This window comes from Phoenix dactylifera, chromosome 6 (genome assembly GCF_009389715.1).
Source record: "Phoenix dactylifera cultivar Barhee BC4 chromosome 6, palm_55x_up_171113_PBpolish2nd_filt_p, whole genome shotgun sequence".
NCBI classification, from domain to species: domain Eukaryota; kingdom Viridiplantae; phylum Streptophyta; class Magnoliopsida; order Arecales; family Arecaceae; genus Phoenix; species Phoenix dactylifera.
In genome coordinates, this window is record NC_052397.1 from 11364221 (window position 1) to 11484937 (window position 120717).

At 37.9% G+C, this 120717-nt stretch overlaps 5 protein-coding genes, 1 non-coding gene and 1 pseudogene across 16 annotated transcripts; 3 read left to right on the forward strand and 4 right to left on the reverse strand.

Annotated features, from left to right (window-relative positions):
• Positions 1–6479: 6479 nt before the first annotated feature.
• LOC103714917 (pentatricopeptide repeat-containing protein At4g26680, mitochondrial) lies at positions 6480–17227 on the forward strand. 10 transcript variants are annotated; one of them, XM_039127420.1, is made up of 3 exons: positions 6480–8635; positions 8870–13942; positions 16792–17227. In XM_039127420.1, the coding sequence occupies exon 1, from the start codon at positions 6558–6560 to the stop codon at positions 8133–8135; it is 1578 nt and encodes a 525-aa protein (XP_038983348.1). In that variant the 5' UTR covers positions 6480–6557; the 3' UTR covers positions 8136–8635; positions 8870–13942; positions 16792–17227. The 10 variants fall into 10 exon arrangements, with proteins under 10 accessions (XP_038983348.1, XP_038983349.1, XP_038983346.1 ...); XM_039127421.1 differs by lacking the exon at positions 16792–17227 and adding an exon at positions 14534–14677; XM_039127418.1 differs by lacking the exon at positions 16792–17227 and adding an exon at positions 14034–14470.
• A 2956-nt stretch (positions 17228–20183) lies between these two features.
• LOC103714920 (probable methionine--tRNA ligase) lies at positions 20184–45133 on the reverse strand. Of its 2 annotated transcripts, none has more exons than XM_017844685.3 (17): positions 44903–45133; positions 44632–44776; positions 37846–37999; positions 37573–37728; positions 37193–37423; positions 36884–37027; positions 35712–35802; positions 32747–32853; positions 32537–32651; positions 25899–26017; positions 25695–25760; positions 25472–25600; positions 25223–25366; positions 24996–25116; positions 22872–23098; positions 22658–22759; positions 20184–20622 (listed from the first exon to the last, which is right to left on the reverse strand). In XM_017844685.3, exons 1-17 carry the CDS (start codon positions 45021–45023, stop codon positions 20392–20394), a joined length of 2403 nt encoding a protein of 800 aa, XP_017700174.2. In that variant the 5' UTR covers positions 45024–45133; the 3' UTR covers positions 20184–20391. The 2 variants fall into 2 exon arrangements, with proteins under 2 accessions (XP_017700174.2, XP_038983352.1); XM_039127424.1 differs by having other exon boundaries at positions 22872–23110.
• Positions 45134–71475: 26342 nt separating this feature from the next.
• Positions 71476–72507, forward strand: LOC108511003 (F-box protein SNE-like). Its single transcript, XM_017841212.3, has one exon. The coding sequence runs from the start codon at positions 71770–71772 to the stop codon at positions 72262–72264; it is 495 nt and encodes a 164-aa protein (XP_017696701.2). The 5' UTR covers positions 71476–71769; the 3' UTR covers positions 72265–72507.
• Positions 72508–77488: 4981 nt separating this feature from the next.
• Positions 77489–83937, reverse strand: LOC103714921 (stress-associated endoplasmic reticulum protein 2-like). Its single transcript, XM_008802390.4, is given in 4 exon segments — positions 77489–77935; positions 79883–79994; positions 79996–80040; positions 83790–83937. Coding segments are annotated over 4 exon segments (207 nt in total). The 5' UTR covers positions 83793–83937; the 3' UTR covers positions 77489–77888.
• Positions 83938–88410: 4473 nt separating this feature from the next.
• LOC120111063 lies at positions 88411–94081 on the reverse strand (annotated as a pseudogene).
• On the forward strand, positions 93721–93828 carry LOC120111238. The gene has a single exon (XR_005512316.1). It is a non-coding gene; the product is annotated as a small nucleolar RNA R71 (small nucleolar RNA).
• A 22504-nt stretch (positions 94082–116585) lies between the features above and the next one.
• LOC120111190 lies at positions 116586–118050 on the reverse strand. Its single transcript, XM_039127749.1, has 2 exons — positions 116688–118050; positions 116586–116599 (listed from the first exon to the last, which is right to left on the reverse strand). The coding sequence occupies exons 1-2, from the start codon at positions 118048–118050 to the stop codon at positions 116586–116588; spliced, it is 1377 nt and encodes a 458-aa protein (XP_038983677.1).
• Positions 118051–120717: the final 2667 nt, after the last annotated feature.

A 120717-nucleotide genomic window follows, 5' to 3' on the forward strand; every position in this document is an offset into this window, starting at 1 on the left:
TGCCATGCTCCGGCTTCACAAGGATCATTAGAAAGCCTAGAACAAGCTTCGCCGATACAACCCATTGCGCTTGTGAATACTGAGCAGTTCAATCTGCTCGTACAACAAGTTCATGCCTTGATTATGTCAGTTCTGGGTTTGTAGCAAATGGCGACACGGCTGAACCTGTTCTACTCAGCCACCACCCTCAGCAACCAACACGCCACATGCTCCAGATTAACCACCACTTTCAATGCCAATGCCCAGAGCGATCTCACCAGAGTCGGCATACTCGATAAGAAATCCTAGTCGAGATGGAAAATGGTATACTCGAAGCCCCCATTCCGACAAGGATTCTGCTCTTGGTCTTTCGTCACCTCGCCATATGGAGCTCCTGCCTCAACGGGACGCCGACTTTCATAGAAAAATCGAGGAGATGGGATGTCAGATCTAGGCCTTTAGAGAATAAGCTTTGAGGGCAAATAATGACCTCAACTTCTCCATGGAACCTCCATTTTCTCGGCATATTATGAAGGAATCAATCCTACTTCTGTTCAAGATGCCTCAAGTGAAGCCGTATGACGGCACCTTGGATCCTTTGGATCATTTGGAGAACTTCAAAGCTCTCATGATACTGCATGAAACCACCGACGCTGTGCTTTTAAGGCTTTTTCTGCAACGCTTTGCAAAGTGGCTAGATTTTGGTTCTCACAGCTTCTGTCTGGATCTACCCATTCTTTTGAGTAGCTCGGACGTCTTTCCACAGTATACTTCATCTCTAGCTGAAGACAACCCCATGGTTCTGACGTGCTGCTCAATATCAAGCACAAGGAGAGAGAGTCCCTCAGAGGCTATGTCACCCACTTCAATGCAGCAACTTTAGAAGTCTGTGACCTAAATCAGTCGGTTGCAATGTCAACAATGAGGGCGCCTTATAACCGTCTCATTTCCACTTCTTCTTAGAGAAGCGCTTTTCCGTTGACTTTTCCAAAATATTGGCACAAGAAGAAAAATATGCCAATACGGAAGAAGTCATGGCCTCCTATCATGACTCCGCTGAGGGAAGACCTCTCAGAGGAGGCAAAATAGGATGCGAAGAGCGAGGCGCATCAAGGAGTACTTCACCTCGAGATGAAAAGAGCTCAGGACGACCCAAGAGCCTTCCTCGAAAGTTTGAAAGGTACACTCCATCACTACACCGAGGACTCAGATTCTCATGAAAATCAATGGTCGAGGTTACCTATGCCCTCTGCATCGAATGAAGGCCCCAACAAGTAGGAGAGATAAGAAGAAGTATTACCATTTTCACTAAGACCACGGCCATGATACCGAGAAGTGTATCCAACTCAAGAATGAGATCGAGTTACTTATCCGAAATGGATGGCTGGACCGGTATGTGCATGCCCGACATGATCGAGAAGGGCCTGCCTTAGCCTCTAACTATTCCTAGAGCCGATTGATAATCGTTTGACAACAGTGGTTATCAATATAATTGTTGGCAGTCCCGCCGAGGTTTGAAGCACTTTGGACAACCGAGCTTCCCAAAAGACTGAAGCTGCTTCAAAGAGACAGTGCATGGGGGATGTTATCTCTTTATCTGACGCCAACCTGAGAGGAGTTCAGACTCCTCATGATAATAATATGGTTATTTCTCTTACAATTGCTAACTATGATGTAAAGAGAATTCTTATTGATAATGAAAGTTTGGCCGACGTATTATGTTATAATGCTTTCCAATGAGTGAAGCTACCTACTAAGCAACTACGAAAAGTCAACACACCTCTAGTCAGCTTATTGGGAGATTCTATCATCGTAGAAGGCATGAGTTATCTGCTAGTCACCATAGAACAAGAGCCTCGAAGCAACACATTGAGGCTAGACTTTCTGGTGGTTCGAGTCCCCTCAGCCTACAATGCAATTTTGGGCCAACTTAATCTCAATGCCTTTCAAGTTGTGGTATCTAGCTACCATTTGCTCGTACGATTCTCTACAAGAGGCTGAGTCGGAGAAATCCAAGGTGACCAAATGTTAGCTCGCCAATGCTATATGGCCACCCTCAAAGGGAAGAAATCGATAGAAATCTTATTGATTGAAGGGCTGGACACAAAAGATGAACTCAAGAAGTAGCGAGAAGAATTGACCGAAGAATTAGTGTAGGTCCCCTTAAGGAAAGATGAGCCTAGCCAAACTATGCAGATCGGCTTGAAACTAGATAAATAAAATCGGGCCAAAGTGGTCAACTTTCTCCACATCAACACTGATGTTTTTGCCTAGTCGCCACTGACCTGCCAGGTATAAGCTCTGAGGTAATGGTTCACAAACTCAATGTGGACCCAGCTCACTGACATATGTGATAGAAGAAGAGGAACTTCACCATAAAAAGGCAACAAGTCATAGACCAAAAAGTTAACAAACTGTTGGAGGTCGGCTTTGTTCGTGAGGTGAGCTATCCTAACTGGCTAGCCAATATTGTACTTGTCAAGAAAGTTAATGAAAAATGAAGAGTTTGCATTGATTATACCGGCCTGAATAAGGCTTGCCCTAAAGACAGCTTTTCATTCTCGAGGATTGATTAGCTCGTAGATACGACTTCAGCACATCAGCTACTGACCTTCATAGATGCATTCTTCGGCTATAACCAAATTCAAATGGCTCTCAAAGATGAGAGAAAGATAGCCTTCCTTACTGATGAGGGCCTTTACTGCTCCAAGGTAATGCCTTTTGGCTTGAAAAATATAGGGGCAACTTATCAATGGCTCATCAACAAAATCTTCAAAAAACAGATTAGCCAAAATATGGAGGTATATGTAGATGACATGCTTGTAAAAAGACGAGCAATAAAGCTACATAACCGACAGGGAGGAAGCTTTCGCAACCCTTAGAAAGTTCCAAATGAAACTCAATCTAACGAATTACGCTTTTGGAGTCGCCTTAGAAAAAGTTCTAGAATTTATGATGACGCAACGAGGCATCGAGGCAAATCTAGAGAAAATTCGATAGTGTTGGAAATGCAGCCACCAAAGACTATCAAAAAAGTTCAACATCTGGCTAGTCAAATCGCCACCCTTGAAAGATTTGTCTCCAGATGGGTGGAGCACTGCCTCCTATTTTTCAAGGCTCTGATGTATCCAAAGGATTTTCAGTGGACTGAGAAGCGTCAAGTGGCTTTTGACCAACTGAAGGAGTATCTTAGTTCATCGCCTCTCCTTACAAAACCACATATTGGAGAAATATTTTATTTATATTTAGCTATTTCTCCTTTCACTGTGATCTCAGTTTTGGTACGAAAAAAAGAAAGATGTTAGAAACCGATCTAACACAAGTCAGATTCTACGAGATGCCAAGACAAGGTATTCCAAGTTGGAAAAGACCATCCATACCCTTATCATCTCAGCTCGAAAGCTCGAGTCTTGTTTTCAAGTCCATTCAATCACAATCCTAATCGACTATCCAATAAAGCAGATTCTATAGAAGCCTGAAAATGCAGGTTGGTTGGCGAAGTGAGTGGTTGAGCTCGGAGAGTTTGACCTTGAGTATCAGCCTCGGCCATCAATCAAAGCACATGTGTTGGTGGACTTTCTGCTAGAATGTACCATTCTTGATGAAGATCCTACAGAGCTCCTCAAGAGAAAGAAGACTTCTGAGCGGCTATGGATCGTACACGTGGATGGGGTCATCAGGCCAGGGACAGTGGGGCTAGACTCATACTTACTAGCCCAGATGGAGTGATCATAGCGTACACACTATAATTCAAATTTCCAGCCTCAAATAATGAAGCTAAATATGAAGTGCTCATCATTGGACTTAAGCTTTCTAAGGAGCTCGGTGTTCAGCAATTGGAGATCTTCAGCGACTCACAGTTGATTGCAACTAAGTACGAGGAGAGTTTGAATCTCGGAGGCCTTCGATAATCAAATATCTATAAAAGGTAAAGGACATCATCTTGGCCTTTCATAACTTTGACATACAACAGATTTCTCGAATGGAAAATGAAAGGGTTGACCTGCTAACAAAATTGGTCACCTTGGAGACAGCCAACCTAACTAAAGCCACATACCTCAAAGTTCTGGAGACGCCAAGCATCGGTGAGCCTGAGGTCATGATGAACATCACTATTGACTCGAGCTGGATGGATCCCCTCATCGACTTTTTGAAAGATAGAAATTTATCTACAGATTGGGTAGGAGCCCACCAAATAAAGCATCAAGCCTCCCATTATATTTTTTTTTTATGACAAGCTATATTGGAGATCATTTTCACTGTCGCTCCTCAAATGCCTCCATCCGATTGAGGAAAATTATGCACTTCGAGAAGTAAACGAAGGAATATATAGTAATTACCTTGGGGCATATCTTTGACCTACAAGATCCTACGACAAGGATATTACCGGCTGATTTTATAGAAGGATGTGGCCGACTTCGTCAAGAAATAAGGTCGATGTCAATGCCATGCAAGCATCCAACAATGACCCATGGTGCCATTAACACCGATCAACGCCCTTTGGCCATTTGCACAATGGGGAATCGATATTTTCAGACCTTTTCTAGTGGCAACTGAGTAACGCAAGTTTTCCATTGTGGCTATAGATTACTTCATGTAATAGATGGAAGCCAAACTAGTAGCTCAAATTACCGAGGTAAAGACTCAAGATTTTGTCTGAAAGGCCATAATTTGCAAGTTCGGATTTTCTTGGGTAATCATCATAGATAATGGTCATCAATTCAACAATGCCTGATTCAAAGAATTCCGCGCTGAGCTTGGAATCAATGATCAGTTCACTTTAGTAGTGCACCCCCAGGCTAATAGAGAAGCCGAGGTGACCGACCAGACAATTCTACAGAGACTGAAGGCAAGATTGGACCGAGCAAAAGGACTATAGGCCGAAGAGCTATATAATATTGTGGGCATATCAGACAACATACCAAATTTCTATCAGAGAGATGCTCTAACCTTGCTTTCCGAATAGAGTTGGCGATTCCACTGGAGATTGGGCTTTCATCACTTTGGGTAGAAAACTTCGACGACCACACAAACTTAGATTAGCTCTATGCTAACCAACCTTGATCTACTAGAAGAAATCATAGAACAAGCTCAAATCTATATGGTGACATACCAACAGAGAGCAGCTCGGTATTACAATTCAAGGGTCAAGGATAAACTTTGCCAACCTGGCGACCTCGTCTTATGAAAGACTGAAGCATCACAACTAGAAGAACTCGGAAAGTTAAGCTCAAATTGGGAAGGTCTCTACTAGGTGGCTAAAGTAATATGACTTGGAACTCCGAGAAGGAGTCACAAATAACCATGCAGAGTATGAAGCTCTCATCGTTAGACTCAAGATGCTTAAAGAGTTGGGGTACGAGGGCAATTGATGTTCATAAGGACTCCTAATTTGTAATTAAACTATTTATGGAGGTTTAAATGCCAAAGTCAACCTTAGCTCTATATTTTCTTAGGAAACTTAACTCGTTGATGATTTAGATGATATGATGAAATTTTAAGAAAAAAAATAATTTTTGGATATTAAGCTTTGAGAAAAATTTTCGGAACTTATTGGAGTAGACCGTAACCATTATATATTGGAGCAGACCGTAGCGATGATACAGCAGTTGTTGTTAACCGTTTGTGATCCACAAGTGGAGGTCATCCTCGTAGAAGCTAATGCAAATGACTCCTCTCCAATCACCCAATTTCTGGAAGTCCCTTTGTCCAATCGAAGCCTAAACAATGTGACCAAGGTGCAAGGGGCTGTTTGGAGGCATGGCGACCTAAGAGACCTCCTAGTCACGGAGATGAATTTGATAGTAAAACTATGGCCCTTCAAGACCTAGATCATGGACTTGATTAGCAATATTCAGAGAGTGTCTACATTTATAGCAATGGTGATGCATTACTTTGCCAAATGGGTGGGGTTGAAGGTAATTAAAAAATCAAAACAAAATAAAATAATCATGTTCTTAGAAGAGAATATAATATTATTATCTCTAGGGTAGGCTGGGTTAAACCAGTCCTATCCCATTTCCAAACTTGCTTAAGATTCAAATAGAGATGGAAATGGGCTCGGGTTGGCTCAAAACCCATCAGGCTGGGTCAACTTCGGACCGGGCTTCGGGCTAGGTCTGAAAGAGTTCAGATCGGATTTGGACTTAAATGTAAAGCTCATTTATTTTTCGAAACAAGCTCGGGCTGGACCACTGACATATTCGAGACCAGCCCGAGCCTGAATAAGGTCCGAAATGGAGTCCAAATTCATGTTCAAATTAATTTGTTTTTTGCATGTTATTTATTTAAAGAGAAATGGGTTCGGGCCGAATCTATGTTGGCCCGAAACGGTAATTCAGACCGCTCTATTGGGTTCGGGCCGGGCCCGAATTTAGGCTCGGATGGGGCATGGGCCTAGATTATTCAAAAATGTTGGAACCTAATTTCGGCTCAAATCCAAAAAAAAAAGAAAAAAGGATCGGGTTTGGGTAGCGGCATAACTTGGCCCGGACCGGCCCACTTCCCGCCCTAGGTGCAAATCGTACGCAGATCTTTCTCCTTCCTCCGTCTCAACCAAAGGCCCTCCAGATTCCAGCATGAAATATCTCACCTTTCGCCGCTTCTCCACCTCCTTCGATCATGCCAATAGAAACCGTAGCTCCAATCCAGCGATGAACCCTAGCTTCCTCTCAATCCCCCACCGGACCATCCCTGAGCCGCGGGGCCAGGACCACGACTTCGTCGCCGTCGCCCACAGCCACCTCGTCCACGGCGAGTGGCCCAAGATCGCTGCCCTCGCCACCGGTCTCACCCCCTTCCGGAACAACCACATCCTCCTCCGAATCCAGCGCGATCCCGTCCTCTCCCTCGAATTCTACGACTGGGCCGCCCTCCACCACCCCAGCTCCCAAAATCTAGACACTCACTCCATAATCCTCCACATCCTCACCAAGGCCAAGAGATTCAAGTCCGCCGAGTCGATTCTCCGAAAATTTCTCATCCCCAGAACCCAAAATTCCAGTGAGGAGCTCTTCGATGCCATCCTCTACTCGTACCGCCTCTGTGATTCGACGCCGGGCGTCTTCGATTCGATCTTCAAAGCCTACGCCCACCTGAAGAAGTTCAGAAACGCCACCGACACGTTTTGCCGGATGAGGGACTACGGATTCCTTCCAAAGATCCGATCTTGCAATGCTTTCATGAGCTCGCTGCTCGATTTGGGCCGGTGCGACATCGTTTTGGCCTTCTATCGGGATATGCGGCGGTGCCGGATGTCGCCGAATGTCTATACTCTGAACATGGTCATGTGTGCTCTCGGTAACTCGGGGAAGTTGGAGAAGGCTTTGGAGTTGTTTGGGAAAATGGAGACTTTGGGTTTTACTCCCACTGTTTCTTCTTTCAATACGTTGATCGCCGCACACTGTAAGAATGGGCTTATGGGTGCTTCTGTGAAGCTCAAGAATGGCATGGGCAAGAAGGGTTTAGAACCGAATGTGGTCACCTACAATACACTCATTCATGGGTTCTGTAAGGAAGGGAATTTGCAGGAGGCCAACAAAGTTTTCAACGAGATGAAAGCCGCCAATGTGAGTCCAAACACTGTGACTTACAATTCTTTGATCAATGGTTATAGTCAGATTAACAACAGCGAGATGGGTATGAGGCTTTATGAGGAGATGTTAAAAAGTAGGGTGGAGGTTGATATAATAACATACAATGCTCTAATTCTGGGTCTCTGTAATGAAGGGAAGACAAAGAAGGCTGCATACTTGGTGAAGGAGCTTGACAAAGAGAACCTTGTTCCAAATGCATCAACTTTTTTTGCTCTTATATCTGGGCAGTGCAAGAGGCAGAATTCGGAGAGGGCATTTCAGATTTATAAGGCCATGAAAAAGAGTGGTTGTCATCCGAATTATGATACATTCAAGCTGTTGATATCTACCTTTTGCAAGAACAAAGACTTTGAAGGGGCAATTGAAGTGCTGATGGAAATGTTGGAGAGATGGATGGCTCCTGAAAAGGATTTATTGGCTGAACTTTTGGAGGGGCTTCGTGTATCGGGAAAGAGCCACTTGGCCACTAGGTTGCTATTGGGGACTGCTGAGGGAAGGCTTATTCCGAAGGCATATTTTGATGGTTTACTTAGTTCCAGTCAATTTGAGGCTGGAAGCTAATGAACATAGATGAGTAATGTGGAAGAAGAAAGAGAACAGAGGATGGGTAGACTGTTGCTCAGGGCTGACAAAACATCAAGTTTAGCATTGTATGCTTGGAGAAATTAGAAGAGCTAAACATGGATATGTTTTTGTGGATGGGGTTTTGACAATTGCCTCCACATCTTTATACCTTTGTTGGAGGAATTTAATGTGTCTCATACAGTGACTAGGCAGCATTATTTGCCTCAATTTTGCATAGACAGCATGTGAGAAAGTAATTCTTATTAAAAGTTGTTGGACTTTGTGGAATTTGCTTGAGGGATTATGTTCTCGGCATCATTTGGTATGGAGAGCAGCCAATATCCTAGTCCTGTGTTCCTACTATCTATATTTTTGCTGAGAGCACCTCTGCTGATCCTGTTGGATGACATGTCTATTCCTGTGAACTCTGTAGGGTATTTGAGTTTGATCTGCTGCTAGACATAGAGCAGCAGTTTAACTGCATGATTTCACTGAAGGTAGCATCTTCTTTCCTTCTTGTTTTTATTTATACTATTAAAGATATCTATATATTTCTATGTTTTCTCAATATTAGACACTTTGCAGAAGAAGTTAAAAAGGAGTATATAAATGGTTAACTTTTCATGAAGCATTGGCAAGAACCTTTATTGTCATTTACAATAATAAGTATACTATCTTCATGATAATTAGCATTGTGGAAGCAGTAAGTCTTCATAAATCTAATTTGGCAGGCTTAAATTGTAGATGCGATTGATAATCTGCCACTTATATTTCTAGTCAAGCATTACTCTTGAAGCCAGATGTTCAGATCTGAGAAAGAGGTAACTAGAAAGGAGACAAGATGAATGAAAGTGAAGGAGTTGTGGCATGTAGAAGAGGAAAGTAGCGTGTGAGAAATATGAATTCAACTTCAATCCTCTATGACTATATGAATGGTACAATGTGTCTAATTTAAGTTAATCTGTACTTCTTTCTGTCATTTTTCTTTTTGGCTGTTAAGGCTATTGATTCAGACCCCTGGTGTTTCTTTTACTCCTTTTGATTATTTGTAATTCTTTTCAACAGAATCATATAGATATTTAGAAGAAATGTCTTTTGCAAGCATTTTCTTGATATGATTGTCATAACTTATAGAGTTTATCTGCAAGTACTTCCTCTATATGCTCAATCTATATCAGCTTCTCTCTGATCTCTATAATTGGCTGTAGATTTAAACGATGTATAATTTTGTTCATAAGCAAGATTTTAGAGTAAAGGGCAGCCCAACGCACGAGACTCCTATCATTGCAGGGTCTACGGAGAGTTAGATGTACTATACTTCTCCCTATATGCGGAGAGGTTGTTTCCATGTTTCCAACCCATGACCTTTAGGTCACAATAGAGCAACCTTATTGTTGTTCCAAAGCTCACGCTCTAAGCAGATTTTAGAGTAATTATTGAAAATCTTAAGAACTAGTTGTACTCAAAACAAACTTATCTTGATCCAAGAAACTTGATATTGATAATTTTTTCATGCACATGTTCGAGGTACACCAATGTAGTTTTGGAAGTTTGCTATTGCAATATGGTTTGGACTTTCCGTAGTGTAATGGTTGATCTTGCAATTGAAAGTGCATATGCTTCCTAAGAAATTTCCTGTGTAAAATATACCTATTTCTTGCCACCTATAAGGATGCGATTGTGTTATTAGACATAACAAACATTAGACATAACAACCATTGATGAAGTTATGTTTGAACAAGTTACAATGGTCTAGGAACAAAAATCATGTGGGGCAGGCACCATAATACATCATATGGGGCAGGACTCTTTTTTTGCCATGTTTTCTCTTACTCCCATTTTAAAGAGAACCTAGAAGTCAAATAAAAATAGAACTTCTCCTTCTAACGGAATCCGTTAATTCCATAAGAAAATAGAAAAATTTTCACGTGCCAATAAAGATCGTGCGCGAAGAAAGTTCGTCGCATTCTCTTTCTTCCTCATCAAGTGATATATACTCATTGATTTTCTGATACATACCGTAAGCTTCATTGATACATTCATAGTAGCAACGCAATACATACCTTCAGGTAAATTGATACATAGTTTACAGAATATGATGTTCACTAGTACATAGTATATGGCTAGTTGATACACACCTAGCAATATAGTCATCCAATATTCCAATACATATGTCTAGGTAAATCGATACACAGTCCAGAATATGATTCTCACAGTATACACTACATGACTAAGTGATACACACTTGTCGGCATCCTGATACATACCTTAAGCTTTTCTGATGCACACCCAGCAGGAACCCAATATATACCTTCAAGTAAATTGATACATAGTTTTCGAAATACTGTATTCATGAGTACACACTGCACAATTAGACGATGCACACTTAGCAAAATAGTTATCAAATATTTCAATATGTACCTTGAGGTAAATCGACACAATTTCTAAAAGAAAGAGAGAGAGACTCGGGAGGAGAAAGAAGCCCTCACGGATGGGAGAGGGCTTGATGAAGAAGAGGATAGAAGAAGAGGCTTGACGAGGAAGAAAGATGTTGCGGATGGTTTTTCTTCGCAGATGGTCTCTCTTGGCATGTGCAATTTTTTTTTCTTTTTTATTTTTTTTCTTTAAGTTAGGTGACTGACGGACTTCGTTGGTGGGATTCCTTTTATCCCTATTTGACTTTTGGGTTTCCTCTTTAAGATAGATGCAAGAGGAAACATATAAAAAAGGGAGCCCTATCCTATATTTCTTTCTATGATGCCTGCCCTATATGATTTTCGTTCATAGTCTAGAGAACCATTTTACTTTTATACGAGGAAGATCAACCACTATCACCACTTTCATGCCTTGATATATAATTGAAAGTCTCAAAGGAATTTATTTAGAGGAGGCATACGTAAGGTTCCATGCCAATTGGTTCTATGAGATTTAAGGATGAAAAGTTATGATAAGGTCTATGTTGAGACTGTCAGACACTACAATGTGCATTCACATGTTTGTGAAGTAATTATATAGTGGTAATTCTTGTGGCCCTGCACTGGATGTGGGGGATGACCCTTAACAACTTCCAAGAGTCATAGCTGTTGATAAGCCTAATATCTTATAGGAAGCATGATACATGCTAATTTTAGAGGATCTCTTGTTAAGTGGTGAGAACTCAATGTACGAAAATCTTAAGAGTTATGATTGCAAATCTTGGAGAACACAGGCTTGGCCCCACCAAACCCCAGAAGCCAAAAACTTGTAAAGAGCCATTCTGAAAAAAGTGATCCACAGTTGTATGGATCTGAAATTTATTTGAACCGAGAAATAGCAAGAAAATATTTCTTGTTTTTCTTTGATTCTTATAGTCCAGGACCAGGTGCACATTCTGCAGACCAAAATTGATCCACCAACATATAAAGAGGAGAAAAAATAAAAAAAAAAGTATCTGGACTTATTTTTTGCAGATAAAAATCTAAATTTCAACATCAAGACAATCTTTAAACCCTAAAATACCCCACCTACTCTTTTTAAACTTAGACTTGCAGCTATAGGCCTTTCCTTATTTTCTAATATAGAAATTATACTTGAGACCTATATTCAAGAGGAGCGGAAACAAGAGGGATAGGCCAACTAGGTAGTTTCATCTGTCTCTTCATTGGCCTATGAGATAGCCACCGAAATCATCTCACACCCATGTAAAAGAAGGGGACCACTGGTTATAGCTGGCATAGCAATGGATAGTAGTAGCGGTTGGCCCATTTGTAAAAGCCCATGTAATGTTGGTTAGGGTTGTAATTGATCTGAGCTTGATTGAATATTGGTTTGATCAATATCGGCTGGAAATTAATTTCAAACTTGAAGCTTGAGATGTTGAGATCAAGCTTGGCTCATTTATTTTTTGTCTAGTTATAATTTATGTGCAAATTCACATGGTTACTTTAAATTTTTTAGATATAGGATAGATTATAAAATTTTTAGCATGGATTGGTCATAAATATGCCTCCCTCATGAAATTCTTCAAGATATTTGATATATCATGTTCTTAATCTAGATAAGCCTTTTTTTCTTTAGCTATGACCAACAAATGACTATGAATTTGGATTTTGGAGGATGTTGGACTCTAGTTATGCATAGAATCACGGGAATCCCAACTAAAGGAGTCCCGCTTAGACTCCCTTCTTAGAGTCTAGCAATGTTAGAATCTTTCTATATATGATTTTGTGGTTTGCGCCTCCAAAGGAGAATTTTAATTAGAGTTGTAATGGAAATACAAAAGTTGGGAAAGGTAACTGCTTTTATATAATGTTAGGGTCAGGATTAAGACTGAGCCTAATTGATCCTTATTTTCAACCAAGCTGAGCATGAGCCTCTTTTGACTTGATAAACTTAAATCAAGTTGGAACTAATTTGAGCTTGCCTCGAGCTTGACTGAAGTTAGTCCTAAGCCAGTTTCAAGCTAGCTTTTCAAGCTTGACCCAAGCCCAGTTCCAGCTTGAATTAAAGCTAGGGCCTAGAAGACCCTCAAGCATACCTCAATGTCAGTAGTAGGTGGGGATCTTGGGGCCAGCTAAATTCAGGGATGACTTAGGGATAATGGGTTTTTCCTGCTATTGCAAGCTGCAAAAGCTCACACATATCCCCGTAATCCATGGGGGAAGAGTTGACATTTTGAAAACAACCATTCCTTCCTTTTTGTGTGGATAACAACTTGTGGAATTGATGTATCCCAAAATTCGGCCAAAAGTTATCTTTGTGGTGGATCTTCTCAATTTACTTATCTTCTACCATGATAGTAGTTATGCTACTTCTCTAGGCCTTTTTTGGAGTCTGGTTTCTTCTTTCTCTTTCTATTAATTCCCTGTTTTTTTATTAAAAAAACATGTTGTTATGACCCTCTTGTCTAATATAAATCCTTCTCCCATCTTGTCATTGGATAGGGGAAGAATAAAGATGAGAATATATTAGGAAAAATCTTCATTATTCTTCTTTTGTCCAACTATCTCCATCCTTCATGAACCACCAGCATACCTGCTGCATACGGTCTAACGCAAGCCATGCCTTCTTGTGCTTGTTGTTGTCGCCTTCATTGCTCCAAAGTCTTTTAGGCCTAGTTTGGAAATGGGTCAGGGTGGTTTTATCCCCACCTAGTCCTAGGATAACACCCAAGTAGGCTTTTTTTTTTCGGTTTTTTAATCCAGCCTAGGTTTCCATCCCCAACAGTTCAATCAACTTAAGGACGAGGGGGATGGCTTTTGTTCCCCCCAAGAGAGGGAGAGGGGGGGGGGGGGGGGGTTCAAGGACTTTGAAAAAACCTTGTTTCGAGAGAGATGGAGAGGGGTGATGGACAGTAATTTCTCTAATGACTGATACTGCCCTTGTTCATCTCTCACCCTCTCTCCCTCCCGTCCTTTTCTCCTCTTTACTCTAGCCGCAACCACCCTGATCTATGATCCATCCAGCCTATTCGCTTTGATCTGTAGTTGATTGTGCCTTCACTCCACTACTGCTCCTCTCAGCGCTATGAGGTCTATTTAATCCGGCCCTTGGAGGCTTCTTCCTCGCCTTCTCCTCATCTGCCATTGTTGAAGGTAAATGGCCATGGATCCCCACCCTATCTGAGTGCTCTTGAGCCATAGACTGCATATTGAAGGCCAGGAAGTCAATGGACAAGGGAATCTAAGCTTCTAGGTTTACAATTTTTGATCCATTTTTCCTTGTTTTTGCAGGTGAGAGGTCAGGGGTAGCGACTACTTGTCTGGTTGCATCAAAGGACATCAGCTTGTGGTTTCCTTCTCTACTTGTGCTTCAAACTTGTTCAGGTGAGCAGAGAACAGCAGAGTCAAGCCCTTGTTCTTGCATGGTTTTTTTTTTTTTTTTGAGGTTTATAATTCTTTTAGATGTGTTGAACAGCAATCTTGTACTTGCACGTTGGGAGATTGATTTGCATTAGTGAAATCATTTGTTACTGATGGTCTCCAACTCCTCTTTCTGATTTCACATTTTGCTTGTATTTCTCCTTATGCCTATTATTGTTCCTGGAGTAGAGGACCATTACTGTTGCTCCTCTTTCTCCTAGGCTATGAGATGGTTCTATATGCACTCCTCTTGGCCATGGCTGTGTTTCTTGTCTCCTTATTTTTCTGTTGGTTCATCTAGGTAAGGTGGTGGTCTTATGGCTTGTAATTTATCATCATTGTACTTTTTCTCAGATTCTGTGCTTTTCAGACAGGATTTGTGGACATGTATTTAGCTATTTGACTAGCTATGTATGTATTGGCCATGTATTTTACTACTTGACTTCCTATTTGGATGCATGGACTATATATGATGGTTGTGATGTTTAGTAACCATTTGCATGTTGGCTCAGCGTAATTCTTCTTATGTTGGTTGACTGTTTATCTGAATAGTAGGTATCATCGACTCACCACTCTGGAGGTTTTGTTTGGAGGGAGCATGACATAGTGCCGAGTTCTCTATCTGTTTTGTTGTTTTCGGATTTTGTTGGCTGCATCCACACCCGTAGGGTGTGAGCCGCCGTTGCACCAAAAAAAAAAGGTATCATGAAATAAATAGGCTTTGTTTTGGTATGCCGGTAAGTGACTTTGATCAGCAATGATGATTGTGTTAGGTCTCACCGGACAAGTTTGGAGGTACACATGCATGATCAGCTGCTGATCTTTATCTATGATCCATATGTGCATGCATGAATTGGTATATATGATGTTATATATAAATATGCAGCCCAAGAATGGTACCCCAACTAGTTTGTGATTAAGGCTTAGTTAAGAATGGTATCGCATTGCATCTGGGGACAATGTCCTCCAATGAAAAGCCAAGGAGATTAGATCCTTGGAAAATGGCCACCCTAACCCTTTGGCATTTCTACGTGGGGTATGGCCTCCCAGTTCACAAAGAATTCCATCGTCTGCTGCCCCATTATGGATATGCATGGGCTTTGGCTTGGAATTACATATCTATTAATCCGTTTTGCGAGCGGTTCACCTTAAGTAGGTTTGGATTTGACATAAATGGATTTGTGACATAAGTCAACTTGTCTACATCTGTTTGTTAAATGGGTTGGGTTCAGGTTTAGACCTTTGACCCGTTTAACTCATTTTGATCTATTTAATAATTGAGTCGGGTTATAACCCGACTCATTTAACTTGTTAAAAATATGTTTAAAACTTGTTTAACTTGTTTTTGATATGTTTAATCCAACTCGCTTAATCTATTTATTTTGTTTAAATTTATTTAATTCATTAAAAATTCATCTAACTTAACTTGACTTATTTAATAAATGGGTTATATGGGTCAGGTCGGGTTATCTGTTTGATAAACAGGTTAGATTCAGATCTGAAATTTTGACATGTTTAATAAACAAGTTGGGTTCGGGTTGCTGAATTTTTGACCCGATTCACAACAAGTTCGATCTGTATCCGATCTGACCTGATCCGACCTGATTGCCACCCCTATCTACATGTCATCTAACGATTTCCACATGAGGACCTATATATCTAAATCGATTTGGCATCATTGGTTGCCCTATTGTTTCAGGTTGAAAACATATTGAATACTGATATATCCATATTTTTCTATCAATATGAATATGGATAAGAAAATTAAACGGCTACCAAAATTAGTATCTATATTTGTTTAGACAGATATGAATATAAATCGGATATTAAGTAGATCCATGTTTGTCATAATACGGGTACAAGCCGGATATTAGTCACATCCATATTTTTCTATCCAAATATAGACATACATGGAATATTATTTGAATATAAAATAGATTTTAGTGGAATTCAATGATGAAAACTCATATTAATTATACAATCATAAAGGATAGGAGCATAATTTACTATGCAAGTTACATGAAACACAGGGATAATTAGTATACTTGCATGGAGGCCATTTTGGTCAAGGGTCCAAGTTAGTAGTTCAACTTGGTTTAAATTAAAATACTAAAAAATTAAAATTATTTTAAATATTTTTTTGCATCAAATACCATCATTACTCTTTAATTAAAGCATAAATAAGAAATAATCATGACATATTTTTAGAGAGTCTGTAAAAAGAAAATATATACAAATGTACTAATATGTCAGTTATTAGTATTTCTAAATATTTTTTGCAATAGAGTTTTGAAATATCATAAAGATATTTTTTAATTTTTATTAAAAAAAGATTTATTTTTAATAAAAATAATGATTAAAATATGAAATATCATAATATGCATGAAATGATTATTTAATGATCTGAATACTTTGAGTAAATAAAATAAACTAGCTATATGAGGTAGAAGCTATGATGTAGCTTGGAGGTTATGTGCTTGTCTAGGTCACTGGATATCCGGATCCGAAAGGTCTTAAAAATGCAAATACCGATTTGGACTTGGCCTAATTTATAAATAAATATCCAAATTTAGATCTGGATCTAATCGGATAATATAAACTAAATCCAAATCCAATCTAAATTGGATATTGAAATGGATGTAATCGACAATCCATTGTCACCCCTACTACTGATGGTAGACTTGTATCTTTTTACGTCATTAACACCATGCTTTAATTATATTCTTTGTTTTATGAACCCTTGTTTCGATTACAATTTATATGATCTACATGCATGACTTTCATTCTTTTAATTTTCTTTTATTCATATTCAGTAATGCTGCTGTTGTTCGCTATGTCGGCAATGTTGGTTGTGATAGTGATCAACCAGATGACGCCCATCATATGATGGATAATGGAAGGGGATGAATATTTGGGTATCAGAACGGAAGTGTATGTGTGCATGGGCATCTACCGATTTCCATGTGATGACCATGTATCTTAGCCTAGTGGGCAATATTGTGGTATCATGGTGTGATGCGCCATTTGTATTCATATCTTGCCTTCTACCCATAATCATTTTTGGCTTTTCCATTATACAAAAGCCTCTTGGCTATCTGTGTCATTATATACAAAGGTTGGTGTGTCGATGGTCTACGAAATCATATTATTAGCTGCTACCTGAAGTGCAAGAATGAAGGGAGCTAAATCGAACATCAAATGTTCAAGGAGAGGTAAATATCAATACAATTTACAATGCTTCTATCGCAATTCAGAACTTTATCTAAAAAATCTAATTTGAACGTGTTATTTGGATTTCTTGATTCTCTATACATATTCAAGATCTATCCAACATATAGTCAGAATGGGACTAAACAGATGCTTGTACAAATCCTCGCATCTTTGGTCCAAAATAGTAGTTAGCACATATTTTATGTAAGCCATATTGAAGATTAGGAATTGTATGCTAACATTACAATTGCATTTGATTGTAAAACTTAGGAGGACATATTGTTACAAAATGTCCATGAAAGCATTTCTCTGTCGTACTATATATATTTTGATCACTTTCAACAGCAGCATACATCTTGCTGGGAATGGTGACAGGTGAAATCAATATGGCACCAGAAGGCTTCGGATTGCTCTCACAATTTTAATAGGTTGTCTGGGTGCAGGCAAGCCACACTTTACGTTCTGATGCATAGAAATGTAACAGATGTCATCAACTTCTCCATGGAATGCAATTAATTCAGACTTACTTTGGTTATCGCTGCAGGAACTTCAATGTAAATTCCTCTGAAGGTTGAATTGGGTGGAAATCAGATGAATGGTTTGCCCTACAATTGAGTGGATTACTCTCGAGAGTTCACAACTGATTGCAAGTAGCACCCCAATTTTTTTTTAAAAAAAAGGGATTGCCGATAGAACTGGTTAGGTTGAAAATGGATATCGTTCTTCTGAGGAGGTTAAAAAGGATACTGGATGTGGAGGTAAGTCCTGGGAGCCACTTCATCTGTCAAGTCTTAAAAGGATTTCTAGGATGCCATAGCGAAGGAACCAAGGACTGGACCACCCTTCCGTTCGCTTAACCAGTCCCTGCCACCCGCGCAAGTCCCGCTTCCCGGGCATGGTAGTACTGCCATCTACAAATAAATGGGATTTTGCTTAAATGGGTTCATAGATCAAGGAAGAACAGAATCCTGGACCCAAGCACGGCAATTTAGGTGCCGTTTTGCAATCACTTTTATTTTTCTTATCATCAAAAATAGAAAAAAATATTTTTTATTTTATTTCTAAGTTTTAAATATATAAATATATATTTGATATGGTTAATTATTTTTAGGACAAATAATGATAGCGGCTGAGGTGTGATAGGACAGTGATACGCTGGCAATGGCCATCGTAGTGTGAACACTGTTGTGGTGGTAGCCATAATAGGGGAGGTGGTAGGAATAGCAACAACAATAGTTATAATAGAGGGGGTGTCAACAATGGTAGTGGTGTGATAGAGGAGATGATTATAGCAATAGTGATGGTAATAGTAGAGATGATGGTGGTTGTGGTGGCGGCGATAACCACGATCATGGAGGCCTTATATGGCGATGGTAAGATTGTATTTGGCATCGTCGTCATTTAATAAAAATAGAAACAAGAATTTTGTTTCAATCTTTTTAGATTTCTATCAACAAAAACATTTAGTACTTATTATTTTTTTAAATAACAAAACTAAGAAAATGTATTTAGTAAATAGGGCTAATGCTAGAGGCAGTGGATGAAGAGGCACTTGAGAATGCGATTGGCCTTAGCAAAGTTGGTGGCTCAAAGAAGGCATGGATTAGTGCACGGGGAGAGAGGAGGATAAGAGAGGGAGTGGAGGATGTGGGTGAAGAAGGTCTTAGTGCAAGTGTCGGAAAGCCGGCTACTATTAAGGACAAGGAGGCCCACAATAATAGAAGGGGTATTGTAGGAGGTAAGGTCGGCGATGAGAATGTCAAAGGCATCGAAAGAAATTGGGAACGAAGCTAAATAGACAAAAAGTCGAAAGGAGCTAAGTTGCCGCGAGTAGTTGGGATAGTTGGGACGTATGTGGAAGGAAGCCTAAAAGATCACTTCTAAAAATAGCACAAGTAAAAATTTTTTACGTCCACTCATTCCAAAAATAATAAAAGTTGTTTTTTTAAAAAATATAAACAGAATAACTAAACAATTTTGGCATCAGATTCATCGTCTTTGTTTTAAAAATGAAAAAAAAAACAAATAGGCCCTAAAAGACATAAGTTTCTTTTTTTATGAAAATAGTGTAAATAAAAATTTCTTACTTTTATTTTTTTCCAGAAATAATAAAAATAATTTTTAAAAATAAAAAATAAAAATAATAGCATCAAATTTTTTAATCCTAAATTCTATGATTTATTTTGTAAATAAAAAATAAGAAACAAATCCAATGCTGAACAGATCTTTACACTTTCTCTCAAAATTGACTGAATCATACAATCATGAGCGGAAAACACCACTCAATTCAGGAGGGCATGTTCGACTATATATATAAGAAATGTACCTAGTCAAAATATATGGTTTTAAGCCCTAAAAATTTAAAGGTGATTGATAAGAATAAAAGGTTCCTAGATGATGGATAGAATCAGATGGCGTTTCCAAGAATTTGGAAAAAATCCCTCCCCCCTCACAAGAACCTAGAGCCAGCAAGAGCAGCCCAAAAATGAAAGGAAGAGGCTCAGTATCCGCTGATTTTAGTAGTACGAGTTGCCCATTGTTCACCGAAGTCATCAGAATCAGAGTCTGGTTCACAGAATAAAATTCCTTTCGTACATTCATATGTAATTCTTCTATTCCTCGTGTTTGGCCCTCCATTAATAAATTTTGGAATCCAATATGGATTATGACCTGAATCAAATCAATACATTTCTTATGTATCCATAGATACTATATTGGATTTGAATCAGATTTCGAGCATTGAGGAGATCCATCTGGAGCGAGACTTGAATAAAATTTAGTTCATTTTTGCGTATCTAAACTGTCTCCAGCTTTTCCAAAACATTGCTTATCCCATGCTTGCATGTTCCCCTTGATCACTTATAGAACCCCAAACACCCAACTGCATTTTCTAACTAAAATAGAAAATGACTATCGAAACTGAATTGTACATCCAGAATATGAAAAAAAAAAAAAAAAAACCCCTGCAATCCAACACATTAACAGTTTTCATTGGTGTGAAAAATTTGGCCATTTCATATCATAGGACAAACTTCGAAACATCCAAAACCATCTGCCATTCATGATTCTTATCTAGGGAAAAATTGTATTACCAGTCTAAAACTACATGAAATAGTTTACTGCAACAATATATTGCAACAATAAACAATAATCAAGGGCAAAATCTGTTGAAATGTGTTCCGGATGAATAAAGAATCTCCAATCTACCTTATAGCACCGCTTGCTACGGATAAGACCTTGCACACACCTGCCGAAGTTGTGAAAGGCACATCCTTGTAACAGGCTACTCGCTCTGCATCTGTATGCAGATCAGCTTGCACCTTTTCCCAGACCTTGCTCTTCGCATTTAGCACACCATCTGCCTCGCCCGAGTAACCAGGAAAGCTTACTCGCTCTCCCACCGCAGCAGACTCCGGTGGATCAACCAATTCAACCTGAAATTCCATGAATAAAAGGTGTAATGGCGCATTTCCTCACAAGTTATCCAAAGAAATTAACTGTCCGTTTCATGCCTTCTGAGATTCCAGAGCAACTATAGCTGTTCCCCTGGTGTTTTCAGGAAATCTATTTACGTCAGGTTAGCAAATCTGGCAAGCACGATACTTCAAATTGCATGCCATATCTCCACCAGATTTACATCAAATATGGAAATTTGACGCATGCCTCTAGGATATGTGTCCTATACTTCTAAGTGTACTATACTTCAGAATTTCGAAAAGGACTTTGGATACTTCAAGAATACACCTAAGGTACTTCCCTGGAACATCTAGTGATGAGAAGATGGGCTTTCTTTTCTTTTATTTCTCACAAATATTGATCTTTTAATCATTAATGGTTTTAGTTTTTTGCATGAGGATATTAATGGATGGAGTATGGGTTGTGGCCTATTGATTAGAATGATGATTAAACTATGCAACATGTGGATGTTAATACCATTGTTATGGACTATTAGTTTGATGATCTACCATATTTACCTACCGAAAGGAAAAAGGATGAGCCACCATAATTTATAGCAAGTTTTTGAAAACTGGATCAAGGTAGCTGGTTTAACCAGGCTGAACACTAAATAGTTCAAGCCTCCAGTCTGAATATACCCAGTAAACTGGACTCATCTGAAGACTTATATCTAACAACCCCGTAGAGAGGGGGGAAAACGGTTAAACTGGCAAGCTGCTTGAACCATTCCAAGTTCATGCAAAGTGGGTAGCCTTTTATACATAACAAAAATTGGTCCAGCAATTCGCTATTATAGTTTGTTTTGACTCAATTCGAGGGATTTCCCTCATGAAGCACCATGACTCAACAACCTCATCTTCTTCATGGCATGAACAACGAAAGAAAAGATGGTTGGAGCAAGGCAAATGGCAGCTGGCAGCACCAGGTCCCTCTTGATCCCCATCCCTCTATCGTAGCCCCCTAGGCAGCCGGAGCCCGGCAGCATGATGATGCAAAAGCACTCTCATTTACAGATACTCTCAACCCCTTCTAGGTCCCTCTCTCCCCCACTAAACTCAGCTCCCTCAGCAGCCAAAGCTCAGCAAGGGCATCCTCCCTCTCTCCCTTTTCCAGTCCCTCTCTTCCTCTCTTGCTCTCAACCTTTTCAGCAGCCAAAGCCTAGCAACAGCACCCTCTCTCTCCCCTCCTAGTCCATCTCTAATCTCAACCCCCTTTGATAGCTGAAGACCAAGAACAAGCCAGCAGAGCGACGCCCTCTCTCTCTCTCTCTCAAACACAAACACACACACACAGTCTCTCTGTCTAACTAGCTCACAATCTTTATTCTCTCACTCCCGTTCCATTTCTCTTCTCTTCTCTCGGTCCCTCCGGATTTTGTTTTCTAGGAAACAATTCAACAATTTCCGAAGAAAAGGTCGCCCTACTACTGATTTATATATAACAGCTTAGAAGAAAAGCAAATTTATTATACTGACAAGTTTTGAATTTTTCCTAATTTGTATATTATGTATAATTTAATCTAATATTTATATAAATAATTAATAATTAACAAGATCTAAAAAAATCATAATTTCAAAGTTCTGGTGGACCATATGGTTGAATAGGTGACCTATGACTGAATCCTTCTGATTCGATCAATAGTTATGTAGGGGCATAAACAAGCCAGACTTGAGTGAGCCAAGGCCATCATGGGCTCAATCAAAAATCTAAATGGTTAAGATTGGCTCAAGCTCAAGTCAAGGTAGGTCAAGCCAACTCATCCATATTGCGTACTCATCCATATTGTATAGAATCTGCTTTCAAATGACTAACAGATAATCAAAGATATTGAAAACATCTATACAATTTTGATGCCTAATTCTCTTAATTACATTAACATGGTTAATATATGAGGCAGTGTATTGAAATAGTCGAAAGGAGCACATACCCAATTGCCTTTCCATAAACCAAGATTTGACTCATGCAAGTTATCAGATGAAAGAATTGAAAACTAAAAGGTGAATAACATCTTACCTTACTGTGATCTTCACTTGATGCAGCCAAGACCATTGCATGTGATTTAATACCCCGCATGGTAGCTGGTTTCAGATTACAAAGAACACAAACTTTCCGATTCTGCCCATTAAGTAATTAGAATGAATAAAAAGGTATAACACATGTAAAAATGAATTGGAGGACAAACCAGAATTTCTCATCTGAAAGAAATATAATATATTGGTGGACAAACCTGCATTTCTTCAAGAGGGATGTATTTGACAAGACCGCTAACAACTGTTCTAGTTGAGTCCTCACCCACATCAATTTCTTCCACATAAAGAGAATCAGCATCTGGATGCTTCTCAACTTTCTTGATCAGACCCACGCGAATGTCAAGTTTGGATATAGAAATTTCTGTTTCAGAAGCCTTTGACTTGGAACTACGAGCAGGCTTACTCTGTTGTTCCTTTGCAATCCCTTTTGTACCAACTACATATAAAGCTTAGCAATCTTCTATATTTTTTGAACAAAATATGTAAATAAGATGGATTCAATCAGCACAAATTAAGGATGAGTTGGCAGCAAAATTTACTTGCCTTTGAGATGGTCCATAGTAGTCGTGTGCAATGTTTTTACATACATGCAAATCTGTAACTGATTCAGTCTTGATAGCTAAAGTTTTCCACCTAGGGTTTCTTAACCACTCTAGAATCCACTCCCACAACCACCATTTCATCAAAGTATATATATATATATATATATATATATATATATATCACGTTTATTTTTGGTTATAAAATACCTCAGGACAAGGTTCGTCATACAGGTCGGTACCATACTATACCAGTATGCAGTCTCGTACCGTACCAACACTCAGTACGCCTCGTCATCTTGCATCATACCCCATAACGACACTATAATAGGGTGGTACTGGTATGAGGTCCAGTACCGAGACGGTGGATCTTGCCTCAGGGTAAGAAAAAAGCAAGAAATAAATCTGCCCCATGGCATCCTGCTAAGGTTTAGGAACCAACACATCAAACAAATCAGGTCTAATGGGTAAATTATGAGGCATACTACTTATTGGGGCAAAGCCATTACATTGATCTATTTTACATTTTACTTGCAAATTTTAGCTTGCCAAGGACAGAAACTTCTGCACTCCTGGATAACAGCTTGGTCTTGATCCCCCAGACCGTGGTCTTGCTGTAGCCATCAACCAATTCGAAAATCAGTTGTTTTGACTACTTAACCCTGTTTGCTCAGAAAAACCTAGATGTTGAGACATTTGCCACTGCCTTGGCCAAGAAAGTGATCCCACTTCTCAAATGAAAGAACTGGCCAATATTTGGAACCTAATGTAGTATTTGTAAATCCATCAATTATCATGCACTTATTTGAGATGCAAAACAAAAATAATAATCTTTTATTATTTTGTGACATCCAGTGTAATTTTATACATATACTTCCTAGATGCTTCTATATCATAAAATTTATCAGAGCTCCACATCCCTGTTCTTGCACTTACTCCAGTTCCTAGTTTTATGAGCTGGATTATTTAGCAAAGAGAAAAGTTTCAATAGTTCAGCAAAAGACACAAGATATACACTCTTACGATCAAGTCTATCCAACCTTAAATCAGCATATAAGATATTGGTCTTATAGCTTCCATTCTATAAGTTATTTACGCCAAAATCATAACAATATACCAAAGAAAAATCTTATTTCATCTATTTGGGGCGTTGGCTTTGTAAATCCTTGGTCACTTTTTCATGTTGAAGTGATAGTCCCCTTTTAAGATATTTTCTCCAAATTCAACTGAGAAACCCTATCACAAATTTAAGACTTGTTCTTTTCCAGCAAACACAAAATATGAAGACTCTTAGTATACCATCACAGAAATATTTCTAACGTTTGACCTCCATTGGTACAATGCATGAGCTTAACCCTAAGTTACTCATTTCAAACTCCTTGTTTTCAGTTACTACACACTAATCTCAGAATTCCTGTTGCTGTAAGTCATTTTATGAGTCAAATCCATCCTTATTATCATCACGCCACACAAGATTGTCGCTTAATTTTATCCAATAAAACTTGCCCTCATGTACAGAAAGCACTTGGTGACCCCTCAAGAATCCAAAGGTACCTTTCTACTAAATCCATTATGCTCTAATTCTGGGAAAGGCATCTTTACCAACTTCATAGAAAAGAACATGGAAGATAAAATTGATAGCTCTGCAGTCCACGATGTCCCATGGTCATTCATTCCACTTAAGGCCTCAATCTTAATCTTGCATTATTCAGGCAATGAATAAAAGCTCCTCACCAACAATTTCCTTAAAAGGATGAGAATTAGAAATATAAAAATTTTTACCTGTTATTTTTGTTCTTTTGAGCTGCTCAGCAATTTTTTTCTCATCAGCCTCTGCTTTTACTTTTCTATCAGCTTGACTGCCAGCAAATTTCACTCTAAAGAATTCCACATCTTCATCTTTCTGTAAGAATGTGCATCGTTGCCGATTGTGAACAATTAATTGAACTGATGTACAAAATTAATAAGGACAGAAATGGAATGACATCTGAACAACAAATTATACATACGAGTTCCTTAAATAGTGGCCCAGGTTTCCCTATTTTGTGACCAGAAGGTAGGAAATCCCAAGGTTTTTTTGCCTTCTCAGTTTCTCCTTTCTCATCACAAAATGAAAGATGTGTTTCTGGTGCTATATTAAGCTGCCTTAGTACCTTTCATGCCAGCAGAAAACACAGTTCAGCTCACACTATAGTACCTCAAAATATACAAGATTTAACTGCATAAAAGGTGCTTGTAAAAGGGGCAAAGTCACTTACTTCAACAGAAAAGGAAGGCATAAAAGGTTCCAATAAAGATGCGAGAAGGTACACAAGTCCAACTGAAGTTTTCATCACAATTGCACATGAAGATGGATCTTCTTTGTAAAGCTTCCAAAATTGGCTTTCCTACATTGCATAATCCAAAGAAAAGTAGCAGGTTCGCAATGAAAATAAGTAGCACCTACGAAAAAGAAAGAGCAGGAAATGATACAAAACCTACTTGTAAATATGCATTTCCCTCACTGGATATGTTCATTGCAGTTTTTAAACCTTGTTTCAACTTAACCTGTCATATAACACATACCATGTTTTGTGATCAGATTGGTCAACAAGGAATAATTCAGAGCACCCAAACTGATGCAATTTGAAGGTTTCAACATCATGAAATAGCATCATCATGTTGAATATAAATAGACTCAGAGACCTTTTCCATAGCCTCAAGATACTGGTCAACCAATTTACCAACTTTCTCCGCTAAAGACTTAGTTAATTGATGTGATTCTGCATCAGGAGCATCAGGAATGACAGAATCATATCCTGCTCCTGCAAAAGAGGACAATCAAGTAGTAAGTATTGCATTTTATGAAGCTATAGAATTTCACTTCCCATGCATGACGAAATGACGACCAGCATGCAAAATATAACACCATATAAGCAATTTATAAGCAAGCTCATTGATTTCTGCAATTAAAAAAATGTACTATTATCAGTAATTCATAGCAAGGTTAAATCCATTAATAGAGATGTATACACTGTGTTGACACAAGATTTCCAGAATAATAATTTGGACTTTGTCTTGATAGAAATGTTAACTAAGATGTCTCACACAAAAAGAGTGATGATTACACTCGACTCAACATGATTTGGAACTCCACAATGTAGAGAAACTAAAGTACTGGATAGAAAGATTACCTTGTGTCAACTAAATGGGAAAAAAAATACTTGCAAGCATACTGATTAACAATGGTTAGTTAGGAAGATGCATCATCCAAAATTATCAACATTAAAAATATCCTCGACAATGAAGGTTGAAAGAAGCTGAGGTAAGTTTCATTTTAATAAATAGCTAACTTAATTTCCCAATAAGTTTTGCTTGAGTCCAAAATATTAAATGCTGCCAAATTGTCAATAAAGATTCCTAAATGAAAATTGCAATTACTACCAGATTATATGTGTACCATCGAATAGATCATTAATAGCATGTTTCGATTTTATATTTCAAAATATTATAGCACATTATGCCTGTGAGTGGACAACTGTAAACAAGCTTTCCACTTTAAAAGTATGTGAAAATATTAACCATTGAACAGAAATGATTGGGTTCAAAGGAGGCAATGACTCCTAGGTACCAGGTTAAGTGATAATTCACAAGAAATAAAAATTAAATTTCTTCAGTTATAGATAGTAGACATGCTTAAACATGGCACAATTCTCATAGACAGGAGTACTGAAAAGACAAGGTTAGCACTTAATCAGTCATGTTTATGAGTGATGTATTTTGCCTGGGTTGGTAGTCGACCCCTATAGGCAGTAATTTCAGGCAAGTTAAATCTGCTTCTTTCGGGTTGTTTTTGTTACTCAGAAATGCTTTCAGTGAAATGGTACCCAAGTTTTTCGAGTACCAGGCTGGGTCCCATCATTAGCAGAGTCCATCTCTACGTTGGTTGAAACCACACGATGGCATTACCTAGAAGGTGAACTGGTGAAGGATATTGCTGCCTCAACAATGCAACAGAACGTTTTCCATATAATCACCTAATTACTCCCATGATATTGTATACATCATCTTAAGGTGAAACTAAGAGCCCAAAAATTTCTCTAGGTATAATCCATAGAATTATGGGCTTAGGAGACATCATATTCAATGAAAATGACCAAAATGCACTTGCACAGCAGTGAAGTAAGAAATTGAAGGAAGCATATATTAGTGCAAAGAGATATAAATGCCCCAACTATGCTCTTCTGGAGGAAAGAGAGCAAGCAAGAAACAATGCATGAGAGAGAGAAAAAAAAGTTCAAGTCATTTCTTCAGTTGTACAACGGTTAAGTGTAATTTATGTGGCATAACTGAATGGTTATCTTAGAACTTGCAACGATTTAATGGCTAACAAGCTGAAACCTGACATACTCCACAGGCACAAGAAAAATATAAGTTTAAATTGAACATACATATTTCAGGTTTTCTAAATATTTATATAAAAAATTAAAAGAAATCACTTTTTAAGATGATTAAATATACATGTTCTTAATAAAATTTTAAAATTAGCTCAAAGATACAAGAAAGTTAACATTTTTGCAAAGTTGTTCTAATACATGCATCCTTAACCAAGCTCTAGAAACAATAAAACCTACTTCAAACATCACTAAAGGAAATCACTTGTTAAGAGATGAAATATACATGTTCTCAATCAATATTTTAAAATCAGTTCAAGGATACAAGAAACTTGACATTTCTGCAAAGTTGTTCTAATACATGCAGATTTAATCATGCTCTAGAAACAATAAAAGCCTACTTCAAGCATCATTATAGCCAGTCCAACTTATTGTCAGAAAAACCAACTCTGCAGTGATCCCTGAACACTGGAAATAAAGAATTTGATAAGTATTTTTAAGAGTTTGACATGAGTCAACTTGCAGATACGTATCCAACACAGATTCTGAGGTGGACACAGGAGTCCATGCACACAGACTATAAACTGTGGTTTCACATTGTCGATTAAGCCAATATAAAATAATACCAGCAAATATATGATGGAAACTTAAGGTGTTACCGTGCCCCCGAAGCACTTTTCTGAATACTAGTTGTAATGCACATGCAGATGCATGAGTTGCCAAAGATTCTATATTTGGAATATTTAATTAAAATCTAAAGTTTAAACAGATATAAAAATAATTGATTCATAATTATCCTTTTTATTCTTATGCATTATATCTCACTTCCGCTTCTTGGTTCATATTTTCTTTCACCTGTTAGTTCTGAAGTCAGTAATAGTGGGTCTTTTCCTCGATACCGTTTCCACCCCTTTCTTATTTCTTATTCTCAAAGGTAAGCAGTGTTAGAATCCCTTCTTCAATAGAAGTCTAGCATGTTTTAGAACCTTTAAGAAAGAAAGTTAATTAGAGTTATTATTATCCTCAAAGTCCAATGATATCGGAATCTTTTCTTTTAGAAGTCTAGCATGTTTTAAACTTTCAAAGAGATCTAATAGCACTGTTATACAAATATTTTAAATTTGAATGGAGTAATCTGATTAGATTTTTTGGAATTAAAATAACTGAATTTAAAAATATTAAAAAAATATTCACAATTAACTATTTCTTCTTATGCATTATATCTTGCTTTTGCCTCTTGATTCATATTTTCCAACCTGTTAGTTCAATAGTAAGAGTAGGTCCTTTCCTGCATATTTTCTCCATTCTTACTTCTTATTCTCAAATTTAAGCAATGTTAGAATCCCTTCTTTTATAGAAGTCTTGCATGTTTTAAACCTTTTTTCAGTTAGAAGCATGTTATAAACATTTTAAGAAAGAAGTTTAATTAGAGTTATTATTATTCTCAAAGTCCAACAATATCATAATCTACTTTTTCTGTAGGAGTCTGGCAAGTTTTGAACTTTTCAAGAAAGAGATATAGTTAGAGTTATTATACAAATATTTTAAATTTTAAATTTTAAATGGAGTAATGTTATTAGGATTACTTTTTCAAATTAAAATATTGGGAAAATAACTCATTTCTATATAGCTTAAGGATAAGATCTTGTACTTTGGCTATGTTAGTGATATGCAACTACACTCATATTGCTTACCCCTATCTAGCATCTTGGTTAAGCCCGATTATAGATAGAAATGACCATGAGGACTGCAACTGAAGGTTGAGGCCAAAGAAATCAGTTTGTTATCAGGTTTGTTAACAAAAAAGGAAAAGGAATCAAACTAAAGTTAAATCCATGCCACACCCTATAAGCAAAACTGAATCCACCTCCCACCCTGCTAGTCAACCTTAATCTACTTAGTTCTCCTTTTAACAAATATTCCCTGCATACTTGACAACCAGATTCCCATGATAAATAGTTAATGAGAACAGGCCCAAATGTGACCCGCATCAGAAATGATGGGCCAATAAATGATCCAATTAGAATTTGCATGCACGAGTAGATAGCTACGTATAGTGCAATTACACAAATTTCACGTATGCCAACATTCGCAGTTCAAGTTCTCATTCTGCATGTCAATCTGCATATGCAATTATTAGATTTTAGATAAAAATTATCAATATAAGGATTCTTAGCATATATAATGGGTACAAAAGGCTATGACAATTGGTCCCTATTATGTCAAACTACTTGAAATCCTATGACGATGAAACAATAGAGCAAACATAAATATTTTAGTTATTCAATTGATAGCTCCACTTTTATAAGGTTGCTTGTGCCAAAATCAAAGATCTTGGAGAAAATTGATAATAAACAACTTTGAGTTAGCGTAGAGTCATTATGTATATGATAATCACAAGCATTCATGTTGGTCAATGTCAATCGTGCCATGCCAGGCTGGTGTTGACACTAGGCACTCATATGTCATGACATGTGATACACAAAAACTCAACACCCACCAGCCCATCTCAGTGCATATAACTCATACTGATTCACCACAGGTCAATATAGTTTAGTACCTCCTGGTAACAACACCAAAAAGAAAAAAGAAAGACAAAATATTTTTTGAGAATGCCACATCACCTTTGAGGCACCATATGCCACCACTGGGCCTCCACAATCCCCATCATGCACTTGAACCCTTAAATTATGGATTCCAACCCAACTGGATCTAATAAAATCTGAACTTGATCAATTTATTGGATTAAGATCTGGATTTTGCTTAAAGCTGGACCAAGTCCAACTGTTTATGCACCTAACCACCTTCCTAAACATACACACATACTTGCCACCTTGCAAATAAGTGCAAGCAATGAAGACTTTAGACAAGATGGTAAGTTCAAATTCATCTCCTTCCTAACAATTAATGTCACAAACCAGACAATATATTACACATGCACAATTAGGCTTCATGATCAATATTTAATATTTTAATTTGGATCATATTTCCGCAATCTTAGGCTTAAATAAGTGAAGTACTTAATATTCTCTTAGTGATGTCAACCAAAACAGGTCAAACCCAGAAAAGCATTATTTTACTATAAGATCATACCATGTAAAAAGTTATCAACATGATGGAAAATGTTCTGATTATAATACCATATAGTGAAATGATATAATTCCAAAAGTAATAAAGAAAAAATCGCCAGACACAAGGTATTGCTATAAATAGGTCATTACGTTATTACATTATTAGAAAAATATGACCCAAGAAAATGCTGTAAAGAATTCACTAACTCATATTCTTTGGCCATACAGATTTATTGCCCAACTGCATCTTTATTTCAGCCTCTAATAAGCTGTTCTCCGGTGGTTGCAAAAGTGGCATCGAGCATCTTCTTAAGGTTTTCAAATACTTCTAAAGTTTTTAAGAATAATGTTAAAGGCCTTTATGATGCATAGAAAATTTACCCAGTCCAACTTGGCAATCTAACCTTGTTAGCTTGGTTGGTAGGACCTACATATCAGCTAGAACACTATCCATGATAAGTTTGAGTTAGCAAGTGATAGTCAAATCCAAGCATGTTGGCATTGCATAAAGAATATAGCTTTTATGGTATAATGTACTACACAAATATAATAATTATAAGCTCCTGTTGACACACAATGATCATGAGGAAAAAGTGGTTTGTAAGAGAAGTCAAAACATTAAGGCATTAAGCTTTATGCTTATGCTTATGTGGAACTACCACTCATACTTATTAGATGATTTTGCACATGTCAAAGCAAATACTCAATACTCTGTATTTTCAACAATGGTGTAAGTGGATTCAGTGCCTTGAATTTGAGTGAAACAAATTAGATTTAAGCCCAGACCTAACCCAATATCTAAAAGTGGCTTCTAGGAGAGGCCAAAAAGACTTGCTTTAAGCCTATGTTTACCAGAAGCAACTAGTCATATCTGTAGTAATCACCAGTCTGCCCATTGCAAAGCAAACTCTTAATTCTCTGAATGACCTGAGTGGGTTAAACGACCTGAATTCAAACAGGAACCTATAAGATTTATAAGCTCAAACCAAACACCTATACTTAGATACTTAGATCTCTGCAACAGGTGTGTGGTCGAAGGTGACATGATGGAATTCAAGCAATCACACTGCCCAGAAAGAATAAGCAGGATTTTATGACAGAAGCTTAAGGTAAAACTTCACACATGAAGCATATACATCACTGTGTCACACCCACCCCCCAACCTTTTTTCTGTTTCCCTCTTGCAGACCCCTTTCATTTCTTTCAGAAGCAATAGTAGTGAAGTGATGAGACTTTACGCACTCAAATGAAACAGAAGACAGATTTCAGGTCTTCCAAGAGCAAATCTTGGTTGACCTTGCAAAGCATTAGGCTATGTAACAATAATTTTAAGCTTTAGATGCAGTCAAAAGAAAGGTAGTTCTCATTCACAATAAATCAAGTAGTTATGAAAGTTCTTGGAATAATCAGAAATTAGCCAGCCAGACAAATCAACTTTTTTGTTTCATATAATGTTTCTGAACATACTAAACTTGATCATGTATTTTTGCAAACAATAGCAATACAGATTGCAATTTAACTGCAAAAGTTCACCCATTAAAATAAATGAGACCATCATTAGGTCATACCATGTTGCTTATACAAGCATCAAGTCATGATGTTGAGAAACAAAGAAAGGCTGTTGTGCATAGTGGCTCCAGGCATGTTATGAATATATAATTTTGCATAGCGTAAAACAGACAAATATCTGTAACCACCATGGCAAATCAGAACATGCATCAGCACTTAATATCATTTTTACAAAAATTGTTAACAGATTTGATGTTTGAGCAAAATGGTGATATCGTCTAAGATGCTTTTATGACCAAATTTTAGATACATTGTACTCAATGTCCTAAGATACTATAGGCATATTGATTTAACATGTCAGCTAACCAACCTGGAGGTTTGGCAATGAAACTCAATACACGATTAATAAAATTGCCCAAATTATTTAGCAACTCGCTGTTTAGCTTAGCCTGCAAGTCTGCCCACATAAATAAAGTGTCTGATGCCTGAAACACAAAAGTTAGATAATAGGAATTAGATCTCAAGTACAGAGACAATGGGAAAAATGAACAGTTCTGAATAATCGTAAGACTAAACTCACCTCAGGCCTATTAGTTAACAAGTAGTATCTCCATACTTCCACAGGAATCTTCGTATCCTTTGCATCATTACCAAAAACTCCAGTTCCTTTGCTTTTGGAAAACTTTCCTGCAAGACCAAGGAAGGAACATGTATGCTGGTTAAAATCTCACATGCCACATATCCAGCTGTCACAGTACTGACATATCAAAAGTCATTGAAAATGCACAAAAAATTGTAGCATTATGTTACAGCTCTCATCCTTGACAAAGAAAAAGCAGGAGGCATCATTTTAAGAAAATTTATTATCAGAGCGTAAAAAAACAAGGATAACCAAATTACAATGTACAGATATGAAAAGAAATATGGAACGTCAGTGTGCAATCTGGACTGGAGATAATTTAGACAAAATTTATGAATGTTGACATTATGCATCACATTGTTCTCCTAAGATACAATAAATAAAAGAACTAAATGTTTTGGGGAATTGAGCAAACTACAACAATGGAGCATTTCTCATTCATAATACCAAATTTGGATCCATTTCATAGTTATCAACATACGAGCAGCTGTCAAACTGATGTCAGCCCTCTTTTTTCTTCAGGCATGGGACCAGATCATATCACAATACGAAATTGGGAAAAGATTGGATGATTATGGTTATGGTATTTATCATTCGTTATACCAACTTGGACAATTATACATCAGGATGGACTTGTCGGAACTGTGTATGCTTGCGGCATGCATGTGTGACTATGATAAATAATCTCCTTGATTAACAAGGAAAATTTTTGAGGTATTGACGAGTATTTGTGTGCAATCTGGTGTCGGAATCCAGGTTTTTGATGCAGAAGACTGGATTGAGGTGTACGTATTTAAGTATAAGTGTGTGTGTGCCCAACTGTGCATAGTCAATATAGATGATGATTTTAGATCAGCAAGTCCTCAGCCTATAATCTGATGCATTGTTGATGGTCTATATTGCAACAGCCTTTTATTGAAAAGATAATAAACCTTTCACAGTATTAGATGGCAGAATATTCAGCTGTTTTTAGGAGTCCTTTATTTGATGTACAGGGTCACTGGTCTTCTAGTACAACTGAGGACAGTATAAGAAGGATTGCCTCTAATTATTCTATAAGTAGCAAAAAGTAAGACAGAGCCCAACCCTTGAGCATCAGAAAGGTGAAGAAGATGGGAATTTTGTGAAACAGACCACTTTAGTCCCCTTTTTGCAAGCTTGAGCCACTATTTTCCTTTCCTTCTGTTTTGGCAAGAATAATCAAATTTCAAAACTTTCAAACACTTTTGGCCCTTGCTCCATGAAAATAATCCAGCCATTGAATATTTAAAGTATGTGGATTCAGCACCCAACAAATATGTGCATTCATTTACAATAAATGTGATTGTTCCCTACAGAAAATCTGCATTCACTATAAAAAGAATATATGAACTCAACTCCACTTAAATACAACTTGAGTGCATCTACTAGGGCCAGGAGCAAAAGCATCCTAAAATTTCAAAACGGGGCAACTCCTGAAAAAATGTATGAGTGATCCAAATATACAAAAAGAAAAACATAAATTGAGCCACTTTTTGCAAAATTCATATAGATTGATTGAAATCACCTCAAGTCGTTTGATCATGCAAACTGCTGGTTTCAATAAAGTTTGATGAAAAAGGAATTACAATTCTGTAATTTATGAAGTTATAGATTGTAGAAAAAGGATAGACAACTATTTTTTTCTGAGAAGAGGGATAACTGTAAGACTAAGTTATCAGAAAAAGTTTAATAGCACAAGTTTAAAGACATATATGAAATTCAGCCCATGGAAGAAAGATTAAAGAGGATCATTTTGACTTTTAGTTACCAACAAGGAGATACTTGAAAGTAATTCTCTGGAGCAACGTGACTAGGAAAAAGATATAAATACAACTCTTACCATAAGATTGCTAAAGGAATGAAATGGACTTGCATGACATGTTCAGAATTGATTGGGATGATGGAGGACCTCTATGATGATCATAATGAGGTAGTGTTTTTCTGAAGGAATTACCTTTAAGAACACAGGGATTTGGAGGAAAAAGAACAAAAAGTTCTTTTTTAAGAGATTTGTTCTGTGCATTTAAATGATACCGAGCCAGACTTCAGGAAGGAGAAAGTTAGGCAGTAATTTCAGTTGATGAGAAGGAAGAACTTCAACTTATAGTTTCCAATTCCCTTATATCCACATTGTCAAGAACAATATTGAGATTATTAGTATGTTGGGACTTCTATGATGATTCCTCACTTCATTCAAGACAAGAAAAGCATGGAGAGTAGAACGATTAAGGCAAATTACTACTCCTTATTCAGGGTACAAGATTGTCCAGAGAGTATATATCCCTTCACACTGAGTGCACATGAAGCAACTAGTCTCTTCATCCATCATAGCAGAGTGCAACAATTTTTTTTCAATATTTTACATGGATTTTTAATTGATTACAGGTTCGTTCAAGCTATGTGAGGGCCAGATCCAAGGGTGTTCTGCACCTTGGACTTGGAAATCACCTTGATAATGTCAGTTGAGGTGAAATGATTGCTATCAACAACCGGAAGTAAAGTTGTTCGTCTTTTACTTTGGATGTGGATGAACTATCAAGTGCTCATTGAACGGAAAAGGGAATTGTCAGAAGAGACTTGGGAATTTGTAAGTCAGTTAGCAGATATTGGAGTACCAAGTGTTCAATTAGTGGAGAAGGGATTTTTCAGAAGACAGTCAGGAGTGCATATATCAGTTAGTAGATATTTAGGCTCCTACATGCCTATGGTGGTAAGCAACCAACCAAAAATTCTTCTTTTCTTTGGTAAGGGACCACATATTGATCCCAGGAAAAAGAATAATAGGCTTTGCAACATTCAATAACACGGTTAGGACTTAGGAGTATGTTTCCCTTGTTTGGGAACAACTATACATAAACCAAAGCAAATAGCTACTTAAAAATACCTGATTCGTAATTTAAATATTCTGTGACACTTATAGTCTTCATCATCGTCCACTTTTCACCAGTTCCAAGAAGTGTAGAAGGAAACATAACCTAGAATTAACACTTTAAGATTCAGTAAAAAGAAATATATACTAATAGTAATGAAATATAAATTACTAGCTAGAATTAATTATTGACATGTGTCCATTATGTTGGAAAGCATGTATGTTACGAAAAAAAAGCTACAGACAGAACATAATGACATTTTTTGGTAAAAAAGACATTAATGGCATTTACTCAATATTGTTGATGTTAACTTATTTCAAGTCACATATCACTTTTGGTGTTAAGTCAAGAAAGTGCAAGTTTATACAGAAGAGTAAGTCGCATAGTTTCAGTTAATTGTGCAAAAAAATGCACAAAAAGAAGAATTGATCCAGTACTAAATTAGGACCAAGATGGGGAGTGATTCTGTGTGTGTTTTATATATTATCGTTATTATAATTTGAAAGTTAAAAAAACCATTTTGAATTTAATGCTTTATGATCTACCTCAGGAATAGAGCAAGCTAGCTAACTAAACTATTTGGATGTTTAAGAAGTAGTGAAGAGTAGATATTAGATAAGAAATTTAATATTCATAATGGTTGAAGAAAATTTGATAAAAAGTGAGGATGTACCAGAGATACAATAAAAGGTTGTTTATGAATGAAAGATGCACTATTCCGAAATCTACTGGTGCATTCATGTTACACCACAAATATCTACCTTGTCGTGTGCACGACATGGAAGAATTTAATATACACATGCACTTAATATACATGAGTTTATGAGATCCAGCTGACAGAATACAGAGCCCTTAGACCAACTGCTTAGGGCACTTTTCTTACAATATGCGATTTTAGGAATGATTGTTCTAGCAATTTGAATTATTAAAAAAAAGTTCTAGTAATTTGAATTATTAAAAAAATATGAAATTGTATCCAATTAGACAGACATTCTTAAACCATAACCTACTATCTGAAGGAGAGAGACATGATTTCGAATATTGCAGATAAAGTGAATATCCAATAAGCAATATGGTGAACTGTCAAAAATGTCTTTCTTTAAGTCCACTACAAGAATGTAAAATGCAATTACTGATCACAAGAGAAAGAATGGAAAAAAAAGGACGACTTAAAAACTATTCTTACTGTGTGAAATGGCACATTATCCTTGCCCATGAACTGATACAACTCCACATTTTCAGGATTCTTCCACCACTTCTCCCAGTCCGTGGTGTAGCATGCCGTAATTGAGATATATCCAATCGGGGCGTCAAACCAGACATAGAATACCTGGACAACAATATCACCAACAATAATTGATCACTCATACTTCAATATAAAAATCGACTCCAGTATTATTCTAGCATAATTTCTGAATGAATCAGATGAATATCTACACCCCTGATAGAAACATCTTCTCAAAATGTTCAACATGGTCATCTTATTTTGTCTCACCTTATCTTTGTACTCCTCGTGTGGAACAGGAACACCCCATTTAAGATCCCTTGTGATGCAGCGAGGTTTCAATCCCTCCTTCAGCCATGCATGTGTTGCTTGGATAGCATTTTGGCTCCAAGATCCGGCCACTGACATATTGTTGATATATTCTTCTAGTTTATCCCTTAGCAGAGGGAGCTCTAGAAACAAGTGGTCTGTATTACGAATGCGGGGAGTAGTTTGACATACCTATAAGGAGAATAAGCTTGGGTAAGGAATGGTGTAGATATTTTTGAACAAAAATTTAACACTTCTAAGACACAAAATCTAGTAAAAGATACAATTTTTAAGACTCAAAGGAAAGAAATGCAATAAGAATCTTAACAGATGAAATTTACCTTGCACTTAGGATCTTTCAGTTCGGTTGGATTTAACAATTTCCCACATTTTTCACACTGGTCTCCTCGTGCAGACTCATAATTACAATCCAACGTAGGGCATGTACCTTCCACAAGGCGATCAGCTAAGAAGCGTTCGCATGAATCACAGTAAAGCTACATTTTAATCAAAGCTAGAGGGAATCAGTACCTAAAAAACAAGAAAAAAGACAGATGCAGGCAACGCATGAATAGAAAGAATTCTCAATGCTCATGCTGAAGCTATCACCATACTTGCTGCATGGTGTTTTCAGAAAGCCAGCTATTCTCCATCAATTTGTGAAATATTGATTGGCAAACGTCAGTCTGCTGTGGTGTGGATGTACGTCCAAACTTGTCGAAGCTTATGTCAAACCATTTATAAATGTCCCTGTGAATTGCATGGTATCTGCATAGGCAGGAACAGCATTTTCAAGAGTAGCAAAAGTGCAAGATTAGACTTAAATAAATATGGTGAACTTTCTTTATATTTCATTTTCTCTTACTTCTTTTCATTTCAAAAGCAAAATCTAACAGTTTTTTTTTATTAGATGCAACTGAAAATTAAGGAAACAATATAACATATTTCAACAATACAAGTTCATGGCATTGAGTAAGTATATACATATACTGATATACGTGAACTTTGTTCAACAAAAAATAATGAAAAAGATTACATTTTTATAAGCCAACAACCAAGTGGCATGGTGGTTGGCATCCCGCCCCACTTTGGCAGTAGTTCAAGTTTTAATCGTGCTATTGTTCTTCAAGATTCAAAGAAGGGCAATTTACTCAAACACAAAGATGGCATAGCATGCAGGTTAATTGTGCAAGCACGAGCATGGCATTGCAGGTTGCGGATGCAGATCAGGAATGGATAGTGGCGAGCAGGCTCGGGTAAATTTTAATGAAGCATAATTCTGCATATTGGGCAAGTTCAGCAGGCTAAACATGGAGTCTTCATATGTAAACTCGGTCCCCTGTTTTAAATCAAAATCTGCATATTAAATTGCATAAATATCATATATGCTTTGCCATATAGAACAAATAAAGAATGAATACAACATAAGCATTACAATAGCAAATAGGCATTTCCACCAGAGACCAAAAACCCGACATGTCTGCAGTAAGAAACATGGAAACCTAGTACGATTTTAATTAGTCATTATTCTTATCCATTGTTACTGAGTGAACATTGAACATAGACTAGAAAGCATGGTATGAAGTCATCTGATAGCTATCATATCTTCCAAAATTGAGCAGTTTCTAATAAGAAACTATGTAAATTGTCAAACAATTCTAAACCGATCGAATGTATCTTTTGACTCTTTTTTTAACATTTTACCTATTGTTGTTTGCATCATCAATAGAAAAGAATTGATTATACAGAGGAAATGTAACACTTGGGGGAAAAAGGCCAAGCTATATAAAGTAAGCACGTTAATTAGTATCCTACTTATATTATTGTGTCAGTTTCAAAAACAGTACCGGATACAATATAAATAGCATGAAACCAGTGGAACATTAGTATGATGCTTGATATACAAATGCGCATTTGGCGATGACACTTCACACATGTTTCAAGGAATTTGATATGTCATTGACAATTTATGGCAATAGCAACATATTAGTACAATGATGCATTATCCTACTATTTGCACAAGTTCCTTTCTCTTGATAAGAACTCCTTTCATATTGCTGGACAAGTCAATTATAGAACAATCAAGATGAAAATCAGAGCATCAAACACATCTTTAAATTTTAAAGTAACTAGGCAAGCAGAACTTGCAATTAATTTCATTTAAAGGCCTTCATTATGTTTGGCACATTAGCATGATATTATAAGAACTATCAATTTAGTAAAACTTGCATTATAACATTGTATGGTACATATTATTTGTTAAGTTCCAATAAAACCTTTACCAAAAAAACAAATAAAATGAGAAACAGAAACCACAATTCTACGCAATATTTGATAAAGGTCAATATAGTTGAGGCCGGCACTTAAAGAATAGATTCTTCTTCAAGGGAAATAGCAGCAGAAAGCAACAGGCCAGGTTTTGTTAGTATTGTCAGTCGATTTGTTTGGGCTAGTCCAAGTGGCAAGTTTCAAGGTGCATATAAATAGGGTCGGAGTGAAATAAAGGCCGTCTTGGGGCCTTAGGTTGTCTTGCAAGAGAACAGCCCAAGCTCAGCCAACATGCAGCCTAAGCTTCAACCATATTCTAATCAGTTATGCTTGAGTTGGCAAAACTAAGAAACTTAGGCAAAACAAGCCTATTTTCAGCATACAAATAATCCAATCACTGATTGCTAAAATACTTTTCTATATCTATTTGCTAAAAAAATGTTCCATGAGTTCTATTATTTTTATATTTTTGGAATGCAAGTTTAATCAAACTTCCTCCTTGTTATGGTACAACCTGAACAAATGCATTGATTATTTTTTCACCAGAATTCATATGTGGGCCAAGCAAAACCAGGCTATAAAGCTCAGAAGGTCCCAGCAAAAGCATTTTCTTTTTTCAAGCCAAGCTCAGCCTGATCCAACTGCTTCCTAGCCAAACTTGTCTTAAATGAAAGCAGGGTCACGTAAGAGTCATCGCCTAGCCCTGCAGAATGCACGACCCTACTAGAATATCATACATGAACTGAGCTGTGTATAAATATGGATTGCAGTACTCCGGAGCTAAGATGTCTAGATTCATTTTCAAAGAAGACAGTTTGAGTGGACTAAGCAAGTTCGAACCAAATATAGGTGTTCCTTCACATAGCAATGGTTTCAAGTGCTGGTGTAACCAGTGTTACCGAACATGGGGTTTGAGGTTTTTGCCGTGTCCCCATGGGGACACGGCACGACACCCCGGATATGTTGTGATATGCTGGGGACACGCCTCCTGGGCTCCCATGCCTCACCCAAAATCCTAACCCATGGACTCCAAAATCAGATGAAAGACCATCTGCACCCAATCTTGCTGTGACAGAAGCCAAGATGGGTTTCTTAACAAAAGAAAAAATAAAAGAAGAAAGATAAGGTTCTGGATCTCATCTCTTAAACCCGATTAACCTACAAAAGAAAGGAATAAGGAGAGAGGATAGGCAAGAATGGAACAGTGTACCTTCCTTATTACCTCAAAGCATCAAGCACTTCCTTTCTTCTCTAGTCTCTTTGTTTTGACTTTACCCCTTCATTTTCTTCTCAGCTTGACAGGTGAAGACAAGAAAGGGAAATAGAAGCTGAACCAGGACTCATGCCTTGCAAAGGGTTTAAACTTTTTCCTTTGTGATGTCAAACTAATAGGAGGCCCAAAGAAATGCCTAGAAGCTAGTGTTTTAAAGAACCCACCATGCCAAACACGTGGCACTTTTATACCACTAAACTGTATTATTCTCTTCCATTTTCATTTTTTATAAGGTACCAAAACCTTTCTAAAGATTTGAGGAAGATTGGGATATTATTAAACCAAAATACCTATTTTACATCCAAGTTCACTTATTAAGTCATTTTTTATTTATTTTTATTCTTATTTATTTATTTATTAGCTGTGTCCCCATATTCCCTTTTTTTAGAATTGCTGTCTCTGATTCTTCAGGACACCTGGACACTTGACATTCATGTCTCATGTCTAGGTAGCATTGGGACTTACCAGACCAACATGTACTGTGCAAAAACAGCTAGCCGAGTTCTTTGTTTCACTATGAAATTTGATCACTTGAACTCCATAAAGTTTTGTTTAATATCTTCAAGCTAGTTTCCTCGAGTTTCAGATTTATATTTCAAACAATTTACCTGGTTTATTCATCATTCAATGAATTTGGATTATTTAATACTCTGCCCCCTTGATCAACCACCAAATTAGTATCTCTATCATTGATCTATTGGGTTGTTTTTATTTGACTTTGTAAGCTTAGGACATTAGGCTTCTTTCATTTCCTGTTATGATTTTTCCAATAACATTGTTACATAACTATAGAGATCTTTTGAACCTAAATGCTAAATTTTATAATAGTAGCCATTTTAAAACTATATGATTTCCTACAAACTTTAAGGTCTTATCAACAATCTCGGTATTTTTTTAGGAAAAAGAAGAACAATCTTTATTAGTCAATCCACATGAAGTTTGATCAAAATTATCAAATTTGAGACTCCCCGTGAAGCTTAAAGTGTCCATGTCAGATCACATAGAAGGTTCTAATCACAAAGTATGGACTAAAAGTACCCAAAATGTCGTTTGTGAAAAGAGTTCGCTGAAAAACCATTCCATGACCCTCCACTAGTTGACCAATTAATCTAGACACCCTCCACTAAATTGCACCCTAAAATAAGGTTTAGTTAAGAACATGAATAAGTTAAACCACGTGGGTCTAATTATACCAGATGTAGCTAGGATAAGCGTTATATTTTGTTTGGGATAAAATGTTTCTAAGTGACAATTGCACATTTTTGGTTTTCTGTTTGGATGTTGATCGGGATAGCAAATGTTGCTTGGATGTTACTGGATGATAATTGGGGAATAGGTGCATATTTATGAAATTGGACAAGTTTGACCTTCCAATCTCTATTATTCAATATCATAACATTTTATAATACGACAATATGAATATAACGTTATACAACATACTATATAGTATAATATTATATATGATACAGTACATAATATTACAAAATATATGAATTACATAATGATATGATATATTTCTAATATATACAATAGTATATTCAATAGAATATGATATAATATCATAATAAATATTACATTTTATAATACTATATTGTAAAATACTTTCGTAGACAATATAACTTAACATAATATAATATAATATAGTGCAGCATATAATGTAACATATAAGATAATGTTATGATAGCATATATTATATATTGTTTAGGTAATAATATTAGTACAACATTATTATATCATCACATTATTAGTATTATATATCAAAGGGCTAAATCAGTCATTTCTCCTCATAATGGCATGGATGAGAGAGAGTTTAAACCAAGTTAACCCAGGTCTAAATTTATACGATGGTTTTCTTTTGATAGAAATTAAACTTGGTTTATATGGGATAGCAAAGGCATTGACTGAGCTGTCGGATATTACTTATCCTAACCCCAAAATCTGGCATTTGGCAAGATTTATCAGATAAACTAGGGATAAACACCCTTTATCCTGGGTTCTAAGCAATGCCTAAGGGTCGAATTGCATTAAATTGATCCTAAAAGGTGATTCCAATTTGCATCCTTGGCCCATGGAAAGAAGAAATCATTTCAGATATAAAAATATTGAATGTGTCAAATATGATTGAAAATGAGTTTACGATCATAATAAGTCAAGCATAATGATGAATACAAAAATGATCAACTTTAACTTTTGACTCCATACAATAGATTTAACACTGGCACAACAGATACCCAGCTTGCTCCATGAAATTTTTAGCAAAAGGCAATTTCTAAATATTGAAAGCTAATATCCAAGTGAATGAATTACTCACGTGCAACAGAATTCCCAAAAATAGACCTATCATATGACCCAATCAACTTCTTCATCCTTCTTTTATGGAACTGAAAAATTGCAAAAATGGATAGGATCCATGTGAAATGTGCGCTAAGACACTCCCAGGCACAAGGCCCATCTCTAGCACTTCAGCTCCCATCAGGTGATGCCCCTAGAACACATTAAGGCACACCTCATGCACCAAACCCACTAAAAGCCAAAGTCCAACGTTATTGATCAAGTAATGCTAAGGAATTAAGAAGAAAAGAAAAAATGACTTGTTCACCAAGAATAGAGGGTGAAAGACAATGTAGAAGCAGTGGATTAGGGTTTCAACTATAAGCTTGTTCACCGTTAAGTCCTCCACTTCTTTGTCCTCCTAATCCCTACTTCTTGCATGATAAATTGCAGTTTCAACTCACAGATTCTTCATAGGTTAGTCTTCTTCTTCCTCCTCCTTATAGGAGGTACAAAAAATTGTGAGCACTATTTCTCTTGTTAGGTAAAACATGAATTTTATCATTTTTTATATTTTCAAGACACAGACCTTGAACCTAGGCTCCTAGAAATCTTGGCATCTCAGTGTCCCTCAAGCTAGAAATACTTTTGGACAAGACTACTACTGAGACATAAGGATGGACATGAATGCCATGGTAATTCTAGATTTCAAGAGTCTTATGCTGAAATAATAAAATTTTGGTATAAGCTCTCAACTATAGAGTTAGCTAGTTATGCCTACGCAAATCTGCTTTAGGCATATTATGATCAAAATTTATAATTTACATTGTCAAACTTGTACCTGAGAAGATCTATCCTAGAGTCCTTTTCATGCCATATAAAGCTTCACAAGGATGCTTGTCTTGTAGCAATCAATGCTCTTATACACTGCCTTTGCTAGTGTTTTAGCACCTAAGGTACAAGGGGGAGGAGACTAAACAAATGCCAATTACAGAAACAAAGCTTCTTAGACATAATTTTGACTCTTGTCAGCAAACAATGAGCGTGATTCCTCAGTGCCCATATGCATCACATGGTTACCACAAATCATCATTTCAAGCAGGCATTTTAGACCAAGCTTGTTTTGAGAAGCTTTACCAACACTATGTCTAAACGTATGTATCTAAAACCACTCCCTCTAGCTCCTTTAGTGAAACTCCTACCTTGACCACTCAACATTCAAATACTGATTGCATCGGCTAGCTGGACCTATGCCAAGTTGGAGAAAATCTAGTCATGCACTTTCTAATATCAACTTTCCATATTTCAGCTACGACCAGTTCTTTGGTCACAACAAGTTGGATGCAATTTCTACCATGCAACTTAAGATTCATTCAGAGGTACATGCACATGAATTAAAAGAAAAAGTTGTGTTTGCTTTCTTTCTGATTCAATATTCAGATAGCATTCAAAATCTAAAATCTAGAACACGTTCAAATACCACAGACTATTACAAACAGAATAGATTTACAGCTCTAGATTATAGATTTAAGTATAAGGTCTAAAACAGTATAACTAAATTCAAAGGTGAATGTTGGTAGGCACTAACTTATCGCATATCTCTTTCGGTGAGCAATTCTCCTCCATAGCCTTGGTCTCTGTGGCTGTCCCATACTCATCCGTTCCACAAATATAAATAGCATTGTAGCCCCGAAGTCGGCAGTAACGAGCAAACACATCGGCACTCAGAACACCTGCAATGAATCAAAAAGCTCTCATCTTTCCAATGACAGCAACAAAAATTCCAGGAAAAAAAAAGAAAATTTGATGGAACAAAAAGGGAAAAGGCCAAGAAATTGAGAAATGTGAGGAGAAATTACAGCCGATGATGTTGCCTAGGTGGGGGACGTTGTTGACGTAGGGGAGGGCGCTGGTGATGAGGATGTTCCGGCGGCCGGGGACCGGAAGCTTGAGAGCGTTCTTCGCCGGAGAATTTGCCATTGCGAAGTTGCCGAAGAGGAGGTGGTGGTGGAAAGCAGTGGAAACCCTAACAACTCATAAGAAAGCAGTGGAAACCCTAGAAGTTGCCGTGGAAAGCAGTGCTGAAAACAAAAGACCCTAACAGCTCATAAGAAAGACGTAGGGCTGTTAACGGGCCGAGGTGCTCGGCCCGAGCCCGAATTTAAAATGAAGTCTGTTTAAATTTGAGCCCGAATCCGAGAAGTTCGCTGCTTTTGTGATGAGCATTACACGCTGGTGGATGAAGAGAAGTGCCGATCATTCTGTTTGAGCGATTGCTTATGCGCGGTCGCGGTCTATAGGAACGAGGAGTGTTGGAAGAAGAAGCTGCCGCTGTCGAATGGGAGGACGGGAAATGTCGGAGGGAAGGTGCTCATCAAAGTGCCCAAAGATAATGCCTCAGAACATACTGCTGGATGAGAATTTTGTTGCCAGGATATCAGATTTTGGGTTGGCCAAGCTTCTGCGAGGCTCTTCCTTAGGATGATCACTAGCCCAAATGCTCCTGTGTGTGCAAGATTCCACCCACTCACTTGTGATCATCACGACCTCGAGCCCGAGCTCGGGCTCGGGCTCGGACTTGAGCTTGTAATTGAAACGAGCTTTACGAGCTCAAGCCCGAGCCTTTACTTTGCCAAGCGAGTCCGAGCTCGAGCCCAATACCAAGCTCGGTACCGAGCCCGAGCCCGAACTTTTGTGAAACGAGCCGAGCCCGAGCCTATTAACAGGCCTAAGAAAGAGTGGGCCGGCTCTAGTCAATTGGAGAGCTGAACCGGACAAACCAACTACTGGTTTAGGTAAAACCCGATTTAACTTGAACCAAACCAATATGTGCTTTAATTTTTTATGAAAAAATGTATACATTTATGGTTATATCTATTCGATCTGCCTTATACCTCCTTCAATCTAATATATATTTTTATCTTTTTTATTTTTCTTTTATAAAATGATGAACTCTGCTGCAACTATATTCTTACAATGTACATTACAGATACATCAAAAGACAATAGATATTTATTTTTTATTAGTATATCTATTTAATAATTATTTATTTTCTATATTAGTTTATATATTTTTATTATTTTTTTAGTGGGAGACTATATTTTTTTTTACGCTTAGCATGGTCTAACCATTTCAGTAGCATCTTATTCAAATTAATTTTTGTATAATGAAAACTCAATAGTATTAACTTTTTTTTTTGGTACATCGACAGCTCACACTAGTCTCACGTGAACATTGCCATCAGAGTAGGGGTGGCAAAATATGACCCGACCCGCCAACCGACCCGTGTTCGACCGGCCATAAATAGATTTGGATTTGGCCTAAACAGGTTCGGGTTGTAAACAGGTCGATCCGTTTAACCTGTTTATTAATTGGATCGGATACGGATTTTAGATGTTTGACTCGTTTAAACCGTTTAACCCGTTTAACTGTTGAGCGGGTTAAACAAGTCTAAACAGGTTAAACGGATCTAAACAGGTCTAAACAGATCGGATTGGGCAGATTAAACAGATTGGATTGGACAGGTTAAACAGGTCTAAACATGTTAAACGGGTCGGATTGGGCAAACATGTTAAATAGGTCGGGTCGGGTTGGGCAAACAGGTTACCTGTTTATTAAACAGGTTAAACGGGTCGGGTCGGGTTACCTGTTCATTAAACATGACAGGTTCAGGTTGTAATTTATGACCTATTTAGTAAACAAGTCGGATTTAGGTTTATGATTTTCTGACCCGACATGCATATGATCCGACCCGTTTATGACCCAACCCGACCCAACTCGATTGCCACCCCTACATCAGAGTCAAGAGACAAAATACTCCTCAAAGGTGGAAGAACAAATACAAAATGGATTCAAAGAATCTTTCTATAAGAGAGGCTAAAAGCTAATTAAAACCTTAGATGGGCTTTAAACCCACGCCAAAGGACTCACGTGCATAACACGTGCAAAGACCCTAGGGCTCTTTAGTTCTCAAATTCGTAGGAGTTTCATCCCGCTTAAAAAATTGTACTTCTTTTAATTCTGATTGAATAAAAACTTCTTGTAACCTTCCTTATAGAAGGAATGGGCCTCCGGAGGATTCTCGTTTACGTGGAATAAGCAAATGTGCTACGGTAGTATGTTGCCTAGTGTCACGGGCATGAATCTGCGACTCACGGATCTTTAGTGTGTAAACTTAGTGAAAGAAAGGCGATAGCATTAAGAATATAATTTCTCAAACGTAAAGGTATAAGGAATTATATTAGCCACCCACTCAACTGACTCAAGACTTGTCCCTCACGCTAGCACCACATGAAAGATTCAAGTGCATGGGGCCATGCAAGTTGATTACACTGAATACTTGCTCTTAGCATGAGCCAACAAGTAAATGTCAAGTGAATTATTATGTCATTGTGAGATAAAGAATGTGCTCCCTACCTTTCCCGAATGTGATTCCAATTTCCAAGCATTTGTGCTGAATGTGTAACACAACGTAGTGAATCCACACCTAACTTCCTCTCCTGAAGCTATTTGGGATGCGTTTTTTTGAGCAATAGCTAGTTAGAAAGAGTTGTGACTTGTGAGTGTTAGGATTTAATGGATGACGCAAATTTCCTTGAAAATATATTATATTGGAGTTTTGGATAGTATATCTCTATGTATTTAGACCTTGATAATTTATCTTGGGCATCCTAACTCCTCCCTTTCTTTTCCGACGCTTGCTCGGGTAGGATGTATAAATATGCCAACATGGCCCCATAACTATAAACAGGATGAGCGTGTCCCTTGGCTTAGAATTGAGTTTTTAATCTACACCAACACAAAATCTGAATTGGTTCGAGGAGCACCACTAGATGTTTCTCGTTCCTTCATCACCTCCTCTTTCTTCCTCGTTCCTCTTTCTCAAACTATTCATGCACATTTATTATGAAACCAAATTATAATGGGTAATTAATTGTCCACCCTCCAAAAGACCAAGGTATAACAAAAAGTCTCCGTTGACCATAACTAAAATCTTCGGTCCAACAACTTCATTAAGTTTAATTCCCAGTACTTGAGAGCATTTTATTTTTTAAAAATGCCGAAAATGCCCCCACCCCTACGATAGGGAGGTGCTGATCCCCCCATTCCCACCGAAGAAGAAGAAGAAAAAGGGAGTCGGTCGCAACGGCTAGGCTGCGGCCGCCGCAGGTACAGCAGGCGCCGCTGGCCAGCCGCGGGCGCCGCCGGCCACGACCCGGCCCCTTTTCGGGCACTCTGAGGAGGGAAGCTCTCCCTTGAGTCGCATGCGAAAGAAAGAGGAAATGGGAAGAAAAGAATAAGAGAAGAAGAAGGGAGGCTGGGCCACTTCCGCCGTGGCTGTCGCAGGTGCCCCCGGCCACGGCCCAGCCTCTTCCCGGGCCCTCTCCCGCAACCGTTGCGGCTGCCACCGGCCTTGCGGGAGGAGAAGAAAGGAGAGGAAGCGCGGCTGCTGCAGGCGCCACTAGCCTGCCGCGGCCACCGCCGGCCACGGTCCGACCCCCTCCCGGGTTCCCTCCTACGGCCGCCACCGGCCACAGTCTGACCCCCTCCCGGGTCCCCTCCTGCAACCGCCACGGCTCTACCCCTTCCGGCGCCGCTTGCCTCGCGGGAGGAGAAGAAAAGAGAAGAAGGCAACCGTCGGCGCCACTGGCCTGCCGCGGCAACCGCCGACGCCACTGGCCTGTCGCGGCCGCCACGGCCCGGGCCCCTTCCGGTGTCACCGGCCTTGCAGGAGGAGAAGAAAGGAGAAAAAAGAAGAAGGGAAGATGAGAAGAAAAAAGAAAAGAAAAAAAAGAAGAAAAGGAAAGAAAAAGAAGAAAAGAAGAAAAAAAGAAAGAAAAATAAATAAATAAATGCATATATATATATGAATGAACAAATAAATAAATAAATACATAAATAAATATATTTCAATGAAAGAAAATAATAAAATAATAAATAAATAAAAAATAATGAGTGAGTGGCAAATAATCTGATCTTTATCATATTGATAGGTACAGTGGATTTGTCACCATTTCAATTAGTTAAGTAAGCTTGGGACTCAGTTCATATAGCCTCGAACATAGCTAACTCACCATTGCAATGAGGTTAGTAAGCTTGGTACACAGGTAATATAGCATGGCACACAGTTAATTAATATTGAATACTTCATCTAGCTTGGCACACAGTTAAGTCTTCTCGACACACAGTAAGTAAAATTGGAACAACTTAATCTAGCATGACACAAAATTTTAGAACACACTTAATTTAGTCCGAAACACACTTAAATTTTCTTTGCACATAGTTAACTTTTCTCTGTAATTAGGTTAGTAAGCTTGGTATACATATAATATAGCATGGCACACATTTAAATAAGCTTGGCACGTAGTTAATCAAGGTTTGAACACTTAATCTAGCATGCACACAATTAAGTCTTTTCGGTACACAGTTAAGTAAGCTTGGAACACACTTAATCTAGCATGGCACAAAGTTAAAAAATCTTGAAACACACTTAATTTAGTCCGAAACATACTTAAATCTTCTCTGCACACAGTTAACTCTTCTCTGTACACAATTAAGTCTTCTCTATTCATAGTTAAATCTTTTCTGCACATAGTTAAGTTAAGAGTTAACGACTCAAAAAAGAGTTAACTGATTTCAAACTTTTTACATCATTGAGCCATCTTAAATTAACTATATGCAGAGAAGATTTAACTGTGTTCCGAAATGATTTAACTGTATGCCAGGCTAGATTAAGTATGTTCCAAGCTTACTTAACTATGTGCCGAGAAGATTTAACTGTATGTCAGGCTAGATTAAGTATTCAAACATTGATTAGCTACATGCCAAGCTTACTTAAATGCGTGTCATGCTATATTACATGTGTACCAAGCTTACAAATCTAATTGCAATGGTGAGTTAACTGTGTTCGAGGCTATATGAACTAAGTTCCAATCTTACTTAACTAATTGCAATAGTGAGAAATTCACTGTTACCTGTCAATATCATAAAGATCAGATTATTTGCCACTCACTTATTATTTTTCTTTTTGTTTTATTTATTAATTTATTTATCCATTCATTATTTTATTTCATTGAAATATATTTATTTATTATCTTAATTATATATATATATTTTATTTTATTTCATTATAATATATTTATTTATTATCTTATTCATTTATTTATTCATTCATATATATATATATATATATATATATATATATATATATTATTTATGTATTTATTTATTTATTTATTATTTTTCTTTTATTTCTTTTATTTCTTCTTTTCTTTTCTTCTTTTTCTTTCTTTTTCTTTTTTTTCTTTTCATTTTCTTTTCTTTTTTCTTCTCTTCTTCCTTTCTTCTCCCTTTTTTCTCCTCCCGCAAGGCCGGCGACACAAGAAGAGGGTTGAGCCGTGGCAGCCACAGGAGGGGGCCATGGGAGGGGGTCGGGCCGCAGCCGGCGGTGGCCGCGGCTGGCCAGCGACGAAGTCTTCTCCTTCCGCAAGAGAAAGAGTACTCGGTCGAGAGGAAGAGGAAGGGAAAAAAGGGTTTTTTCATGGGTCAAGAGAAAGAGGACTCGGCCGAGAGGAAGAGGAAGAGGACTCGGTCGAGAGGAAGAGGAACAAAGAAAGCTGGATCGCTCAAGGGAGGAGTAAAGGGTACTTTCATCTCCAGATGTAAATCGAAAATCGCAAAGGACTGAGAGTTAAAACACCGGTCAACATGGACTTTTCCTTATGTTTCGGTCCAACACTAGACCGGTCATCAATTCCCCCAATTTATAATACATGCATATTTATTATGAAATCGAATTTATTGTCCTCCTTTTACTAAGGGAGACGTCCCACATGGCTTGTGTCGAAGGGTGACCACTTTCATCCCTTTTCGTTCCACCAACATATGAATTAACCTAACCAGCTCCCTCCATGAAGGCATAATATTATATGGATCTTTAAAAGCTTTGGTTTTCCATATTCAATGAAGAAAATATTACCTTGATTATTTTAAAATGAGTAAAATAAGAAAACCAAGTAGATTGAGCCAAGAGTTGCGAATTTTCAAATCTAATCATTGTTATCTTCAAGTAGCATGAAATATCCCAACGTTTGGCATCACTATGTTATGTTTTTTTTCATCGCACATTCTATCTTGTATACATATGTTTTTTTTTTTTTTTTGCTAAAGGTATACATGTGCTTTCACTGCCGTAAGAAATGCATGCCAAGTGGGCCATGGTGTGGGTCCAATAGGCCCCACGAATTCATGCTTACAGTCCGAGTGATTTGTTCTGCGTGAGTCAAGACGGCACAGATCACGCGCAAGACCCATTGAATCTGCTCCATAGCTGAAGCAGCAAGCCTTGTTTTTACTAGTAATTGTGATGTTGAATATTTTTCATCCTTGTTGATGCTATCGTGTAACTATTAGAAGAGGGTCGAGTCGTGGCAGCCACAAGAGGGGACCATGGGAGGGGGCCAGGCCGCAGCCGGCGGCGGCCGCGGCTGGCCAACGGCGAAGTCTTCTCCTTTCGCAAGAGAAAGAGCACTCGGTCGAGAGGAAGAGGAAGAGAAAGAAGGGTTTTTTCATGGGTCAAGAGGAAGAGGAAGAGGACTCGGTCGAGGGAAAGAGGAACAAAGAAAGCTGGATCGCCCAAGGGAGGAGTAAATGGTACTTTCATCTCCAGATGTAAATCGAAAATCGCAAAGGACCGGGAGTTAAAACACCGGTCAACAGGGACTTTTCCTTTTGTTTTGGTCCAACACTGGACCGGTCATCAATTCCCCCAATTTATAATACATGCATATTTATTATGAAACCGAATTTATTGTCCTCCTTTTACTAAGGGAGACGTCCCACATGGCTTGTGTCGAAGGGTGACCACTTTCATCCCTTTTAGTTCCACCAACATGTGAATTACCCTAACCAGCTCCCTCCATGAAGGCATAATATAATATGGATCTTTAAAAGCTTTGGTTTTCCATATTCAATGAAGAAAATATTACCTTGATTATTTTAAAATGAGTAAAATAAGAAAACCAAGTAGATTGAGCCAAGAGTTGCGAATTTTCAAGTCTAATTATTGTTATCTTCAAGTAGCATGAAATATCCCAACGTTTGGCATCACTATGTTATGTTTTTTTTCATCGCACATTCTATCTTGTATACATATGTTTTTTTTTTTGCTAAAGGTATACATATGCTTTCACTGCTGTAAGAAATGCATGCCAAGTGGGCCTTGGTGTGGGTCCAATAGGCCCCACGAATTCATGCTCACAGTCCGAGTGATTTGTTCTGCGTGAGTCAAGACGGCACGGATCACGCGCAAGAACCATTGAATCTGCTCAATAGCTGAAGAAGCAAGCCTTGTTTTTACTAGTAATTGTGATGTTGAATATTTTTCATCCTTGTTGATGCTATCGTGTAACTATTAGAATTAAAGGCCTTCATGACCACATTAATGTCATTACAAAACTCTATGATATATGAAGAGTTTTGTGATATAAAGAATGGTCTTCATGACCACATTAATGTCATCACAAAATTTTATAAGGCACATGAAGAGCTTTTTGTGATATAAAGAATGACCTTCATGACCACACATTAATGTCATCACCAAACTCTATAAGGCACATAAAGATTTTTTTGTGATATAAAGAATAATTTTAATATTAGAATTAGTGGCTTTCATGACCACACATTAATATCATCACAAAACTCTATAAGTCACATGAAGAGTTTTTTATGATATAAAGAATAATTTTAATATTAGAATTAATGGCCTTCATGACCACACATTAATGTCATCATAAAACTCTATAAAGTACAAAAAGAGTTTTTTTGTGATATAAAGAATGATTTTAATTGGATTCAATTAAGATATTCAATGTAATACATTGAATCTAAGAGAAAGATGAAGAGCCACATTGTGACTCATGATGGGAAGAGTCACCTAAGGCACTATATAAAAAAGGGAATGTGGGGGGGGGGGGGGGGGGGTGCTCTTGGTCCCTCTCTCCACTTGATAAAAGCTTGTGAGGTTTTTCATCACAACTATAAGCATAAAGAAAGAAAGTCAGGAGAGAGAAGATCAAGTTGCACTATTTGTTCGTGATCTCAAGTTTTCAGTTCGATATTGTGGATTCTATACTCATGATCAAAAGTCTTTGTCTGATGATTGGAGGTTCTTGTCAGCATTCACTTGCGTTGTCAATGGCTCAAGATAATATGTTATATTATTTATGGTTTGTAAAGGTAAACCCAAGATCCTTAATATTTCTAACATTTGGTATCGGAGCCTTATTTTTTTGTGTACTTTTGTAAAACCAATCAAGTTTGCCATTGATTTTATGGAGACATGTTATATGCTTATATGGTGATTACTTGAAAGTAACTAATTGATGATAACTTTCTTAAGCATTACATACCAATTTTCAATTATTGAGCATTTCATGTTGGTTTATTTAAATAATTGATTAAAATTATTTTGAGTCTCTATTATATCAATTATTTAATGTCGTTTGAAATACTTGATATTGAAATATTCTTATTGCTTATCAACTATAAAGGATATATATCAAATTGATTTGGTAGTCACCAAAGTGGCCCAATCATGATGATATTATGGTGGGGTTGATTAACCATTACGGTTTGCCATCATAAGGTGATAAATTAGCCCAAAGGTGATTTATTCAAGATGGAAGGCTACTATATTGGATTGTTTATTATACCCAAAAGTAGATGTTGATTCAATATTAGTAACATGAAGGTTATATAAGTGAATAAAAGTAACTTATTGAGTGAATCACTAGCATGCTATTATCCTAACCCAAAGGTAGGATATGATGATGCACTAGATTACTCATCAAACTTATTAAGTGAATCACTAGCATGCCATAATCTCTTACCTAAAGGTGGGATGTGGCGATGCAATAGATTGCTTATATGATAGCTTATAGAGTGAATCGATCGCATATTGTTTTCTTGACCCAAAGGTGGGATGCAATGATGCACTAGATTGCTCAATAGCGCTTTATATATAATAAGACTGAATTAAGGATAACTTATAGCATGATTTTTGGGTGATTTTAGTTGTGGCTCAAGCACTTCCAGGAAACATGTCCAACATTGCAGAATTGAATGGTTATAATTTTTCTAAATGGCATGAGCAAATACTAATTACATTGGGATGTTTAGATCTGGACCTGTGCCTACGAATTGATGAGCCTACCAAACCCACTGTAGAAGGTTCTCCCAAAGAGAAAACTCTTTATGAAAATTGGGAGCGTTCCAACCGCCTAAGCCTTATGATCATGAAAAAAAAAATCACGAAGAATATTCGCAAATCAGTTTCTACTAACACCAAGGCTCATGAATTCTTGACATCTATTGAGCAGCAATTCAAGGCTTCTGACAAGGCGGTTGCAGGGACTCTTATGGCTACCTTAACAACTAAAAGGTATGATGGGGTAAGCGGTGTGCGTGCACACATTATGGAAATGCATGACTTGGCTAAACAACTTAATTATATGAATATGACTATTTCGGAGCCCTTTTTGGTGCAATTCGTTCTCAACTCTCTTCCTCCATAGTTTGGTCCATTTAAGATCAATTATAACACACAAAAGGATAAGTGGACCATGAATGAACTAACTGCGATGTGCGTGCAAGAGGAAGAGAGATTAAAGAGAGAAGGATTGCAATCTGTCTACATGGTATTACAAGGTCATGAAGGTAAACAACATGGCAAAGGAAAATCTAAAAGGAAAGGGCCACCAAATAACAGTACACAATCTACTGCATCTAACAGTGCAAATAAGAAAATTGTGGTATGTTTCTTTTGTAAAAAGAAGGGACATATGAAGAAGGATTGTCGAAAGCATAAGGCATGGCTTGAAAAGAAAGGTAATTTCCTTTTATTAGTGTGTTTTGAAGCCAATTTAGCTGACGTTCCTTCTAATACTTGGTGGTTAGATTCTGGTGTCACAATTCATGTGTGTAATTCAATGCAGGGATTTCTGACAACCCACACAAAAATGAGAAAACCATTTTCATAGGGAATAAATTAGAAGCTGAAGTAAAGGCTATTGGAACCTACAGACTTGTTCTTGATTTTAGTTTTTGTTTAGATTTACCAAACACGTTTTATGTTCCTTCTATCTCTAGAAACTTGATTTTCTTATCTCGCCTTGATGTAGAAGGATACACTTTTGAATTCAAGAATAAAACCTTCTCTATCATAAAAAACAATGTTTCTGTTGGCAGTGGAATTTTATGTGATGGTTTGTACAAAATGAACTTTGATACATCATTTTCTCATTCCCTTCTCACCCTGCATGTAAATATGAATATTGGCACCAAGCATAGTCATGAAAGTAAAACTTCATCAAGGTTGTGGCATAAAAGGTTAGGCCATATCTCGAAAGAGAGGCTTGAAATATTAGTAAAGGATGGAGTTTTATAAACTCTTGACTTTACGGACTTCGGTATTTGTATAGATTGCATTAACGGAAAGCAAACTAAAAGTACCAAGAAAAATGCCACAAGAAGTTTTAGACTACTTGAAGTGATACATACAGATATATGTGGACCATTTTCTCCTCAATCCATATCCGGAGATAAATATTTCATCACCTTTATTGATGACTTCTTACGTTATGGTTATGTTTATCTAATTAAGAAAAAAACTCAAGCCTTGGATGCTTTTAAGGTTTTCAAAGTAGAGGTTGAGAAACAACTAGATAAACAAATAAAAGTTGTGAGATCGAATAGAGGTGGTGAATATTATGGAAAATATGATGAGAATGGTCGCAACATGAGACCATTTGCTAGATTCCTTCAGGAACATGGTATTGTGGCTTAATATACAATGCCTGGAGCGCCTCAACAGAATAGTGTAGCCAAAAGGTGTAACCGTGCTATATTGGATATGACAAGTTGTATGATTAGTGACTCTACATTATCTAAATTCATGTGGGGTGAAGCCATAAAGACTGCGATGTATATTTTAAACCAGGTTCCTACTAAGGCTGTTCCCAAAACTCCTTATGAATTATAGGTGGAAAGGAAACTGAGTTTAAATCATATATATATATATATGGGGCTATCCAGCCAAAGCAAGGCTTTACAATCTATATGAAAGAAAATTGGATCCAAGAACCATCAGTTGTTTCTTTGTTGGTTATCCAGAGAGATCCAAAGAATATAAGTTTTTTTGTCCTAATCATTACACCAGGATAATAGAAACGGGTACGACTAAGTTCTTTGAAAATGGAATTGATAATGGGAGTCATGATACAAGAGAGGTGGTATTAGTTCCTAAACTAGAGCAATCTAGTAAAGAGGTACCACTTCATAAGGAACATGACCATGCACTTGTTGATTCCAATAAAGAAGGTATGCATGAGGAAAATATAGTTGATTTAAGAAGATCTAAAAGGCAAAGAAAATCTTCTATTACGGATGACATATTGTGTACCTACAGGAATAAGAATTTGATATTGGAATAAAGGATGATCCAGTAACATTTTTACAAGCCATAGAAAGTCATGAGTCTACACAATAGAAGGATGCAATGAAAGAAGAAATGGCATCCTTGAGAAAAAACTGGTTGAACTACCTAAAGGAGTTATCCCGATTAAGGCTAAATGGGTTTATAAAACCAAACAAAACTCTAAAGGTAATATAGGTCGATACTAGGCTAGATTCGTTACTAAAGGATTCACCCAAAGAAAAGGAATTAATTACAATGAAACCTTCTCTCTAGTTTCAAAGAAAGACTCATTTCGAATTTTCATGGCATTAGTAGCTCATTATGACTTGGAGCTGCATCAAATGGATGTAAAAAAGACTTTTTTAAATGAAAATCTAGATAAGGAGATATGTATGCAACAACTAGAAGGTTTTATTAAAAAGGGCAAAGAGCAATTAGTATGTAAATTAAGAAAATCTATATATATGCTTAAACAAGCTTCTAGACAGTGGTATATTAAGTTTCATGGTACCATTAAATCCTTCGGATTTGCAGAAAACAAATTTGATGAATGCATATATCTAAAGGTTAGTGGGAACAAGTTTATATTGTTAGTTCTATATGTGGATGATATCTTACTTGCTAGTGATGCTCTTAGTCTATTGCATGAAACTAAGAATTTTCTTTTCAAAAACTTTGAAATAAAGGATATGGCAGAAGCATCCTTTGTTCTTAGTATTGAAATTTATCGAGATAGGCATAAAAGGTTGCTAGCCTTATTTCAAAAGGCTTATATTACCAAGATTCTTGAAAGATTTCAGATGTAGAATTGTTCACCAAGTCCAACCCCAATTGTTAAGGGTGACAAATTCAGCAAAGACCAATGTCCTAAAAATGACATTGAAAGACAAGAAATGGAAAATGTTCCTTATGCATTCACTATTGGAAGTTTAATATATCTCAAACTTGCACACAGCCTGATCTTAGCTTTGCGGTTGGAATGCTTGGGAGATATCAAAGTAATCCGGATATGGAATATAGGAAAGCAGCCAAAAAGGTGATGAGATATCTAGGTACCAAAGATTATATGCTCACATATAAATACAGCGATCACCTTGAGGTTGTTGGATATTCGGATTCAGATTTCATGGGTTGTGTTGATAGTCTGAAATCCACTTCAAGTTACATTTTCTTGCTAGCAAGAGGAGCTGTATCATAGAAAGTGTAAAGTAGACACTCACAACTTCTTCCACTATAGAAGTAGAATTTGTGGCATGCTATGAGGCTACCTCACAAGCTATTTGGTTAAGAAATTTTATTTCGGGGCTTGGACTTGTGGATTCTATATCTAAGCCATAAAAAGTGTACTGCGACAATTTCGCTGCTGTTTTCTTCTCTAAGAATAACAAGTACTCAAGTAAGTCCAAGCATATTGAGTTAAAGTATCTTGTTGTTAGAGAAAGAGTTCACAATCACCAAGCATCAGTTGAACATATTAGTACTAAAGTGATGCTAGCAGACCCAATGACTAAAGGTTTGGTGCCTAAAATACATAAGGATCATGTATTTTCCATGGGTCTTACTAATATTGCTTGAGTGATTGTAATTGATGTATACCAATACACATTCATATACTTTCAGTATTTTGTTTCCTATTTATCCTATGTGTACATTTTGGAAAGATAAAGAAATTCGGTGCTGATTGTTAATTGACATCAGGTTTCGTCAACTTAACATAAAGATCGTCATTTGATATAATAGATCGTCAATTTGACATACGGTGGGATCATTTTGCATATGGACACATTTGCATATGGACACGCTAGCAATTCTATAGTCCATATTCTTCCTCATTAAGACTTATCTTTATAAGTTGCTAATGTCGTGATGCATGGAAGGAATTATACCGCCAAATGGTGTGAAACTGCCATGATCCATGTTAGTAACTTATTTAGATTGAGTGTGTAAAGTTTATTTGTGGCCACTGGTTGAATCCAATGAAAATTAATAACTAATCAAGTGGTCATTTGGCCAAGTGGGAGAATATTAGAATTAGTGGCCTTCATGACCACATTAATGTCATTACAAAACTCTATAAGATATATGAAGAGTTTTGTGATATAAAGAATGGCCTTCATGACCATATTAATGTCATCACAAAACTCTGTAAGGCACATGAAGAGTTTTTTTATGATATAAAGAATGACTTTCATGACCACACATTAATGTCATCACCAAACTCTACAAGGCACATGAAGAGTTTTTTGTGATATAAAGAATAATTTTAATATTAGAATTAGTGGCCTTCATGACCACACATTAATGTCATCACAAAACTCTTGTAATATAAAGAATAATTTTAATATTAGAACTAATGGCCTTCATGACCACACATTAATGTTATGATAAAACTTTATAACGTACATGAAGAGTTTTTTGTGATATAAAGAATGGTTTTAATTGGATTCAATAAGATATTTAATGTAATACATTGAATCTAAGAGGAAGATGAAGAGCCAAACATTGTGACTCATGATGGGAAGAGTCACCTAAGGCACTAAAAAAAAAAGGAAGAGGGAGGGGGGGGGGGGGTGTGGGGCTCTTGGTCCCTCTCTCCACTTAATAAAAACTTGTGAGGTTTCCCATCACAACTAAAAGCATAAAGAAAGAAAGTCAGGAGAGAGAAGATCAAGTTGCACTATTTGTTCGTGATCTCAAGGTTTCAGTTCAATATTGTAGATTCTATACTCACGATCAAAAATCTTTGTCTGACGATTGGAGGTTCTTGTCAGCATTCACTTGCGTTGTCAATGGCTTAAGATAATATGTTATATTATTTATGGTTTGCAAAGATAAACCCAAGATCCTTAATATTTCTAACAGTAACTACCAATTACATGAGATGGAACAAACTCAAAAATTGCATTGATTCTAGAAAAAAAAATTTAAGAATAAAAATATAGGAAAAACTCGAATTAATTAAACATATGCATCAAGTAGTTTATAATGATAAACATATTGAAAATTATCGTGCAATTAATCGCTAACCTTGTGGTCCTCTAACACTGCCAATTTGATGCTATCTAAAGCAGAAATGTCAACAAGCTCTTTTCTATATAGTGTTATATCTTAAAAGATCATTTAAAAGACAATGGAAGGAAATAACTATGGGACCTTTTTGGATCCAATGGATAAGTTATGAAAGATATATTGGAGGGAAGGAACTAAAAAAAGGAATCATGAGAATAGAACAGGTTTGAGTTTCCTAATAGCTTATGATTTGAATATGTACGGACAAAATCAGTGAAATACAAGTATGAAAAATATTTAATCAAATTGATATGATTTTTCTGCTTTCTAAGTTAATATGCTATTGTTACGCCTAAATTAGAACCGACCAATAAGCAACCACCACATGGCTATTACTCTACCTGAATCAGGCCCAATCAGGCCCTAACTAACTTGGTCGGAACCGACCTACCAAAGCTTGCCACATGGCCCACCACTCCACAGACGGTTAAATGACCCAACAAAAGGCCGTTGCAGCTCGGCCCACTACTGAATGATCTAAGTCGTTAAGATCGGAAGTTAAGCAAATGAGATCCGAGGTTAGTTGAGATTCTCCTCCAATGAATCCTCAACGGACTCCAATCAACTCTTAACAGATTCCGACGAACTCAATTTATAAATAAGACTGCTCTAGGGACCTCAGATACGCGGATCTGAGGTATGATATGTCACTCTCTTGGATCTTCTCTATTTTCTTGAGATCCTCACCTGACTTAGGCATGAGAGAGATCTTTTTTCTTATTTCAGATCATGATTGACATCAGAACACTTGTCGGAGCACTGCAATCCTCGTCTAGCTCTTCTTCCTTAAGCTCGAAGATCAACAATGAGCTCAAGCCATCATCGTTGATTTGATCATAAGCTTCATCAATCTCATTAGCTCGATGCCAAATGTCAGGTTGGATTTAAGCAGCAATACTATCAAAATATTGAATACATAGAATTTTACTTTAGGAATAATGGTAGTTTAATAGAAAAGAAATGGTAATCTCATAGACTTGTGTCACCTAGTTTCAAAAGGAAGGGGCGGCAATCAATTGAGCTAACAATTGTTGGCCTAAATCTAATTTTATAAATAGTCTAATTATAGAAGACAAACATTTTAAGAGTAGTGCTAGCAGGCATCCAAAATATCGGAAAAGAAATAATAACTATAACTTAGTGCCACCAAAAACGAATATAGTTCCAGCATAGTTGTTTATGAGTAGCAACATAATCCAATATTTCACTTGTTATTTTATCCTTGGAATCATATAAATTGCCTGAGCTTTAAAGCTATGCATCAACGTTTTTAAGAGGCTTGAAGAGGCATGATCTGTCACTCTCTTAGATCTTCTCTATTTTCTTGAGATCCTCACCTGGCTTAGACATCCAAGGGATCTTTTTTCTTATTGGAGGGGTCTTTTTTCTTATTTAAGATCAGGTTTGATATCAAAACTCTTATCGGAATACAGCAATCCCCATCTAACTCTTCTTTCTTAAGCTTGAAGATCAACAACGAGCTCAAGATGTCCTCGTTGATTTGATCATAAGCTTCATCAATCTCATTAGCTTGATGCCAAATATCAGGTTGGATTTAAGCAGCAAACACAATCAAAATGTTGAATACATAGAATTTTACTTTAGGAATAATGGTAGTTTAATAGAAAAGAAATGGTAATCTCATAGACTTGTGCCACCTCGTTTCAAAAGGAAGGGGGCGGCAATCAATTGAGCTAACAATTGTTGGCCTAAATCTAATTTTATAAATAGTCTAATTATAGAAGACAAGCATTTTAAGAGTAGTGCCAGCAAGCATCCAAAATATTGGAAAACAAATAATAACTATAACTAAGTGCCACCAAAAACGAAAATAGTTCCAGAATAGTTGTTTATGAGTAGCAACATAATCCAATATTTCACTTGTTATTTTATCCTTGGAGTCAGATAAATTGCCTGAGCTTTAAAGCTATGCATCAACGTTTTTAAGAGGCTTGAAGAGGCATGATCTGTCACTCTCTCAGATCTTCTCGATTTTCTTAAGATCCTCACCTAACTTTAGACTTGGGCACTGGGTCGGGCCGCCCACGGCCCAGCATGGCCCGGCACGAAGCGGGCCGTGCCTGGCACGGCCCGCTAGCTACAGTACCGGGCCGTGCCTGGCACAGCCCATTCAAGGGGGCCGTGCTGGGTCACGGGTTTCTAGCCCGCAGGCCGAGCCCGGCACGGCCCGCTTCGGGCCTGGGCCGGCACGGCCCGCTCTTGGCCCGCGGGCCAAGCACGGCACGGCCCGCGGGCCAGCCCGGCACGGCCAGGCACGGCCAGGCACGGCCCGTCTCCATAAAAATTAATGCTTCATAAATTTTTTTTAATAAATTAATAAATATTGAAAACTAAAGATTTATTAATATAAAGCCACCTTAATGGTGGGGGGTTTGGCATAGACCCATACCAGTTTATTAATTTAAATCAAAATGGTACATGAAGGGAGGTTTGGACCTTGGTCTGACCTCCAGAATACAATAAGAAAGGAGAAAAAATAGAGATGACTCACTTTAACAATTAAAAAAATAAAAATGTACAATTATAAAAAATCAAGAAATCTTACTAATCATCAGTGATTCAGTGAATCAATATTCACTCTTCAGTAGTGTTTGTATCATCATCATCAGAGGACGTTGATTATGTCCACCTTTATCTTGAAGTCTTGCCTCAGCATCCAACCAATCTTTGAAGCAGAGAAGCATCTCAACCGTTTCGCCCGTCATCCTACTTCTCTTTTCGTCAAGAACACGCCGACCTACACTAAAAGCGGATTCCGATGCTACCGTGGACATCGGCACAGCTAAAATATCGTGTGCAATTGCAGACATAACAGGATATTGATTTTTAACACTCTTCCACCAAGATAATACATCTAGATTCTCTATTTGATTTTCATCATATGCAGACTGAAGATCATTTCGTAAATAAAATTCTAGTTCACTACTTAAAGATGAAGAAGATGAAGATAAACTTGAAGCATGTGTGTGTTTTCTCTGTGCAATGAATGAAAAAATAGATGACGAACGAGAACTACTAGAAGAAGAAATAGAGCTTTGTACGGAAAATCTAGATCCACGATTTTTTTCATCATATATAGCATAAATATCATAAAGAAGTTGTTTTACCTCATTTTTAGCAGGTTCATGATCTTTAATCATATTTTCACAGTATGCATCAAGTAAAATTAGCACGCCATTCAATTTAACTCTTGGATCAAATACAGCAGCTAAGTTATGCATAGGACATATCTTGTCCCAATACTCATTCCATTTAGATTCCATTTGGTCAATAATAGGCATTAAAACATCATCATATCTATGTTCTGCAAATTTTTGACTAATTATATGCTTGTTGTAAAAATGAACATGAAGTTAGATAATAAATACCAGAAAGAACATTGGTAGCATTATAAAAACTAAGCAAAAAATCTTCCAAAATTTTTCCTTTATTCCAATCAGTTTTAGTCAATGTAAAGCCTAATCCACGATCATTAATATATGCACTTAATAAGTTTTTATATGGGTATGCATCATGTATCATGCTATATGTTGAGTTCCAACGAGTAATTACATCAAGTTTAAATTTTTTAAAACGTTTACCATGATTTATACATAGTTCCTTAAATTCTTGAAGTCTTGATCTTGAAGCATGAATAAAAGAAACTGCATTTCTAATTTTTGAAATCACATCTTGAATCATGCCCATGCCAGCTTGAACAGAAAGATTTAAGATATGACATGCACATCTAATATGTAATAAATTTCCATCTAACATGGGATGCAATGAGTCTTTTAATAATGTAACAGCAGAATTATTATTAGATGCATTATCAAAAGTAATAGACATAATTTTATCATTAATATTATATGAACATGCAGTTTGATAAATGACATTTGAAATTTGTTGCCCAGAATGTGGAAAATCAAAAGCACGAAAAGCAAGAATACGTTTATTTAATTGCCAATCATTATCAATATAATGAGCAGTAATGGCAATAAAACAATTACTACCTACAGATGCTGACCAAATATCAGAAGTTAATGAAATTTTTACATTTAAAGTAGAAAGTGTTTCAATTAAACTTTGTCTCATTGCTAAAAAGTTAGTCATAGCTACTCTTCTAAATGTACGCCTACTAGTTCTTTTGTAAGCAGGTTGTAGGTTTAATTGAACATATTCTTCAAAATTAAAAGATTCACATAAACTAAAAGGTAATTCATCCTTAACTATCCATTTTACAAGTGCTTTTCTTTGATTTTCTTGATTATATGCAAAATTACCTACAAGTAATCCCCCTTGTATATTAAGGGTACTTTGAGTTTGAGCATGAGAATCATGCATCCTATGACTCTCTTGATGTCTTTTTAAATGCCCTGTTCCCCCACTACTACTACAACTATAAAGTTTGGCACATTTTTTACATTTAGCTTTCCAGACTTCATCAACCATAATTCTATCAAATTCATTCCATACAGCACTAGTCCTCTTACGAGAAGAGGTTTGATCTTCACTCGGTTCACTAGTTCTAGAGGAACTAGGAACATAGGGTTGGGGATTAGTTTCTTCTCCCTCAGAAACAAGAGGAATGCCAAAATGACTTTCCTCAAAAGATAACATATCTAAATTGATGAATTCAAAAAATAAAAACTAACCACAAGGATGAATTGAGTAGAGGGTCGGAGGGCAGAGGCAGAGCCGAGATTCTGAGCTTCCTCTTGTGCTCTCAACAGGAGTGACCTTCTCTTCTCAACAGGAACCTCCTCTTGTGTAGCACTTGAACACTTGCTAAATGCAAACTAAAAATTAAATTGCTAGAAGAGCACTTTATAAGAGAGAAATAATAGTAGTAGAGAAGGAGAGAATAGTTGGTTTGGTGTGGTAAGAATGAGGGAGGAAAGGGCTATTTATAGAAGCCCAAATTTTTTTTTTCCAAAATACCCCTCAATTTAGCCGTTTTTGGACTATTGGGAGGGGCATTTTTGGAAATTTTTCAAAATAGCCGTTGGAAACGGCTATTTTTCTCCCCCACTCTCCATACGGGCCGTGCCAGGCACGGCCCGTCTCGTGCCGTGCCGGGCCCGGCCCGCCAATAGACGGGCCTGGGGCCGGGCCGGGCTTCCGTTCTCTGCTGAGCGGGCCGTGCCCGGCACGGCCCGCTAACGAAGCGGGCCGGGCCAGGCACGGCCCGTTTAGCCCTCTGGCCCGGTGGGCCTGGGCCGGGCCGGCCCGGCACGGCCCGATGCCCAAGTCTACCTGACTTAGACATCCAAGGGATCTTTTTTCTTATTGGAGGGATCTTTTTTCTTATTGGAGATTAGGTTTGACATCAGAACCCTTATCCGAACACTGCAATCCCCGTCTAGTTCTTCTTCCTTAAGCTCGGTGATTAACAACGAGCTCAAGATGTCCTCGCTGATTTGATCATAAGCTTCATCAATCTCATTAGCTCGATGCCAAATATCAGGTTGGATTTAAGCAGCAAACACTATCGAAATGTTGAATACATAGAATTTTACTTTAGGAATAATGGTAGTTTAATAGAAAAGAAATGGTAATCTCATAGACTTGTGCCACCACGTTTCAAAAGGAAGGGGCGGCATTAAATTTAGCTAACAATTGCTAGCCTAAATCTAATTTTATAAATAGTCTAATTATAGAAGACAAGCATTTTAAGAGTAGTGGTAGCTGGCATCCAAAATATTGGAAAAATAATAATAATTATGACTAAGTGCCACCAAAAACGAATATAGTTCCAGAATAGTTGTTTATGAGTAGCAACATAATCCAATATTTCACTTGTTATTTTATCCTTGGAGCCAGATAAATTGCCTGAGCTTTAAAGCTATGCATCAACGTTTTTAAGAGGCTTGAAGAGGCATGATCTGTCACTCTCTCAGATCTTCTCTATTTTCTTGAGATCCTCGCCTGGCTTAGACATTGAAGGGATCTTTTTTCTTATTGGAGGGGTCTTTTTGCTTATTTAAGACCAGGTTTGACATCAAAACCCTCATCGGAATACTGCAATCCTCGTCTAGCTCTTCTTCCTTAAGCTCGGAGATCAACAACGAGCTCAAGATGTCCTCGCTGATTCGATCATAAGCTTCATCAATCTCATTAGCCCGTGCCAAATGTCAAGTTGGATTTAAGCAGCAAACACTATCAAAATGTTGAATACATAGAATTTTACTTCAGAAATAATGGTAGTTGAATATAAAAGAAATGGTAATCTCATAGACTTTTGCCACCTCATTTCAAAGTGAAGGGGCGGCAATCAATTGAGCTGACAATTGCTGGCCTAAATCTAATTTTATGAATAGTCTAATTATAGAAAACAAGCATTTTAAGAGTAGTGGTAGCTGGCATCCAAAATATTGGGAAAAAAATAATAACTATAACTAAGTGCCATCAAAAACAAAAATAGTTCCAGAATAGTTGTTTAGTAGTAACATAATCCAATATTTCACTTGTTATTTTATCCTTGGAGTCAGATAAATTGCCTGAGCTTTAAAGCTATGCATCAATGTTTTTAAGTCATGGTGACTTGGGCGAGGCTTGAGGAGGTGTCCGGGCCCTCCCGTCCATTATTTTTGTCCAAGCTCCATCCAAGAGCTAACAATGTTATGAGAAAAACGATGTGACATGATCTTTTCTTTTATGCTGAGGGAAGACATGTATACAATTTAGTAAGCTTGTCATTTCAATAAATCCCATCCAATGGACACTTCTAAGTAGATCACACTGCCAACCAAATGGCTGTTAATTGCCTTGTCTAATACTCCGAGGACTTTCTTATGCAGAATTTAATTATCTTGTGATGCCAAAACATAGGAACAAAGAGGCCCAACCAACCCCTTCTTCCTTTCACAAGGATGTGACTCGAAAGAGGACACACAAAATCGCCTTGGACTCCGAGCCGGTGGCTCCAGTTCAAGCACATAAGAACTATTCTCAGCTAAGCCTCCGTAGCTAGAGTCCCAAAGGCTCTCTTCTAAGGGAGCAGTTGGGCCTCCTCGCCTTTTTCTATGCACCCACCATGCCTGTGTTGTATCATCCTTGCACGCGACCCTTCAAAGCATCCACTCTCTCTCTCCCCCTGGTGGTGATATTAATGCCTCCGAACACCATCTCTTTGTTTGTTTGTTCCCTTGTTTTCTTGTGAACCGTATGGGCGCCCTTGGTGGAAGACTTTTTAGCATGGAGACCAAGAGAGCTTATTTTCCCAAGGTTTGGAAGGTCGAGTCGTCTTGTGATCTCCTTGACTTTTCTTTGGTCCGTAAATTATTGAAGGCAGGTGGTAGTGCATGGATGGTGAGAAATCCAAGGCTTGTTTTTGGTGGTCATCTGTTGGATTTATTGATGCATGGTGTGAGAGGGGGCATGAAGAGTACCAATTGGGAAGGGCTCACTGTTGACCTCTGTCCCATAAAATTAATATTTTGGCAGTGATTCCAGAGGTACGGAGAAGTCACGTGAGGCTTTGGAGTTCTCCCTTTCTCAGTTTCTGAGTCGAGGAATCTCCTTACATACACGTCTAATGTTCCAATCATCAAATCAGAACTCTGTGATAGTATTTATGATGTTTAACATTCTTAGTTTTACCTCATGAAATTCTATCTTATTGTGTTGTTCTTTTAAACAATCTACAGGAGATCCAACAAAAGGGAGCAAAAGTCTTTGATTGACTTGTTGTAATAAGTTAGAACTTAGAAGAGGAAAATTATCAACTCCAAAACTGATAGCCTAAAAATATTCATATTTGTGGATTGTTATTTAGCTTGTGCTTTTCCACTATATTTCTTTCATTCTCTAATGTAGTACTGCAAGACTTTGTTATCTTTAAGGTAGTCTTGGTAGGATGAGGAGGGATATTGTTTCTGAAGTTGAAATTTAAAATCTAGCGGCGATGCTATCTCTAACATTTGAATTATGAACTTTTCCGAGTAGTAAGAGGAAGAGGTGCCTACAAGCTGAACTAAAATTGATTATTAATACATGACATAATTGATATCCAAAAAAAATTAACAATATAATTATTTATATGATCCTCAATGAATTGAATGAAGCTTAGAGTTGCCCATCCAATAAGAATGTACCATATAGTCCAATTGTAGGGATCTTCTAGAGCCAGAGGTCGAAAAGAATTTGGACTCCAAGCAAATATGCCATTAATAAGTGAATTGATTCAGTGGAAATAAGCATCGTTCATTTGGCCAAAGGTTCCCAAGGTAATGTTGAACTTATCTAACTCAATCTAATGCCCCTAGCCTTCAAGACATGATTGGAAGAACATGTGGGACACTCATGTAATAAACTAAAGGCTTGGTATGCACTTTGGTATGAACTCACCCCTTCTTTTGCAACTTTCACGAGTCCCCACCTTGCTATCTTTTGGGGAAGGAGATTGAGGACCAATCTTTGCACCCTACAATACCTAGAACTCAATAATGAGAGTTTGCAGACCCTCCATGTGACGTACAACTCTCAAAAGAACAAAGGTTTTCCCTATCACTCTCATGCCCCAAATGTCACTCCTTCAACATTGGATTCGAGCTTCCTCAGTTAATGGATGAGTAGATCTTTCTGCTATCTAAGTTGTTGCCGGACCAAAAGAGTAGTGATCTTATTACAGGAATTTCGCATAAAAAAATTACACAACTTATGTGTAACTTTTCTTGTGCTCTACAGTGGGCAGCTTATAACTTATAAGATGCCGAGCTGTGGAGTAAAAGGAGAGTGTTATATCATGTATAACTTCTTTGACCGAGCACTTGCTATATTCTCAGAACTAAATATCACATCAAATGCAGCAATTAGTATCATATTCTCCCACTCCATATAGCATATTCCAAGCCGCCAATCCAAAACCTACAGGCATAAGTAAATATTTAATGGAACAGTTGCACAACTAGGGCTCATGATGTCTGCTGAGAATTCTTTCAGTATGTCTAAAGCATCAAGCTAGCAAGAATTTTTTTTTCATGTTTTATCAACCAAGGTTTCTTTTTTAAGATCTTTTTTTTTTCGGATGTCAAAAGAATGCTTAATCTAATACATATATGAACCTTTGAAAAGGCTTCTGCATTATCCATGGAGCCCACACATGCTTCCCAAAATTGAATAGACATATTGATTCCCTCAATATTAGGTACCACCATATTGACTTAATAGTAGATCCAAAGTATTGTGCAACTCTTTTCAATTAGCTAGTGTCTAATGGGCACCAAATCCTAAAATATCTACATGTAACATCAACATATTACTTTTGCTCAAGTAGTCATTGCCTAACAGACTCTAGATTCATAGTTATTTAATTTTTTAAAAAAGTAGAAAAAGAGAAAGCCCGTTCGACATCGGAGGATAAAATTCAAACTAGGTCACTGGTATCCAATATCTAGTGACTTTACAGACTGAGCCAGTTTGGCATCGAGATCTAAACATATCATGGTGATTTATCATGTTTCATCAATAAAATCAAAAGCAAGGGCCACATATCCAACATTGGATGTGACTTCCATGTGTCCATCAATTGACATATTTCACCTTCTTCCATTGCTCTTTGCTCCTCATGAGTAACAAGTTTACTGCATGAAATCCCTCCCTCCCCCCTATATATCTCTCTCTCTCTCTCTAGATTTGTCTATATGCGTTGGCTTGCGGTTTCGCTTGTGAGGTTGGATGGTTGCTTCCGTGACACATGTACTGGTTGCTGGCGGGTATCGTGGAGCTGAAGAACAGTGCAAGTGTGCGAACTTAAGCTCGCCAGAGACAAAACACAAACCCCGATTAACGGCTGTTCCTGCTTGACCTTGAGCTAAGATCCAGCCGTGTTTGGTGGCCCTACGTGGGGGCCACCAGAAAACCCGCAGACGACCTCATGTGCCATGGTGGGTCCCGTTTTGGCGCCCGCAGCAGCGGTCCACCCTCATATCCGCGTCGGTTTCAAAACGGCTCCGGGAGCCAGGTTGGGGTTAGGTGAGGGTTCACCGTTTGGGTTAAGACTCCGTGGGATTGGTGATTTGATGTGTGGGACGTTGGGGTGCGTTTTGGGTGCAGGCAGTGAAGTTGCAAGAGGTGTGGTGAGAAATTTATGGAACAAGGAACGAGCCTCAAGTTAGGGCTAGAATGGGATTCCAACCAAGCACTTTAATCCAGATCTAATTATGTAGATGTGATGCAATTTGTAGTTGAGGGTTAGTTGTTCTTTCTAAAACAATAAAAAGAAATTGCTCTTACTAAATAATTCTCAAATCTCACAGTCCCTGAACTTATGGACTAATTATGGAATTAATTAATAGAATTCATAAAAAAAATTAAGTAATACAGAGATTAAGAGGTTCGCATCATCAACCAACTTCAATCTCTACTGATTTTTTGCTTTTTCTTCGCACTTTTCCACTGCTACAACCTATCAGCTGGATAACCAAGGCAAAACATCTGAATAGGATCCAAAGTAATTCCTATTTCAATTTTGTAAGTCACATGATTACTAGGTACTTTGAGGGGATTTAGGTGTCCAGATGAGGGCCAAGAATGAGCAAAAACAACGCATGAACCGGAAGTACTGTGCATCTACCACATTACAAACAATGAATTCTTGATTTGAGTTTCATATTGCCAATTGCCAAGTATGAATCCATGGCAATGTTGACTGATGGGTCATGTCTTCATTGATTGGTCTAGAGACAAAGCATCGGGTGGGGCCATGCGGATCTAACGTATCAACCAGTAACTGTTCAATAAATCAACCATCAAAGCATTATTTTGTCACCCCAATCAGACACACTGGCATTTTTAAGCATCCAATGCTTGGATCTCTGACTTGTGCATTTGAATTGTTTCCGTTGCTATGTCCCACATTTTGACATGCTGCAGCCTAAACATAATCTATATTGCCTAAAATGAAACTAGAGTTGAATTTATGCAAGATTTTGTTGCTAGTGGTAGTTGTGACATCAAAATGAAACTTACTGTGATGAGCAAAACACTTCTATCACCATCACTGTTCGAAACAAATTGTAAGCATATGCCAACCCATAAGTGGTCCAAATGTGCTGCAAGGTAGCTACATTGATGCATCAATCCCCTTGTTCTCCTTAGCCATCCCTCTGCTTGAACTATTCATTCAGTGAAGACCTGACCTGAAACAACTGAGCACTCACTATTCGCCAGGCACCAATACGTTTGCACAAACTATTCCTAACAGGGAGCTCGACAGCACATCCATGCTCCAAACCCGGCCTATCAAACTAAAGAAAATAAATTAGCAATAGCTTCATAGGGACATATGCTGAACAAAATTTTTTAGCTGTCAACTGACATGAAAAGGTTACAACTCCGAGGAGAAGTGGATATCCTCGGGATGAAATGCTTTAGACATAAAAACACTTAAAGGTGGCAATAGGATAGGATTGGACGGATTGGATCTGAATCGGATACAAAATAAATTAAAAATTTATCAATATTTATTAAATAGATCAAAAATTTAGATTTAAATCTGACTGCTTTATCAAATAGATAATTTAAATTAGTTTATAATAATTTGATTAAAATTAAGTGGATTAACCGGTTAAGTATTGCCGTCCTAAAAACATCTAAAGGAAATGCAATGAAGCCCAAGAGAGTGGTTCATTTTTGAACTCTCACATGCTATGATGCTACATGGAATAGACCACTCAGCTCAACAATCCAACGTTAGGGACATCTTGTGAAGAAACAAAATTGTTCACGCCACACTAGCTGGGGCTAGGAGTACCCTTTCCACCCAACTACAAAACAAAATCCCTTTTCCCCCTCTTAATCTTTCTTTAATCTTTCCAAGAACTTGAAAAAATTACAGACACCAAGGTTACGCATCTCCAGGCCCTTGGAACTTCCCGGTTGGCCCCATCTCCTCGTCCCCCAGATACCCTCCCTTGTAACAAATCTACAAAGTATATTTTTCACCGTTTTTAAAGCATGCGCCAATTATTTTATTCCCTTCCAAGTCAAATCCTCCCAAACTATCCTTTCCTCGATTTCCCCTCCCGTTCCTTAAATATCCCCTCCTCCCCGCCCCTCCCTCCTCCTCTCCCTTCCCAAACTCTCCATAAGAAAAGCCAAAGATAGATAGAAGCAAACTCTATATTTCTTTCCAATCTCTCCTAAGAGAAGCCAAAGATACATAGAAGAAGGAGAAGAAGAATGGGAGTTATGATATTACCGTTGGAGGAGGAGGAGGAGGAGGAGGATAAGAAGAGGAGGAACACGTTTAGCATAAACGATAACGTGGATTTATTGGTGGAGATACTGGGGAGGCTGGACGGGAGGTCGCTAGGGGTGGCAGCGTGCGTGTGCAAGCTGTGGAGCAGCGTGTGCCGGAAGGACAGCGTATGGGAGGCGCTGTGCAACCGACACGTGGCGGGGGGAGGGGGTGGGCCGGGGACCCGATCCGTGGTGGCGGCCCTGGGCGGGTACCGCCGGCTTTACCGTCTCTGCGTCGGGCCGGTGCTCGACCGCCTCGCCGGCGGCCCGGGACTGGCCGGGTGGGCCGCCACCCGCGAGGAGGCGGCCCACCTCTCCCTCTCCCTCTCCCTTTCCCTCTCCCTCTTCTCCATCGACTGCTACGAGCGGCTCGGCGGCCCCCGGCAACGGCCGGCGTCGCTGCTCTTCCTCTGCAAGCCCGTCAACGTGTCGTGATATCGGCGGTCCGGTGTCTCGTGATCGCTCTCGTATGGAGTTGGTGCCCATTGGGCTTTGGGTGGGGTTTTGGACATTGAGGGGGGTGCAGGATAAGTCGGGTGTGCCCTCGATCCATCATACTGCAATTTTGTTAATTATATTATTGTTTTGATATTAGTATCAGCTAGTATTATAAGAGCAAATAATTATTTAGCTGTCTCCTTTTTTGTCTTAATATAATCTCTTCTCTTTTTTTGTTCATTGGTTTCTACTTTACAGCCTGCCCTGATGTTTTGCCCACATTTCTCATTCTTCTGCGAAATCTATAGTTCTTTTTTTACATTTAGCATGGCCTAACCATTTCAGTAGCACCTTTTCAAATAATTTTATGTATAATGAAAACTCTCAACAGTATCAATCCGTCATTTGAATCCCATTGACCAGCTTCCGCTATGTAAAAGTTCTATGACTGGAATTTTTATACTTCCCAAAGAAAGGAGAAATAAGAGAGGCTAAAAGCTTAAAACCTTAGATGGGCTCCAAACAAAGCCACGCCAAAGCACTCATGTCCATAACACGTGCAAAGACTCTAGGGCTCTTTAGTCCTCAGTTCGTAGGAGTTTCATCCCGCTTAAGAAATTGTACTTCTTTTAATGATGATTGAATAAAAACTTCTTGTAACCTTCCTTTACGTGGAATAAGCAAATGTGCAGTATAGTAAGTGGCCCTAATGTTGCCGTCACCCAGGCTGCCGACTACGTCCCCTCGTGCCAGTGGGAACGAAACTACGGTAGTATGTTGTCTAGGGTCACGGGCATGAATCTGTGACTCACGGATCTCTACTGTGTAAACCTAGGTGAAAGAAAGGGTATAGCATAATGAGAAAATATATATCCTCCGGCAAGCTAGAGCTTATTTCATTTTTTTTTAAATTATTTTATTTATGGATACCCTGTAATAATTTATTCGCCCGATCTATAGCTGAACTGATAGATACACCGCGTGTAGGATATAATTTCTCAAATGTAAAGGTATAAGAAATTATGTTCGCCACCCACTCAAGACTTGTCCCTTACGCTAATACCACAAGAAAGATTCAAGTGCATGGGGCCATGCAAATTAATTACACTGAATACGTGCTCTTAGCATGAGCCAACAAGTAAATGTCAAGTGAATTATCATGTCATTGTGAGATAAAGAATGTGTGCTCCCTACCTTTCCCGAATGTGATTCCAATTTCCAAGTATTTGTGTTGAATGTGTAACACAACGCAGTGAATCCACACCTAGCTTCCTCTCGTGAAGCTATTTGGCGAAGAGCAGAAAGCTTACTTAAATTAAATAACATAAAAAAACTTATAGTTATATTATACTTTTTCTTTCGTTTGATAGGAAGTCATTACTGACAGTCCTGATCTGAAAGAATCATTGAAGTTGGATAATAGAAAGGATTAAATCTACATAAATGGTTCCTTTTTTTTTTCAACTTCTCTTTCAACTACCAGATCTTATTTATGAATTAAGAATTCAGGTTAATTGGATTTAATGGAGTTAGAAAGAGTTGTGTGCATGTTAGGATTTAATGGATGACGCAAATTTCCTTGAAAATATATTATATTTAAGTGAACAGAGAGATGCCACGTCAGTTAAAAGTACCACTTCTTTGCTCGAAATTTTGAGTTTGGGATAGTATTCTCTATGTATTTAGACCTTGATAATTTACCTTAGGCATCCTAACTCCTCCCTTTCTTTTTCTTAAAAACAAAAAGTTAAAAAATAACCTTAAAGGCTTCTAAACAACAGCAACAACATGTTTTTTTTTTTGAGACAGGAGGTGATGCAGAAAGCACCAAGAAAAAGACATTGAGGGGAGAGGCTCACAACCTCTGAACTCTCAAAAGAACCGGAATCACACCACTAAGAAAGCATCCCACTTTGAACGAAAATATATTATCTCAGCTCCCCCATTTCTTATTGAAACTTCGTCCTTTTATAGGAAGGAGGCCACGATACAAGGGAATTCAAATTAGCTAACAACTAACCAGCTGATATCCAGCAACAAGAATTTAAAAATCAAATTCAAATACAACTCAACTAAAACATCAAAAGCGAAAAGAGTTGACTCGGTCCATGGCAGAGAATTCCAGAATCTTGAGGAGAGATTCTTGTAATTGCTTCTGATTTCCATCAATTCCCCCGTCAGCAAAAAAACTCGGCTCCGACAAGTTATACCACTGATATTTCTTATAAAGATCCGGATTGAGACGCCAAACTTCATCTTCTTTCACAAAAGGCCTTTTCACCTATTGGACACATAGGCATCATCCAGTATCTCTTCAATTTGCTCCTTTGTTGCACGTCGCGTGGGCAATTTGGAAATTGGTAGAGAAACTTCAACACCTTCATGGTGTCCTTTAAACAGCTTCAAATCTTTTTTTTTTCTTTTTTTTTTGGTACATCGGCAGCTCCCCCACACCGTGTGTTGGTACAATCCAAGAAGTCAAACAATAAAATAGAATGCAAGGAAGGCAATACAGAGTAGTAGGTCTTCCAAATAAAATCTCTGGAGTGATGAGCTGCGTAGGACGCCACCCAATCTGCAGCACTATTGGCCTCTCTGAAGACGTGGGTGACCCGAATACAATGCATTTGCCTCGCAGACGATGGATAGCATGCAACAACTGCATCCTCTGGCAGCAACCCCTGGCCCTATGGTATATACCCTCGATCACCATAATGGAATCTTCAAATCTTCAACATTCACAATTAGACTTATCTGCAACTCAAGAGGCAACTCAAGAACATAGGCATTTTCTCCCAAACACGCTGTAATTTTGAAAGGACTTGCACGACACGGATGAAGCTTCTGGTACGTGTTGGGAGGAAATCTTTCAGGCTAAAGACGTAAAAGAACAAGATCACCCTCCATGAACTACACTTTCCTCCTATGTAAATCAGCACGCTGCTTGTAAATATCATTGTTGACTGCTAGACGTCTTCGCACTTCTTCGTGAATGGTCTGGATGTGACGAGAAAAGTCTTTGCCACTTTCACTGGGGCGACAGTTGAGTGGAATTCCCATAGCCACTCCAAAAGGAGAAAGACTAGCGGTTCCATTGACAGAACTATTATAGGCGAATCTAGCATCGGGTAAGGTTACGTCTCAAGAAGAAAGATGATTGTGTACCAAACAATGCAACAAATTGCTAAGGCTCCTGTTGACAACCTCCGTTTGGCCGTCCGTCTGAGGGTGGAAGGCGCAAGAAAATTTCAGCCGAGTGCCCAGTTTCGCCTATAAGGTTTTCCCAGAAGTAGCTCATAAACTTTATGCCTCTATCGAAGACAATTATCTTAGGTAACTCGTGCATGCGAACTCCTTCACGAAGGAATAGAGTAGTAGCACGTGATGCATTCGAGGATTTAGAATACAGCACGAAGTGTGCCATTTTGGAAAACCGGTCAACCATAACAAAAATCGAGTCCTGACCACGAACCGTTTTGGGCAGCCCCAATATGAAATCCATGCTGAGATCCTCCCACGGGCCATTAGGAAGAGGCAGAGGCGTGTAGAGGCCTGCGTTAGTCTTGCTGCCCTTTTCCAACTGGCATGTGAGATAGAGTTTAATTTCCTTTGCAGCATCACGTTTAAGTGACGGCCAAAAGAAACGATCTTCTAACATTGCGACTGTTTTATCACGACCAAAATAAAATGGCCAGCCAATCCTCCCCCATGTATTTCCCTGATAAGATATTGCCGCAATAAAGTGACAGGCATGTACAGTCGTGTTCCTTTAAACAGATAACCATCCTGCGAACAGAAATTCGAATGATTTTGAAACTGTCGGTTAGATAACTCCAAAAATATAGACCGAAATAGGGATCTGTTGCATGAATGGACTTGACTACTTCAAAGCTAGTAACCGTTCCAGATAAAGTGATGAGGACGTGAGCTTTACGACTCAAAAGCATCTGCCACACGGTTTTCTACCCCAGATTTATGCTTCAATACAAAATTAAATTGCTGCAAGAAATCCACCCACCGGGCGTGCCTGGCGTTGAGTTTCTTTTGGGAATTTATATGCTTTAGAGAGTTATGATCTGTGAATAACCCAAAACTCAATGTCGTAAGTAGAATATCTTCTTCATGCATCATTCAGTTTTCAACTAAAAAATGCAATAGGGTGTTCCCTTTGGCTAAGGACTCCTTCAAAATTAGGCAAGCGTAAAATTATCAAATACTATAGATATGATTCCTTAATATTATCGCTGTAAATGAGGATTCCTATATCTACGTATGTTAATAGCTCAGGCAGCCTGTCATTAAAAAGATTCAAAGCAGTACAAACATGAGAACTTTTCTTTTTGAAGGATGCATCAGTTAGGGTTCCATAACTTAGCTTAGACCATGGACAGGCTGGCTTAAGCAATAAAAATCTTGATATTAGTTTTCTACAGTAGAAAATTTGAGGTATCTACTTTTTGATAGATCTAGATTGTTTTTTTTTAAGCACATGGCTCTTTTCTGATAATTCATCAAGATCATGCTTACACCCATGGCATCTCATCGCTGTTCTCCTCCTTCGGTGGATGTTATATCATTTAAAACTATTTTGATTATTTTTTAAATCTTTTCTAATGTGGCATTTAGCTCTTATTTAAGTTAGTAATTTGGCTAACATTTTATTAAGTTATAGATTAAAATGTTGAATAAAAATAGACCTCAAGAAAATAAGCATAAATTTTTCAAACTATTGGATGCAAGTATAATTTAAGTTTTTTACTCAGCATGCACTCAAGGACAATTTTGACTTTTTATATAAAATAAACGGATTCACTAATACCATTAATTCAAATAAATATAAGTATAAATTTTATAAATTAGTGAGTTTTTGTAATAAACGTAAATCTTCAGAAAGTTTTTATAATTTACTCTAAAATCTAAGGCATAAAGGCTGGTTTGCTCATGTTAATTTACTCTAAAATCCAAGGCGTAAAGGGTGGTGTGCTCATATGCCCCAGGCAAATTCGCAAATATGTGGTACACGAGGAAATAGCATCACCCCAGCATCATGTTAATCTGCAGACCTTTGCTCAATGATATAAAAATTAGGAGCATCATCCTATTGTTAGACAAAATAATCTGGCCAATATTTCAGCATGCACCATCTGTTGTCTCTATTATGATCTCATTCCACTTTTAATTATGCTAACTAATTCAGTGACCATTTAATATACGTAACAAATTAAAAGCAGAAGGCCACGCCACCCTCTCTGACATATCATCCACTGAACAAGTTCTTGTGAATCAAATTCCACATTACAATACATCTTTTCAGATATGGTAAAATTACTCTTTTCGAGAAAAAAACAGCTAAGCTCCAGCTGTTATTGATCAAATAGCACAAGATATGACTGAAGATAGGGAAGGGGGGGAGAGAGAGAGTAATGCAAGCAACGCCAATTTTTAGTTGGAGCAGAAAGGCACCCTTTATTATTTCAACTAATCATGATTTAGTCAGAAGGTAAACAGGACGACATCACAAAGCTTCTCCCTAAAACTTCTCTTTAGATATCGATTCAACATTGGGTTAAAATTTGGACCATCAATCACGAACTTAGCAAGAGTTTTGTCAGTCATTTGCTTCAAGCCATTCCACCGCTCGTAGCTGTCCTGATTATCTGAAATATAGCTGCGAATACAAAAGAGTCAAAGACACATTAACATTTATTTTGAAATCCATAATTGTGCCTACAGGCTTACAATCACAGTAGTTCTTTGAATGCGTAATTGCTTCGGAGACAAACATATAACTGGAATAAAAAGACGGGGATGATGTTTTTCTTTTTCCTTTTGGGGCGGGGGGGATTGCCTATCTTGGTACACGAGAGTTAAATAGATTTTAGTATACCATGGAAGCAAGGCCTTCGTTAAGATGCCTAATTAAAGCAATGAACATGGAAAAAATGGAATGACATTATACTAATTTATTCCCATAAATGAGCTGGAGTTCATAGAATTTTGCTTGTTGCCCGGTGCTCGTCACTCTTGGCCAGGGCCATCCTGGGTTGGCTTCTCCCGGCATCATGGCCAGGTTGTGCAGCCGGTTGTCTCAGGGTCTCAAGCAGTAGGCTGAGGTTCTAGGCCGACCAAGATTTTTTTAATATTTCTTTCATCCTCTTGTTATCTCCCACCTTATGTCAGGGACTGAGCATTTCATGCATTTTTATCAAACACTTGATGTGCATCTTCCCTCTGGAAGGGGCTAGCTAGAGGTATATGGAATTCTTTATTCTCTAGAAGCCTGTAAATTTGGCAAGAGAGCTAGATATTTTTCTAGACTTCTATGAAAAGAGTAAAAATATTTTAGAGATGGATCCTCAATGTCATAATCATTAAATTTATGATACTTGTACATATCATAACCATCCATTGACACATGGTAAACCATCAAGCAAGAAGTTGTCAGTGTTTTCTAGTGGAATACTGTTCTCCATTCTCCCAACCTCTATCTTGTGTACTCTTCTCTCCTCTCTCTCTCTCTCTAAGAGTTCTATCTTGATTCAACTATGTCTCTCTACTAAAATTGAGATTCTTGCAGCCCAATATGAAGCTCGATAAGGCATGGGAGTGTGCCTAGTTCTATATCGATCACATGATGATGATGATTTTGGCTCCATTCTTAAGGTCCGGCAACAGACCTCTTGAAGGGGAAGGAATGGTGAAGGCGGTGATGGTGGTGCGAAATGTCAACATCCCGCACCACCAGTGTTTTTGTAATGTCTTTTTAAGAGTTGTGACAGGCCGGACTATTTTTTGTAATGGATTGTGTGCTTGCCGTTAGGCCCTACCATCGCACCAGCAGCTTGATCCAATGAGGCCAAGCAGGTGTGGAAGGCCCAGGGTGTGTAACTGCAGCCTTGTTCGGCCATCTACTACTATCAAAACAAAACCAAGAAAGAAAAGAAAGAAAAAAATCAATAAACATTGACTGCCACCCTAACGAAATAGGTGCCCCGGTAGGAGAATTGTAAATACTAAGAAAAGGCCTTGCGGCTGAGAATGTGGAGACACTGACACATAAAAACACCATAACATACAATGCTGTATAAGGTTTAATCAATGTGCTCATAAGAGATAAATGTAAAAGACACAAAGCTTGAAAACAACACTTGGGCATAATAATGGACATGCACATGAAAGATATAACAATAAAATAATAATAATAATGGATATGCATTGCAACAACACATGAAGAGGCTGATGGGTAATGCTAATGTGAAGAAAGGCTGAATTTACAAATAGAACTAAACCATAAATGTTTCCAAATGCCATGTTGATCTTGTAAAACTGCACTCTCACATATCAACAGTTGTTCAGATGCCATATATATAACAGAATTAGGCACAAAATTTAAAAAAAGGTCAAGAATATAAGAAAGCAATGTACTCAAATCTTCAATGCATCTGTTTTCCTATGTTTACTTTCTTATTTACACCAGTTACTTGTCTTGATATGTGAATCTTAATATTAAATAAATGATCATAATAAAAAATGTAAAATAAGAAAATATCAACAAAATTTGAATGAAGGTATGTCAGAATTCTGATATGAAGTAGATCTGGTTAGGACAACATACATGATCCGATGACCACAAAGACAAAGAACCCGAGCACAATGGGCCCAACAGGATAGTCATTTCCTTTCTTAACTGCTGTCTCAGGAACAGAACCCCTCTTTGTTATATTTTTTCTGAAATTTTGCAATTTTTCTGTCTGCAAGGCGCCTTGAAGTGGTCTGTCCAAGGAGATCAATCCATCATAGTAAATAGAAAATCAAACTGCATTGATTTTAATAATATTGAGAAGATTAAAAACCAAGTCATGCAAATTACAAGGAAAAACTTAGAAAATACAACAGCATATATATGCTTCTAACCTTATACAATCCATAGGAGTGACCTAGTTAAAATTTCTAATGACTAACTCAAGAATCAGCAGTTATATCATGCTCTAAAAATCTTAACAGACATTATATTATGAGACCAAAAAAAATTAAACAGCAAGATGATAGACCTATATGTTCCTAATCTCACATAAAATTCCTGTGCCGTTACTGTATAAAACAAGAACCACTGTCAGCTCCCAACATTTCAAAAGATTTGTGCCAGAAAGTTAAAACCTCATGTTCAGGGTTGGGATTTATCACTTGTGATGAAACAATTACTTTGCATACACCAAGCTTAAAATTTAATATTTCTTTACATATGTTATACTTTCTCATCCCTATTTGATTTGCCTAATTTATGTGCAGCACTTTTTTCCTCAGATCTATTTTTGGTTTAAATAATGCATTCACACCCTCTTTGATCACTCTCCTTGTAATTCTCTCATTTAATTTCTTCCATTCATTAGTCATCTGACCATGTATGGGTACAAAAACCAATTTTCTAGAATCCCCATCCAATTTTCTCGCAAGCAATCATCATTACTGTGCATAAGAGCTAAGAATCAGCCAAACATTGATTAGGCTGCTCTAAACTATTGTTACTCTCTCTTCCACTTCCCCCAAAACCCCGAGTTAGTATACTCTCCTATCAGTCAACGGTAATTGAAAAATAATTTGGTAACTCTTAAAGCTCACTCAAAAAATGAATTAATGAAAAATATTTGCTAATATATAAGGAGAACAAGCTTTGGCCCAATGGTAATTGAAAATTGATTTAGCAATTCTTAAATCTCGCTCAAGAAAAAATAACAAAAAACATTTGCTAGCATATAAGGAGACTTAGTTGGGGCCCATACTCTATATGGTGTGGTCCCAACTCATAGCAGAACCATGCATTAAGTAATAGGCACACAAACTGGGACCTAAATTACAATCAGTCAAGACATGAATTGCATGAAATAAAACCCAACCTGATCAAACCTGAATGGACCTGCCAAAACTGAGATTTTTTTAAAGAAAAAAAAATCAAGGCTCTTTAAGCTAGAAACACAATTCTCCCCTATAGGCTATGCAAATAATGACCTGAAATAAATTCCAGATGGATCTAGATCAAGCTGAGCATTGAGCTATCATGATGCACTTGCAGCTCATACATGATCCATCTTCCCTCTCCTAGCTAATTCCCTTAAGGTAAATGCTCAGAGACAATTGGGTTGACATAGAGAAACACACATGCCATGTATCTCATGCTTTCATTAGCATCAGAAGCTGCCCGTTTCTCGATAAAACAAACACTGTCAATCCCCAATTCATACCAAAAGTCCATCAGCTTTAACTGAGACAAGAGTATGGATTTTATTAAATTAGACTTGTCCAGATGAGACCTGGTAGGACCTATTTTGAGATACAGGACTAGCCCCTCAGCCTCAACAGAGACGAATCTCACAACAGATTCCACCCAATCCAACCTGCCAAATGATATCCATTAGATTGAGGTCTAAAGTGACTCTTAAGGCAGTTTAAGCTTGATCCTGTTGTTAGAACCAAGGGAACTACGCTTGTCAAGCATAGACAATCGACTTGACATAAATTACTATAGCTTCCACACCATCTAGGCCAGAAAATCAGTGATGGATCCGATAATAGTATATCCTTATCTGTATTCATACATACTTATTCAGTAGATTTAAATACATATATGGCTATCAAATGGACACGAAAATTTGTATTAATATATGTTCTTAGATAGGGATACAAACTGGATAAATGATTTCCATATTTATTCTAAATGGATAAAGATATTAATCAGATATTACACCAGATATAAATCAGATCTATTATTAAAATTTGATATGGATTATTTTTTTAGGAAAAGACAGAGAATAATACTAAACTATATAATTTAGGCATAAAGATTGCATTCTTTTTTATCACAAGTATCCTATAAGGAGAATACATATAATTATCTTCCTGGTCATCAAGAATGTATGATCGTCCATGAAAATATTATGCAAGCTACTATGGATAATTTGAACAAAAGAAAATTTTCTTTTTAATTAATGTGAAGTATTTCAATATCTGAATCCGAAAAAAAAATACTTGATCGTATAGATACCCAAATCCGAACACAAAAAAGATGTCACCATCCAAATCTAAGAAAACCCTACTATTTGCATAAATCAAAAAGTACTTAAGATCCATATGCATATCCAAAAACTTTCGATTTCTATATCCAAATCCAATTGCATCGTGGTTTTTCTACGCAAATCTGATCTAATCTGGATTCAAATACAGATGCGGTCAGAGTTTTTTCCAAGCCGATTTCAGCCCTAACACCATCTAATTGCCCCTGGTGCATTCCATGCAGCCAGTATTTTGGATGCAGCAAACAATTGTCAACCTTTACCTGTGAGAGACTCAAAGCTTGATACATTCCAAAAAGTAAAAGCATTCAATGTTGTCATCAAAAACATAATTTTATTTGATACAGCAAGCATTAGCAGAAGATGCAGATCTAGAACCATGTCAACATTAACGTTTGTCCGGCTCAGATGCTGTTTTTGATATAGCAAGGGTCAAACCATGTCAATATTATTGTCTGTCCAGCACTTAACATCATGTTAATGCACATGTCGTGCCAAATTATCGGCATTCCCAAACATTAGGAATAACCTTTAATATCACACATGCAAGGCACATAGACACGTCAATAGTCCAGGTCTTGAATGAGCTATTTTGTTTTTTAATTACCTTTGAATAGGACCATCACTATGACCCAGCTCAAACAGTATCAAACCAGGAAAGAACACACCTAAGACCCTCAACATCGACGACCTTAACCACAATATCAATATCTAAAAGCCAATATATGAGATTATTTGTGCTTTAGAAGAAGAACATGACTGCAAATTCCATTGGCATAACGAGTTTAAATGTACCAAAATCCGACCTGATGTGTACCCAAATTCCACCAGCCTTCACAGCTATTGCATCCCCTTCAACTTTCCCAACCATCTTCAATTTGGAAAATCAGAGCATCTCTCTTCCTTTTGAAAACCTTTATTTTTTTTCATTTCCTTTTTTTCTCCTGATTAATATGCATCGTTTTCCATGGGCTAATTTTAATCAAAGTGTAAGAAGCCATAATTTCTATGTTCTATATAGAAAGAAAAAGCAATCAAAACCAACTTTAATATCCTCATCTACCGAAATTCATCCCAAAACATCATGATCTCCAAATCAATCCACTACATCACTCATCAAAACTCTCCTTCTCCAATCATAATCACCGATAATCTCCTGCATCATCTCAACATAAAAGAGAGTCAACGACCTCCACGCATCAAAAGATGGGATCCAACACAAAAACAAGAACAAAACATCAAAATCTCTACCAATCGAATCGTTTCAAACGAATTCAAGGAAAAAAACGGCAGATCCAAGAAAAAATCAGCGGAAAGCGACATGATCCCGCGAATCGGGACCGACAGATCAAATTCGAAAAACCGAGAGCAAAGATTCATCAAAATTCATGCAGAACATTAGGAAACTCATGGGGAAAAACTAGGGTTTGCTCGGAAGAGGGGGAGATCTGTTACCATCCTGGCGTCGAAGCGGTGGGAAGCGGTGGGGAGGGAGAGGAGGAAAAGCCGGGGAAGCTACGCGTCGCCGTGCAAATATGGGCTTCGATCGAGCGGTGCCTCCGGGTTATATACGGTGCGCAAATCCACCAAACCGGAGCAGCTGCTGTCACGCCATGTTTCACTAGATAATTGGTTTAATATTCGCGGTCGACGTATAGGAAACCAATCTTGTTTTGACACGTGGATCTAGGCACTTTGGGAATTGGAGTTGGGCTCCGAAATATTTATGGGGGAAGGGGTCAAACGCCTACGCGCTCCGTTCCGCCGGTCTGATACGCGTGGGTTTGGATTGGATGGGCTCAGGATCGTTTGGGTTTGGGTTTGGGTTTGGGTTTGGTTGCAGTACGATTGAAAGGAAACAGGATAAGCTAGTGCTATGTTCTCTTGTTTTAGTTTTTCTTTCCCTACTTCTTCCTCAGGCTTTGACATATCTAGGATTCTATATTTCCTAGCAGTCAACGTTGAAACACCTTCCAAGCTTACCCCGAATGCAAAATAGGAGGTGATAACAAGACAACGAGGTTATATTTGGAGTTTCTTGATTAAAAAAAGTAATGATCTTACTATTTTTGATAAAAAGATTTAAAAATTTAAAAGTTGATTTTCTTTTTGTATCTTTTTTCTATCTCTATTTCTATGCCAGAAGGAGAGAAAACTCAACCCCGCTTCAAAATTCAGTAAAATTAAAAAAAATAAAGAAAAATTAAAGAAAAATATCTTTTTTTTAAAAAAGTTAACTAGATATGTTAAAATTATCTAAGTATATTAAATATATTTATATATGTTAACATTATCTAAATATATTAGAAATATCTAAATTATTTTAACAAATACAATAATTGTAAGGCATCCATTTATAGTTACCATGTAGAAATTACTTAGAAAAAAATATTTTTCCCATGCATAAAATTATTTTAGGAATTACTGAAATTATAGAGAATATTTGAAGCTAGGTATGTTAAAATTATCTAAGTATATTAAACATATCTTGAAGTTATCTAAACATATTAGAAATATGTTTAGAAATATCTAAAAGTATTTTTGGAAAACACAATAATAGAAAGGAATCTATTTAGAGTCCCTATGTATAGGAAGCCAATAAGAATATCACCATATACTAGAATCTTCTTAATTATTTTAAAAAAAACATAAGAAAATTTATTGGCAGTCATCCATTTAGAAATTTTTTTACAGAATAAGTATTATTTCAGAAAGCCTGCTTTCTTAATTATTTTAGAAAATGTTTTTGTAGAAATTTTTTAATTATTTTAGGAAACATAGATTCTCTTATTAATTACTTTAGAAAATGCAGAACTTCTTCTTATTTAATTTTTGTCGAGCCCTATTTAGAAAATGCATAAATTATTTTTGGGACATAGAAATTTTAAGAAATATTTGAATCCATTTGGCTAGAGTCCCTATGCATTGAAAGCTATTAGAAAAAAGTTATGAGAAAAAATTATTTAAAGCCGTATATTTAGAAATTTCTTAAAGAAAAAATTATTTTAGGAAGCATACTTCTTAGTTATTTTTGAAAATATTTTCTTCAATCTAGAAATTTCTTAATTCTTTTAGAAAATATGGAAAATCTTATTAATTATTTTAGAAAATATAGAAAATCCTTTTAATTATTTTTTTACTGAGCCCTATTGGCATGTGAAAAAATCCTTTTAAAAATATATTCTAGTCGGACAAAAATTTCTTAATCATTTTAGGACTTTACTTATAAAATATATTCTATTTATTATTAATTTTTCATTCTATATTTTGAAATATATTTATATTTTCAATAGCTCCCCATGCATCGCACATGGGCATCATTCTTATTGATTATTAAAATGGGCAGATTTTGTGGGACATATATGGAAGCCTAGTTTTATAATATTTGATTACGCCCAAAAAATAACGCGGCTATCGCAGTATATATTGGGGTGTCGATTCCACAGGGAGAAGGTAGGAACACTAAAAGGAACTACAAAACTAAAAAGAAATATCAAAGCAGTAAAATGTGATGTGAATGTTTAAAAGTAAATTGACAATTAGATTGTAGTAGTGAAAAGATGTGACCAGAATTAATGGCAGCAAAGCATCGGGAATTCCTCACTTGAATCAGGTAATTCCATTCATATTTGATCCATTGGATAACTCAATTAGAGATCATAGCACCAGATTCTCTAATTGGAGGATATAGCATTACAATCAAAATATTTAGTGGTAATTCTAGAAAATTATTCTCCTCTTTTAAAACCAAGGATTGTTATCCTTTTAGACTTAGATTCAAAGACAAAAATATACCCAATGGCAATATTTCAGCAAAAAATCACACTAACTGGATAAACAATCAAATCTAGATATAATCAAGCACCTCAACAATTCTATAGAAAAAGACATGGCTGAATCTATGAAAAGAATAGGTTCAAGATTATTCCAACACAAGAAAGATCTATTGATGAGAAATGATAAACAAAAATTGTATCAACATGAGAATCTATTACATAGATCAAATATAAATGAAACTACCATCATCCAAGCGAGTTCATCCCTAGCTTCACCAAAGAATTAGCTCTCCATGAATTTTTGGCTCCTCTTGATGATTTCTTTGTAATGCAGCTTTTTTTTTCTTAGAACGGCGTGCTCCCCAAGTATATATATGATTTTGGGGCCAAAAACCCTAGGAAACACAACTTAGACACGTTTGCATGTGTTTTTCCGACTTTACCCTCGAGCACCAACGTCAGCATGAGGTTCGGGAGACTCTCCAGATCGCATCTGATCTTCAAATTTTATGTTCTTATAGTCATTTGAAAGCTCTGGAAGTCTAGTTTCCAACAAAATTTGAATCATCTCAATTGGACTTCTATAGCTCCCGAAATTATCAAAATACTACACAAAGGTCTGATCTGTCAGGGCCCAGGCTGGTGGTTTAGGGAAACCTAACTTTGCAACTTCATAACTTTCTCTCTGGAGCTCCAATTGACCTGATTCTTGATGCATATGAAACCTCAACATGTCTACTTCATCTCCACCAAGTTTCATTTCATTCGGACTGCAATGGGATATTCAATCTTCTTAACTCCATTCCTACAATAAAATCACCAAAATCAATTAAGACTTGGACACTTTGTGAAGTAAAGTTCAGATTAGAAAAATATCATAAAAATATCCAAATCATGCTTAAGTCTTAACAATTTAGCCTAAAGTGGTAGTGTTAAAAGGTACATTTTCATACACCTATCACACCTCCCAACCAGCTTATTGCTAGTCCCTAGCAATTTAAGCGAAGAAAAAGAACGGACTATATCCAACCCAGTGTAGACAGCTTTTGCATGAGCTAAGCAATAATATTCAAGTATAACAAACAAAGTACTCGCAAGAGATCAACAATACTATCAAAATCAGTCCATTAAGAGCAACTCCCAGAATTCGTGTGTGTGTGTGCTCTAAGCCGTAACCATCTTACCACCAACCCTGACACATACAACGTCGAGAACATTTCAAACAAAAGCTTCAACTCCATATCTCACAGGTATAATATTCAATAGTAGACTGGTGTAAGGGGTCTCTCTATGGAGTTGAGAAAGGGTGTTCACACAAATATATGAGAAGGCAAGTGTTCATGAACAAGCAACAAACAAGCATTGATCTTATGATAGGATCACCAACCATTGGGAACTCAACCATTCTTACCACAAACCCACTTAGGATCAAAAAGGTCAATAATAAAAGGTTGTAATGAGGCTAAAGTTAAGTAAAATAAAAATAATAAAAGGATGGATAAGAGAATTCAAAAGAACTTTCCAGTACATGCTAGAGGTCTTTACAAGATATAACATCAAGCATAACTTCCTCAAACCGCTTGTACCTTTTTTTTTTCTTTTCTCTTTTTTTTTTTCCTTTTTTTTCACGCTAGTCATACCATTTGGTTGTATTAGGCTAAACATGTGGGTTATACAACCATGGTACTTGGTTATTTCATCAACAACTTCATACTAGCATTTTGAACCTGTGACAAGCAGTTTAGGAACCAATAGAATCATTTTCAGAATGGAGATTAGAGCCTGAGATATTTTCAAGGCCTGTGGTAATAGAAAGCTGAAGCTGCTGGTGGAGTTGATTTGTTTCTTTGTTTCTTTCTTTTCTTTTTCTTCTTCCTTTTTTTTTTTAACACAACCTTTGGTTGCAATTATGGAGTCCATTGCAGCAAACCTGCCAGCACCAATGAGAAACCACCATAGTACATCCCCTTCCTTGTCTTCATTATTTGCAGACCAATTATTTATCATCCCTAGCATGTACTTGAAAGTAAAAGGTAGGAAAGATATAATAATTTAGGCTCAACTCCAATGTGGAGGGGGGTAAGGACATATGGGTTTACAAAGGAAAGGGTTCTTTTTTTTTTCGGCTCAAAATGGCTTCTAATGGATAAAACATGGGTTAGCTTGAAAGGCTCAAACGTTCATCCTAAAATTGACCTTCATCATCTCCTAAGTATAATCAACCAACATACCACAAACTGTGCAATAAAAATTTCCAATAGAGCAACCAATTCAAAAAAATCAATGAACGCATGCCACAAGTCTCTGAACATGATGAACTCTCTCTCTCTCTCTAATACTCACCAATGCGTAAATACTTAAGTTTGAGAGTTCTCTAATTGTATGCATTGAACATCCATCAAACCACAAGGCTTAGATGCGTGCATAAAAAAAGAATTCAAAGGGTGTCTTAATAGTGTGACTAAGATAGAAAAATTGACTCCAGCAAAAATACTCTGTAATCATTTGTTTTTTTTTAAAAGCAAATTCATGCAAAAACATATACACATGGGCTGCCCTCCCCCAACTAAAACATGACATTGTCCTCAATGTATGGAAATAAAAGCATAGAAAACAAAATAGGATAGAGGTCACCTGATTAGCGGAGCACAAATCCATGGTAAAAACAGAAAGCTGGCAAACCTGAAAATTAAACTAAGGAAACCAAACGAAATAAAACAAAACAAGCAAAAACAAAAACTGAAACAAAGACAAAATAAAGAAAAACAAAAAGAAACAAGGAAAAAGAGAAACGTACCTGCATGGGCATAGCATCACTGTTCGTAGATGGGGTCCATGAGAAGAATATCTTCCTCTGCTGGAGCCTCTTTCTCAAGGACCGGCTTGAGTCTCTGGCCATTTACCTTAAACATCCGACCATCTCTAGGATCTTCTATCTCTACCGCTCCATTCTCAAATATATGCTTTACCACAAAAGGACCAGTCCACCTAGATCGTAATTTACCAGGGTGTTTATGAAGCCTAGAATCATATAAGTATACTCGTTGATTAGGTGCAAACGTTTTTCTAAGAATATTTCTATCATGAAATGCCTTCATCTTAGCCTTGTAAATTTTAGAATTTTCATAAGCTTCATTTCGCAACTCTTCTAACTCGGTCATCTGGAACTTCCTAAGCTCACCGGCTTCAGGTAAATCAAAGTTAAAGTTCTTAATAGCCCAATAGGCTCTATGTTCTAGCTCTACCGGTAGGTGGCAAGGTTTACCAAAAACAAGCCTATAAGGTGACATGCCTAGGGGGGTCTTGAAAGCTGTACGGTATGCCCAAAGTGCATCAGTTAATCGCAATGACCAATCCTTCCGGTCGGGGTTAACCGTTTTCTCTAAAATACGCTTAATCTCTCTATTAGCAAGCTCTACCTGCCCACTTGTTTGAGGATGGTAAGCTGTAGAAATCTTATGCACCACCCCATACTTCCTCATCAATGCTTCAAAGGAATGGTTACAAAAATGTGTACCCCGGTCACTAATGATAACACGTGGTGTACCAAAACGAGACAACACATTTTCCTTTAGAAATTTAATTACTGTCTTATTGTCATTGTTCCTACAAGTTGCAGCCTCTACCCATTTGGACACATAATCTACTGCAACAATAATATATAGATAACCAAAAGAAGGAGGAAACGGTCCCATAAAATCTATACCCCAGCAATCAAAAATTTCTATCACTAAAATTGGATTCAAAGGCATCATATTACGACGGGACAAAGCTCCTAATTTTTGACATTTCTCACAAGAACGACAATAAACATTTGTGTCTCGAAACAATGATGGCCAATAAAATCCACACTGCAAAATTTTTGCAGCGGTTTTCTTCATAGAGAAATGGCCTCCACAAGCTTGGGAATGACAGAATTCTAAGACACTTGCTATCTCATCATCTGGGACACATCTCCTCATAATTTGGTCAGGACAGTACTTAAAAAGATATGGATCATCCCAATAAAAAGAACGTACCTCTGTTAAGAACTTCTGCTTATCCTGTGCATTCCAGTCTGATGGCATCTCACTTGTTACCAAATAATTGACAATATGTGCAAACCACGGCATGGAGGTGATAGAAAATAATTGTTCATCTGGAAAATCATCACGGATCGGTGGTGTATCTGTAGTATCCTCAAATATTAACCTTGAGAGGTGATCAGCCACCCCATTCTCTAAACCCTTCTTGTCCTTGATGGTTAGATTAAATTCCTGCAAAAGCAAGATCCACCTAATTAATCGCGCCTTAGCATCCTTCTTTGCGAGAAGGTACTTAAGGGCTGCATGATCTGTAAAAATTGTAATAGGCGAGCCAATCAAATAAGCACGGAATTTATCTAATGCAAATACTATAGCTAGTAGTTCTTTTTCAGTAGTAGAATAATTCATTTGAGCACTATTTAAAGTCCTACTAGCATAATAAATGACAAAGGGCTTTTCCTCTCTCCGTTGACCTAAGACAGCCCCACTGCGTAGTCACTTGCATCACACATAATCTCAAAAGGTAAACTCCAATCTGGTGGCTGCATAATGGGAGCTGAAGTGAGCTTCCCAATAAGCGTTTGGAATGCCGCTTGGCACTCTTGTGTCCACTCAAATGGGGTATCCTTAACTAGAAGGTTACACAATGGTCTAGATATGGCAGAAAAATTCTGGATAAACCTCCTATAGAAACCAGCATGACCAAGGAATGATCTAACATCTTTCACAGTCTTAGGTGTGGGCAACTTAGAGATCAACTCAATTTTGGATTGATCAACTTCTATTCCCCTAGAGGAAACAATATGGCCCAAAACAATACCCGAAGGCACCATAAAATGGCATTTCTCCCAATTCAATACAAGGCCTTTTTCTTTGCAACGAGCTAGAACCCTTTTTAAATTAAACAAACATACATCAAAGGAGTCACCAAAAACAGTCAAGTTATCCATAAACACCTCCATGCAATTCTCAACCATATCACTAAAAATACTCATCATGCACCTTTGAAAGGTAGCTGGAGCATTACACAAACCAAATGGCATACGACGAAATGCATAAGTTCCAAAGGGACATGTAAAAGTGGTCTTATCTTGGTCCTCTAAAGCAATTTCAATTTGGTAATAACCAGAATAACCATCTAAAAAACAATAAAAGGGATGACCAGCTACACGCTCTAAGATTTGGTCGATGAATGGAAGGGGAAAATGATCTTTGTGAGTGGCAGCATTTAACTTCCTATAATCAATGCACATGCGCCACCCGGTTGCTGCTTTGGTAGGGACTAATTCTCCTACATCATTCTTCACTACTGTGACACCTGACTTTTTAGGAACTACCTGCGTAGGACTAACCCACTTGCTATCGGCAATCGGATAAATAATACCCGCATCTAACAGTTTTAAGACTTCATTTTTCACAACTTCTTTCATGGTAGGGTTTAGCCTGCGTTGGGGGTCTCTACGAGGGTTAGCTCCCTCCTCCAAGTGAATCCTATGAGAACAAATTAAAGGGCTGATGCCTTTAATGTCGGCCATGGTCCAACCAAGTGCAGATTTATGCTCATTCAAAGTTGTAAGTAATTTTTTACCTTGTGATGCACTTAAGTCAGAAGAAATTATTACAGGAAAGGTATCACCTGGACCAAGAAATGCATGTTTTAAACCCTTAGGCAGTGGCTTTAACTCGACTTTTGGGGCTTCAATGGTAGATGGCTTCGGTTGTTCTCGCATCAAGGGCAGCTCCTCAAATCTTGGTTGCCATGTCCTCGTCCCATAATCCTGAGATGAATCAAAAACAGCACAAATATTAGTAACATCATTAGAGTCAAATGTGCTATCAAACCCAGAATTAATAAGAAAATATTCAAGAGGATCGGGGTCATGTTTTGTGATGGCTTCCTCTTGCATAAGTGTGTTTATCAGGTATGTTTGGTGACACTCATCGTCCTCCTGTGGCTGTTTGCTTATGTGGAAGATATTGACCTCAAGGGTCATATGCCCAAAGGACAACTTCATCAATCCATTCCTGCAATTAATAAGAGCATTAGCGGTGGCAAGAAAAGGTCTACCTAAAATAATGGGGATTTTTGATTCAGAAATAACAACAGAGTGTGTGTCTAGAATCAAGAAATCAACAGGATAGTAAAATTTATCAACTTGAATTAACACATCCTCAACTATCCCCCTTGGTATCTTTACTGACCGATCAGCTAACTGTAAGACCACAGAGGTGGGTTTGATCTCTCCTAATCCCAATTGCAAGTAAACAGAATAAGGCATGAGATTGACACTAGCTCCCAAATCAAGTAAGGCCTGTGCAAACTCATGATTCCCAATAATACAAGAAATTGTGGGGCATCATGGGTCCTTATATTTTGGTGGGATTCTCTGTTCAATCAAAGCACTTACTTGTTCCGTTAGAAAAGCTGTTTTCTTAACATGGTGTTTTCTTTTTACAGTGCACAAATCTTTAAGGACCTTTGCATAAGTTGGAACCTGTTTTATCACATGTAACAAAGGAAGATTAATTTTCACTTGCCTTAGGTTCTCTAGGATCTCGCTACTATGGTCCATAACTCTTGAGGTAGACTTGAGAGCTTGAGGAAAGGGCACTCTAACTGGACTCTTCACTATCTCTTCCTCTCTTGGAACATCAACTACATCACTACTCAACTTCTCTTGTGTGTCCTTAGGCTTGGGAACCCTTTCTATAACCTTACCACTTCGAGTAGTTATGGAATTAACCTCCTTAAAATCTTGCCTATCAGGGTTAGAAGTTTGTGCCATATGCTGACCTTGGGGATTGGGTTGAGCTTGCGATGGAAATTTTCCTCGCTCATTTACGGTTAAAGCACTAATCAACTTAGACACTTGACTCCTAATCTCTTTATTTTCCTCAACCACCTGAGTAATCATTGATTCAAACTTCTGGTTTGTCTTATTCTGAGCCTCAATAAAAGCATGTAGTGTGTCCTCTAAAGGATTCCTAGAAGATGGGGCATGGTATGGAGGTGTAGAATAAGCTCTAGGCAGCTGTGGTTGTGCAGGATGTTGCGGGTCAGATTTCCAACTAAAGTGAGGATGGTTCCTCCAACCAGGATTATAGGTATCTGAAAAGGGTGTAAAAGGCTTCTTGTACATACCTAGGGCATTACAATGTTCCTCATACACACCCCTCATTTCAGCAAATGTGGGACAATCCTGAGCTAGGTGATCCACTCCACCACATACAAAACAGGGTCCATGGGACTCAACACGAGAAACAGTATGTGTAACCTTTGTATCCTTTGTTTTTAAGGCCTCTAACTCCCTAGTCAGAATTTCTATCCGGGCCTTGAGATTATCCTCCTCTCTAAGATGGTAAATTCCTCCACTAGAAGGAGTAGCTGTAGGTCGTGACCTACTAGTACTATCAGTCGCACTAGGTCCTGTCCAAGTATGAGCTTTCTCAGCTAGATCATTCAGGTACTCTATGGCCTCATCCGGATCTTTCTGCAAGAACTCACCATTACACATCATCTCTACAAATTGGCGCTCTCTAGGTGTAAGTCCCTCATAAAAGTAACTAACTAAACGCCAACTCTCATAGCCGTGATGAGGACACAAGTTCAACAAATCTTTAAACCTCTCCCACACCTGATACAAAGTCTCACTATCCTTTTGTGCAAAGGTTGAAATCTGTCTCTTCAAACCACTGGTCTTATGGTGGGGGAAGTATTTGTTAAAGAAAACCTGTGTCATCTCATCCCAAGATCCTATTGACCGCGGTCTCAGTGAATACAACCAACTTTTCGCTCTATCTTTCAGAGAAAATGGAAAAAACTTAAGTCTAACTGCATCTATTGTACCGGGTTGACTATGAAAAGTCGCCACTACCTCCTCAAACTCTCTAATGTGCACGTAAGGATTTTCATTCTCTAAGCCATGAAAGGTAGGAAGTAACTGTATCATTCCTGGTTTAAAAATCCTGTTGTGGGACATTGGGTGGAAACATAATGCATGATGGTGTGGCTGTGCGTGTAGGATGGAGATAGTCCTGGAGAGTCCTAATGGGCTGATCTTCGTGATTGCTCATGGTGTTAGAATTAGATGGCGTATCGGGCAAATTCACAGGAAAAGTGTCAGGTTCTAATTCCGGTCTTCTTGCAAATCTACCTAACTCGTCTCTATGCCTACGCATGCAACACAAAATATATGTATATTATTTTTATTTTATTTTTTTTTTTTTTTTGCACAATCAAATCAAAACTATGAATGAAATAAACTGAAGACAAAAAGCAAGAGAAAAAAAAAAAGAAGAAGGAACGAGGTTACCGCTTTGACGAATTAATTCAGCAAACCTATTCCTTGAAGCACTTCTTGTACCGTTCTCCCCGGCAACGGCGCCAAAATTTGATTACGCCCAAAAAATAACACGGCTATCGCAGTATATATTGGGGTGTCGATTCCACAGGGAGAAGGTAGGAACACTAAAAGGAACTACAAAACTAAAAAGAAATATCAAAGCAGTAAAATGTGATGTGAATGTTTAAAAGTAAATTGACAATTAGATTGTAGTAGTGAAAAGATGTGACCAGAATTAATGGCAGCAAAGCATCGGGAATTCCTCACTTGAATCAGGTAATTCCATTCATATTTGATCCATTGGATAACTCAATTAGAGATCATAGCACCAGATTCTCTAATTGGAGGATATAGCATTACAATCAAAATATTTAGTGGTAATTCTAGAAAATCATTCTCCTCTTTTAAAACCAAGGATTGTTATCCTTTTAGACTCAGATTCAAAGACAAAAATATACCCAATGGCAATATTTCAGCAAAAAATCACACTAACTGGATAAACAATCAAATCTAGATATAATCAAGCACCTCAACAATTCTATAGAAAAAGACATGGCTGAATCTATGAAAAGAATAGGTTCAAGATTATTCCAACACAAGAAAGATCTATTGATGAGAAATGATAAACAAAAATTGTATCAACATGAGAATCTATTACATAGATCAAATATAAATGAAACTACCATCATCCAAGCGAGTTCATCCCTAGCTTCACCAAAGAATTAGCTCTCCATGAATTTTTGGCTCCTCTTGATGATTTCTTTGTAATGCAGCTTTTTTTTTCTTAGAACGGCGTGCTCCCCAAGTATATATATGATTTTGGGGCCAAAAACCCTAGGAAACACAACTTAGACACGTTTGCATGTGTTTTTTCCGACTTTACCCTCGAGCACCAACGTCAGCATGAGGTTCGGGAGACTCTCCAGATCGCATCTGATCTTCAAATTTTATGTTCTTATAGTCATTTGAAAGCTCTGGAAGTCTAGTTTCCAACAAAATTTGAATCATCTCAATTGGACTTCTGTAGCTCCTGAAATCATTAAAATACTACACAAAGGTCTGATCTGTCAGGGCCCAGGCTGGTGGTTTAGGGAAACCTAACTTTGCAACTTCATAACTTTCTCTCTGGAGCTCCAATTGACCTGATTCTTAATGCATATGAAACCTCAACATGTCTACTTCATCTCCACCAAGTTTCATTTCATTCGGACTGCAATGGGATATTCAATCTTCTTAACTCCATTCCTATAATAAAATCACCAAAATCAATTAAGACTTGGACACTTTGTGAAGTAAAGTTCAGATTAGAAAAATATCATAAAAATATCCAAATCATGCTTAAGTCTTAACAATTTAGCCTAAAGTGGTAGTGTTATAAGGTACATTTTCATGCACCTATCAATATTAATAAAGAATATGCTTGTTGAGAATAAAGATAATAAGAAAAATTTCAATGGATGCCTTAGAATTATTTATTAAGGTGATTGCCCTCTTTAATCAATGGTAATGTCTTTTATTACCATTGGTTGAGCAACTATAATTGAATATGCTATTTTGATTATTACTTATATTTACAAATTTGCTCCTTATAATTTGTTAAAATTCTTAAGATCAATCACCAACCCACCATGTATTGCACTAATTCCTTTTTGTCACCACGAGTGGTTCAAATCGATTCTAGATAAGCATGACTGATAAATATAAAGAAAAACTAAATAATGTATATTATGAAATATAGATGTTCGTAGAGAATACGTCATTCTCCAATTAAACTTTGCCATATCGCTAAAAATAACTAGACCATTGCTCTTAACAAATGTCCCCAAGGTATTCATTAATAGAACCCTTAATATCAAATTGTTGGATCATAAGATACATTCAACAATATATATGGAAGGCTATTATGTGCAACTAGCAACTTGATCGAACACATGAAATAAATAAAAAGGGGCTATTCAGAATCTTTTAGTTGAAATTGCACAGCAACTCAAGATGCATTGCAAATAGTATTTGATTTACCAAAATGTTTACTTCTTGTGTTTGGAGAGTTTGGGAAAAAGTGGGGTGCATCTAACAAACATTCTATCGAACAACTTGCAAGTAAATGCCAAGTTGAAACACTCAATATTTATGGAGATGATAGTGTTCTGGATAAAAAGATTGGTGTCGAAGCTATTGATGGCGAGGGCCTTAGTTGTGGACATGAGAAGCCATATGAACGGATCAAGCAACAGTGCAAGTCTCGAGGAGGGTGGAGAAGGTGAGGGAGAGAGGCATGGCAAGGGGCCAAAGGCAGTTCATGATGATGTAGAGGTGGAAGGGATAGGTGATAGTGAAAGAGAAGGAGGCAAAGTGGAGGCGGAGGTCAACACCGTAGATGAGGGTGGTTGGAGAAAGGGGTTAGGGCAAAGAACTTGGGCAAAGACAAGGAGTGTGTAGGGGCTCGTAGGAATGTGTTGGTTAATGAGGCAGCAAAATGGATGGGCATCAAGTAGGCTGTTCAAATAAAGTTCGAGGCAAAAGAGGAAGCCATGTGCTACCGAGACGTGGGGAGGGTCGGAGGTGGCATTGAGAGCAGTGGTGACGAGGGACTCAAGAGCAAGGCAGAAAGGAGAGGGGAAGAGGAGGAGTAGAGGTCAGTTGTAGGATAAGTCCGAGGTGGAGGAGGCAAGAATTGGCAATGGCCTCGAGGTTGATGGCAACGAGGGACTCGAGAGTGGGGTGGGGAAGGATAGGGGAAGAAAAGAGAGAAAATCCTTTTTTAAAAAAAATTAGGATTACTTGAGCGGCTAAAACTCATCCTGCAACTATTTTTGACTATGACTTCGCCTACATAAGATAGCTCTTAATTGCATAGTAATGAGCAACTCAACCTACCATGCAATTAGAGCTGTAGGTATCCAAACAAGTAGGCTAGCTTACAACAGCAATTTGAGTTGCATGCAGCACCACTTACAGGATCCCAATCAACTTCAAAAAGAGTCCTAGTAAACAAGGCTCTCACTACTGCAAGGTTTAGGAAGGGTTAGATATATATAAACTTATTTTTGCATGCGGAAAGACTGCTTCCATATTTTAAATTTATGATACTAAATCATAATGGAGCAACCTTACTTTTATACCAAAACCTACCCTCCGAACACATGAAATGCATATTTAAAAAAAAAAATAAATGTTAAATATGGGGTGTTTATAGAAAATTATGTCATTGATGGTGCTACACCTTTTTAAGGGATGCCATGAGAGGTGGTGGTGGTAGATGCTAGGTAAGAGGAGGTGGAGGATGCCAAGCTAGGGGTGGAGGATGAGGGAGGTGGTATAGATGTGATAGCCTGGTCCATATAGACCAGCTTAGACTAAACCATAAGACTTTAGTTGAGTTAGGCATATGCTCCGCTCGTGCTTAGTTGCATCAAACTTCCGATGAGAGTCTGTTCTCTTTGACAACTCCAAGTGGGAGTGGAATTCTAGGAGGACATCAGAGGCTAGAACATCCTAGCTTTGGCCTCCATATAGATCCCCCAAACTCAATGAATCTAGAGTTAGTTCAAACTAAATTCAAATTAAGGTTAGTTTTCTAGCACTCTTTAAATTCAAGCTAAGACTAGTTCTCTATCCGTGGTCAAATCCAAACTAGAGCAAGTCCTTTGACTCCAATAAAAATAAAATCAAGATTAGTCCTTTGACCTTTTTGAAGTTCAAACCAAGCTTAGTCCTCTGGTACTAATCAATTTTTTTCCAAATTGAAATTCGTCCTCTGACTCTAGTTAAATCAAATTTGGGTTAGTCCTTTGTTCCCATTCAATGTCAAATTTGGATTTAGTCCTTTATATCCATTATGTAAAATATGATTTTTGTCCTCTAAAATCATATACATGGAAGTTGGTAACTTAACCTTTCAAAGGCTCTAATTGTGACCCTTTTCCTCTTGTAGCTTGAGTTAGTCCTCTAACTCTAGTCAAATCCAAGTCAAGTTTAGTCTTCAAATCCTAGTGAGGCTCATCTTTGAGTTAGTCCTTTGACCTTAGCCAAATCTAATTTAGGATTAATCCCCTGATCCTACTCAAGCTCATGCTAGAGTTGGTCCTTTGATCCTAGTCAAATCTAAGTTAGGGTCAGTCCTTTGACCTTAGTCAAATTCAAGATTGGCTAGCCCTCTGACTCTAGTCAAATCAAATCCAAATAGGGTTAGTCCTCTAACTTAGTCAAATTTATGTCAGTTCTCTGACCTTGGTTAAACTAAATTTATGTCAAGTTAGTTCTCTGACCTTGGTTAAACTCATATTGGAGTTAGTCCTCTAACACTGTCAAATCAAATTCAAGCTGAGGTTAATCCTTTGCTTCTCATTAAATCAAATCCAAGAGGAGGTTAGTCCTTTGACCTTGGTCATGTTTATACTAAATTTAGTCCTCTCACTCTAGTCAAATCCAAGTTAACTTCCATATAATTAAACTAGGCAAGTTTAACTCTAAATGGACCTCCATGTCACTAAACTACGTAAGTGCAAATAAAATCAACTTCATGTCATTAAATTGGGCAAGTCAAACCAAGATGTTGATGGATCCCCATGTCAGTAAACTAGATCCAAGTTCTTCTTTCCATTATATATACATCTTTACTTCTAATCACATCATGTGTAAAATCATGTACAATATTCTATTTAGTGATGTAAATTAAGGGTAAGTAGTGTAATATACTAAGTGAGCAAATTAATGAAATTCAAATTTTATGTTATGAATATTATATTTCCTTTCAGCACTGATGGCTAAAAGTCTCTTAGTTGGAGGTGACGCAATATTTAGGGTAATTAAGGGTGAATTCTTGAGTTTTTTAGAAGCCATGGATTTGTGTAAATAAAAGAGCCTCTATAATATGGTGAATTTGACATGATCATGATAAATTTCTCATTTGTGTATCCCAAGTCTCTCCAAATTAATGAGCACTCATCTCAAGAAACAAATTTTGGGGGCCCATATAGTCAATTGCCAGCAAGATAAATTTATAATCTTTTGAAGCTCTCAGATTGATCTTTTCATCACATCCATTCTCCATATTGAAAATGGCCAATGTGCACCCAAAATGTGAAGGATTGGTGGAACTTCCTTAAAAACTCATAACAATCTCTTTCATTTATCATCCAATAATATCCTTAACTAGGGATTTTTTTGGCTAGTGCAAACCCATTAATATCTGGTCCACAATTCTAACATGAACTTCTTAAACAACAATTCTAGCTTCAACTACATCTAGGCACCTTAGAAACATACCTTCACAGGACCTTTTGAAGAGAATCCCTGTACAAATAACATATTATATTGGTATTTGCTTAAGAGTATTTACATTTGTATCTATTGTTCCTTCAGGACAAGTGAAGTCCTCTAAGAGTATTTGATATTATAAAAGAATGGCTTATTATTTATAGTGCCATCGTCATTCAAAACACAATAGTAAGTAGGCAAAAATTTGGGTTCTATAAATAATTTAAGTTGCCTATTTTCAATTGAGCTGCTAGAGTAACTAAGGCAAAAGCCAACCTATCCTTTTCTTGGATACGAAATGAAATTCGTTAATGTCAAAATGCTCTATTAGTTCTTCCAAATACTGGTGGTGATAAGGAACAATCTTATAATCCTTCGTTTGATATTTGCTATTACTCTGCTAAATGAAGCACTTGAAATCAGCAAATACTTCAATTTTCTTTATTCTTAGACTTGTGCCATTTCTAACCTTAAAATGCAAGCTTCATACTCTATCATGTTATGAGTGCAGTAAAAATCCAAATGGATAATTGTTGGTCACCGATCATCCTTTGGATAGATCAACCCAATGACTACGGTTAATACTATGTTTGTTACTTCTCCCATTAAAGTAGAGTGTCCAAATTTCTCTATCATAGTGGTGTAGCTCATCTGTAGTCATGTGTAATATGTTCTCGTTGAAGAAGCTAATGCAAAGTGGTTAGTAGTTTAGGAGTGCATGTTCTACTAAATGGTTAGCTAAGGCTTGTCCCTTGATAGCCTTCTAAGTGATGAAAGTAATTTTATATTGAATGAGAATTATTTTCCACTTTACTAATCTTCTAGTTAACGCTCCCTTCTCACTCAGGTATTTAACGGAATCCAATTTTACAATAAGGAGAATAGGATAAACCAAGATGTAATAACATACTTTTTAAACTTGCTAGACAGAGTTAAACAAATCTTCTTAATCTCAATATACCTAGCCTCATAATCTACCTTATGCTTATTGAGATAGTAGAGAGTTCTTTGCTTTTCAGCTATTTTAACATAATATTTGAGAACAATCCTTTGAAGTTTCCATGATGGACAAGTATATAAATAACAACCTGCTAGGAGCAAGAGGGACTAACATTGGTGGATTCATGAGATACTACTTGATTTTGATAAAAGCTTGCTGATGTTCATAATTTTGTTCTTTTGGAGCACATTTCTTAAGGAGCTTAAATATTGGTTTACTAATTGGAGTCAACTTGGCGATAGGTCTGCTGATATGTTGAACTCTATTAAGAAATACTTTGACCTCCTTTTAGTTAGTTGGGGATGGTATTTTCAAGATGGCTTTATCATTCAAAGGATTGACCTCTACTCCTTTCTTTCTAAAACTGAAACCAAGGAATTTTCCAGAAGTTTCTCCAAATGCATATTTTGTCAAGTTTAGTCTCAGCTTATACTTTTGCAGGTTAATAAACAACCTTTGAAAATTTTGTAGGCACATCATCCACTCACATTTTTAATTATTTTTGCATCATATCATAAAATAACATAGTTACTGCCCTTCGATGGGCAGATCTACATTCCTTAATCCAAATGGTATAACTTTGTAGTAATAAACATCCCACTGTATAGTTGAATGATATCTTCTGAATATCTTCTTCTATCATCTTGATCTAATTATACCTTGTAAATCCATCCATAAATGATAACAGAAAACATCCTATAGTGTTGTCTACTGATAAATTAATGATGGATAAGGATAACTTGTCCTTTGGGCTAGCTCCTTTTAGATATCAACCGTCAACACAAACTCAAACTGAACCTTTTCTTGATAATTAGGAAGATGTTCACCATCTATTCAAGTTAATTGGTCACTCTCAGGAATCAAACATTTAGTTGCTTCATTACTTCTTTCTTCTAGTACCAATTTCATTTGCAACTTTTTTAGTTTTGTTAGATTGGTTTAATATTTGGTTTGATTATTGCTATTTCAGAGTCTAGGCATAGCATATTAGTATAAAACCAAGCAAAGACATCCATATTCACAAGCAAGAACCAAATTAACTTCTTCCTTAATTGAAGAATTGACTTGATCTCTATCTTTATGACCCTAGGACTGTCTAGAGTTTTAAAGTTGATTTCCTCAATATTCTCGATAGTGTGGTCCTTTGGTTGCTCTTGTTCTTCAAATAAGCTATACAAATTCTGAGTCTTCATCAACATATTCTACCTCCATGAGTTCAAAAGAAGATACATCATAGGATTGTCTTATTTTGCACTCCATACAAGATTCAGCTATTACTAAAGGATGTAAAGATGCAGATGAAGAAACAAAATTATTTTTATAAAAATCCTTTTATTTGTGAAGAAAGATAACAAAAAAAATTTGAAGAGTTGGGGGAGGGAGTCTTGTGGTGGGCTCATAGAAAACATTTCTTCCTAATTGTCTTAAATTAGATAAGTTTTTTTTATTGGAGGCCTATCGTAATGCGGACAGCAAGCATAATATTTTCTAGCTAGCAATGCATGTTTCGAGGTTCAAGAGGAAGAGTGATAAATCTTTGAGAATCTAGATGCCCTTCAACATCCTTATCAATTGAGATGACAATGAAATGTCCAAATATGCACTTGTCAGAGTTGAATGCTTGCGAATATTCAGATAGCCTCGAAAGTTGGAAGATACTAGGATCCACATTAATAGAGTAATTATCATATTTCATAGGAAGAAATGGTTGAAGCGATATCTAGTCGACCATTCTATCTTAAAATGTTATTTCATCCTTTGTCAAAATGAATCTACATTTTCAGGACCCATCGGGCTTCTCATTGTCTTCATCACTACTTATTCAATGAGATGTCCATAAATCGCTGACTTGTTATCCTTCTCCTTCTTATGGAGGTAGTGGGTGTGAGTGCTTTGAGAGGAAGAGGATTTTGTGGAGTTGTAACCATTGTTACCTCTCAACGAGACCTTCACTCTTCCTAGCTCATTTGACATTATCAACATTAAGTCTTCTAGCACCCTCAAACCCTTGACGATGTTAGAATACAAATAGTTCTCTAGTACATCCACAGTATTCTTAGTTACATCAAAATTGATTTTATATATATCAACATCATCTTATTACATCATTCAAAATTACATGCTTAAAGTAATTATATTGCTGAGAAGCTTCTTTTGCAAAAAAAAATTGATCAAAAGGAACAACTCTCTGTTTGCATTTTGGGCATGCTTCATCGCCTACCACCCTCTACTTTTTTTTCTCTTTTAGAGGATGGTACCCTAGACCCCATCTATCAGAGTACGGTTTTAGAATGATTGGTCCAACGGTAATCCTTTTGCATTGATCTACATTTAATCAATCATTCAATTCCTTAACCTAGTCTAGCACTTCTGTCATTCACTATATATAACATAAATATTTAAATATATCTACACCATTCCAATGCTTGTTACATATGGAAGATTTTGATGTAGCACAAGCTACACTTTTTTTGGAAGTTTGACAATCTATTGAAATAGTGGCACCATCTCTAAGGTTGGCCAACAGCTCTTATGCATAGAAAAAGTCCTACATTAAAAATCTTAAAATATATGTGTGGGAGTAAGCATGTGATAACTTTCTATATTGTTAGAATGCACCCATGCCATAATAACTTGTAAGCTTTCAAATTTTCAGCTTTTTCATCATGCCCCTATAAAATAAGCATGTGAAAATTTCTCTATTCTTAAAATGCCCCATCTACAATATCTATATAATCTTCCAATTTTTCTACCATTCTAACGATGCCCATATTGAACCTCTCCATTAAAAATATGCTTCTCTTCAACCCTACATGATATGAATTTATAAAACTCAAAACTTGATAACCCTGGAGTTAGTGGCTGCTAATTTAATGAAACCTTTGATAGGTTGGAAGACAATTTTTTTTTCTAAAAATGACAAAAGGACTTCTTTTTCTAAAAAAATGGCAATAGGAGTTGCATATGAATGCTCTTCATTGAAAAGGTTGATTTTTATTAAATTCTATGCCTAATTTTTTCATAACTGATATAACTTACAATTAGCCTAGATTATATATTATTATTTCTTGAATCCATGTGCATAAGCACGCGCATTATATCTAGTTTCCAAAAAAAATCAAGATTACTAGTTCTATCTGAAAGATGATTTTTTATTTCTACCATCATCCCTACACCTATGATATAAGAAAATCTATAAATAATATATATAGAAAAGTTCCTCGATTGGTTAATACCTAGACTCACCATGTAAAAAATATTCATCAAACAGTCGGCATAGATGACCAACATGGTACCTCAATCATTATCCCATATTTTTTCTTCTCATATGTTGGTACTTGGTTGAGGAGATTTCGATTGACCTAAAAAGAATCTTTTTTGATGAAATAAAGTAGAATCTGGGGAGATATTCCTCACTATGTTAGTTGTATAACTTGCAAAGATTAATAGAATTACATTGCACCTCAAAACATCAAAGAAAATGAAAATTAAATTAAAAAAAAGAGAAGAGAGAGATAAAAGGAGGGGTCTTTTCAAAAGAGTAACCATTAATATTATATGTTATTAATTATAACATGGCACAGGATGCCAAACACGTAGAGCACAAGAAACTACATCCAAATACTGGAGGAAAAGGATGAAATACACTAAGTTAGAAAAAATCCAATAAAGTTTAGATACATCATTCGAGTTTTATTCGCCTTCATTGTTTGTTGATGGTGAGTGACTAATACGACAACGAAAAATCGAATTACAGCCACGATGATAGGGCTTTGAAGGTTTTGGTAGAGTCTGCTTGGATTGGGAAATGCTAAGCATGTGCTGCGATTTGAACAAATCTTTATTGGGTAGCCCTTTAGCCATCTTCTCGTGCACTGCCTCCACAAAATAATAGTTGTTAAGTAGCAAAAACCAAATCATTGCAAGCTCTACCAACCTCCACTTCATCTTCACTTGTGCCATGTCTCTCAAGCACTCCTAAATCTCCATCTATCTTGGTGGCAATAAGAGTTCTCTAGAACAACATGCTACTCGATGTAGATCATATGCACAAGCCTAGGATTCAAAACAAACACCAAAAAAAATAAGCAAGGAAGAAGAATTTTTCAGAAAGAAGAAAAAATTCTTTGTTATAAACAATAGAAGCCCAAAGCTTTCCTCTATATAAGGATGCCAGAAGCTCTCTCTCTCTCCCTCCCTCTCTTTCTTTGTGTGGTGTAAAAACTCATGCCTCTTAGGAAGAAAATGGACTGAACAAGTGTTTGATTCCTACCCAAATTCGAAAACCACCAGAAAATAGGAAACTAATGCCTGCTTTCCAAAGGTTTGACAAAGTCAAACTCTAGTGCTTAGCCATGCATGGACACAACCAATAACATAGGTCTTTTGAGCTTAGGACACGATATAACTAACACAGACCAGCACAAAAAGCAAACCAAATAAAATAAAGATTTAGCAATGAATCTCACCATTTCCTTTGATGGTAGTGGTGAAAAGAGTTCATAGCATTAGAGTTTATAATGCTTAAAAGACAATCTAGCAAAGGAAAGAAATCTTGGATGCCATCTATAATGCATATAGCATAAAACTTAGATCACCTTTATTATGATCACAAAATTAAGAAAAGTATACACATGACATCCATATAAACAAAATTAAATATACTTATTTTTGGTAAATATAAATATACTTATTTAGACACCTAATAATAACGTCTTAGACAAGGATGGAAGGTGGCGACAACAATTGATTTCGTTTTGACTAATAAAAATCTCTGATCACTTTCTGCCATTGCTTCTTGGGCGTGATTTCTCATAGTTTGGAATTAAACAAAAGTTTCATTTGACAAAAACTATCTTGGCTGGTGCAATATATGCATGACAGGTTGAACAAGTTTAAATTTTGGTGAAGAAAGAACTTCATAGGAGTCTTATATCATCATGTTCATGACTTGGTTTCCTTAATCGAAGTCTTGAGAATGCCAATAGATGTGAGGTGGGGGTAGGAGTCCTTTTCCATTGCTATGTTTGTCGGTTGGTTTACTTACATGAATTGTTCAGAATGGCAATAGATGTCTGGATGAGGTTGTGCCTCTATGAGTGTATGTGCTTCAGACTTTCCTACTCTCTTTTTAAATAGCATTTATAAGCCTATTTTTCATAGATTCCCCCTTAAAAGCCTCCATTTTTCTTTCCAAGCCCATTCTCCTTTATTTCACTTTCTTGACTTTCAAATGACTGGACCATCCAAGCATCCACATTGAAAACTTGGGTTAACTTTTGAGGCTCAACTATGACAACATAAAGCCAGTAGGATCAACAATATATAGGCTAGGCTGCACAAAAAGGGCTACAGAATCAACAACATATGCAAGAAGATGAGGTTGGGAGTAGAGAAAGTTACAGATAATTTTTTCTATATAGAGATAGGAGAGGAAAAACTATTGAGAGTTTGTAGAGGGAAATCACAAGAAAAGAGATTTGAAGAAAGCCAGCTTTTGCTTGTGCACAAGAATGGTCATGTAACGAAGGATGACCACCATAAACTTGTTGAATTTGATTGTTGTGATGGATGTATTGTCTATCTCTTCTTCTTGCCTATATCAGATACTCAATGGCCCATCCATGCTATTTGAAGATGATGTGTCAATGGCCTAGGCTATTTGAGATGATGTATTCTTTCCAAAGTATGTTGAAGGTTTTATAATGGGAACTTAATTGAGAATTGAAGCTTAGCATAATCATATAGTAGTGGTTTGTTCTAGAGAAAGATTATCATTAAGAATTATACTAATTTTGGTTGGTTGTTGCACATCCAACAATTTTCAATTAGTGTGAGAAAAATGCTACACTTTATGAATAATAGTTTTGCATATCTTCATGATTTTAAAATTATTCTAGATGACCACCCACTGCAACCCTCTCCTTGTCTGCTTGACTTGGTCCCCTTTGTACTCATGTCAGAGTACAACCTAGCTTGGAAATGTGTTGCCCCCTACTCCCTGCCCTCTCTCTTGCCACTAGTTGTAGCAACCTAGGATATCATTCAAAAAGACTGCCCGAAATGTATTCTTTGAATTTTTTAGTTATGTATAAGTACCCAAAATCTCTATGGCAAATAACTGATGTAGGATTAAACACACACTCGCACGGATCCTCACACACTTCCCCAGATTAAGCCCTTGCATCCTTATTTGGCTAAAGATTCAAATCTAGTCAAATTCAATTACACGTACCACAAATCCATCGTAGAGCTATGATACGGTGTGTTTAGTCCCATATGAGTTATTTGCCGAAGAGATCTTGGGTACTTATACAGGACTAAGGAGTCTAAATAATACCTTTTGGCTAGTCTTTTTATGTGAGATCTTGGGTTATTATAAATAGAATCAAAGCAGATTCGACCCATGGCCTATATGGACTAGATGTGGCACGGGTCCATTGAGGCTGACCACAAGCTGATTGTGGTATTTGTGATTGAATTTATAGTATTTGTAAATAGATTTAAACCTTTAGTCTGGCCAAGATGTTAGAGCTTTAACGGAGGAAGTATATAAGGACTTGTGCGGGTGTATATTTATTTACATTTCGACTATGTACTACATAAATCTTGGATACTTATACAGGATCAAGAAATCCAAATAATATCTTTCGGCTAGCTATTTTGGATTAGGTTATGGAGTATTACAACTAGCTTAGCCCTTTATCAATCACTTCTGCAAGTCCCCTTCATTGATCTCTTTTTCAAGGCCCTTCTCTCTTGTTGGCTCGACCATCCTTTTAAGCCATCGATCCCCAAAACTATCTCATTTTCTTTCTCTTATTGTCCTTATTTAACTAATAAATCGCCTATGATGATTGGTCCATTCTTAAGTTGAAATCAAGCAGGACCCCATCTGTCCAAGACCTCCAACCCTATGCTTGAACATGCATTACACGTACAAGTTGCTAATATTTATATGCAATAAATATGTTAATATATATATATATATATATATATATACATATATATATATATATATATATAAACTATGCTCCTTTGGAGGGAAGAGGTATCTACTCCTTTCAAGTTCGAAATCAATATTAAAACATCCAAGTCAAAGATTAATATTATGATTTATATTATTAAAAATATTTAAAAAATATAAAATTGCATGTTTTAGTGGTCTCTAACTTATGTATCAATTAAACACGAGAGTAGATGGTTTTCATTGTACTAGTTTGTTAAAATATATAATAAAATATTTAAACTAATAATCCATCACATGGATCATGAGTTATATATATATATATATATATATATATATATATATATATATATATATATATATATATATATATATATGTTAAGATAGCAGTGAGTTGATGACATTAGAGTTTATAATGTTAAACAAACTGTTAGCAAAAAAAAAGAAATTCTAGATGCAAACTATAATACACCTAAATCCCCTTTATGGCTACAAAATTAAGAAAAGTACAATCTTTATAAATGGAAATTAATATACTTATGTAGTCACATAATAATAGCTTCTGAGGCAATGATGAAAAGTGACGGATTGACTTTATTTTGACAAATAAAAATCTCAATCAATTACTTCCATCGCTTTCCTTTTTGGGTAGGGGAGGAGCGTGTAAATATGATAAAAAAGGAAAGATTAATTACTCCTACATTCGAGGAAGCAACATCCTTACCCACTTATGCCCTGTTTGGAGGAGCTGTTGGAAGTAGAGCTGTCTGAAGTAGAGCTGTTATAAAAAGCTGTTTGCTGTTTGGTAACTACATTCGTAAAGTGCTCTGGTACTTTGTTTTGTGTTTGATAAACAAACTGGGAAAGTACTTTTGTATGACAAAATTACCAGAAAGAACATTGCATAGTATTATACAACAGAATATAATAAAACATAACATATATTAATACATAAATATACGATATAGTATAATATTTTTTAATATAAAATAATATTATTATAATATAGCATAATAGTAATATAATTATTAGAGTAAATTAATATTTGGTAATATAGCATAATATTAAATTATTTAACATAACATATTAGTGTATTATGATATAATATAATATATATTATATTTATAGTATAATACAATAATAAAGGTATAAAATATTATAATTATTAGTATAAATTAATTTCTCATAATATAACATAATATTAAATTATTTAAAATAACATATTAATGTATTATAATGTAATGTAATATAATATAATATTTATAGTATAATACAATAATAAAGGTATAAAATATTATAATTATTAGTGTAAATAATTAATAATGTTGAAATATATTTATTTATTATCTTATTTATTTATTCATTCATTCATTCATTTATATAAATATTTATTTTTTTATTTTTTTTTTATTTTTTAAATTTTTTTTCTTCTCTTTTTTTCTTTTCTTTTCTTCTTTTTTTCCTTTTCTTTTTCTTTTCTTTTTTTTTCTTCTCTTCTTCTCCTTCCTTCCTCTCCCCTGTTCTCCTTTCTTCTCCTCCCGCGCGGCCAGCAGCGTCAGAAGGGAGCCAGGCCGCCGCGGCCGCGGGAGGGGGCCGGGCCGGGGCTGGCGGCGGCCGCGGGAGGGGGCCGGGTCATGGCCGGCGGCGGCCACGACTGGCCCCCTGGGAAGTGCTCTCCCGCGAGGCCGACAGCGCCGGGCCGGGCCGTGGCGGACGCGGGAGGGGGGCGGGTCGTGACCGCCGGCGGCCGCAGGAAGGGGGAGAGGGAGGGGGTGCGACGGCGGGGCCTCGCAGATGCGGGAGGGGGGCCGTGGGACCTCCTTCTTCTTCGGCACCGTCCCTTTCCGTGACGGGGACATCGTCGCCGGCGGCGGCCACGGGAAGGGGAAAACCACCTGTCTTCCTCTTCTTCGGCACCTCCCCACCATGGGGGCGGGGGAGAGGGAGGGGGTGCGACGGCGGGGCAGAGGGAGAGGGTGCGGCGGCGGGAGAGAGGGAATGGGGTTGGGTGGGAGAGGAAGAGACCGTGAGAGAGAGGTTTTTGGGAGGATTTTTTTTTTTAAATGGAGATATTTTGGTCAAAAATACAGCTTTCCGAAAAAGCTGAAAACAGCATTTTCGGAAAGCTCCAAATTGGAGCTTCCCCCCAAAAGCTGCTTTCAGCTTCCCGCAAAAGCTGAAACAGCTTTTCAGAAAATTTACCAAACATCATTTTTTAGCTAAAAGTACTTTTGGAGAGCGAGAAAGTGCTTTTTGGCCCTCCATCTGCCCTCCAAAAGCTCCCCGCCTTAGAACTCTATTGCATGTGGACTCCAAAAGAGCAATGTCCGGAGAGAGAAATGTCATTCCAGAGGCTTCTTCTAGCGGGAATGGCGATGACCCTAGTCTCCCGTTCCTCTTCATGCCTGTTACCGGCCCCACTCCATGGCTTCTGGAGTGAATGTGGTTCTTTTAAGGGTGAGGCATCTCCAAAATCATCTTTAGGCTTCAAAAATCTCCAACTTTGAGAGGATCCTCGAAAAGGCTCCTACCTCTCTCTCTTCTGGCCCAACATCTCATTTCTCTTCAAATAGTGCCTATCTTCCATTATTTGCTGCTAAATCTTACAAAAGCTGCTCTTATCTTCTCCTCCAGCAATGCAATTTCCACCCATCCCAAAGAGGCAATGCTCCTCAATCTTTCTCCCCCATCCCAAAGGGCCTTGCTTTCGCTGCGAAGAGTAAAATGCTCTTCTTTGTTTCTTTTGTAGAGGGTATGGTCATTCTTCAAAGGTATGCTCTTCTCTTGCTGGATATTTAAATATGAAGGTTGTGGATGTGGGTAGTCAGTCTGAAAAACTACTTGTGTATCTCCCCATAGATGCATAGGTTCGAGCTAGCATGCACCATTGACACTTTCATGTCTAGCTCTAGTATTAGTGTTCACCTCCAATAGGGCACAAATCTCTAGTGCTTAATTTGTTAAAGCCCTCCAAGCCTACTTATCTAACTTCCTTTGGGAGCCTAGGCTCCTTAGACCCAATAGTTCTCTTGTGCATCTTTCGTAAAGGAAGGATATTTTTCTTGCTCAAAATAAGAGAGTCATTGAATCTGTCACGCCCCGAACCCAACACCCGGGGTCCGGTACGCGACCGGCCGCATGAGCCCTAGAGCAGTGCCCTAAAGATCATGCAAGGCCTATGTTTAACAAAATTCCAATAAATCCACGATTAATTTAATAATTCAAATAGACAAGTCCGACATATCCAAATAAACAAATTAGTTCAATTACAAGATCTTCAAATGTTCATCGACATCAAAGAAGGACAAACAAACTAACTAGCTAATGACTCTGATACTTGTACTCTGCGCCCATCCCATCCAAATCTAAGCATCCTGCAACTCTGATAAAAAGAAAGAAGAAAAGGGGGTGAGCTTTACAGCCCAGTAAGAATCCCTACATATCCACACCAACACAATAATGATAAAAATCTGAAAACTACGACAAGTCAAAGCACATATCATGAAGTCATAAACCGGCTATCAAAGCTCAAATAATCGATACATGTATGTATATCAAACATCAATAAAAGTCCAGCCACACAAGAAATATATAGCATATGATAGCTCATAAACATGTATTATAGTTTCAATGTCTTTTCTTCAACTTGATCCGAATTAATTATCTTTCCGACTTTGGGTCAAATCTCAGTCACATTTCTCAGCCTGTGGTGGGGCAACCAAATTATCACATTTTCAGCCTGTGGCAGGGCCTGCACATTATAGTTCCACATTTCTAGCCTGTGATGGGGCCTACCAAAGTATCACATTTTCAGCCTGTGGCGGGGCCTGCACATTATAGTTCCACATTTCTAGCCTGTGAGGGGGCCTACCAAAGTATCACATTTTCAGCCTGTGGCGGGGCCTGCACATTATAGTTCCACATTTCTAGCCTGTGAGGGGGGCCTACCAAGGTATCACATTTTCAGCCTGTGGCGGGGCCTGCACATTATAGTTCCACATTTCTAGCCTGTGAGGGGGCCTACCAAAGTATCACATTTTCAGCCTGTGGCGGGGCCTGCACATTATAGTTCCATATTTCTAGCCTGTGAGGGGGCCTACCAAAGTATCACATTTTCAGCCTGTGGCGGGGCCTGCACATTATAGTTCCACATTTCTAGCCTGTGAGGGGGCCTACCAAGGTACCACATTTTTCAGCCTGTGACGGGGCCTACCATAATAACAAGATAAACCCAAAGTCCCTTTTCATACAATCCAGTTTACATCCACACATCAATTCCTTTATATTTATTTCCGGCTTTAAACTAACCACGGTCACATTTCCAGCCCGTGACGGGGCAACCAATATCACATAGTTAGTTTAGAGCACCCCATCCATCAGTCCAATTATGTAGGTGTAAGTTATGCGCATGCATGCATCCATCATTATACCAATCACAAGCAAAGACGATCAAAATACAATTTAAATATAAAAAACCATTTTGCTTTGTCTGAATCATAGCATATCAAACATATATATAGTGCAAAATATTTATATCATGTAGGATTGGCGTACAAGGATTCTTACCTTTGTTGAAAATTTAGACAACCAATCACCTGCCCTCACGGCGATAAGGAACCGGAATGCACAGAATCCTGCTCAATGTCCTCTCGTCCAACAGATTGTTCCCCTACAGAACCAAATCATCATTAAAAATTATCCAATATATATAAAACCCAAACCCCCTATGGATCCCCTTAAGGGTCCACTAGTATCTAACACTCTAGGATTAACCATCAGTCCATGATTTCCCTATATTAGACTAGAGAGAAAACATGGAATTAAAATAGAGCAACTAGAGCAACTGGAGTGGGAGGAGAACAAGGAAGATGGAACCCGGCTGTTCTCCCCCTCTCACTTCCTTCCTCCCTTCCCTCTGTCAATAAAATTACAAAGAAGAGAGTTGGCTCTCTCTCTCTCTCTCTCTCTCTCTCATTCTTTTCTCCCCATGGCGTGCTCGGTGGCAGTGGCCACCGGTGGCCGGCGACCCCAGCAGTCGACGCCCCCAACATGGTGCCGGCCATGCGCCACGTCCGGCGACGGCTGCCACGCGCCAACCCGACGATGGGCGGTCGAACGGGAGGGGGGAACCGGAGACTTCTTGTCTCCAACCCAACGGCTCGCCGGCCGGATTCGAATGAAATAGGGATCTAGAGAATGAGGAAGGAGGAGGGACGACTCACCTTGCCTCCGGCGAGATCCTCCCGGCCGGATCGTCGGCGACCGCTCCGGTTCCTCCCGCGGCAAGGCAAGACCCAAACCTTTTTTTTTTTTTCTTTTTTTTTTTGTGTGGAAAGGCTCTCGACGGATGCCCTAGAAAGAGGAGGGGGCGATTCTCGCCCGGTTGCTAGGGTTTTATCACCCTGAGACCCCTCTTTCCGACGGATTCGGGAGGAGGTTTCCAAAAAAAACAGGGGAGGGAGGCGTTTCGATCGGGACACTCCCTCCCCCATTTCCACGAGTTGGGCCGCCCTTACTCAGAGGCCGGCCCAACTCAAACGGGGGCCTCTACATTCTCCCCTCCTAAAAGAAAATTTCGTCCTCGAAATTGGCATACCTGGGGTTTCAAAAAGCTGCGGATACTTGACTTTCATCTCTTCTTCGAGCTCCCAAGTAGCCTCTCTTTCCGTATGATTATCCCATTGTACCTTCACAAAAGGAATGGTTCGATGTCGTAGTACCTGATCTTTTCTGTCCACAATTCGTACCGGAAACTCCTCATAGGTCAAATCCTCCTGAAGATGTAACGGCTCATATGCTACCACATGACTCGGATCTGGTACATATTTCTTCAACATTGACACATGAAAAACATTGTGCACACTGGATAAAGCCGGTGGTAAAGCCAATCGATACGCCACCTCCCCAACCTTGTCCAAAATCTCAAACGGACCAACATACCTAGGGCTCAATTTGCCACGAACCCCAAATCTCATCACACCTTTTGTAGGTGACACTCTCAAGAAAACATGATCTCCAATTTGAAATTCCAGTTCTCTCCTTCTATTATCAGCATAACTCTTTTGGCGACTCTGAGCTGTACGGAGTCGTTCTCTGATCACTTGCACCTTATCAACAGTCTGTTGTACTATCTCTGGGCCTAATAATTTTCTCTCGCCCACGTCATCCCAACAAATAGGAGATCGGCACTTCCGGCCATACAACGCCTCAAAAGGAGCCATTTGTATACTTGCTTGATAGCTATTATTGTAAGCAAACTCTACTAGTGATAAGTGGCCATCCCACGCTCCTCCTAGATCCATGACACAGGCTCTCAACATGTCTTCTAAGATCTGGATGGTTCTTTCTGACTGTCCATCGGTTTGGGGGTGGAAAGCTGTGCTAAAGCTCAATTTGGTTCCAAGAGCCTTATGAAGACTCTTCCAAAACTGTGATACAAATCTACTGTCTCTGTCTGACACAATGGTAACTGGAACCCCATGCAACTTCACAATATGCTCTATATATAAGCCTGCCAATCTCTCTAAGGAGAAACCAACTCTGAAAGGCAAAAAGTGTGCTGATTTGGTTAGCCGGTCAACAATTACCCACACGGCATCATTACCTCGTAGGGTTTTTGGCAAGCTAGTCACAAAGTCCATGGTGATATGCTCCCACTTCCATTGAGGAATAAGTAGAGACTGTAATGGTCCCGCAGGTCTTTGATGTTCTGCTTTTACCTGCTGACATACTAGACACTGAGCTACAAATTGAGCAATATCCTTTTTCATACCACTCCACCAAAAATGTTTCTTTAAATTCTGATACATCTTTGTGCCTCCTGGATGCATTGTATAAGCTGAGCTATGAGCCTCCTCTAAAATTTCATTTCTTAATTCTGGAACTTTAGGGACGCACAATCTGCTACCGAATCTTAAGGAACCATCCTCATGCATATGGAATTCGCTTTGAACACCAGACTCAACTGTTCCCCTCACCCTCTGTAATTCTGGATCCTCTTTTTGAGATGACTTAATCCTCTCAATCAAGGTAGGCTGCACCATAAGATTAGCAAGTCGTACTTGAGGATCATGCAGTCGTACTTCAATTTCATATCTCTCCAAGTCCAACAAAATGTTTCTTTGTGTAGTGATCAGAGCCGCTAATTTACTTGAAGATTTCCTGCTTAGAGCATCGGCCACAACATTTGCCTTTCCTGGATGGTAATTGATAGTTAGATCATAATCTTTTAATAGCTCTAACCATCTCCTTTGCCTCAAATTCAGCTCCTTTTGAGTATAGATATACTTCAAACTTTTGTGGTCCGTAAAAATTTCACAATGTTCACCATATAAATAGTGCCTCCATATTTTTAAAGCAAAGATCACAGCTGCTAACTCCAAATCATGAGTAGGATAATTCAGCTCATATGGTTTCAACTGTCTAGAAGCATAGGCTATCACCTTCTCATTCTGCATAAGAACACAGCCGAGGCCCTTGCGTGATGCATCACTATAGATGCTGAAGCCTCCTGATCCAGATGGAAGGGCCAATATCGGGGCTGTCACCAATCGTCTTTTCAACTCCTGAAAACTCTGCTCACAATCCTCCTTCCATTCAAATTTTACTTGCTTTTGGGTTAGACGAGATAGAGGCATGGCAATACGAGAGAATCCCTCAACGAATCTCCGATAGTATCCCGCCATTCCCAAAAAGCTGCGCACCTCGGTCACATTAGTAGGTCTACTCCAATCAACTACTGCCTCTACTTTCTTTGGGTCGACAGAGATGCCATCCTTGGAGATCACGTGCCCGAGAAAGGTGATACTGTTTAACCAGAACTCACATTTCTGCAGCTTGCCATAAAGCTTGTTTTCTCTAAGAGTTTGTAACACTATCCTCAAATGCTCCTCATGCTCTTGTGGACTTTTTGAATAGACTAGAATGTCATCAATAAATACTACCACAAATTGATCCAGGTAGGGTTTGAACACCCGATTCATAAGATCCATAAAGGCTGCTGGTGCATTTGTTAACCCGAAGGGCATAACCAAAAACTCATAGTGTCCATATCTAGTTCTGAATGCTGTCTTTGGTATGTCTTCAGCCTTTATTCTCAACTGGTGATATCCGGAGCGTAGATCAAGTTTTGAGAAGATTTGTGCCCCTTGCAGCTGATCGAACAAATCATCAATTCTCGGTAAAGGATATTTGTTCCGCACTGTTACTCCATTTATTTCTCGATAATCTATGCAAAGCCGAAAACTGCCATCTTTCTTTTTCACAAATAGTACAGGAGCACCCCAAGGAGAGACACTAGGCCTGACGAAACCTTTGTCCAACAGCTCCTGTAGTTGTTCCTTTAGCACTTTTAATTCAGCTGGAGCCATTCGGTATGGGGCCTTAGAAATTGGTCCAGTGCCAGGAATCAAATCAATGGAGAATTCAACCTCTCTATCAGGAGGTAATCCTGGCAAATCCTCTGGAAAGACATCTGGAAATTCCCTCACAATAGGAATGTCTTCTAGTTTGAGTTCTTCCAGCTGGGTGCCCACTACCATGGCTAAGAATCCTTCATCACCTTTCCGAAGGAGTCGCTTGGCCTGTATGGCTGAGATTACTTTTGGCGGAGGTAACACTCTGTTGCCACTAAAAGTAAACTCTGGCTGACCAGAAATTTGAAATTTTACTGTTTTCTCGAAGCAGTCAACAGTGGCATGATATGCTGCCAACCAGTCCATCCCAAGGATCATGTCGAAATCCTTCATCACTAGGACTAGTAAATCTACTTTCATTTCCCTGCCTTCAATATTCAAGATACAGTCTTTGCAGACAGAGTTAACTAAGATTACATCTCCATTAGGGATGGAGACACACAGTTCAGTCTCTAGTGGCAAAGAAATCAATGTACTATTTCTTCCAACAAAATCAGCAGATATAAAAGAATGAGTAGCTCCAGGATCAATCAAAATATAGGCATTTGTGGATGAGATTTCAATTGTACCTGTCACCACGGTGTTAGAGGCGTCAGCATCGTGTTGTGTAAGAGCATAGACTCGCCCCTGAGTTCTAGGCCTCTGCTGTCCTCCTCGTTGTTGTTCATTCTGAGTTGCTTGGTTGGTTGGAGCTCCCTGAATAGGCTGAGATGCCTGTCGAGTTTGTTGCTCTCCGCGATTAGGACAAGTGTCTGCCCTATGGCCCTGTTGGCCACATGAAAAACAATTCCCATTAAACCAGTTGCACTCGCTCTGATAGTGGGGTCCGCCACATCTATAGCATTTCACAGTATCCTTGCGCTGAGTCTTATCATTCCCAGTAGTTTGTTTCTTGGGCCCGAATTCAGTATTTTTGCCATGCTTATTTTGTAACTCAGCTTGTCTGTTTCTCTTTTTCAAAATTCTTTCCCTCTCTTCTTGAGTGTCATTCAAACCCCTTTCAACTACCAAAGCCTTGTTAACCACATCCTTGTAGGAAGAAAGCTCGAAGGTAGACACCTGTTGTCTGATTCGGGCTCTGAGTCCACTTTCAAACTTCTCAGCTCGTTCTCTTTCATTCTCCACCTGTCCTGGGGCATACCTGGCCAGTTCCTCAAATTTTGCAGCATACTCTGCGACCGTCATATTCCCTTGCTCTAACCGGGTAAACTCTCGAAATTTCTGCCGTCTCACGCTTTGGGGAATATACTTGTCACGGAAAAGCTCCTTAAATCCTTCCCAAGTCAAAGATGTAGCGTTCTGTCCCATCTTTCCTCTTTCCACATTCCACCAAATATCCGCTTCTCCCAGCAGCATAAATGTAGCAAAAGTAACCCTATCCTCATCAGGGCATCTCAGAGCGTTGAAAACCTTTTCCATTTCATTCAGCCAAGTCTCAGCCTCTAAAGGGTCAGAAGTGCCTTTAAAAGCTGAAGGTGCAAACTTTTTGAATTCTGCCAAACTAACATGATGCTCTTGCCGACTTGTAGCCCCCTGTAAATACTGAGGAGTCATCTGCTGCCGCTGATGTTGTAACTGTTGCTGCATAAATTGTTGCTGCTGTTCCATGAAGCGTTGTTGCATCTCCATCATTCTCATCATATCTGAACGGGAAGTAGCTTGTTGTTGCATCATTGCTTCCATCATCTGAGAAGCACTTAGTGGTTCATTCGGCTGAATCCTAGGCTCACCCGAGGTTCCTGTCCTTGGAGTTTCCGGGGTTCCCGTTTCCAGAGCACTACCAACAGGGTTGACGGGGTGTTCCTGTGGGTGCACACTTCTGGCTGGTGAGGGTGGAACATCTTCTTGTTGTTCGGAGGGCGTCCAAGCAGCGGAGCCATCGGCAAAACGAGTCGGCCTCCTATTACGCCCACGTCCACTCCCTCGTGCCATATCAACCTACACAAGTTACCTTTAACATTTAAGATTACAAAGAAAAAATGTATCTAGAGGGTACTTTAATAAGTCATTAGATATTCTTCCCCCACTCACTCTCACCTGAACCTAAACCCTAGGATACCTTAACCTTAAGCTCTGATACCACTCTGTCACGCCCCGAACCCAACACCCGGGGTCCGGTACGCGACCGGCCGCATGAGCCCTAGAGCAGTGCCCTAAAGATCATGCAAGGCCTATGTTTAACAAAATTCCAATAAAACCACGATTAATTTAATAATTCAAATAGACAAGTCCGACATATCCAATTAAACAAATTAGTTCAATTACAAGATCTTCAAATGTTCATCGACATCAAAGAAGGACAAACAAACTAACTAGCTAATGACTCTGATACTTGTACTCTGCGCCCATTCCCATCCAAATCTAAGCATCCTGCAACTCTGATAAAAAGAAAGAAGAAAAGGGGGTGAGCTTTACAGCCCAGTAAGAATCCCTACATATCCACACCAACACAATAATGATAAAAATCTGAAAACTACGACAAGTCAAAGCACATATCATGAAGTCATAAACCGGCTATCAAAGCTCAAATAATCGATACATGTATGTATATCAAACATCAATAAAAGTCCAGCCACACAAGAAATATATAGCATATGATAGCTCATAAACATGTATTATAGTTTCAATGTCTTTTCTTCAACTTGATCCGAATTAATTATCTTTCCGACTTTGGGTCAAATCTCAGTCACATTTCTCAGCCTGTGGTGGGGCAACCAAATTATCACATTTTCAGCCTGTGGCAGGGCCTGCACATTATAGTTCCACATTTCTAGCCTGTGATGGGGCCTACCAAAGTATCACATTTTCAGCCTGTGGCGGGGCCTGCACATTATAGTTCCACATTTCTAGCCTGTGAGGGGGCCTACCAAAGTATCACATTTTCAGCCTGTGGCGGGGCCTGCACATTATAGTTCCACATTTCTAGCCTGTGAGGGGGGCCTACCAAGGTATCACATTTTCAGCCTGTGGCGGGGCCTGCACATTATAGTTCCACATTTCTAGCCTGTGAGGGGGCCTACCAAAGTATCACATTTTCAGCCTGTGGCGGGGCCTGCACATTATAGTTCCACATTTCTAGCCTGTGAGGGGGCCTACCAAAGTATCACATTTTCAGCCTGTGGCGGGGCCTGCACATTATAGTTCCACATTTCTAGCCTGTGAGGGGGCCTACCAAGGTACCACATTTTTCAGCCTGTGACGGGGCCTACCATAATAACAAGATAAACCCAAAGTCCCTTTTCATACAATCCAGTTTACATCCACACATCAATTCCTTTATATTTATTTCCGGCTTTAAACTAACCACGGTCACGTTTCCAGCCCGTGACGGGGCAACCAATATCACATAGTTAGTTTAGAGCACCCCATCCATCAGTCCAATTATGTAGGTGTAAGTTATGCGCATGCATGCATCCATCATTATACCAATCACAAGCAAAGACGATCAAAATACAATTTAAATATAAAAAACCATTTTGCTTTGTCTGAATCATAGCATATCAAACATATATATAGTGCAAAATATTTATATCATGTAGGATTGGCGTACAAGGATTCTTACCTTTGTTGAAAATTTAGACAACCAATCACCTGCCCTCACGGCGATAAGGAACCGGAATGCACAGAATCCTGCTCAATGTCCTCTCGTCCAACAGATTGTTCCCCTACAGAACCAAATCATCATTAAAAATTATCCAATATATATAAAACCCAAACCCCCTATGGATCCCCTTAAGGGTCCACTAGTATCTAACACTCTAGGATTAACCATCAGTCCATGATTTCCCTATATTAGACTAGAGAGAAAACATGGAATTAAAATAGAGCAACTAGAGCAACTGGAGTGGGAGGAGAACAAGGAAGATGGAACCCGGCTGTTCTCCCCCTCTCACTTCCTTCCTCCCTTCCCTCTGTCAATAAAATTACAAAGAAGAGAGTTGGCTCTCTCTCTCTCTCTCTCTCTCTCTCTCTCTCTCGCATTCTTTTCTCCCCATGGCGTGCTCGGTGGCAGTGGCCACCGGTGGCCGGCGACCCCAGCAGTCGACGCCCCCAACATGGTGCCGGCCATGCGCCACGTCCGGCGACGGCTGCCACGCGCCAACCCGACGATGGGCGGTCGAACGGGAGGGGGGAACCGGAGACTTCTTGTCTCCAACCCAACGGCTCGCCGGCCGGATTCGAATGAAATAGGGATCTAGAGAATGAGGAAGGAGGAGGGACGACTCACCTTGCCTCCGGCGAGATCCTCCCGGCCGGATCGTCGGCGACCGCTCCGGTTCCTCCCGCGGCAAGGCAAGACCCAAACCTTTTTTTTTTTTTCTTTTTTTTTTTTTGTGTGGAAAGGCTCTCGACGGATGCCCTAGAAAGAGGAGGGGGCGATTCTCGCCCGGTTGCTAGGGTTTTATCACCCTGAGACCCCTCTTTCCGACGGATTCGGGAGGAGGTTTCCAAAAAAAACAGGGGAGGGAGGCGTTTCGATCGGGACACTCCCTCCCCCATTTCCACGAGTTGGGCCGCCCTTACTCAGAGGCCGGCCCAACTCAAACGGGGGCCTCTACAGAATCCTCTCACTTCTCCCTCTCTGTGGAGTCTTGGTCC

Coding starts and splice junctions, on each gene's coding strand:
- LOC103714917 (XM_039127420.1), top strand. CDS start 6,558: ATGAAATATCTCACCTTTCGCCGCTTCTCCACCTCCTTCGATCATGCC.
- LOC103714920 (XM_039127424.1), bottom strand. CDS start 45,023: ATGGCAAATTCTCCGGCGAAGAACGCTCTCAAGCTTCCGGTCCCCGGC. Junction 37,424..37,572: donor TGAAAGATCCTAAGTGCAAG/GTAAATTTCATC, acceptor TTCTCCTTATAG/GTATGTCAAACTACTCCCCG. Junction 25,761..25,898: donor ATCTTGAGGCTATGGAAAAG/GTCTCTGAGTCT, acceptor GTTATATGACAG/GTTAAGTTGAAACAAGGTTT.
- LOC108511003 (XM_017841212.3), top strand. CDS start 71,770: ATGGGAGTTATGATATTACCGTTGGAGGAGGAGGAGGAGGAGGAGGAT.
- LOC120111190 (XM_039127749.1), bottom strand. CDS start 118,050: ATGGCACGAGGGAGTGGACGTGGGCGTAATAGGAGGCCGACTCGTTTT.